General features: G+C 46.3%; 2 protein-coding genes and 1 pseudogene across 5 annotated transcripts; all 3 read right to left on the reverse strand.

The window, feature by feature from the left end:
- Nucleotides 1-21643: 21643 nt before the first annotated feature.
- LOC143809427 (uncharacterized) lies at nucleotides 21644-24203 on the reverse strand. Its single transcript, XM_077292499.1, has 3 exons — nucleotides 23833-24203; nucleotides 23516-23678; nucleotides 21644-22662 (listed from the first exon to the last, which is right to left on the reverse strand). The coding sequence occupies exons 1-3, from the start codon at nucleotides 23927-23929 to the stop codon at nucleotides 21693-21695; spliced, it is 1230 nt and encodes a 409-aa protein (XP_077148614.1). The 5' UTR covers nucleotides 23930-24203; the 3' UTR covers nucleotides 21644-21692.
- A 15507-nt stretch (nucleotides 24204-39710) lies between these two features.
- On the reverse strand, nucleotides 39711-66794 carry LOC143805976 (delta(3,5)-Delta(2,4)-dienoyl-CoA isomerase, mitochondrial-like). 3 transcript variants are annotated; one of them, XM_077285768.1, is made up of 10 exons: nucleotides 66519-66794; nucleotides 63676-63838; nucleotides 63182-63270; nucleotides 61519-61643; nucleotides 60035-60083; nucleotides 59698-59762; nucleotides 59349-59419; nucleotides 42634-42705; nucleotides 40241-40391; nucleotides 39711-40169 (listed from the first exon to the last, which is right to left on the reverse strand). In XM_077285768.1, exons 1-10 carry the CDS (start codon nucleotides 66547-66549, stop codon nucleotides 40065-40067), a joined length of 921 nt encoding a protein of 306 aa, XP_077141883.1. In that variant the 5' UTR covers nucleotides 66550-66794; the 3' UTR covers nucleotides 39711-40064. The 3 variants fall into 3 exon arrangements, with proteins under 3 accessions (XP_077141883.1, XP_077141886.1, XP_077141884.1); XM_077285771.1 differs by having other exon boundaries at nucleotides 66178-66792; XM_077285769.1 differs by lacking the exon at nucleotides 66519-66794 and adding an exon at nucleotides 65221-65457.
- Nucleotides 66795-77770: 10976 nt separating this feature from the next.
- LOC143805979 (delta(3,5)-Delta(2,4)-dienoyl-CoA isomerase, mitochondrial-like) lies at nucleotides 77771-99144 on the reverse strand (annotated as a pseudogene). The gene is made up of 6 exons (XR_013221364.1): nucleotides 99038-99144; nucleotides 98892-98956; nucleotides 98543-98613; nucleotides 78751-78822; nucleotides 78393-78542; nucleotides 77771-78321 (listed from the first exon to the last, which is right to left on the reverse strand). The product of XR_013221364.1 is annotated as a delta(3,5)-Delta(2,4)-dienoyl-CoA isomerase, mitochondrial-like (transcript).
- Between the last annotated feature and the right edge of the window lie 14214 nt (nucleotides 99145-113358).

The raw sequence follows: 113358 nt of genomic DNA on the forward strand, positions 1-113358 counted from the left end.
TATTCCAATTCCCAGTATGACATGACTAGATTGGCTAGGGAGGGTGAGTATTTGGCCCCCATTGCCACTCCCGTTTTCTGTAAATAAAATTGACCATCAAACAAAAAGAAATTATTGGACAACAAGAATTGAATCACATCTAGCAGGTAATTAGTCAAGTCCATGGAAAAGCTACTAAATTTGATGAGATGGTATTGTATTGCCTTTAGAGCCAGCTCATGGGGGATGCACGTATAGAGAGAAACGACATCACAGGAAAACTATCCCGTGGTGCTCAGCAGGGAAGTACTACAACACACAGGCGCTAGAAGGTAGGCACAGATTTCCACCTGCAAAGGGAACTCTGGAGGTGCCATCGGACCGACCGGTCTCAGACAGCCCTGTTAACAGTACTCTGGATTGAGAATCTTGAAGCCTTCAGTAAAGAGGTAAAGAGACTGCAACCCTGTGTCCTCGTTATTCGCCGCGAATTGCACCACGCACCACCACCTACACCTTTCACTGGACGCCCCTTAGCAGGGTCACGGACCGGGTCTAGCCACCGTGACAACCCCAGAACTGAGACAGAGAAGCCCGGTACCGAGTACCCCGCGGCCCTGCGTCTGGGGGCGCTCCAAACTTGGGGTCACAAACAGGATCTACTTAAGCCTGAAGAATCAGGTCATGTGTGCCTTGGAACTGTGATTTATTGTGCTAGAACTGTGACTTATTGCAAAGACTGTGCATTGCCACTTGCCGCCAAAAGTTCCCGCCAAAACCGCCGCCATTGCAGCGCCACGGGGAGCGCAGAAGAAGAAGGGCGTGCCATCGGAGGAGACTATCAAAGCGGCGCCAAAAGTGGCGACCGCCCCCTCTGACTCTTGCTGCGAGATGACGACCTGCCAAGAAGTAGAGGAGAACCGCCCCCTGATTTGCAACGGCGGGAACAAGAGGAAGGAGAAGCTACGCCCTCAGAAAATGGAGGGGCAGCGTGCATATGCCACCAAAGAGGATCCCGGAGTAGGGATGGCGACCAGCGAGTCCCCAAGCGACGGCGGAGTGATCCCGGCCTGTCCCCGCCCACCGGAGACGGACCCGGACCCACCGCAGTCGGAGGATCCGGACCTCTCGGAGCCACAGGCGGTAGAGTCGAGCCAGCCTATCCCGAATATGGAGCCAGCCGATGCGGAGCAATGGGGGTCGGAGCTGTGTCAGGAGACCGCCCCGGAAGAACCACAGTCCGGGCTGCAGCCGATTCCAGTGTCATTGTCAACGGAACAGATCGACATCGGTGGAATCACATCAGACGCAGGTATGGAAAGCGTCCCTGCTCCCCCGACCGATCCTGCTCTCCCGACCGACCCTACTCCTGTGACCGCTCCCCAGCCCGACAATAATCGAGTTTTCACCGCTGAGCTAGTAATACTGACCCCAGGCACCTTGGAGAAGCTGGTGCCCCCATTACCAACCACATTGGGGAAACCGCTGGATGTGAGCGCGGAGGGGGTGACCTTCCAGTGGGATACCCCACGGATCGGGCCGGATGGGGCCAGGCAGGAGGGCCTCAGCATTGCTGCGCTCACCTGGGAACAGTATAAACAGTGCTTAAGTTGACAATGGCAAAACCAAAAAGAGACAGAACCAAATGACCCACCGAGAGTACAGAGACCGAAGACTGAACACAACAGGAGGAACTCGGTCAAGCAGGGGACTGTACTAGCCTTCCACCCGAAGCGGGGTTGGGGCTCTATACAAGAAACGGGACTGCCGACTGAAATCTTCTTTACTAGCTACAATGTGAAAGCCCCGTCCCGGAATGGATATGACAATCAGCTACCATGTAAAGGGGACCAGGTGACCTACACTCGGCACCGGAGTGTGCAGGGGTGGTGCGCTCGAGACGTCCAACGATGCGAGGCGGCCGTAGCGCCACTTGCTGTCCCGACTACAACTAACCCGGATTTGACCAATGCCACTACTGTTGCCACGGTGTGTATCATCGCCGCGACTGAACTTGCAACCACAGCTGACATTCGAATCCAGACACCGGGTGATCTGACCGTGTCTGGGAGACCAACCAATCATACTGATTCTGCATCCGCCGAGGACAGAGGACCGCAGCCTTCCAGACCGGCGAGTGTCCGTCACCAATTGATGCAGTGTAACCTTCTGTGAGGATAAACCTCGGAACCACGAGTATGTATATAGTTAACTGTTCGTCTTTTTTTGTGTGTTTTTCTGCTGCTATAACCCGACCAGGGTTATCTCTTAAAAGGATCCCTTAGTTGACCCGGGATCCCTATTTTGCCTTTTTGTTTTGTTTACCACTGTTTTAAAGACTACCGAATCATAGACGGTGAATGGTTCACAAACTGCTCTGTAAATAGTTCGCACCCTCTTAAGGGTGCCCGCTACTGGTTTTACAAGAAAGAGAACTCTTTGCGAAGAAACTGTTCCTGGAAACAGCATCGGAGTTCCTGCCTTACACGGACTTGCAACATGAGTAGTTGCACTACCTCCAAGAGACTTGGTTCCCTATTAAAGGGAATGTTCACCAGTTGCATTTAATATATAATGTTGCCTTAAAGGAGAGTAAATAGAAATAATGTTTTACATAGAAAAGTTATATGTAGCCAGTTAGTTAATTATAGAAAATGTTTAATAATGTGCTAGAGAATGAGGAAAGTGAACCCGTAGGGGTTAGTGAGTGAGTCCTCCTAGGAGCCATAAAGAGATGGCTCAGTGATCCTGTACTAAGAAAGAGGCAGTAGGCCTGGGCAGATAGACAGGCGGTCCTGCATAAGACAAATCAGAGAATAAAAAGAAAATATTGCACTTAGAAGAGAAAAATGAAGAAAAGTTTATTTTAAGAGTTTTATCGTAGGCCTTTAGTGGATTCAGCTTACACATCCTTAGAGGCAAAGTTAAATTATTGTTCAGCATTTGCACTCAGTAGAATACCTGGCTGGGTAATAGAAGTTATTTATAGTGTGTTATTTAAGATATTTAACCATGTTTGTAACGTTCAAGAGTCCTCACCTCCCATAAAGGGAAGCACTGTTATTTCCACTTATTACTTGTTTATTGCATTTCAAAATTTGTATGTCTTTTGCTGACATGTATTGTCGTTTTCTTCCCAGTCCGGGAGTACTGGATTTAACCGGGGGGGAGTGCAGCGCCCCAGAGTCCTGGTCATTGCAGTACTGATGCTCCGCCACTAAGGGGAGTGATGGTACGTCTGAAGGCACTGAAGGAGTTCATCTGACCAGGTATCACAGACACCAATACACTTCATAGTCTGGCCTCCAGGGGGAGCAAAGGGCGCTATGTATTAGGCCACTCCTCACAATCTGGTAAAACTGGGGGTTAGATAGAAAGTTAGGACAGAAGCTGACTGGGTTGGAACCAGGCAACATCCTGTGGCAGAAGGTGTTGCAGGGGAAGATTCAGGGGGGTCCCTGTCAGGGGTGGGATCCTGACAGAGGCCTAGCGAAAAGGAAAGAACGTTAAGGAACCGCGCCTGCACTACATCATGGCGGTATCTCAAGAAAGGACAAGAAGTGAGGTTTATTGTGGAGAGTGAGAAACGAGATCAAAGCAAAAAGGAGATAACCAGAGGCGTAGCTAGGGTTTCAACTTAGGGGGGCGAAACATCTGAGTGGGCCCCTAACCAGCTAACCCTGATTACAGCTACGGTTGCGCACTCTAATTGTGAATATAGGGGAACCTCAGAATATGACCGCACTGTTATTGAAAATAAATCTATATACAAAAACGAACGTTGACTTTACCGCCATATTGTGACCATATGCAACTTTGATGGTCACAATACTCTGAGTGCCCCTATAACAACAATGCTTAAGTGCCCACTTAACATTTAATAATGTCCCCTAAGTTCCCCCATGCACTCCTCCATTATACACAGTATGGTGAGCTTAAAGCTTCCCTATACACAGTATAAGGCCCCCACAGCTCCCCTATACACCGTATGATGTTCTCACTGCTCCCCTTTACACAGTATGTTCCCACTGCTCCCCTCTACACAGTATGAGCCCAATGCTCCCCTATACACAGTATAATGCTGACAGAACTCCACTATAGAAAGTATAATGCCACCCAGAGCTCCCCTATATAAAGTGTAATGGGCCAACAGCTCCCATATGCACAATATGCCTTCACAGTTCCTTATACACAGTATGATGGGCCCACAGCTCCCTTATACACAGTATGATTGGCCCGCAGCTCCCTTATACACAGTATGATGGGCCCGCAGCTCCCTTATACACAGTATGATGGGCTCGCAGCTCCCTTATACACAGTATAATGGGCCCGCAGCTCCCTTATACACAGTATGATGTGTGCACAGCTCCCTTATACACAGTATGATTGGCCGGCAGCTCCCGTATACACAGTATGATGGGCCCACAGCTCCCTTATACACAGTATGATGGACTTACAGCTCCCGTATACACAGTATGATGGGCTTGCAGCTCCCGTATACACAGTATGATTGGCCCGCAGCTCCCTTATACACAGTATGATGGGCCCGCAGCTCCCTTATACACAGTATGATGGGCACACAGCTCCCTTATACACATTATGATGTGTGCACAGCTCCCTTATACACAGTGTGATTGGCTTGCAGCTCCCTTATACACAGTATGATGGGCCCACAGCTCCCTTATACACAGTGTGATGGGCCCGCAGATCCCTTATACACTGTCTGATGGACCCGCAGCTCCCTTATACACAGTATGATGGGCTTGCAGCTCCCTTATACACAGTATGATTAGCCCGCAGCTCCCTTATACACAGTATGATTGGCCCGCAGCTCCCGTATACACAGTGTGATGGGCTTGCAGCTCCCTTATACACAGTATGATTGGCCCGCAGCTCCCTTATACACAGTATGATGGACTTACAGCTCCCGTATACACAGTATGATGGGCTTGCAGCTCCCTTATACACAGTATGATTGGCCCGCAGCTCCCTTATACACAGTATGATGGACTTACAGCTCCCGTATACACAGTATGATGGGCTTGCAGCTCCCTTATACACAGTATGATTGGCCCACAGCTCCCTTATACACAGTATGTTGGGCCCGCAGCTCCCTTATACACAGTATGATGGGCTTGCAGCTCCCGTATACACAGTATGGTTGGCCCGCAGCTCCCTTATACACAGTATGATGGGCCCGCAGCTCCCTTATACACAGTATGATTGGCCCACAGCTCCCTTATACACAGTATGATGGGCTTGCAGCTCCCGTGTACACAGTATGATTGGCCCGCAGCTCCCTTATACACAGTATGATGGGCTTGCAGCTCCCTTATACACAGTATGATGGGCTTGCAGCTCCCTTATACACAGTATGATGGGCTTGCAGCTCCCGTATACACAGTATGATTGGCCCGCAGCTCCCTTATACACAGTATGATGGGCCCGCAGCTCCCTTATACACAGTATGATGGGCTTGCAGCTCCCGTGTACACAGTATGATTGGCCCGCAGCTCCCTTATACACAGTATGATGGGCTTGCAGCTCCCTTATACACAGTATGATGGGCCCGCGGCTCCCTTATACACAGTATGATGGGCTTGCAGCTCCCTTATACACAGTATGATTGGCCCGCAGCTCCCGTATACACAGTATGATGGACTTACAGCTCCCTTATACACAGTATGATTGGCCCGCAGCTCCCTTATACACAGTATGATGGGCTTGCAGCTCCCTTATACACAGTATGATGGGCCCGCGGCTCCCTTATACACAGTATGATGGGCTTGCAGCTCCCTTATACACAGTATGATTGGCCCGCAGCTCCCGTATACACAGTATGATGGACTTAGAGCTCCCGTATACACAGTATGATTGGCCGCAGCTCCCGTATACACAGTATGATGGGCCCGCAGCTCCCTTAAACACAGTATGATGGACTTACAGCTCCCTTATACACAGTATGATTGGCCCGCAGCTCCCTTATACACAGTATGATTGGCCCGCAGCTCCCTTATACACAGTATGATGGGCCCGCAGCTCCCTTATACACAGTATGATTGGCCCGCAGCTCCCGTATACACAGTGTGATGGGCTTGCAGCTCCCTTATACACAGTGTGATGGGCTTGCAGCTCCCTTATACACAGTATGATTGGCCCGCAGCTCCCTTATACACAGTATGTCGGGCCCGTAGCTCCCTTATACACAGTATGATGGGCTTGCAGCTCCCGTATACACAGTATGATTGGCCCGCAGCTCCCTTATACACAGTATGATGGGCCCACAGCTCCCTTATACACAGTATGATGGGCCCGCAGCTCCCTTATACACAGTATGATTGGCCCGCAGCTCCCTTACATACAGTATGATGAGCCCGCAGCTCCCGTATACACAGTATGATTGGCCCGCAGCTCCCTTATACACAGTATGATTGGCTTGCAGCTCCCTTATACACAGTATGATGGGCCCGCGGCTCCCTTATACACAGTGTGATGGGCCCGCAGCTCCCTTATACACAGTATGATGGACTTACAGCTCCCTTATACACAGTATGATTGGCCCGCAGCTCCCGTATACACAGTATGATGAGCCCGCAGCTCCCTTATACACAGTATGATTGGCCCGCAGCTCCCGTGTACACAGTATGATGGACTTACAGCTCCCGTATACACAGTATGATTGGCCCGCAGCTCCCGTATACACAGTATGATGGACTTACAGCTCCCTTATACACAGTATGATTGGCCCGCAGCTTCCTTATACACAGTATGATGGGCCAGCAGATCCCTTATACACAGTATGATGGGCCAGCAGATCCCTTATACACAGTATGAAGGGCCCACAGCTCCCGTATACACAGTATGATGGACTTACAGCTCCTGTATACACAGTATGATGGGCCCGCAGCTCCCTTATACACAGTATGATGGGCCCGCAGCTCCCTTATACACAGTATGATGGGCCCGCAGCTCCCTTATACGCAGTATGATGGGCCCGCAGCTCCCTTATACCCAGTATGATGGGCCCGCGGCTCCCTTATACACAGTATGATGGGCCCGCAGCTCCCTTATACACAGTATGATGGGCCCGCAGCTCCCTTATACACAGTATGATGGACTCTCAGCTCCCTTATACACAGTATGATGGACTTACAGCTCCCGTATACACAGTATGATGGACTTACAGCTCCCTTATACACAGTATGATGGGCCCGCGGCTCCCTTATACACAGTATGATGGGCCCGCAGCTCCCTTATACACAGTATGATGGGCCCGCAGCTCCCTTATACACAGTATGATGGACTTACAGCTCCCTTATACACAGTATGATTGGCCCGCAGCTCCCGTATACACAGTATGATGGGCCCGCAGCTCCCTTATACACAGTATGATTGGCCCGCAGCTCCCGTGTACACAGTATGATGGACTTACAGCTCCCGTATACACAGTATGATTGGCCCGCAGCTCCCGTATACACAGTATGATGGACTTACAGCTCCCTTATACACAGTATGATTGGCCCGCAGCTCCCTTATACACAGTATGATGGGCCAGCAGATCCCTTATACACAGTATGATGGGCCAGCAGATCCCTTATACACAGTATGAAGGGCCCACAGCTCCCGTATACACAGTATGATGGACTTACAGCTCCCGTATACACAGTATGATGGGCCCGCAGCTCCCTTATACACAGTATGATGGGCCCGCAGCTCCCTTATACACAGTATGATGGGCCCGCAGCTCCCTTATACACAGTATGATGGGCCCGCAGCTCCCTTATACACAGTATGATGGGCCCGCAGCTCCCTTATACACAGTATGATGGGCCCGCGGCTCCCTTATACACAGTATGATGGGCCCGCAGCTCCCTTATACACAGTATGATGGGCCCGCAGCTCCCTTATACACAGTATGATGGACTCTCAGCTCCCTTATACACAGTATGATGGACTTACAGCTCCCGTATACACAGTATGATGGACTTACAGCTCCCTTATACACAGTATGATGGGCCCGCGGCTCCCTTATACACAGTATGATGGGCCCGCAGCTCCCTTATACACAGTATGATGGGCCCGCAGCTCCCTTATACACAGTATGATGGACTTACAGCTCCCTTATACACAGTATGATTGGCCCGCAGCTCCCGTATACACAGTATGATGGGCCCGCAGCTCCCTTATACACAGTATGATTGGCCCGCAGCTCCCGTGTACACAGTATGATGGACTTACAGCTCCCGTATACACAGTATGATTGGCCCGCAGCTCCCGTATACACAGTATGATGGACTTACAGCTCCCTTATACACAGTATGATTGGCCCGCAGCTCCCTTATACACAGTATGATGGGCCAGCAGATCCCTTATACACAGTATGATGGGCCAGCAGATCCCTTATACACAGTATGAAGGGCCCACAGCTCCCGTATACACAGTATGATGGACTTACAGCTCCCGTATACACAGTATGATGGGCCCGCAGCTCCCTTATACACAGTATGATGGGCCCGCAGCTCCCTTATACACAGTATGATGGGCCCGCAGCTCCCTTATACACAGTATGATGGGCCCGCAGCTCCCTTATACACAGTATGATGGGCCCGCAGCTCCCTTATACACAGTATGATGGGCCCGCGGCTCCCTTATACACAGTATGATGGGCCCGCAGCTCCCTTATACACAGTATGATGGGCCCGCAGCTCCCTTATACACAGTATGATGGACTCTCAGCTCCCTTATACACAGTATGATGGACTTACAGCTCCCGTATACACAGTATGATGGACTTACAGCTCCCTTATACACAGTATGATGGGCCCGCGGCTCCCTTATACACAGTATGATGGGCCCGCAGCTCCCTTATACACAGTATGATGGGCCCGCAGCTCCCTTATACACAGTATGATGGACTCTCAGCTCCCTTATACACAGTATGATGGACTTACAGCTCCCGTATACACAGTATGATGGACTTACAGCTCCCTTATACACAGTATGATGGGCCCGCAGCTCCCTTATACACAGTATGATGGGCCCACAGCTCCCTTATACACAGTATGATGGGCCCGCAGCTCCCTTATACACAGTATGATTGGCCCGCAGCTCCCTTATATACAGTATGATGAGCCCGCAGCTCCCGTATACACAGTATGATTGGCCCGCAGCTCCCTTATACACAGTATGATTGGCTTGCAGCTCCCTTATACACAGTATGATGGGCCCGCGGCTCCCTTATACACAGTGTGATGGGCCCGCAGCTCCCTTATACACAGTATGATTGGCCCGCAGCTCCCGTGTACACAGTATGATGGACTTACAGCTCCCGTATACACAGTATGATTGGCCCGCAGCTCCCGTATACACAGTATGATGGACTTACAGCTCCCTTATACACAGTATGATTGGCCCGCAGCTCCCGTATACACAGTATGATGGGCCCGCAGCTCCCTTATACACAGTATGATTGGCCCGCAGCTCCCGTGTACACAGTATGATGGACTTACAGCTCCCGTATACACAGTATGATTGGCCCGCAGCTCCCGTATACACAGTATGATGGACTTACAGCTCCCTTATACACAGTATGATTGGCCCGCAGCTCCCTTATACACAGTATGATGGGCCAGCAGATCCCTTATACACAGTATGATGGGCCAGCAGATCCCTTATACACAGTATGAAGGGCCCACAGCTCCCGTATACACAGTATGATGGACTTACAGCTCCCGTATACACAGTATGATGGGCCCGCAGCTCCCTTATACACAGTATGATGGGCCCGCAGCTCCCTTATACACAGTATGATGGGCCCGCAGCTCCCTTATACACAGTATGATGGGCCCGCAGCTCCCTTATACACAGTATGATGGGCCCGCAGCTCCCTTATACACAGTATGATGGGCCCGCGGCTCCCTTATACACAGTATGATGGGCCCGCAGCTCCCTTATACACAGTATGATGGGCCCGCAGCTCCCTTATACACAGTATGATGGACTCTCAGCTCCCTTATACACAGTATGATGGACTTACAGCTCCCGTATACACAGTATGATGGACTTACAGCTCCCTTATACACAGTATGATGGGCCCGCGGCTCCCTTATACACAGTATGATGGGCCCGCAGCTCCCTTATACACAGTATGATGGGCCCGCAGCTCCCTTATACACAGTATGATGGACTCTCAGCTCCCTTATACACAGTATGATGGACTTACAGCTCCCGTATACACAGTATGATGGACTTACAGCTCCCTTATACACAGTATGATGGGCCCGCAGCTCCCTTATACACAGTATGATGGGCCCGCAGCTCCCTTATACACAGTATGATGGGCTCGCAGCTCCCGTATACACAGTATGATGGACTCACAGCTCCCTGTCATGATTTGGATGCCCCGGTCATTTACTCATCCTCCGGCGTATTCACTATTTTGTGGCACTGCTGCAGTGCCGCGGCTCAAACTTGTGAGCGCAGCTTCTGACTGGCCAGAAGTTAGAAGCTATGTCACAGGCGCTCAATGTAAGGGTATGTGTCCACGTTCAGGAAACGCTGCGTTTTTGACGCTGCTTTTTTCCGCAGCGTCAAAAACGCAGCGTCCAGATGTTACAGCATAGTGGAGGGGATTTAAAGAAATCCCATCTCCACTGTGCATTAAAAAACGCATGCGTTATTCCCGCAAAAACGCACATGCGGTGCGTTTTTTCAGAACGCAGCATGTTGCTACAATGAGCAAAACACGCAGGAGCACCGCAGGTGACCTGCCAGTGACCTCAGGTGCATTTTTGGTCAGGATTTTACCTGCATAAAATCCTGACCAAAGCCTGAAGCAAACCTGAACGTGGACACATACCCTTAGACTATGAGACTATGTGCACTTGTTGCGGATTCGTGTGCGGATTTACCATGGATTTCCTGTGTTTTTTGTGCAGATTTCACCTGCGGAATCCTATACAGGAGCAGGTGTAAAACGCTGTGGAATCTTCAAAAGGAATTGACATGCTACGAAAAATACAACGCAGCGTTTCCGCGCAGTATTTTCCGCAGCATGTGCACTGCGGATTTGGTTTTCCATAGGTTTACATGGCACTGTAAACCAGATGGAAAACTGCTGCAAATCCGCAGCGGCCAATCTGCACCGTGTGCACATAGCCTGAGAGTGAGAAAGAGGCAGAACAAGGCTCCCATAGACTCACACTGATTAGTGACCTCTGCGCTGCTCCATGAAACACTGGAGCCTCGGACAGGACACAAACCGCAGGAGACGGAGCCGAGCGGAGACTAAAACAGATGAAGACGCCAGAAGGTGAGTATCAGACAGGGGGCAGGAGACGGGGATTGTCAGCACCGCTCCAGCAGTGAAATAAAAAATAATGCTGGAGTGGTGCTGTAAATGTGATGCAGCTCCTGGTTACTATATGGGGGCTCCTTATACTAATACTCATAAAAGACCCAGGTGGTACGTATCAAAAGCCCCCTAACCCCCCATCTCCAGCCTCCCCAGACAGCAAATATTACATGATGGAGTACATATAATATCAGAACAAAACATTATAATATTCAGCCCCCAGTGACATGTCCCCCCTCCCCCACTTCAGCCCCAATACCCCCATCAACTCACATCCACCCCCTCAGTGCCCTGTCCCACCTCACCCACCTTCTGCCCTCACAGCACCCAAATGGTCTCACATCCGCCCCCCCAGTACCTTGTCCCCCCTCACCCACCTTCAGCCCCCCAATACCCCTACGGTCTCACAGTGACATACCTGAATTGAATAAACATAATAAGTTCCATCCCCACTTACTGATAAAGTTTGCACTGCAGGCAGGACCAGGAAGTGAAATGCACGGTGTGGGCACTAGGACCCAGCGTGCCTGAGCCAATCCCAGCGTGCACAGAGTGAAGAATGCTGCAGCCATGGGAAAAGCTTCATCATCATTCATCAGGTCAGACACAGGCGAAACCAAAACCATTCACTGCAGGAGGGAGACTGCAGCCGCCACTGTGCTAATAGCCAGCGTGCAGAGTCTCCATCAGACGGGAGCAGACATTACACTGCTCTGCTCCTATGCGGTGTTCTGCCTCGTCACAGAAGTGGCCCTGGCTCCCAGTGGGCCCCTTCATGTGACAGGGCCCGGGGCGATGGCCCCCCCCGTCCCCCCCAGTAGCTACGCTACTGGAGATAACACCAGTAGGAGTCGTGCTGTAAGATCGAGGCAACATCCTATTGAGGCGCGTAGCCGGTGGCCGGAACGCCGAGGAAGTATTGGGCTCCAAGCATTACTTCAAACCAACGGCAGGACAGTTAATTTTAGGTTGGCTGTCTCACCTAAATCACCTAAGCAGACATAGGGGGCAACTGTGGGAGAGGGGCGTCACTAGGGTCCCGGAAGAACTCCAGGCCTACCCGTCATACGGGTGCGTCCTATCCATATCATCTGGGGGATGGAGAAGAACATCAGAACAGACATAAGTTGTGGGAAAGAACATCAGAAACAGACACAACAGTTGTGAGGACTATCCCGTGGTGCTCAGCAGGGAAGTACTACAACACACAGGCGCTAGAAGGTAGGCACAGATTTCCACCTGCAAAGGGAACTCTGGAGGTGCCTTCGGACCGGCCGGTCTCAGACAGCCCCGATAACAGTACTCTGGATTGAGGATCTTGAAGCCTTCAGTAAAGAGGTAAAGAGACTGGAACCCTGTGTCCTCGTAATTCACCGCGAATTGCACCACGCACCACCACCTACACCTTTCGCTGGACGCCCCTTAGCAGGGTCACGGACCGAGTCTAGCCACCGTGACAACCCCAGAACTGAGACAGAGAAGCCCGGTACCGAGTACCCCGCGGCCCTGCGTCTGGGGGCGCTCCAAACTTGGCATCACGAACAGGATCTACTTAAGCCTGAAAAATCAGGTCATGTGTGCCTTGGAACTGTGATTTATTGTGCTAGAACTGTGACTTATTGCAAAGACTGTGCATTGCCACTTGCCGCCAAAAGTTCCCGCCAAAACCGCTGCCATTGCAGCGCCACGGGGAGCGCAGAAGAAGAAGGGCGTGCCATCGGAGGAAACTATCAAAGCGGCGCCAAAAGTGGCGATCTCCCCCTCCGACTCTTGCTGCGAGATGACGACCTGCCAAGAAGCAGAGAACCGCCCCCTGATTTGCAACGGCGGGAACAAGAGGAAGGAGAAGCTATGCCCTCAGAAAATGGAGGGGCAGCGTGCATATGCCACCGAAGAGGATCCCGGAGCAGGGATGGCGACCAGCGAGTCCCCGAGCGACGGCGGAGTGATCCCGGCCTGTCCTCGCCCACCGCAATCGGAGGATCCGGACCTCTCGGAGCCACAGGCGGTAGAGTCGAGCCAGTCTATTCCAAATATGGAGCCAGCCGATGCGGAGCAATGGGGGTCGGAGCTGTGTCAGGAGACCGCCCCGGAAGAACCGCAGTCTGGGCTGCAGCCGATTCCAGTGTCCTTGTCAACGGAACAGATCGACATCGGTGGAATCACATCAGACGCAGGTATGGAAAGCGTCCCTGCTCCCCCGACCGATCCTGCTCTCCCGACCGACCCTACTCCCGTGACCGCTCCCCAGCCCGACAATAATCGAGTTTTCACAGCTGAGCTAGTAATACTGACCCCAGGCACCTTGGAGAAGCTGGTGCCCCCATTACCAACCACGATGGAGAAACCGCTGGATGTGAGCGTGGAGGGGGTGACCTTCCAGTGGGATACCCCACGGATCGGGCCGGATGGGGCCAGGCAGGAGGGCCTCAGCATTGCTGCGCTCACCTGGGAACAGTATAAACAGTGCTTAATTCGACAATGGCAAAACCAAAAAGAGACAGAACCAAATGACCCACCGAGAGTACAGAGACCGAAGACTGAACACAACAGGAGGAACTCGGTCAAGCAGGGGACTGTACTAGCCTTCCACCCGAAGCGGGGTTGGGGCTCTATACAAGAACCGGGACTGCCGACTGAAATCTTCTTTACTAGCTACAATGTGAAAGCCCCATCCCGCAATCGATATGACAATCAGCTACCATGTAAAGGGGACCAGGTGACCTACACTCGCCACCGGAGTGCGCAGGGGTGGTGCGCTCGAGACGTCCAACGATGCGAGCCGGCCGTAGCGCCACCTGCTGTCCCGACTACAACTAACCCGGATTTGACAAATGCCACTACTGTTGCCACGGTGTGTATCATCGCCGTGACTGAACTTGCAACCACAGCTGACATTCGAATCCAGACACCGGGTGATCTGACCATGTCTGGGAGACCAACCAATCATACTGATTCTGCATCCGCCGAGGACAGAGGACCGCAGCCTTCCAGACCGGCGAGTGTCCGTCACCAATTGATGCAGTGTAACCTTCTGTGAGGATAAACCTCGGAACCATGAGTATGTATCTGTTCGTCTTTTTTTGTGTGTTTTTCTGCTGCTATAACCCGACCAGGGTTATCTCTTAAAGGGATCCCTTAGTTGACCCGGGATCCCTATTTTGCCTTTTTGTTTTGTTTACCACTGTTTTAAAGACTACCGAATCATGGACGGTGAATGGTTCACAAACTGCTCTGTAAATAGTTTGCACCCTCTTAAGGGTGCCCTCTGCTGGTTTTACAAGAAAGAGAACTCTTTGCGAAGAAACTCTTCCTGGAAACAGCATCGGAGTTCCTGCCTTACACGGACTTGCAACATGAGTAGTTGCACTACCTCCAAGAGACTTGGTTCCCTATTAAAGGGAATGTTCACCAGTTGCATTTAATATATAATGTTGCCTTAAAGGAGAGTAAATAGAAATAATGTTTTACATAGAAAAGTTATATGTAGCCAGTTAGTTAATTATAGAAGATGTTTAATAATGTGCTAGAGAATGAGGACAGGAAAGTGAACCCGTAGGGGTTAGTGAGTGAGTCCTCCTAGGAGCCATAAAGAGATGGCTCAGTGATCCTGTACTAAGAAAGAGGCAGTAGGCCTGGGCAGATAGACAGGCGGTCCTGCATAAGACAAATCAGAGAATAAAAAGAAAATATTGCACTGAGAAGAAAAAAATGAAGAAAAGTTAATTTATATTTTAGGAGTTTTATCATAGGCCTTTAGTGGATTCAGCTTACACGTCTTTAGAGGCAAAGTTAAATTATTGTTCAGCATTTGCACTCAGTAGAATACCTGGCTGGGTAATAGAAGTTATTTATAGTGTGTTATTTAAGATATTTAACCATGTTTGTAACGTTCAAGAGTCCTCACCTCCCATAAAGGGAAGCACTGTTATTTCCACTTATTACTTGTTTATTGCATTTCAAAATTTGTATGTCTTTTGCTGACATGTATTGTTGTTTTCTTCCCAGTCCAGGAGTACTGGATTTAACCGGGGGGAGTGCAGCGCCCCAGAGTCCTGGTCGTTGCAGTACTGATGCTCCGCCACTAAGGGGAGTGATGGTACGTCTGAAGGCACTGAAGGAGTTCATCTGACCAGGTATCACAGACACCAATACACTTCATAGTCTGGCCTCCAGGGGGAGCAAAGGGCGCTATGTATTAGGCCACTCCTCACAATCTGGTAAAACTGGGGGTTAGATAGAAAGTTAGGACAGAAGCTGACTGGGTTGGAACCAGGCAACATCCTGTGGCAGAAGGTGTTGCAGGGGAAGATTTAGGGGGGTCCCTGTCAGGGGTGGGATCCTGACAGAGGCCTAGCGAAAAGGAAAGAACGTTAAGGAACCACGCCTGCACTACACCTTTCACTGGACGCCCCTTAGCAGGGTCACGGACCGGGTCTAGCCACTGTGACAACCCCAGAACTGAGACAGAGAAGCCTGGTACCGAGTACCCCGTGGCCCTGCATCTGGGGGCGCTCCATTCTCCCACACTATGATGTTGGACAGGAGGACTTGGTTCACAATCTCCATTCTGGTTCATCCTAAAGGTGTTGGATGGGGTTGAGGTCCGGACTCGGAGCAGCCTTTCATGTTCTCCCACCCCATGATGTTGGACAGGAGGACTGGTTCACAATCTCCATTCTGGTTCATCCTAAAGGTGTTGGATGGGGCTGAGGTCCGGACTCGGAGCAGCCGTTCATGTTCTCCCACACTAGGATGTTAGACAGGAGGACTTGGTTCACAATCTCCATTCTGGTTCATCCTAAAGGTGTTGGATGGGGCTGAGGTCCGGACTCGGAGCAGCCGTTCATGTTCTCCCATACCATGATGTTGGACAGGAGGACCTGGCTCACAATCTCCATGCTGGTTCATCCTAACGGTGTTGGATGGGGCTGAGGTCCGGGCTCTGTGCAGCCGTTCATGTTCTCCCACACCAAACTCCCCCAACCATGTTTATATGGACTTTGTGTATTTGGCACAGTCATGGGGAAAAGAAAAAGGCTTAGGTTCTTCCACACTAATCTCTCCCAACCATACCTTGCTTTGTCCACTGGGGCACAGTCACAGGAAACACAAAAGGGCCTTCCCCAAACTATTCCCACAAACTTGGGAGCCTAAATTGTCCAACATTTCTCAGAATGTTAAAGCTTTAAGATTCCCCTTTACAGATCCTCAAAATTACTACTTCACCTATTAAATGCTGCTAGATGCATGGTTGCATATTGTTGGAGGAGAGCTTCTCCACCCTCTCGACTAGAGAGCTGCAGTAGGGTGTGTGATATACATCGAATGGAGCACTTGACAGCTATCTGAACGCAAAACTAGACCTGTTTGAAGCGGTATGGGCTCCATGGGACTATTATTGGGCACAGCAAAAAGGCTAACCCCTTATTCTCCTTTATTTTTCCTCCCCCTTTCCCTCTCGTTTGGTGTCTGTGTCGAGTATGACTTTCCTTCAGAATAGACACGATCAATTTGTGAGGAATATCATCCCTGCCTGGTGGGAAGTTGAGGATGGGATGCATTTTTTGTCTTGATATATGTCTGATTTAGGCTACGTTCACATTTGCGGTGTGCGCCGCAGCGTCGTCGCCGCAACGCACAACGCATCTAAAACGCAGTAGCAACGCATGGTATTTCGACGCATGCGTTCAACGCATGCGTCGAAAAACGCTGCGTTTTTTGGTAACGCAGTTGCGTTTTGACCAAAAAACGCTGCGTTTTTCGACGCATGCGTTTTCCTACAGTGAGTCATTCTTCATCACCAAAAAAAAAAAAAAAGGGTCTACACACTAGATAAGGACCACCAATGGCTAGAAGAGGGTTGGTGTTATGTAATTGTGTATATATACCCTGGCAGAGATGAATTCCTCCCATTTTGCTGGTATTCATGATGGAGCGTCCCATGGACAGTATCTACATGGATATGGACAGTATCTACATGGATATGGAGATGGAATTTGCCTTGGCTAATGCTTATGCTGTCGCCTGTTTTCATCAAAGGGAAAGGGAAAAACGGAGATGGAGTCGTTGCCGCTTTTGGATACACCCTATCGTGGAAGTCCGGGAGAGCCATGGAGCCTACCATTGCTTGTTTGGCGAACTGAATGACAACCTGGAGAAATATTTCGAATATACCAGGATGTCTCAGGACAGCTTCCGCTATCTTCTGCGTCGGGTGGAAGGATCCATTAGCAGGCAGGACACGCAGCTCCGGAGAGCTATTTCCGCAGAGGAACGGCTGCTGGTGACTCTACGGTACATAGCTGTTTGAATGACTGTGATATGTTCTTCCCTTTGTTTATCTTTTTTTATAATTTATTTTGGGTTTGGTATGGTGAATGTACTTTTATAAATTGCAATGTACTTTAATGTAATTTCTTTATTTATCTTCTTGGCAGTTTCCTGGCTACCGGAGAGACCTTGAGATCACTTCATTTTCAGTTCCGGATTGGAGTCTCCACTCTTTCCGGAATTATTGCTGAGACATGCCGCGCTTTGTGGGATAATCTCCGGGAGGAATTTTTACCCGTCCCCACAAGTGAAATCTGGGAGGCCAACGCACAGAAATTTGAGCAAGTGTGTTCTTTTCCAAACTGTATTGGCGCAGTGGACGGAAAGCACATTCGGATTACCAAGCCTGCGAAAAGTGGATCCCTTTACTACAATTACAAAAAATACTTTTCAACTGTGCTCATGGCAATTGCCGGTGCGGACTGCCGTTTTCTCATAGTGGACATTGGTGCGTTTGGCCGTGCAAATGACTCACGCACATTTAAAGAGTCGGATATGGGCCAAAAATTATATGGCAACAATTTTAATTTCCCACTGCCACGACCTCTTCCCCACACCGAAGGCCCTGCGATGCCATTTGTTGTGGTTGGGGATGAGGCATTCCAAATGTCCGCCAACCTATTGAAACCCTACTCCAGTCGGGGCTTGGACCATACAAAAAGGGTTTTCAATTACAGACTGCCCAGGGTCAGAAGGACTGTGGAGTGCGCCTTTGGCATCCTTGTCTCCAAATGGCGTATATTAGGATCCGCCATTAATCTTAAAATTGAAACAGTGGATGAGGTGGCGAAGGCATGTGTGGTTCTCCACAATTACATTATGGCCAAAGAGAGACTGAATGTGGAACTCGATGAACCCATAGCCAACCTATTGCCCGATTACCATGATCATCCTCTGAGGACAAGTGTGGAAATTGCGCAGATGAGGGATCGTTTTGCGGCCTATTTTGTGTCAGATGTTGGCCGTGTGTCATCAAGATCAAATGGTGTAGATGTTACTGTTGGACTGTGTTCTGGTTTTAACTACACCAATAAATACCTCTACTGTGACTATGCTAAAAATGTAATATAATAATAAACTAATTCTCCAGTAAATGTGCAATAAATGTAATCCGTATAGGTTGGTTTGGTTATGTGAAATTTGGCATCTACCTATAGTTCACAATTGTAATGTGCCTTATCTAAAAAACTTGGAACCCTTTGTTTTTAAAATGTTGTTTAATAAAAAATTTTTCTTCAGTTTTCTACCCTGCTTCAAAGAACAAATTTATACCATACCATATGGCTACGTTCACACGGTGCGGTTTTTGGTGCGGATCCGCAGTGGAATTGCAGCTGCGGATCCGCATCCTTTTTCCATGCAGGTTACAGTACAATGTAACCCAATGGAAAACAAAACCCGCTGTGCCGACGATCCTTTTTTCCCCAGGAAAATCAGCGCGGATTTGCCTGCGGAAAAAAGAAGTACCATGTCAATTCTTTCTGCGGATTCCGCTGCGGGTTTCCAACAGCACCAATAGGAAACTGCAGTTGGAAACCCGCAGTGGAATCCGCAGTAGAAAAAGGATCAAAACCCGCAGTGAAAAGCACTGCTGTTTTCACTGCGGATTTGCCAAAAAAAAGGACCTGAAAAATCCGCAGTGAAAAAAGGATCGTGTGAACGTAGCCTATAACATATTTATTTGTTTGTCAGATCGTCGTGTATCGTTGTGTTTGACAGCAAAAACAACGATACCAGCGATGTTTTACAATGGTAATCAGGGTAAATATCGGGTTACTAAGCGTAGGGCGGCGCTTAGTAACCTGATATTTACCCTGTTTACCAGTGTGAAAGTTAAAAAAAACAACAGTACATATACTCATCTTCGCGTCCCCCGGCGTCCGCTTCCTGCACTGACTGAGCGCCGGCCGTAAAGTGAATGCACAGCACAGCGGTGATGTGACCACTCTGCTGTTAGGGCCGTCACTCAGTCAGTGCAGGGAAGCGGACGCCGGGGGACGCGATTGTGAGTATATGTACTGTTTTTTTTTTAACATTTAACACTGGTAACCAGGGTAAACAACGGAAGCGCGGCCCTGCGCTTAGCAACCCGATGTTTAACCTGGTTACCCAGGGACCTCAGCATCGTTGTTCGCTGGAGAGTTGTCACACAGACAGCTCTCCAGCGACCAAACAGCGACGCTGCAGTGATCTGCATCATTGTCTGTTTCGCTGCAGCATTGTTAAGTGTGAAGGTACCTTTACGGTATGTGTCCACATTCAGGATTGCATCAGGATTTTGTCAGGATTTTTCATCAGTATTTGTAAGCCAAAACCAGGAGTGGAACAATTAGAGGAAAAGTAGAATAGAAACATATGCTCCACTTCTGTATTTATCACCCACTCCTGGTTTTGGCTTACAAATACTGATGTAAAATCATGACCAAATCCTGATGCACTCCTGAGCGTGGACACATACCCTTAGTGTTTGAAAACACCTCATACAGCAATGAGAGACACCCAAAAAAAGGCAAATTAAAAATTGTAAAAATAGTGTCTGACATTGCATATATGACGTGTTTGAAGCAGAGAAAACCAAAACTAATTGGAACGGAGCATATATAAATATTATTGACCAAAAGAGAACCACAATATGCCCCTAAAATATAACTTTTAATTAGATAAGGTAAAATGACCTATTGGGTCAGGAGACAATAGTTAATTTTAACAATATAAACTTAACACTAAGAAAGGATAGAGGTATAATAGGTGAGGGGGTGCTCTTTCCCTTACTCACCCTACCTTACCGCGGAGGTTGGCACCCTAAGTTCGACATGGCGCCCCCACTCAACGACGGCTCTCCCTTATGACCCTAAGGGGGACTAACAAAGAAACACCATCACCAACACCAAATATTTTTAAAGTGCTAATGTGCTTTAAAAATGCTTAAGAATAACACCTGCATAGGTATATACCAATATTTCATATACCACTTTTTCAATGTCCTAGGGCTCCAATGAGTGAGAGTCCTAGTGCCTTATGACTAAAGTGCAACTGTGAGCAGAGATTTAGAATAATCTTATAGCAGCAATTAATCTGTGTGTGCCATGTATTAAGCTATATAAAATAACCTTAAAGCATTCCCAAACCCCATCTGGGGAATATCTACAGTGTCTCACACGGAAGGTCACTAATAAAGAGGTAGTGATTGTTTTAATTGACAACCAAATCACCATATAGCATTGATCACTGTGTTATATAGATGTCCTAGTCAGCGCCTTAGTAAGTGATCATTTAGCCAAAATTGCAATGTACCACAAAAGAGGGGTAACCAGTGGGAAATAGTAACACTATTTTAAGTTATATATTCAGGTTATCAAATGACAACAATAGCTATACATCCACAGGTATACAAGCACACTAGTGTTCACGGGTGCTTATTTAAACAGATAAAGTCATAAGTCACATAGTGAAAAACTTGCAGGGATATAAATAATCCATAGTATGATTGTGGTCATAAAAAAGAAGATAGTACAAGAATGGTACTTATCAATCAATTGCCCATCCTATCCCGACGCGTTTCCCCCAGGAAGATAAGCCGGGGTTCATCAGGGGACCAAACCGGGGGCTATATTCTGGACCAGGGGCTGCTACAATGCGCTGCACCGTCCTGACCGCTCACTATTAAGGGTTACCTTGTCTCACTGTCATGTTTAAATAGCGTTCGCCGCCATCATCCACATGTCCACATACCGGATGTGACGTATCGCAAATATGACCCTCAAACTTCCGGTATGAGAAGCGCATAACCCTTCCTAACACCGGGGAGACATTTCTGGTGACACTCGGCAGTGGAGCGCATTGCGTTCCAACATGCGCAATCGCGCTGGAAGGGAGGAGTGTCAAATATATGACGTGTTTGAAGCACAAAATATGTGTAGACAGCGCACGGCGTGACTTGCCGAGAAGTATACTGGAAAATAAGAACAAAGTTTTAAAACAAACAATTTTTATTGGGGGGAAACAGAAAAAAAAAGGGGAAAGAAACTTAGGGGGTATCAACATCCGCTACCAGCGGTGAACGGTAAGTCTCTGGTGGTTGGGAACGGGGAGAGGAAGAGGATGCGGAGTCAGAGTCCAGGAGACTAGAAGGAAGGTCCAAACCCTCCGCAGGGTATACTGGGGAAACCGGCACATCTGTAGGGGAGGGAGGAGGCAACACAAGCCTTTGCCAGCTTCTTGGTTGGCCCTGGCTGCTCCTGCTGTGACTAGAGCCCCGACGCGTCCTCGGTGTCAGTATTGGAGCAGCCAGAGCCTCCGTGTGTGTCCTCTTCCTTCTTTTCCTCTCTCCCGCGGCAGCTCCCCCAGAATGACGGCTACGGGAGGATGAGGGCCTGGCAGGAGCAGGAGTCGGCGGCACAATCCTATGGTGCCTGTGTTGGCGTCGCTCGGCACGTGGACCTCGGTGGGGTGGCTGGAGTGGCTCTGCAGCAGGAGTCGGAGTCATGCTAGCCAGCGACGGCACTACGGGCATTGTCGCTAACTGCATGACCCGAGCCTGCTGCAGAGCCCTCACGTAGGCAGTGTTGCAGGCCTGCATCACCGAAATCTGGAGTTCCGGCGTAAGGTGTTCCACCATGCCCTTAGCAATGGAACTAAAAAAATGTTTGGCCGGACTCGAGAGCTCGGATTCCATAGTTTCAAGGCGTCGGTCGATATTGGACAGAGCAGTGTCCATTCTATCGCCCAACGCCTTGAAACAGTTCTGGAAAACCGTGCTCAAATGCAAAAATTCGGGCATGGCTGGCCTGTCCGAGGCCCGCTGGCGCTGTCGGGAATTCCCGAACGAAGGTGCGCCAGAGGCCTCGGGCAGGGGAACACCTGATGGTCCAGCTGCTGGTTCTCCAGATGGTGGTGCAAGCCTGCTGTCGCTGTGGGAGGGCTGTGACGGGTCAGATGGCGATTCATGAAGGTCCGCTCCTGCGGGGCGAGCTCTCTCGAGGGTGCTGCTGTGTGTCCTGTGAAAAGATTAGGAAAAAATTAGTCTTCAATTAATAACCTATCACATACGCCAACTTCTGTAACAAAATTAACATTACATGACACATCAATACATTACAATCCCCTGTCTCTCAGTCTGTGTGGCCTATAATAAATTGCTGATTGTTATCGCCAGCTAACCGTTATGGCTGACGATAACAATCATGGACATACCTACGGCAGAAAATGACTGTTCATTCCCGCTGCCAAAACATTTTTACCGCATACCTCTGTCATCGTTACAAAAAATTTTTTGTCAAACAAGCTTTCTTGACGCTGTCTATGCTGCAAAAATAGTATAACATTTAAAGTCAAGATAAAAATGTAAAAATTAAAAAATTAAAAAAAACAAAAACACAGTGACTTTGCTGATCTGATCGCAGGAACGGCCATGATGTTAGGATCATGTGATCGAGACATCATCATTATTCCTGCGATCAGAACTACCCTGACGCAGAACTTAACCTGTCATGGACTACAAGGACTCATGCTTAACCCAAAAAATTACTAATGGGCTATACCATTCCACTAGGGAAAAAGTTACGTGGATGGCCAATATGCTACGCTGACTACATGGATGGCCAATACACTATGTGCCTGGGAATTATATACTATGTGGATACGTGGCTAGAACGTGTACTATGTGGCTGCGATATAGTGGCCTGGCAATATACTATGTGGATGCACAATGTACGTGGCTGGGCAATGTACTATGTGGCTGTGCAATATGCTATGTGTCTGGGCAATGTACTATGTGGCTGTGCAATATGCTATGTGTCTGGGCAATGTACAATGTGGCTGTGCAATATGGTATGTGGACAAAATACTTACTGTCGGCGGCCAAGGATCGGTCTTAGGAACTGTAGTGCCCTGCTGTACTTATAGGGCACCGACTTGGCCGCAGCAGCACCGCTACGAGATTGTTCCTCCTCAGCACGGAGCCCCTTATTGAAACGGTCCTTCATGGATCGCCATCTGGTCCTCAACTTTTTAACTGTGAATGCAAAGGAAAAAAAAAGGTTACATATTTAGCATTTACAAAGGATAAAACAACCGTGTGCGATGCAAAGTTTAGGCGTTGATCGCATCACACACGGTTGTGTTTATCCTGGCAAGATGGGTCATAGCAGCGTATCAGCAATACTCACGAAAGTTGCCTTTGTCCTTCGCTGAGGCACTGTCAAAGCCATCCCACAGCGACTTTGCCACCTCTACCCACAAACGCCTCAACACCACCTGGTCCATGTGCCGGGGGTCACGGCTGTCCCACAATGGGCCACGCTCCTGGATGCTGGAGATCAGGAGGTCCACATCAATACCACGATCTCCTTGGTCCCGTTGTGAAACCTAGAAAAATTAGAAAACATTAAGGTTACAAATATGAAAATATTAACAACCACCAGCACCTGTCATGATATGTACCTTTGCCCTATCCTTTGCCATCTGATGTATGTATATTGATGGTTTCTACACCTGTATTTTGCAATTTTTTTGTGCAGGGAGTTCAACTTTATGTTACCTTCCCCCAATACTTGCTGCCCTGAAAAGCTATATGTAATTAAGCTTAGTAAACATTCCTAGTGAAAGCAGGATGCTACTCAAATGTAATGTTCCTCACAGGATGCTACTCCAAAAAAAAAAATATATATACTCACTCGCCGGCCTGACGCCACACCTTGGCCCCGACCTCTCTGCTCCCGCTGACTGCCTTCCCCCTCACTTGATGAAGCCTGTAAAAATTGTACACAAAAATTATTGTCAAGGCTACAAATGGCAGCGAATAGTAAGCAACTGGACATAATTACTCACCGCACTCCCCAGCGCCGATTGGCTATGCTCAGAAGAACTTGGCATTCTTGAAAAATTGTTTTGCAAAGAAAAAATGAGCAAAAAATCACATCCAATAACACATACAATAAAATAGGCCCAAAACATTAAAACAACCACAATTGACTGTTGACTGATAGGACAATGCAAACTCAAAAAGCGACACCACAACGCCATACATTGCAAGAGAATACAATAGAAGAAACAATACAAGAATAGACCCAAACAAAATTAAGCAAAAATAGACACCTATGTCCAAATTTTTAAATATAAAAACTTCCAAAAAAAACCTTAGAGGAAAAAAAAAGGCACAATGAAATAGCAAACTAATGAACGCCATACTTTACAATTACAACAAGACATGATCCAAAACAACACCATCTGGTGACATCTAACCACAGAAATACATCAGAAAAAGGCGATAAATACCATTCTAGATAATAAGCAATAAACATTACGGGACAACCGCTGTTACAATATACAGCAACCAAAAGAAAAACCATAGTCAAATAGAAAAAAAAACACATGAAATTAAAAAAAAAGGGCCCCACCAAAAAACAAAAAAAAACAAAAAACCATTATACTACACACTTGGCAATGCAAACAGTCAAGGAAGGAGATATATGCCATACGGAAAACGACGTAAAACCATCAGAGATAAAAAAAAAAAAAAAAGAGGGAAAATACAATTGAAAATAATATAGCAGCACGGAACAATACAATACAAATGAAACATCATAAATGTAGCCCCCCCACCAGCAAGAAAAGACACTCAAGCAAAGAAAAAAAAATGCCAACAGCATAATAAAACACAGCAAGACATGAGCCAAGAAAACGCCATACGGTTACCCCCAACAATAGAAACCAGAAAAACATGCACCAGAAATTTAACAAGAAAAAATCAGCCAAAAAAAAGACATTGAACAACCGCATGACACCAGAACAACCCAAAACCAATCCAAAACCAAGCAAGGCCGAAGACAAGAAACGCCATCATAACGCCAGAAGTACATCAGAACCAGATTAAAAAAAAAAAAAATTTCAATAGAACCCACAGTGCCATAACCGTACAATAGCACAGACCAAACATTGCACAAATTAAATCAAAATCAAGAAACAGAATAAAAAATATGCAAAGAGAAATATATACTTACAGGTTTGGCAAGTAGATTCTCCTCTCTGTGTCTTGTCTGGATAGCCTTGTGAAAGACAATGGCAACCCCCCTTTTTTTTTTTATATATATATATAGTGTTTTTTAGTGTCTAGACAAAGTCTAGACAATGTTTTGCATTTTTTATTTGACAACGCATCCGTCGTACAACGCACCACGACGCAAGTACTTGCGTCGTTTGCGTTGTCAATACAAGTCAATGGGGTAAAAGGCGCATCGACGACGCAAACACGACGCATGCGTTTTTGAAAAGGTCAGCGCCGCCCGAAAAATGCAACATGTTGCGTTTGCCGCGCCCTGACAGGTGCGCCCTAACGCCGCATGCGGCGTACAACGCAACACAACGCATGTACATGCGGCCCCATGCGGCGCCAATGTTAAAGATAGGGCCGCATGACGCATGCGTTTTCTTGCGGCGACGACGCTGCGGCGCACACCGCAAATGTGAACGTAGCCTTATATGAGTCTTGTATCATTTAAGTAAAGAATGTGTAGTGATGTCTTTATTGCTAAGGCTACGTTCACATTTGCGGTCAGCGCCGCAGCGGCGCCGCATGCGTCATGCGCCCCTATATTTAACATGGGGGCGCATGGACATGCGTTGTGCTGCGTTTAGCGCCGCATGGCCGCAAGCGTTGGACGCAAGAAACGCCTCAAGTTGCATTTTTTTTGCGTCCAACTTTCGGCCAAAAACGACGCATGCGGCGCAAAACGCAGCGTTTTAGCGTGCGTTTTGCTGCGTTTTTGTTTGCGTTGTGCGCTGCGGCGCCGACGCTGCGGCGCACAACGCAAATGTGAACGTAGCCTAAAACTTTTAATAAAAATCACAGCTTTTAAAAAAAAACAAAAAAAAAAAACATTCCCCTTTACTGGAATTAAGGGGCATAGGCCAACCCCTGGAAAATTAACCGATAGCATTATCTTGGCTCCATCTACTACTCCACCAAAGGGGCCATCCTTTGTCTCATAAACACTTCGACGGAGGGCCTTATTTTGGGCCCATTCTTTACTCCTCTAGGGTGACCCTGGAAATAAATGAAGTGCTGAACGCCTTCATCATTGGTAAAAATGAATTCAAGAAAACAAAATCTGTGACAAAATGGCGTGGGCTGCGCCTGCGCAGTAGCATCTATAGATGATCCGATAGATTGACAACATACACATCTGGACTGCTCCAGAGTGCCTGTCCGCACACTCAGCTCTGCTGTACAAAGGTACCTGACTACTTACACTGCTTTTCTGCTCCAAAATGCCAACTTATTCAGCTACACTTTTCCTCACTGTTCTACGTGCCGTCCAACATGTTCAACTATCCCGATTCCTGTGTCAACTGGCTAATCCAGTTCTGCTGTTCTACATACCAACAAGTTATCCTGTTCCGTTGTACCTCACTGCACCAACACCTCCAATCCCAGATTTTCATCCAGACCTACAACTTGGCAAATCCACCTCACCAGGTGAACCATAACAGTGGGAAAGATGCCCCTCTCTAACAAACGTCACTTCTTAGCAATAGATTAGACGTTACTCTTCTAATGTTAGCCCCCCCGCGTAAACCTGAAAGAAATATAGCGGGGGTCTCATGGCCTCATGGACCCTGTCATTTAATATGACTTTCTGTCAGAAGAAAGGTCAAATAAAGGTCAGGTCAGTCATCTCTGAAAGTGTGACACTGGTTTTATCCAGTTTTTTCTGGTATGTTTGGCAGCTATTGTAACGGTTTTCTATTGGCTGTTAGCAGCTTTGCCGCTCTTTTTTTGAATATATAAACACCTGTTTTGTGGTATCTGGTCATTCTGTCAGCGGAAGAAGATAAAGAAGACACATACCCCAGGATGGAGAATCTCCTGCAACAGCTCCTGACTAGAGCCGACGGCGAGGATGGAGCGGACTGGCTGAGGCAGTGCCTGGCTATGAAACCTATCTTAGCGCCTGCCGATGCTGTCCCTCATCCTCCAGAAGATACCCTTCGGTCGCCGTGTCAAGCCTCTCCGGTCCTGCCGACACCCACCGCTTCAGGGAGGCGCAGGAGGCAAAGGACCCCATACTCTCCAAAGTCGCTGTCGCCGCCTGCTTCCAGCCGCAGTGTCCAAGAAGGAAGAAGGAAGTCACGGCGCCGCCCTCCTCAGAAGTCTCGCAGCCCAGCGCGAGACTTCCACCGCCAGCGTCATGACAGAGTGCCGACCGCCTCATCTGAAGTGGCCGGGATGTCTTCAACACACCGCAGCCGTAAAAGCGCTGCGGTGTCATTGGATTCTACAACAGCGGTGGCTTCTGCAGCTGCGGTCCAGACCACTGGTTCGGGAGGACCCCCTGTCGTCACACTCAGAAGAGGATGAAGAAACACCGCTTACAGCAGCTTCCCATATGAGCTTGCCCAACATGGAGGGCTCGAGCTCCAGCTGCTGTATGGAGCAGAGAAACGACCAGCATTCATCGAGGGGTGAGACTTTCAATGTTCCTTTGTCTGTTCCACACTCACATTTAAAAGACATCATAAAGAAAAGTGTTAGCTGAAACGTTAAAAGAAGCTATTCCCCCCCCCCTTGCTGTCACATCAGCTGTACACATCAGCTGTACACATCAGCTGTACACAGTGCTGCAATTTCTGACATTTCATCAGCTAACACCGCCCCTGTTAACTCTTTTAAAGAAGCTCTGACATGCGAGCTGTCTCCCTTAGGATTCCATTTAAGCCCTTCTGTTAAAGAGCTTATTTGGAATAATCATTTAGTCGATATTTTTTCTTTACTGCCTAGAAAGGACCAGCTTTCAAAATCCGAAAAGAATGATGAGAAAGCTGATTCAGATGAATTTAAACGCACCAACTTTAAATCTTTCAACAACTGGGTGCAAGCTTTTTCTATTTTTGCTGCAGTTTTGGGTGAAAAATCTCCCCATCTCTGCAACAAGTTATTTCAGCCCCCTTCTAGTTCAAGTAAACGCGGTGTTTGTTTCGCTTTCAACGATTCCTTTTGTAAGTGGAACAACAACTGTAGATTCCGCTATGAATGCTCGTTCTGTGGTAACTCACACCCTATGTCTAAATGTTTTAAGTAACAAGCAGGTCAACAGTCCTCAGGTAAGGAGCCTAATTCAAAAAGCACAGACGCCAGTGATTCTGGCAAACATGTCAGTATGTCTAAGCAAATATCCCGACCAGGGGACCAGTGAGCTGCTTTTTAATGGTTTTTCAGAATGATTTTTTATCCCACAATTTAAAGGGGCGGGCTGTTCTGTTGTTCCTAATTTACCCTCTTTAAAGGCTCACCCTGAGGCGGCTAGGGATAAAATTATTAATTAAATTCAGCTAGGCAGAGTTTCAGGCCCTTTTTTAACCCCGCAGTTTGTTAATTTCCATATATCACCATTGGGTATTGTACCAAAAAAAAAAAAATAAATAAAAAAAGATTAGGGCTCTTTCCGGCTAATTCACCACTTATCATATCCGCTGGGTTCATCCATGAACGATGAAGTGGACAAGGCTTTATGCTCCGTGTCCTATTCATCTTTTGATTCTGCATTAGAAATCCTCAAGAAATTTGGTTTTAATGCTTTAATGTCCAAGTCAGATATTAAGTCTGCTTTTAGACTCCTTCCTGTTCACCCGTGCGGTTTTAATTCTTTAGGTTTTTATTTTGATGACTGTTTTTTTATCCAAATGTGTGAGCACTTCGGTGTTTCTATTGCTCACAGAAAAACAGTTGGTCCATCTAGATCTATCGAATTTCTGGGAATCACTCTTGATTATCAAAAAATGGAATCTGACTTCCTGATGAGAAAATTTTTAAACTGCGCATTGCGTTATCAAATTTTTTAGCCAAGAACAAGGTCACTCTTAAGGAAATTCATTCATTGTTAGGTCTATTGCATTTTGCGGTTTGCGTCATTCCTATAGGTCGGGCTTTTTGCAGAAGTTTATAGGATGCCACTTAAGGTGTATCTTCACCTCATTCGCATGTTAGTATCCGTTCTGACCTAAAGGAAGACACTAGAATTTGGCTCTCCTTTTTGTCAGAGCATAACGGCAGATCTTTGTGGCAGTCATTTTTTGTCTCTGGCGATTCTTTTCCCTTTCTTTTCACAGCGGATAGCCAGCGTGGCTTCAGTATTTTATTTGACTCCCATTGGATGTCCATCCTGTGGCCAATAAGTTGGGTGTCTAAGAAAGTAACTTCAAACGTAATGGTGTTGGAACTTTTTTCTATTTTTGCAGGAATATTAATTTGGAGATCACTAATGCAGAATTCCAGGATTTTATTTCTTTCCACTAACCAGGCAGTAGTTGTTTTTATTTATTTTTATTTATTTATTTATTTATTTTTTTTTTCTATCAGCACGTTATCTTCTAAAAATACTTTTGCTGCCAGAATTTTGAGACAATTGGTTTTACAATGCCTGAAAGCAAAGTTGGGAAAGAGCAAATTTCTTTTCATAACTGACTCTTTACAAAATCGTCAGTGGTCGAATTTTTTACTGCAGGTTCTCAACGTGGATTCGGAAGGACCCTCTTACCCCTTTCAATTTGGGACATGATTGCACTCTGATACAGTATTTTATAAAAAAAAAAATCATTATCTAATAGATCATGGGCTGACTATTCGGCTGCATGGCTGAATTGGAACAATTTTTGCAACCTACATTATTTTGACCCAACAGTTTCTAATCCGGTAGCAGCACTAAAGTTTGCTGAATCTATAGTACAAAACGGTTTGTCTTACTATGCAATAGCGAAATGCCTAGCAGGAGTTTCATTTTTCCTTAAACTTTCTGGCAGTATTGCTTTAACTAATCTTTTTCCAGTAAAGCAGTTTTTAAAAGGCTTTAGGAAAACCAATTTTATACCTGACTCGAGACGACCTATTTCCCTGTCTTTATTGAAAGAATTGTGCTCCTGTCTCATCCACGTTTGTGTAAATTTTAAGGAAGCCTTATTATTTAGCTCTATTTTTTTCTCTGTCCTTTTTTGGAGCACTTCGCGTTGGTGAGGTGGTTTCTGTTAAGAAATCGGAGCCTTCGGGACTCATGATTTCGGATGTCCAGATTCATGAGTAGCTTTTTTTTTTTTTTTTTAATTTATTTATAAGAAAATTAAAGACAGATTAATTAGGCAGGGGATCTAGGTTGAAAATTAACGCGATCCATGTCTCTATCATTTGCCCTGTTGATAACACGGCAAATTGGATTAAGGTCAGACCTATGGGACAGGGCCCATTATTCATTCATAGAGATTTTTCTCCTGTTACTGTCTTTCAATTTAATTTTGTCCTAAAGAAATGTTTACGCTTTTTGGGTAAAAAACACCTTAAAATCACATCTCATTCGTTTAGAATCGGAGCAGCTACGGAGGCCTCTAGGGCCGGCTTTCCGATTCAGGGATAAAGGAATTGGGAAGATGGAACTCCAAAAGGTTCAAATTATATGTACGACATGATCTGTATGGTTATTAATTATTGTTTTTCTTTCAGGTCCGCTAGTCATTTGGATAGTCGGACATTCTTTTATCTTCTGGGCCAGGAAGAGGGCCAGCCAACGATCTTATGCTGAAAATTTATCCTTTAATCCTTCTGATATTCAGGTTTGGTGGCATGGAGTTCGCGGCTTGAAATGGCATTGCCTGGTTGCTGAAGTGAAGAAATGGCTAATTAAATTTCCTTCCCCTGATTTAATTATATTTCATGTAGCTGGGAATGATCTCGGAAAAATCAGGACTCTTGACTTATTATCGGCCATTCGATCCGATATTATTTATCTTAAGCAAATTCTGCCTGATTCAAACTTTGTTTTTTCAAGATTATTCCCAGACTTTTGTGGCACGACAATCAATTTTCTTTTTTAGATAAAATCCGGAGAAGGGTCAATAAATCCATGGAAAAATTTTTTTTCTTTTAACCCCTTCACCCCCGGAGCTTTTTCCGTTTTTCCGTTTTCCTTTTTCGCTACCCTCCTTCCCAGAGCCATAACTTTTTTATTTTTCCGTCAATTTGGCCGTGTGAGGGCTTATTTTTTGCGGGACGAGTTGTACTTTTGAACGACATCATTGGTTTTAGCATGTCGTGTACTAGAAAACGGGAAAAAAATTCCAAGTGCAGTGAAATTGCAAAAAAAGTGCAATCCCACACTTGTTTTTTGCTTGGCTTTTTTGCTAGGTTCACTAAATGCTAAAACTGACCTGCCATTATGATTCTCCAGGTCACTACGAGTTCATAGACACCTAACATGACTAGGTTATTTTTCACCTAAGTGGTGAAAAAAAATTCCAAACTTTGCAAAAAACAAAACAAAACAAAATTGCGCCATTTTCCGATACTCGTAGCGTCTCCATTTTTCGTGATCTGGGGTCAGGTGAGGGCTTATTTTTTGCGTGCCGAGCTGGCGTTTTTAATGATAGCATTTTGGTGTAGATACGTTCTTTTGATCGCCCGTTATTGCATTTTAATGCAATGTCGTGGCGACCAAAAAAACGTAAATCTGGCGTTTCGAATTTTTTTCTCATTACGCCATTTAGCGATCAGGTTAATGCTTTTTTTTTATTGATAGATCGGGCGATTCTGAACACGGCGATACCAAATATGTGTAGGTTTGCGGGTTTTTTTATTGATTTATTTTGATTGGGGCGAAAGGGGGGTGATTTAAACTTTTATATTTTTTTTATTTTTTTCACATTTTTAAAAACTTTTTTTTTTTACTTTTGCCATGCTTCTATAGCCTCCATGGGAGGCTAGAAGCAGGCACAGCCCGATCGGCTCTGCTATGCAGCAGTGATCATAAGATCGCTGCTACACAGCAGATTTGCAGGTGTGCTGTGAGCGCCGACCACAGGGGGGCGCTCACAGCCACCGGCAATCAGTAACCATAGAGGTCTCAAGGACCTCTATGGTTACCTTCCTGACTCATCGCCGACCCCCGATCATGTGACGGGGGTCGGCGATGCGCTCATATCCGGCCGCACGGCCGGATGCGGTAGTTAAATGCCGCTGTCTGCGTTTGACAGCGGCATTTAACTAGTTAATAGCGGCGGGTGATCGCGATTTCACCCGCCGCTATTGCGCGCACATGTCAGCTGTAAAAAACAGCTGACATGTCGCGACTTTGATGTGCGCTCACCGCCGGAGCGCACATCAAAGCGGGGGTCCCGACATGTGACGTACTATACCGTCACATGTCGGGAAGGGGTTAATTTCACGGTTTTCATTCCGGCATTTGGATTTGGAGGGTTTTTTACCGGGCCTTTATAGGCCTGATTTGGTTCATTTATCTGATATTGGCCTTGATATTTTTAATTTGGACCTACAAACTATCATTGAAAAATGGCTGTGTGGTTTGGGGGGGCCATGTCTCGCTGAGTCCTGGCCTTGTGGGAAAATCACCCATGTCTGGGTGGATTGGTTTATTGGAAAAGTTTGGTACTTTGGTTTTATAATTTATGGAGTTTATTTATTGGTGATTAATTAATTTATGTAACCCTAAATAAACTACACGGCCATTTTTATCCATAATTAAAGCGTTTTGTGTTTTTATTGTATGAATGGGTTCTATGAGGCCATGTTAGCCCCCCCGCGTAAACCTGAAAGAAATATAGCGGGGGGTCTCATGGCCTCATGGACCCTGTCATTTAATATGACTTTCTGTCAGAAGAAAGGTCAAATAAAGGTCAGGTCAGTCATCTCTGAAAGTGTGACACTGGTTTTATCCAGTTTTTTCTGGTATGTTTGGCAGCTATTGTAACGGTTTTCTATTGGCTGTTAGCAGCTTTGCCGCTCTTTTTTTGAATATATAAACACCTGTTTTGTGGTATCTGGTCATTCTGTCAGCGGAAGAAGATAAAGAAGACCCCACCCACCCTCCCCTGAATTCTTGTAATTTTACTGTCGTGTAGTTTAATTGTGGGAAAATCACCCATGTCTGGGTGGATTGGTTTATTGGAAAAGTTTGGTACTTTGGTTTTATAATTTATGGAGTTTATTTATTGGTGATTAATTAATTTATGTAACCCTAAATAAACTACACGGCCATTTTTATCCATAATTAAAGCGTTTTGTGTTTTTATTGTATGAATGGGTTCTATGAGGCCATGAGTTCTAGCTGGACCTGCAAAATACTTAATTTAATATTGGGATTATACAGCCATTCTTACATGACATTTTTTGAAAGTGAGTACACCAGTCTCATCAAGTCTAAAAGTTCTGTTATAATGTATGATTTTTTTTACTGTGAAATTTAGTAATAGCTCCACGTTAAGCGATGAAGGGAATTTTTTCAAAGTTGGATTAATCAAAACCACTTTTCCTTCCCGACCCTTTATAGAATAGTTAGAGAACCTGCACATATCATATCCTTATCGCAATCCTTATGTTGAAGATTCCTACGAGGCAAAGGTGATGTTTCCTTTCCCTCTGACCACAAAGCAATTATAGCAAAGTCTTTGTGTTATATCGGGAGGGGCTAGAAATCATTAACCATCCTTATCAATTGGGAGAGGCCGGAAAATCCCCTACAATAAAAATGTCGATAACTGAGCTGTATACACTAGACAGTTAGTAAAGATAACTGTACCACATAGTACCGTCTCCACGAGGAGGACTACGGTCCATTGCCTCAGTCCATACCACCGCTTATAGGCTGCCAGCAAATATGTCACCCGAGACCCCCATTTTCATGATCAGCTCAATGGGTATGTCATTACTACAGAGGGAGGTAAGAGATCGGACGGGCAACCCAGTCCTGTCTCCTAGAATTTCCCATCAAATATGTTTGAAAATGTCATAAACATGTCCCCCTTTTACTAGGTAGTACCCATCAACGGTGGTCCTGACTTTTAATTGCATTTTCACCATATTTTTGCATGAGCACCCCTGTGACTTTTTGATTTGCTCCAAATTCATCAAATGATTTGCGCCTTTTTTTTTTACGTTTTTAAAGTTCCCTTTCATTGTCCAGTTCATTTTCTCATTTTACATCACTGTTTTTTTCAGATGTTTTTGACCAATTTATCAAATGCGACTTTAAATAAAAAGTCGTAATATTTGATGCGCATATACTCCAGTCCCATGCACATGGTGCTTATTTTTTTCCTTGCAGATTTCAAGCAGTTTCAGATCTTAAGCATGTCAATTCTTTCAGTGTTCTTCACCTATTCTAATGAATGGAGAAAAAAAATGCATAAAAAAAAACCAAGTTAAAAAACGCCATAAAAAACTTGAGTATTTTATTCTGCATTTTTCTTGCCAACACTTCAGTATTTGCAGCAGAAATGTCTGTAGCAAATACTTAATGTGTGCATGTAAGGCTACATTCAAACAATGAGCTTTTGGCGAATTTTTAAGATTGCAAATTTTCTGCACCCATTAAGTAAAACAGGTTACTTGAATTTTTTTTTAAAATATGCAGAGTTAAAAAAAAAACTTGCCAAACATAGATTATTTCTTCCAGACACAGCGCCACACCTGCCTGTGGGTGGTGTCTGGTATTGCAACTCAGCTCCTTTTGAAATGAATGAGATAAATAAAGGGATAATTATATAATTCATGTTGTCATGGAATAGCAATAAAAATATTTATTTTTTACTTTTAGCGAAAAAAAGGTTTTACTTTTTATTACTCTTAAAATAGTTAGATTTTTATTATTATTTTTTGCATGAACTATAGAATTTGGTTATAATACAATGCCATTCCTATTGTATTGCGATGTATCATGTCTGACAGTGTGCATCGTACAATTTCAGTCTTTCAAACATTAACACATAAGGAGAGCAGGTAATGAAATCACCGACTGCCGTGAGTGAATGGAGAGTATTATGAGCTTAGTCTATCACACGCAGAGGTCACTGTGCAGAGAGAGGGAGGACGGTGGGCGAGATCTCTGCACTTGTGTTATCTCTTTTCAGTTTTATAGCGGTGTTACTTTTTTTTTATCGTAACCCTACCCTTTAATGATGGGATCTCGGCTGGGCCTGCAACAGTGTACACAGCTCAAGACCGCAGCGTCATCGTGCCCTCACACGCAAAGTAAAGTCGGCCAAACCTAGGATCCGCCAATTGTCTTCTGTTTATGGGGGCCTCGTAACAGTTGATGTGAGAGGGAGATCCGGGCCAGTGGGATTTCTAATGGCCTATCTTTTTATTCTCCAGGAGAAAAGCCAACATGTTCCTTATTTATTTCTTCTCTGAATCATCTGACATTTGTTCAGTTATCTGTTTGCTTAGTATTTACGGCCCCTGTGCACACTAGACTGACGTCAGATGAACCCTCCCATAGCTGGAGACTCGGCTCACAGTATTGTGTATGAAGACCTAAAGGTTCTGGGTCTCATGTTTGGACATTCCGATAGTTTGTTCTGTTTTTTGCCGTGACGGAATTGATGACTACCCCCGCATAGGCTGTGTGATTGTCCCATTGACCTGATACTTAACGTCCTACTTCCCCAAGGAAAAAATATATAATCTTTTGGGTCCAGAACAAGTCATGAAAGATTATAGAAACTCTGCAAAAGGGTTCATCAGTCCCTCCACATCACCGGTGGATCGGTTGTTTTTTTGTTAGCCCAAAAGATGGTGGTCCAATATCATGTATTGACTACCAAAAACTTAACAAAATCACTGTAAAGAATCAGTATCCCCTGCCCCTCATCCCCGATCTCTATAACCAGCTGTTGGGAGACCATTGGCCACCAAACTTGATCTCAGGTGAGCATATACGGTAACCTGATCATATAAGAGGCCATGAGTGGGCCTAGTAATGCCGGGGAGGTTTTTCAACATTCATTTTGATGACATATTCAGGAATTTAAGTGGTCAATATGGGGTTTATTGACATCTCTGTTTAATCACTAGTCTCTCATCTGATACGTACAGTACATACTGTACTCCAAAGACTCCAAGACAATTCATTGTTTGCTAAACGCGAAAACTGTTTTCCTAATATAAAAGGTATATCTTGTCCGCCAAAGGTTTCCACATGGATCTCCCCAAGGGCGCAATCGACCGTGTAAATTGGTCGGAGATTGAAATGCAATGGTTGGACTGGCTGGTGGCTCTACTTGATCAAGTGTGACAGCTTCATGTATTTCTATGTAACTGTCACACTCAGGTTCAGAGAGTTACCGGCCAGTCTGTGCACTGCATTCCAATCTCAGTCCAATTTATACGGATCGAGATTGCCAAACCCTTGATTTATTTCACTAAGAAGGGGACACATTTGTCTAACTGGAAACCTGAGACAGTCTGTGCCTTTATGGAGTTATAGCTATTCATCTCATCTCAACCAGTGTTGATTCAGCCTGATCAACAATGTCCTTTTGTGATGGAAGTTGAGGCCTCACAGGTTGGAACGATGTTATCACATTTTTTCTTAAGGTACCGTCACACTCAGCGACGCTGCAGCGATATAGACAACGAGCCGATCGCTGCAGCGTCGCTGTTTAGGTCGCTGTAGAGATGTCAAACACAGCAGCTCCAGAACGATGCAGGAGCGATCCTGTGACGTAGCGGTGACTCACTTATCGTTCTCACAGGTCGTTAGCTCCATGTAAAACATTGCTGGCATCGTTGCCTTTGCTGTCAAACACGGCGATACACGCCGATCTGACGACCAAATAAAGTTCTGGACTTCTAGCTCCGACCAGCGATATCACAGCGGGATCCGGATCGCTGCTGCGTGTCAAACACAACGAGATCGCTATCCAGGACGCTGCAACGTCACGGATCGTTGTCGTTCTCGTTGTAAAGTTGCTGAGTGTGAAGGTACCTTTACTCAACTGCTTAGATTTCAAGATCTAGTCCTAGACAATACTCCCACCTAAAAATTGTATATTCCACTTCAGTTCCATCTGCAGCTCCTACAGGAGTCTCACACTTCAGGTCATCGCAGGATTAGTAATACATTTCGATTTGTAGACAGGTATTATGGTGGTCAACCATAGTTCGAGACTCTAGGGAATCTGTGCCAAAGCCAATATGCCCTAGATCGACGCATCGTGGCAGAGCCTCCAGTCACTACCTATTCCTAAACATCCCGAACCAACCTCTCTATGGAGTTTATTACTAATCTATTCTCCTATGATGGGAAAATGGTAATTTGGGTGGTTGACAGCTTTAGTAAACCGTGTCATTTGTCCATTTGCCCAAATTATCTTATTCCCAAAACCTAATGTAAATTATTCTTCACACGTATTGTCCATCTATATGTTATTCCAGGAAAAAATGTTTTCGACCAGGGTACTCCGTTAATTTCCAAATTCTGGAGGACGTTCTGTAATAAGATTAATATTTAAGTAGTTTTCTCTTCGGCCTACCACCCAGAGACCAATGGCCAGACAGAGCATATTAATCAGACACTTGAGCAATATCTTCAGTATTATGTTTTCTGATCATCACTTGTTTGTTTTTTTCTGTAATCTTGGGGATCATCTTCATTTTGGTTCCTTTTCAGACTCAGAGACAGACACTACAAAGACAAATAAATCTGTGGATAGTTTAAAACCTTTGTGGTCTGAAGTCTGAGAATTCAAGGAGAGCACAGAGTAGTTAGACTTCATCTGCTAGGAAGAGACATTCTAGTTGGCCAAGATTTGGAGTTGGAGGACAAAGTTTGATTATCCACTAAAACCATCAAACTCAAGGTATCTACTGCTACATTAGGCCCTTAATTTATTGGTACATATGAAATAACTGAGGTCATTAACTCTACAGGTTTCCGTCTGACACTTTCTCCATCATTTAAGATAACTAATGTTTCACAAATCTCTCCTCAAAATATATCGATCGCCTGTTATCCCCATCAGAGATGATTTTCTATTTGTATCTTTCCCGATAAACCTGGACCAAAGGGTCAAGAAGCTCTTTAAGAGGGGGATACTATGAGTTCGAAACGCGTTGACATGTGATTCCCAGATTCACTCATATGTTTTTTCTATTTTAAATTTATTTTTGCTTTGATGTCGCAATAAGTCATGTTTTATATATTTACCCGCATGCCATGGATGCTGGACTTTTCCTGTTTTCTACTGCAATTACAACCCAGAAGCTGGCGTGGAGTCTACGTGCACCGCACTTTCATTGAGGCATTTTTCCACATTTCATGAGCAGATGTTTTCCCCTTCCCCCCCCCCCCCTCCTATTCTGCTTTTTTTTTCACTGTCACATCCATACCTGATCTTGGTCCACAGATGTTGGCTTCTGCCACCAGGTGCCACCATATTAATTCTGAGGGAGACGCTGGTGCGAAGGAGACATTGCGGCAGAATGGGTGTGTGCTTTCCAGATCTCAACCGATGTAATCAGTTCCCTGTTGTGGCTATTGGGGCAGTACCACACCCTACTTAAATTCCAAGCTTGTTGCTGGGAGTTACCAGTTATGAGTTAATACTGACCCTGGCTTGTATTACAGTGGTACCTCACTACCTGACCCAGCTTATTTTATACCCACTGCTGACCCGGGACGGATCTAAGCCTCCATTTGCCTTGTGATCCTACGTATGACTACCTACTCCTAGTTTCCTAGTTCTGACCTCAACAACCTATTGACTGTTTCAAACTCCTGATTTTGTCTTGTATGTTCCATCTCTGGTTTTTACACGGCTAGTCGACATCCTCTCCCAACTCGCTCCACCGGTCAACAGGCAAACTGTGGACGCCACCCGAGGGACCCTGTAGTAAGTTCAGACACCCCTGTATAAGTGTTAAAAGGGTGAAACCAGTGTTTTTCTGGGACCTGCTAAGCAGAGTGGCTTGTGAAGGCTCTCTGTGAAAATCTGGCAGCCCTTAACATAGCTTCTACAAACAGATCAATGAGTGGGCGGGAGAAGCAGGGCTAGTATTTGCTCCGTTGCATTTGGAAAAGAAAATGAAGAAAACTTGCAAATAGTCTTGATTGGAAATCATGCCCTGTCTACAGCTTCGATGCAGATTTATAGACCTCAGACTGCAAATAAACCCTATGTAATCTGATCCTGCAGTCAGACTTGTATCCATAAAGGTTGGAGGCAAATTGTTCTCCATAGAAGCTGTAGACACAAACCGGAACAACAGTTTTAATTAACACTTTTGAAACCTACTTTATTTTTTATTTTAGATGCACCAGAGCAATGCAAACATTTTTGCAGAAATGGACATACCCTCTAAGTGCACTTCTTTCTTTACATTCAGATTAGTAAATTATTGGCTTTAATGTGTAGGTTTACTTATGGTTTATTATATAATTGTATAAACTGCTGTCCTAGAATTCGCCCATTATTAATCAGATTGTCCCCAGTGACATTAGTGCAGGTCCCCAACGCTTCTCCTTGCTTATGGTGACTGCAGCTCTGAGCCTGACACTTCGGTTATACCATGTCCTTGCGGTCTATAGTCAGGTGCATCAATCTCCCAGCATGTAGACGAGTCCTACAACTTAGAAAAGGTGACATCTTTTGGGGTCTTCTTCTGCAGGGCGGCCTGAGCAGATGTCATGATGTCCTGGGTCTGCAGCATGCTCATGTTCCAGGTGGCCTGAGACACAGACACAACATGATTACCTGACTGTGATTACCAAGGAACGGCAGAACAAGACGACTGCTCACCATGTAATTCAGACTCTCCTCCACCGAGTGATCTCGGGAGTACAGTAAGTTCACTTTCGTTCCTTGGACGGCAACAGGGCTTTTGCTGGCAATTTCAGTGGCCAGATCAAAGGCAGCACTAAGGAGGGAGGCCTTATCGGGAAACACCCGGCTGGAGGAGAGGAAAAAAGAAGGTCTTATGGGATTAGAAAAACATGGCTGCTTTTTTCTATAAGCAGTGTCACTGTTGCTCACATGACATTTATGGTAAACTGGAGAGAAAAATTATTGTAAAGTATAATCCACCTCTAGCACCAAAGCACCGAAATGGATTACAGGAAATAGGAAGCAGGCCTGAAGTGGGGGTAGGCCTCTGTCCCTCTGTGGGGGTGGGCCTCTTTCCCTCCATGGGAAGTGGGGGCAGGCCTCTGTCCATATACGGGAAGTGGGGGCGCGCCTCTGTCCCTCTGTGGGGGCGGGCCTCTGCCCCTCCGCGGGAAGGGTCACTGAAAAAGAGTGGATTAAAGATCTATAAATGCAAAGCAGATAATATTTTTGGAACTAAATTTCATACAAAACCGACTCCATTTTAAAAAGGCTTAAAATATCCAATTACGGATCGTATCAATAGACATAGGTGTGAGCCACGATAAGTGCACACCCCTATAATCACCCTACAAAATCAAGCTACATCAGATAATATATGAAGTCGTGCAATATATACAGTACCTAAAAACACTGATAGTAAAGCGGTAAAGTATTAACCCCTTAGTGACGGAGCCAAATTCTTTAAATCTGACCAGTGTCACTTTATGTGGTAATTCGAGTGATTTTGAGATTCTTTTTTTAGTGACACATTATACTTTATGATAATGGTAAATTTAGGTTAATATGTTTTGTGTTTATTTATAAAAAATAGCAGAAATTTGACAAAAATGTAAAAAAATTAGCAATTTTCAAAATTTGAATGATTATCCCTTTAAGGGCTTGTTTCCACATGCGAGAATCACGTCCAAGCTCTGGCGCCGGCACTCAGGAGCGGAGCTGTGCGGCTCCATGTGTTCCTATGCGGCCGCACGCTCTGCTCCGGAGTGCAGACACCAGAGCTTGGTTTCTACATGCGAGACACGGACGTGATTCTCGCATGTGGAAACAAGCCCTAATCCAGATGGTCATACCACAGCAAACCATTAATAAATAACATTTCCCACGTGTCTGCTTTACATCAGCACCATTTGTAAAATGTTATTTTATTTTGTTAGCATTTTAAGAGGTTTAAAACTGTTGAAGTATTTTTTAATGGAAATTTACAAAATTATTATTTTTTTTTTTTAGGGACTTATCCAGGTTTGAAGTGACTTTAGGGGTCCTATATATTGGAAAACCCCCCAAACTGATACTATTTTAAAAACAGCACCCCTCGACATATTGAAAACTGCTGTCAGGTAGACTCTAAGGCCGCTATTTGCTCGTAAATTGCCATCGCAAACATCAGGACCACACAATCATGATCTCAGGGTGCCGATGGGGATAAAGAGGGAGAAGCCTCCACACTCTGTTAACCCTTTATATGACGTAGCCACTATTGACAGCAGCATCTAAGGGGTTAAACAGATAGGGACAGTGACAACACTGATCGTTGCTGATGCAGCAAGTTGTCAGCTATAGTGTACAGCCGACAGTTGCTGGATTGTCACCTGTATGGGAATGCTAGTCTCTTGTATCTCAGGTCAGTTAAAAGACGTATCGGCGGTCAGTAAGGGGTTAAAATTGGGAAGCCAAATGCCAGATAGCTATGTATGACAACTGGCCGAAAACGAGTGTGCATAACCCCTACATGTATGGCAAGGTGCCAGCCATGGCGGAGCTGCAGCTTTCCTTTCTTATGAACCCTTACCGATGCGTTTTTGTTTTTTTTTTTACCAGGTTTGCTACATTTTTTATATGGCGCATGCGCCCTCCCCCCTGATTTTAATACTTTTCCACTTTATTCTCCATAATTGGATATTTTAAGCATTTTTAAATATTTTTGTATTTTTTTGTAGAAATAAATCTAATAAAATGTTGTTACTTGTTTGCATCTCTAGATCATAGTGGGCGCTCTCTTTTTTTAGTCTGCGCAGCTTTTTTTATTTCTCCTCTCGGGGATCCAATTAGGTGAGATCTGTTTTCAGACCACCATTTTCTGGAGGCTGCTGTAAATGGTGCGTAATTATGGGTCATTCCACTTGAATAGGACAGAGCTGCATTTTAGACACAACCTTCAGAGACCGACTTTTAACATCCTGTCCTGGTTGTAGGGACCACTGCAGTCAATCATTGGCCGCAGTGGTGATGCGTTTTGTCACATGCCTTGGCCCTGCTGGAAGATAAAACAAGCAGACCAGCGGAAGACCGATATAACAAAAACATACCTGACTAGTCCACTGCTCAAGGCTTCATCTGACATCATCTTCCTAGCGGTGAAGGCCAGCTCGTTCACCAAGCTGTAGAGAAAGAAGAGAATCTGGTAATCATTCCCAAATATATGTAGTTTAATATCAGCACCCCACACACAGACACAAGACACTGCTCAGATACTCCTCCAGAAATATAGACATATGGAAATAGGTAGTGGGAAGTGGGGTCTTTGTTTCTCTACAGGAGGTGTCAGGGGGAAAGGAAGTTCCAGTTCCCATAGTGCTGGCAGAATGTCGATGAATCGGAGCATCCACTAAAAATGAGTCATTGCAAGTTACAGAGCCACTATCTCCATTTAATTACATACCCACAAAAAAAGATGATGCCAGGTCAAAATTTGAAGTACAAATATAAACACTTTATTATTAAAATAGACAATATGACAACAGGTGAATCAAGGTGACAGAAAAAGCGGCATCTAAAGAGATGCTGTAAACAATGGCAGGAGGCGTGCAACCAGAAGTTTAGAATCACTAAACTACCCAAAACAATTCAATGGAGATCATAATTATTATTGCACTGATACCCATTAGGTGACCCAATATAAGAACTCATAGTTAGGGTTGAGCGAAACGGACCGAACAATTTCAAAAGTCGCCGACTTTCGGCAAAGTCGGGTTTTGTTAAACCCAACCCGATCCCAGTGTGGAATCGGCCATGCTGTCGGCGATCTTCGCGCCAACGTCGCGTTTCGTATGACGCTTTCATCACCTTTTCTCAGCCAATGAAGGAGGACGCAGAGTGTGGGCAGCGTGATGACATAGGTCTCGGTCCCCACCATCTTAGAGAAGGGCATGACAGTGATTGGCTTGCTTTCTGCGGCGTCACAGGGGCTATAAAGGGGCGTGCACGCCGACTGCCATCTTACTTCTGCCGATCTGAGCATAGGGAGAGATTGCTGCAGCTTCGTCAGAAGCAGGGATATCGTTAGGGAGGGAAGATTAACCCCCAAACCGCTTGTGCTGTAGCGATTTCCACTGTCCAACACCACCTTTTTTTGCAGGGACAGTGGAGGCTCGATCTTTGTGCATCAGCTCTGTAGCTTATTAGGCTGCCTTAAGGTACCGTCACATTTAGCGACGCTGCAGCGATCTAGACAACGATGCCGATCGCTGCAGCGTCGCTATTTCGTCGTTGTGTGGTCGCTGGAGAGCTGTCACACAGACAGATCTCCAGCGACCAACGATGCCGAAGTCCCTGGGTAACCAGGGTAAACATCGGGTTACTAAGCGCAGGGCCACGCTTAGTAACCCGATGTTTACCCTGGTTACCAGTGTAAATGTAAAAAAAAAACAAAAAACACTACATACTTACATTCCGTGTCTGTCGCGTCCCCCAGCGTTCTGCTTCCCTGCACTGTAAGCGCCAGCCGTAAAGCAGAGCGGTGACGTCACCGCTGTGCCCTGCTTTACGGCCAGCCGGCGCTGACAGTGCAGGGAAGCAGAACGCCGGGGGACGCGACAGACATCGGAATGTAAGTATGTAGTGTTTTTTTTTTTTACATTTACACTGGTAACCAGGGTAAATATCGGGTTACTAAGCGCGGCCCTGCGCTTAGTAGCCCGATGTTTACCCTGGTTACCAGTGAAGACATCGCTGAATCGGCGTCACACACGCCGATTCAGCGATGTCAGCGGGAGATCCAGCGACGAAATAAGGTGCTGGCCTTCTAGCTCCGACCAACGATGTCACAGCAGGATCCTGATCGCTGCTGCGTGTCAAACACAACGGATCGCTAGCGATATCGTTAAGTTGTTCAGTGCGAAGGTACCTTTATAAGGCTCCCTGATAGCTGCATTGCTGTTTGTACGCCGCTGTGCAAACCAACTGCTTTTTTCAAAGCAATAATCCAGTTGTTCCTTTCTGCACAGTTCTATTGTTTCTTTGTTTGTCCACACTTTTGTGAGCAGCAGTCCTTTTTACTGCTGGCTGCCATACTTGTCCTGAGATCACTGTAGGGAGATTGTTATTGACTTGTAGCACAGTGCCTTTTTTTGTTTTATATATCTGCCAGCCACTGTCTGCCACTGAAGCTGTGCAGTGTAATACAGTGGGCCTGATTTTCCCAGCAGTGTCCCACACAAAAAAAGGGAGATTTATATTGCCACTGAGTACATCTGCGTCAGTCCTGTTAGTGGCATATCTGTCAGCCACTTTCTGACACTCAAACTCTGTAGTGTAATACAGTGGGCCTGATTTTTCAAACAGTCTCCCACACCTATAAAGGGAGATTTAAATTCACAACAAGTTTACGTACGCCTTCTACCTGGTTTTACAGTACCATATAACGGTTGTTAGTTTGGTTACATTTTCCCAAGAATGAGGAAGTCTGGTGGAAGAGGTCGTGGCCGTGGGCGGTCATTGCCAGCTGATAATGATGGTGGTGGTGGTGATGGAGCATCAGGTGGTCGTGGGAAAAGCAATATAGCACCTAAGTCTCGAGTTGTTGAGCCAGCGTCATCGTCTGGCTACACAAGGCCTCGATCGCTCCCTTTTCTGGGAGTAGGAAAACCGCTTTTGAAGCCGGAGCAGCAGGAAAAAGTTTTGGCTTTCCTTGCTGACTCTGCCTCTAGCTCTTTCGCCTCCTCTTCGGACAGTGCAAAATTTAAAAGCAGCGCGTTGTCCTTCACCCAGAACAACAGTGAAGGATGCGTCAGGCAACACAACAGGTTACTCCATGGAGCTCTTTACACATACCGTGCCTGGGTTAGAAAGGGAAATTGTTAACTGCCCATTACAAGATGAATCGGACATGGAGTGCACAGATGCACAGCCACAGCTAGATCATTATGCTGTTCCATTGACTCAGATCACAACATTGCCCTTGCAGTGTACTGAGCCAGAATCTGACCCTGATGAGACTATGGTGCCCTGTCCCGAACGATATAGCACCGGCTTACACGGTGACACAGAGGAAGGTGCACAGGACATAGAAGAGGAGGTGATAGATGACCCAGTTGTTGACCCCGATTGGCAGCCATTGGGGGAACAGGGTGCCGCTGGCAGTAGCTCTGAAGCGGAGGAGGAGGAGCCGCAGCAGGCATCAACATCGCAACAGCTTTCATCTGGCAGGCCCGTATCTGGCCAAAAACGTGTGTCAAAACCAAAAACAGTTGTAGGACAGCGTGGCCATCCGGTTAAAGTAGCACAGTGTGCAATGTCTGAAAAGGTATTCAATAGTAGGAAGAGTGCAGTCTGGCCATTTTTTAACCAAGATCCCAATGATCAGTGCAAAGTGATCTGTAAGAAATGCTCAAGGACCTTTAGCAGAGGTCAGAATGTCAGAAGTTTAAATACAACTTGCATGCGTAGACATTTAACCACCATGCACTTGCAAGCCTGGACTAGCTACCAAACGTCCCGTAACGGTGTTGCACCCGCTCAGAATGAAGGTAGTCAGCAACGCTACATTGCTTCCCTCACTGTAAGCCCACCGGTTAGGACACCACCAGCAGCAAATGTGGAGGTATCGTCGCAAGGCCAGTCAGGGAATCAACAGGTTCTTGGTAGGAAACACTGTATGTAGGCCAACAGCAAGAATAACATCACCAACACTCTCTCAATCTGCCATGTCCACCACCACCCCCGCTAGTTCCACCATATGCAGCTCTCCAGTCCAGCTCACCCTACAAGAGACTCTCGTTAGGAAAAGGAAGTACTCATCTTCTCATCCGCGTACACAAGGTTTGAACGCCCACATTGCTAGACTAATCTCGTTAGAGATGATGCCCTACCGGTTGGTTGAAAGCGAAGCTTTCAAAGCCCTGATAGCCTACGCAGTGCCACGCTATGACCTACCCAGTCGACACTTCTTTGCGAGAAAAGCCATCCCAGCCCTCCACCAGCATGTCAAAGACCGCATTGTCCATGCACTCAGGCAATCTGTCAGAAGAAAGGTGCACCTCACAACAGATGCATGGACCAGTAGGCATGGCCAGGGACGTTACGTGTCCATCACGGCACACTGGGTTAATGTGCTGGATGCAGGGTCCACAGGGGACAGCCATATTAGACAGTTTTGCCTAGCCCACGGTCTAGGAAACAGTTGGCTGTAGACGTTCGCCACTCCTCCTCCTCCTCCTCCAGCAGAAGCGAGAGCTCGTCCACAGACCGCAGTCGCACGACCACTCCATCCGCAGCTGCCAGTGTTGCACACGAGGTGTCCCATTATGGAACAGCTAGTGGTAAGCGTCAGCAGCCTGTGTTGGAAATGAAGTGTTTGGGCGACAACAGACACACCGCGGAAGTTCTGGCCGAATTCTTGCAGCAAGAAACTCAGTCCTGGCTGGGCAGTGTACATCTTGAGGCAGGCAAGGTAGTCAGTGATAACGGAAGGAATTTTATGGCTGCCATAGCCCTTTCACAACTGTAACACATTCCTTGCCTGGCTCACACCTTGAACCTGGTGGTGCAGTGCTTCCTGAAAAGTTATCCGGGGTTACCCGCCCTTCTTCTGAAGGTGCGAAGACTTTGCTTGCACATCCGCCATTTGCCCGTACACTCCAGCCGTATGCAGAACCATCAGCGATCGCTGAATCTTCCCCAGCACCGCCTAATAATCGACGTTGCAACAAGGTGGAACTCCACACTGCACATGCTTCAGAGGCTGTGCGAACAGAGGCGTGCTGTTATGTATTTGTGGGAGGATACACATACACGGGCAGGCAGTTGGATGGCAGACATGGAGTTGTTAGGTGTGCAGTGGTCGAAGCTACAAGACCTGTGTCAAGTCCTTCAGTGTTTTGAGGAATGCACACGCCTGGTTATTGCAGACGACACCATCATAAGCATGAGCATCCCCCTAATGCGTCTGCTGATGCAAAGTTTGACGCACATAAAGGAGCAGGTGTCTGTGGCCGAGGAGGAGGGAAGCCTTGATGACAGTCAGCCATTATCTGCTCAGGGAACTCTCCTGGACGAGGTGGCGGACGAAGAGGAGGAGGAGGAGGATGATGGGGATGAATGTTTATGGGAGGAGGATGCTTCTCAGGGGGCAATAGAAACTGGTGGCGTTGCAAAGTCAGGTACAGGGTTTTTGCGGGACACAAGTGATGTTGATTTGCAAGAAAGTGCTCCTCAACCCAGCACAAGCAGTGAATTGACACCTGGAACATTGGCCCACATGACTGTTATAGACTGGTAATTTAGGAGCGACATGCGACTAGCTCTGGGCAGGTGGTAACTATACAGACCGCAGTTCCTGATCTTAACACAACACTAGCAGTAGCCGTGGAATGTTCCTGTCACTCCCTGGACATCTCGTCACAGCCGGAGAACTAGCTACCCCTAAAGGTAGAAACAGGAAAGCTATCTTGCCTCAGAGAAAATCCCCAAGGGATAGGACAGCCCCCCACAAATATTGGCTGTGAGAGGAGAAGGAAATGACATACGTAGTATGAAACAAGATTTTAGCAAAGGAGGCCAATTCTAGCTAGATAGACAGTAAGGAAAGAAACACTGTGCGGTCAGTAATAAAAACTAGAAAAAGTCCACCGCAGAGATATGCAAAAATCTCCACACCTGACTAAAGGTGTGGAGGGCAAAATCTGCAGCCCAGAGCTTCCAGCTTAGCTAAATAGATCCATACTGATAAGCTGGACAAATGAGCAAAACATAGAATGTGCTGAACAATAAGTCCACAACAAGTGGACTGCAAAAGGACAAGCAAGGACTTATCTTTGCTGAACGAGTCAGAGTGTCAGGGAAATCCAAGAGCCGTGCCTCCAGGCAGGAACAATTGGCAACTGGCATTGATTGAGGGATAAAGCCAGACTAATATAGCCGAGCAGAAAGAAGATCAATGGACGCAGCTGCTGATACTAAATCCAAGAAGCAGCTATACCACTCAAAACCACAGGAGGGAGCCCAAGAGCAGAACTCACAAAAGTGCTACTTACAACCACCGGAGGGAGCCCAAGAGCGGAATTCACAACAATGGCTGAGTATGCCTTGCATATCCTAAAAAGGGACCCCTCATTATCAAAATGATGACAGATGACGATTACTGGTTGGCCTGCCTCCTGGTTCCACGCTATAAAGGGAAATTGCAAAATATCATGCCACATGAGAACCTTGAGCAAATATTGGCTACCAAACAAGCAACTCTTGTAGACCGCTTGGTTCAGGCATTCCCAGCACACAGCGGCGGTGATGGTTCTCACACGAGCTGCAGGGGGCAACATGGCAGAGGTGTTAGAGGTGCACAAATCAGAAGTGGCGTTGGACAGAGGGGTTTTATGACCAGGTTGTGGAGTGATTTCGCAATGACCGCAGACACGACAGGTACTACAGCATCAATTCAAAGTGACAGGAGACAACATTTGTCCAGTATGGTTACGAACTATTTTTCCTCCATTATCGATGTTCTCCCTCACACGTCATTCCCATTTGAATACTGGGCATCCAAAATAGACACCTGGCCTGAATTGGCAGAATATGCTTTACAGGAGCTTGCTTGCCCGGCAGCTAGTGTCCTATCAGAAAGAGTATTCAGTGCTGCTGGTTCAATACTGACCGAAAAAAGGACTCGTCTGGCTACCCAAAATGTTGATGATCTAACCTTCATTAAAATGAACCAATCATGGATTTCTAATTATTTTGCCCCACCTTCCCCTGATGTCACCTAGCTTTCCTGTAAAAAGGTCTTGCTTTTGGACTCGTCTTACTGACTGCTCCAATTTCTCCATTTGCAGCTGCTGTATGTCCACCTTAGGCCATTTTGACACCTCCCTAAATGGGCTGACTCCCCCCACGGGGCCGTGGTCACCACTTGGCGCAAGCACCCGTGCGAGTGCCGTTTGCCTGAACAGGTGGGTGTGCCCACTTTTGGCCGACGGCACTGGCACAGGGTCCCTCATAGTACAATGAAGTGTCTCTGGCAGTGGTGGTGCACACCCAACGTCAGACACACAGTCGTAACATGAGGGGCCCTGGGCCAGTACCGCTGCCCACGAGTGTTCCCCCCCCCCCCCAGCTCAAACTGTGCTCAACCTCTTGCAAAATTTCATCTCACTGCTCCACCACTGTTTAGTCTGTGCTGTTAAATCCTTCAATGGCACTGCCAATACCAATTTGTTGACATGATTGATGCTAGTAAAAATATTCACGGGCCCTGTCCTACATTTACCAGTTAATACTTTGCGCCAGCTACCACTGTCTGCAAGTCAGCAGAGGAGCCCATCCCTGTACCTAGGTATGCCACCTGCTTATTTGTGATTTTTTTTTTTTGCCAGACATTAACCTCACTTTATTATTTTGGACTACTAACTGTGTTAGACACTCCTTACAGTTGTCCTCCACTGAACAAAGCTAGGCCGCCTGCGTACTCCTGTAACCTATTTTTAACTGCATTTTGCCTACTACTTTTTTGGCCCTACTAACTGTGTCTGCCCCTCAGTGCAATCGTCCTCCGCTGACCACACCAATGCGGCCTGTGTACCCCTGTGACCTATTTAAACCTGCATAGAGCCTACTTTTTTATTTTAGGCCTAGTAAGTCTGTCTGCGGTCCCTCCTTGCAATCGTCCTCCGCTGACCACACCAATGCTGCGTGTGTACCCCTGTAACCTATTTAAACCTGCATAGAGCCTACTTTTTTTATTTTAGGCCTAGTAAGTCTGCGCCACTCCTTGCAATCGTCCTCCGCTGACCAAACCAATGCTGCCTGTGTACCCCTGTAACCTTTTTTAAACTGCATTGAGCCAACTTTTTGGTTTAAGGCCTACTACCTGTGTCTGTCTGCGCCACTCAATACAGCTGTCCTCCTCTGAAAAAAGCTGAGCTTCAATTGTCAGGTTTTCAGCCTATAGGAATTTGAAAACTGCATTGGGGCTACTAGTTTGGTTGGGCCTACTAACGGTGTCTGCCGCTCATTGGGGTTCTCCATGTTTTTTTTCTTGAGCTTCAATCTTCAGGCTTTCAGCCTATATTTAAAAATTGTAAACTGCTTTTGGCCTACTAGTTTGGTTGGGCCCTACTAACGGTGTCTGCCTCTCCTTGGCGTTCTCCTCCACTGAACAGAGCTGAGCTTCAATCTTCAGGCTTTCGGCCTATATTTAAAAATTTTAAACTGCTTTTGGCCTACTAGTTTGGTTGGGGCCTACTAACTGTGTCTGCCGCTCCTTGGTGTTCTCCTGTTTTTTTTCTCCTGAGCTTCAATCTTCAGGCTTTCGGCCGATATCAGATTTTAAACTGCATTTGGCCCTTGCACTCTACACAGCCAGAATCTGACCCTGCTGAAATTCAGGTTCCCCTTCCCGCATACTATACCACCTTACACGGGGACAAAGAGGAAGGCGCAGATGAAAGTGCAGGTTCCTTCATCAGGTGGGGAGGGCATACTCGTTGGCGACGTCACTGTCACAGGGCCCCTCATAGTACGCAAAAGTGTCTCTGCCGGTGGGAGGCGCCCCCGCCATCAAACACAACGCCGTACTTTGAGGGGCCCTGTGCCAGTGCCAATGCGAACGAGTGGGCCCCCCCTGCTTGCTCAGGATCACAGCACTTGTAATGTTGAAATACTGACCTCTCCCTGCTCCACCGCCGTGACGTAGTCCACGTTTCCTGGGCCAGCTCTAGCCCCCCCCCCCCCCACAACTTTAGCCAAATGACCCCCAATTTTCAATGCCTAACTTATTATAAGGTAAATTGAGATTCACAAGCTTAAGTGACACAAATTGGTGTTTTTGACATTAAAATGGGCACAGTAGGTGTTTTCCTGTCCTCCACTCACTGCCGACTTTGCTCCCCATTGACTTACATTGGGTTTCGTGTTTCGGTCGATCCCCGACTTTTCGCGATAATCGGCCGATTTCACTCGACTCGACTTTTGACAAAGTCGGGTTTCGCGAAACCCGCCTCGATCCTAAAAAAGTAAAAGTCGCTCAACCCTACTCATAGTAATAAATCAAACATATTTAGTAATTACTTATTGGTCACCGAAATGCGGGGTAAAGAGCATGCAGTGTAATAATACCCAAAGTTGCTGCAATCGGCAACCGCTAACCAGTAAACAGCGCCATCATAGCAATCAACCTAATATAAATAGTCGCAAATAATGCCGCTTTTTACCCACCGCAGTGCAAGGAAAGACTCCTGGGACGTGCCTCCGCCCTAACGCGCATTTCGGAAAACAACCTTCGTCAGGGGCATTAAAATCACCAAAGGAAGTGTCTTAAAAAGGATTGACCCCGGAAGGACCTCGCGTACTTGCCCCAGAAGTGAAGGGCGTTACCATGACCACAAAACACGCTGGCACGCACCAAGGTACAGCGGCCGGAGGAGAGCGATCACAGGGGCCCCACATGATCACAAATCATCCGACTGAGATATGGAAGCGTGCCTGCGCAGAGGGACAGGAGGACGCTCACAGCTGGGGCATGTAAGTAAAACGGCTGCGCTGTCAAACCTGGATCGCAGCTACAAAGATGCCAACCAGGTGCTGGACACAATATCACAAATACCGCACAGTTGGATACTTAAAGATCTAACAATACCCAAAATACAATAAAATATGGTGTGCATGGGGTGTACAGTGTCCAATGCCAAAATACTCTAAAGAAAAGAAAAATATACAAAAAATACAAATATATACGATTGGCTTAAAAAGGACCTATAATAATAATCAATAAGGTTACAAGTGTAAGATGATAGCTTACAAGAGGCGATATTAATTAACCGCTATATGGACACCCGCACATCCTGACTACATAAAAAACCAATATAACTGGGAAGATGACCACAATCATATCCTCAGGATTATACTATAAATCACTACTACAGATATTACATAAATACAACATGATAATAAATTTAACATGATAATAAATCTATTAGTAGAATAGTATCCATCCGACTGTCTAACTGAACAGTAGCGGGCCATGGTTGCAAACAGGATCCAAACAATAGGTTCTTGATGGAAAAAAGTCCAATTTCATAAGATGACCTCAATAAGATCCCATAATCACGGAGTCAATCACATACACCGGGGCATATGGTCTCACAAGGGGTCTGAGGATCTCATCTCGGTACCTAATGGCAGTCAGGCTACCTCTGGCGAGCACATGGAGGGCTGTGCGGCCCTCCAAAGAAATGACACCCCACTAGTTAGCTAGACGTTTTTTTATTAGTCAAATAGTTTAGATAGCTAGTGTCCTATGTGGCTGTGAAATCCAGCAGATTTTTTTTTTTCTTGTGACATTATTACTGAGGTCCACAGACAAAGACAGCAGGGCACATGTCATACAAGTGTGTTGTACACTGCCTCTATTGTGATCCATGCACAAGTAGACCTTTCAAAATCATTTTTTTTCAGTTGCTAACATGGTTCAGCACGCCATATCCCACTTTGTGATTTTGAGGCAGTGAAATTCAGCTGTGTGCAGAGCTCATGCAGAGTAAAAAAAATTTTTTTCTGTGACAAACATACAGCAGGCTAGCTCTGACTTTGAAATTGTTTGAAGCATATATTCTATTGTATACAGGACTCATACTTTCTTCTGTTACACAGGCCTCATCCACAGGCTAAAAAGATATCTTTCGTTACTAATGTCATACAATAGGGGAGATCGCACTTTGAAATAGTTTGGAGCATATATTTTATGTTATACAGGCAAAAAAAACCACTTTCTTCTGTGACCAACATGATTCAGTGCTGCTACCACACTATCTGAGCAATATGACAGGGAAAGAGCGACATTGTGGTGGAAGGGGGATAGGGGGATAAGGCTTGGTGTATGTGGGGTAGGTGGTAATGTTAGTGAAAGCGCTAGTGAACCAACATCACGTCCAATCCCAAGACAATTGACAACTTCTGTTACTGGACAGGCTACTCCACTACCTTTCTTTGGCAGACGCACAGTGGTACGCCTTGTTGATAAGGGTCAGAAAGAGCATGTGCTAGAGTGGATGGCAAGCGAAGCTTCAAGTGGCCTCTCCTCCTCAACATCACACACAGTACAGTCCATAGAGGTGGCACCCAAATTACCGTTGTTTCCCCCCAGCGTCGTAACTCTCCAACCACCCACCTGACTGTAGGAAACCACAGATAGGTAACTCTGAAGAGCTGTTCACACATTCTATGCCATGGGCATCAGAAGTGTACTCCAAAGATTCAGAGTCAAGAGGTGGAAATCTGCACCGATGCCCACATTTTTTTTTTAGCTTGGATCCGGGGCAGAACGAAGTAGGGTCCAAGCAGCATCCCGACCCTCGTCACCAGACATTAATCCCGGGGGGGGGGGGAAGTGATCCTGATGAGACTCAGATATCTGAGGTTCACGCGGACTGTACTGTGCTTTCAGGACAGGAAGAAGAAGAGGAGGATGACTGTCAGGGCAAGGAATGTGATAACACAAGGGATGATGATGATGAGGTGTTAGATCCCACTTGGCGTGAGCACAGAGGAACGCAGCTGAGTAGGTCATCTGAGGAGGAAGACGAGGCGGCTACGTTGCGCCCTACCGTGCAGACACGGAGTGATGCAACCACGATGAGCACTGCATCTTCAGCCACAACTGTGGCTGTAACCAGAAGAGTTTGTGGGTCTGCAGCTCGCAGGGGTGGCAAGGGTTTCCTAGCCTGGGCATTTTTCGACACTGCAAAGTATGAGCAACTCACATTATCTGCCAACTTTGCAAAAAAAAAAAAAAAAACTGAGTGGAGGGAAAAAAAGTGCAATAATTTGCACTTGCGCAATCAACATGCGTTACTCTGGGAATCCCACTGCACTAAAATGTTGACGAGCGGACCTCAACAACCATCAGTCTCCCCATCAACCGCATCTGCTGCTTCTTCCTCCTCCTCTGTTACCGTGTCAAGTATTGTCACGCAGGTTTCCGACAACAGAACCTCTGGTTCTTTACCCGCTACAGTCAGACTGAGTGAGAGTCGGTCAGTTGTGACGGAAGCGGACATGCATACTGTTTTTGACTGATCTCAAAGATCGAGCACACCACAACTTTATCAATCCACCGTAACATCTCTGCCTGCACCTCTTTCACGGTCCAGAAGTTTGTCCGGTTCACCATACTCCGCCCTCTCTCAGCACTGCAGCCAGCCCTCTGTCCTGCAGTTGTGGTCACGTAAAAGATTGTTCCCTCCTACACCTGACAAAGCTAAGATGTTGATCTCCACCATATCCAATCTGTTGGCCACGGAAATCCTGCCTTTCCGCCCGTTAGATTTAGATGGTTTCCGAAAGCTGATGGCCGTCGCAGTCCCCCAGTACCAGTTGCCAAGTCACCATTACTTTTCTGAGAAAGCTGTGCCACGCTACACCAGCATGTTGCACACAGCACCACCCATTCCTTGATTAAGTCTATGTCTGCCAGGGTGCATTTCATCACAGACACTTGGACAAGTAAGCATTGGCCAAGGGTGTTACATTTCGCTGACTGGGCATTGGGTGACTCTGGTGGCTGTGGGGGCAGGCGAGGAAGGGGCTACTACACAAGTCTTGGAATCCCCAAGGCTTGCAGGACCAACCTCTGTATTTTACACTTCCTCCACTGCTTCTGCCTCCTCCACCTCCTCTAGGGCCTCCACCTGTGCCCTCAATCTCTGCCTTAATGAGACACGCATTACAACAGTGCAGAGCAAATCCCCATCACCGCCGTACTGCGCAGCCAGGGCTCACCTGAATCAAGCGGTGTTAAAATTGATATGCATGGCTCACGTCCTCAACCTGATGGTACAGCGAATTCTCCGCCACGATCCTGGCCTGGGTGAGCTGCTGCAGAAAGCACGGAAGAGGTGTGCTCACTTCCACAGTTTACAAACCTCAGGTCATTGACTTGCATCGATACAGAGGTCTTTATCCATGCCAATTAAAAGGTTGATATGTGATGTGCCGATACGGTGGAATTCCACTTTGCACATGTTGCATCAACTGTGGCAGTAGCAACAAGCCCTGACACAGTATGTCATGTCACATAGCCTGGACCAAAGCAGTATGGACGTGGCGCATATCACATTTACGGAGTGGGCACAGATTAAGGACCTCTGCACTCTTCTGCGCAGTTTCAAAATGGCTAAGATGTTAGCGTTGACGATGATGTAATCAGCATCACTATTCCGGTCATCTAAATGCTAGAGCAGACTTTGAATAGCCTGCAGGAGGAGGTGGCTTTCCCAGAGGAAGAGGAGGAAGCAGAAGAGGATGCGGAAGGGATAACAATGGCTCAAAGTTCCAGACTGTCGTCACACAGGCGGCCGCCAAGGGAGGGTGGATTACTGCGATCGAGGGGGGCTGGTGATAACAGACAAACTGTTATCGAAGGTGCAACACCCGAGGAACAAATGGAGGAGGAAGAGGTGATGGGTGAGCAACTGTCAGGAGAAGATAATCATCCCCTATCTGTTGTTCGTGATTGGCAGGAGGGATCGTAGGAAACAAGCATCAGTGTTACTCAGCCACCAACACAGCATGGGTTTGGAACTTATGGATGAGCCCAACACATGAGCGCCTTCTTGATGCACTCTCTGCAACATGATCCCCATATAGTTATGATTTGAAATAGGGCTGACTATTGGGTTGCCACACTGTTAGATCTACGTTATAAGAGTAAATGTTGCCAGATTCTTTCCATCCTGGAAAGGGACCTGCGAATGCTGGAGTAACGAAACATGCTTTTACACAACCTTAAGAGAGGTTTTCACCAAGACAGCAGCGAAGCACACAGTTCTGACAGCAGCTCTAGACTTCCAACCTCCGGCACGTCAATTCGTCAGCGCCAAAACATTAGCAGCAGTAGTGTAAGTGGCAGAAGCAATTTCTGTGAGTCCTTTGACACATTTTTTAGACCAGCTCGTGCACCAGCACAACAGAGTCCAAGTCTGACACGTGGTGAACGACTGGAGAGGATGGTGCAGGAATATCTAGAACTCTATCAATGCCATCAGGGAGGGTTTGGACCCTTTCACATTTTGGTCTTCAAAAATGGATGAGTGGCCTAAGCTTGCCTCTCACACCTTGGAGGTTTTATCCTGCCTGGCAGCCAGTGTTCTCTCAGAACATGTCTTCAGCGCTGCTGATGGTATCCTGACGAATAAGCGCAGCCGGCTGCCCCCTGAAAGTGTAGACCGCCTAACTTTCATTCATGACTTGCATGGATCTCCAAGGACTTTTGCCCCCAACGAAAAAAATGTACAGACTAGGCGATGTTGTAATTTTCAGCATGCTGCATTGATCTCGCGTAATTGCAGTCTGTGATATCTTTAGTGTGGCTTCTATGCCTGCTATTGCTGCTGCTGTAGATGTTAACACTAATTTTTGGAAATGTGAACACTCCTGGTTGGGTGTCCATCTGCTGGGTTGGCTGTAGTGGAAGATCTGTCAGTCCCTATTTTACTATTTCTACTCTGGTGAAATTGATGCCACTTCGGTGGTGTCTGCCCTAATTTTCTTTAGATTTGAAGACTCCCGATTGCTGGGTTCGCTGTAGTGGAAGAGGTGTCGGTCCCCTTTATACTTGTTTTACTCTAATGCAATTGATACCCCTTTGTTGGTGTCTGCCACTAATTTTTGGAAATGTGAACACTCCTGGTTGGGTCTCCTTCATGCGTGTTGCTTGTAGCAGTAGACCTCCAAACCCAGCAGGCCTCCACTTCCTTAGACTCAACTACCCGTGTTACTATCCTTAGATATTTCTGACAATTGTAGTCTACAAAACTGATATTTGTTGGGAACAAATTGTAACATTTCATCTTTACCCCTGATAGGCATTCTTAAGTCACAGGGTCCTCAGGGCCTTATCTCATCCCTATACACATATCTGCTATCGGTGGGAGCGGACTCGGTTGTGGGCTCGGTGGGGGGTAAATGGGAGGGGCTTATTACTGACATGCAGAACGAAGAGTGGGAGGATATTTTGGACTCCCCCCTCAGGGTCTCCCCATCGGTCAATAATAGGATGACTCAGCTATATATACTCCACCAGTCATATTTGACCCCACTGAGACTCTTTCGGATGGGTCGATACTCGACGTCAGACTGTTTGCGTTGCCACTCACCAGACGCTGACTCTGTACATCTGATATGGCAGTGTCCCATTGTTCTTCACTACTGGAGGGAGGTGACGTCACTATTGACTTCTATACTATCAATTCCGGTTCCTGTGGAGCCTTTGGTCTGCCTGTTTGGAATATGGGACGAGGAGACTTGGGACCATTATGTGGGGATCTTTCTACGTGAGACTCTGTTTTTGGCACGGAAGTTGTTAGCACTACGATGGATGGGGAGTTCACCCCCCTCCGTTAGGTCCTGGGTCGAGTTGGTGAATGCAGTTGTCCCCTATGAGCGCACTCTTTATCAGAACAGGGGTTGCCCGGGCAAGTTCAACAAAATCTGGGATAGATGGAACGCCTCTCATCTCACCTTGTGACATGACTGATAGACAAAGACATGGTTTATCTGACCTTTGTTCTGCAGGTGCTGCGCAGCGGAAGGGGGAAATACTATTCTGCTATTGTTAAACGGCGGCTTAATAGTTTCAGAGGCTTGGTTTGGTTGTAGTTTAAGGAATCTATGTTAATAACTTTATCTTTGACTGTTTTATAATTATACACATATGTTTTTCCTCTGTGAAATGATTGGCATATGTATGTGCTGTCCTTACCATCCTTTGTTAATGTAACCATGCAGATTAATGACAAGGACAATATGTATGCTATACTTTATTTGTGTTTGGAAATAAACGAATTTAAAAAAAAAACCTGATATTTGTGCCACCTGAGTGTGGCGCAGTATGAAAGCAGGTAGAGGTGTTGCATGTAGTATCAGGACTCCCAGTAAAGGAGCCCTACACCGATCCCTCACCCACCTCGTCTTACTGTGACATTCAATTGAAAGCTGTAAATGCTGTCCCAGACCCCAATACCTCATGCTCGGCTGATTTCTGCAGTTCCATGCTGCAATTAGTACCGTGGGTGAATTGAGGCCACTTTCCTGGTGTCTGTCCCTCATTTGATGTGTTTTGGCAGCTTTTGGGCCCGTTTGAAGGTGTTGTGCAAGCGTTTGTTTTTGCCTCTCTGACTCCAATGGTGTTCGGCTATGTTCAGCGAATAATGCAAAATCGGCAATTGTAATCTGAACCGAATAATGAAATATTCACTCATGTCTAGTCTCTATGATTACTTTTTATTTATATTTTTGGGAGGGGGACTAAAGCCAAAAACAGTAATTCTTGTATTGATTTTATTTAAATTTAGATTTTAATTTATATTATGTAAGATTTTCACTGCATAGGATAAATAATGTGATAAGTTTTATGGTTTGGATCATCCCTGATAAGGAGGATACCGATTATCTGTACTCCTTTTATCTAGTGGTTTTCTTTTTTTTTTTTCTTTTTTTTTTAATAACTGTTTATTCCACACTAGGGAACCCAAACGGGCAATTGTCCCTTCTGTAATTCACAGTCATGTATTCTGCAGATAGCTCTGCTGTGCCCCCTAGTGGCAAGCACAGGCATGTTCTGTGTTCAGTATGGACGTATACAGTACTTACTTACATAACTAATCCACATATAATAGGCATACAGAGGAAAAGGATGGGTCTTTCCCATTATTTGGTCTTTGTATTATGGCTGTGTGCAAGAGGCCCAACGTGAAATCGTTGAATAGAGGAAATATGATCATGTCCTGCTGTATTGGAGGATAACGTGGTTACATACCTTCTGTTCCCAATGACATTCGGCAGGCGCTGGAGGGTTCCCACGTCCGCCGCCAAACCCACGTCCACCTCCTGCAAGAAGAGACGGTTATATAGAAGGAGGGGGCTGGAGGGGCTCCATTTATTTCTAAAGAGACTTGGAGAAAATGCCAGCAGTAGGGAAAAGTAAAAGGGGAGCAGTGACCCCGCGCCGCAGAGACTGAGGGGGCTTAAGACATCAGTACTAGAGGGGGCCCAGTTACACATTGGTGCCCAAATATGGCCAAAGCAAGAGACCCTAATAAGCCGCTTACGTTATAGAGAACAAGGGACCACCAGAAAGAATCGCGACCACTCTACGGACGTCTCACCTTAACTTGAAAATAGGCGTCCTGGGAACAGTAGCGAATGTCACAGGCAGTGACGAGATCCACACCTGATGGGACACACAGCATTAGGGCTCATACTCACTTGCGAGCAACTCGTATGAGTCTCGCACGGCAATACCCGGCCCTGCACCCAGGTGCGGAGCGTGCGGCTGCATGTATTGCTATGCGGCCGCACGCTCCGATCTGAGTGCCAGGTGCAGTTCCGGGTATTGCCGTGCGAGACTCATAGGAGTTGCTCGCAAGTGAGTATGAGCCCTTACAGGAATGTATAACTACCCACTGAGAATAAATAGACAATATTATCCGGGTGTTCTCTCACCTCCTCCAATACAACCATTGTGGACTGCTGCAATCACAGGCTTCGTGCACTGAGGGTAGGAATACAATGTCAGCAAAGAGGCCAAACCCATATCATGACTTTCCACAGGATGCGTATATTCATCATCATCAATTCTCATTTAATATCCATCCCCATTCACATCCATATTAATCCCCTATTCCCATCCATCTCCACCCATTCTCCATATCCATCCTTTATCCATCTCTAGATCCATCCTCATCCACAACCATCATTAATATTTATCCTCTCCATCCATATCGATCACCTTCACCCATCCTCTATCTGCATCCATATCTATTTACTATACCCTTTATCCATCCTCCATCGTAATGCATCCCCAACCCCCATCCATATCCATCCTCCACATGTGTATTTAGCCTGCATATCCATACTCCATCCATTTCTATATCCACCCATATCTATCCTCCATCTTTATCCATACTCAAACCCTCATCCATCTTTCATCCCCATTCCTATCAATCTTCCATCTCCTTCATCGATACCCCATATCTGTCCTCATCCATATCATCCCCATCCATGTTTATCCTCATCCATACCCCATATCTATCCTCTATCCATATCTATATACACCCATATTTACGCTTCATATCTATCCTCCAACCATATCCATCCCCATTCAAATCCATCCCCATATCCATCCGACACATATTGACCCATATCCATCCATATTTATCTTTCGCATCCATCCTCCAAGCACATCCAAATCCATCCTCCTTGCCCCTTTTCTATCCTCCATCCTCATCCATATCCATCCCCAGTCCCTCACATCCATCCACCCTCCATCATGATGCATGTTTCTATAAAAACATAAATTACAACTTTCCACTCCATAGTTCATAAAGGAGCAGGATGAGAAATGCACTGATGTCTTCAATCTGTTGGTGAAGATATTTGAGAAGACCATAGGTGTTTAAGAAACCCATCAGGTGCATCCTTAACTAATCAGACCTCATCTTCATTTTGAAACAAAATGACCTCCAACACTCAATATGTTTTTGGACATTATAGGAAACCCAAACTTATGGGAGGGGAAAGTATACATGTGGTGGGCCTAGGTAGAGATGAAACTAGATGAGGATGACCAAGGTGGATGGAGACAAGCATAGAAATTATGAAGACGTTATTGAGAAGTCTGGGGAGGTTGAAGAAACATAATTCGTATGACCAGCAAGTGTGGAGTCCAACCTTCCAGGCTCTTATAGGTCAAAGAAGTCCATGACCTTTTATATTCTTCATAACAGTCACCATGAGGACCACGATTCACAACTAACACAAGTGCCCAACTAGAAGCATGCTAAACCAACGAAAACTCATCCATTCATCAAGAGCTAGCCTGCAAAAAGAATCTGTGTCAAGAGTCCACCCTATAAAGAGGCCATGTTGTTCCCATAGAGACAGTATCCCATATCCTAGGCGTCTACTGTCCAGATTGAAGCACAAACCTTCTCGATGACAGAAAAAGATTTCTGATATTCAGTAATATTCTTACGAACGCCCCAGGCAATTCTGGCAGCGTCTTCTCCCGATGGCTGTATGAAGTCACCTGCCAGGTCCATGAGATCGATCCCTGCAGAAGAGAGAACGACATAAGGGGCATCCAAGGGGATATATACCACAGAAGCAAACTGGGGGTCCTTGGAGAAAAAAAGGGGGCTTAGACTTGGTTGGTCGTATTATATTGGCTGACAAGGGAAGTGACGAAAAACCATATTACACTGCGATCACATGTCCATATGACATCAGACTGAAACGTATCAAGTAAGGAAAAAAAGGACATGTACAAAAGGAGAAGGAAAAGATGCAAACTACTAAACCGAACCCAAAGTTTCCATCTTTAAACGGATCCGTCAAACACATCGGTTTAAAAGAGGAAACTTTTGGTTTCCGTGTTCTATCCATTTGCATCTGTTTATGTTCCGTTTTGATCAGATCAGATTTTACTAGCTGAAAAAAAACAAAAAAACTGATCCGTTAGCCTCTTCCTGATCGATTTTTTTTTTGTTTTTGTGCTTTTATTTTTTCTTCTGTCTTCAAAGTGTCACAAATTTATAGACAAACAAGTGATTGTTTTTTTGTTTGCAAGACAAGTTGTACTTTTGAATGACTCCACTCACTGTGCCATATAATATATTGGGAAGCAAAAAAAAAATGAAAGTGCAGTGAAACAGTGGGAAAAATGCAATTAAACTATTTTTTCTTTTTTAAATGGTGGCAAAATGATTCTCCAGGTGAGTACCCTTAGGGTAAAACAAAATGGGATATAAAAGTGGTTAAACTGCAGCGATCGGAGTTTGGTCTGGTCGATGCTGTTATATGAAAACGCAGACTTTGTAGCACAGCCCCTGGAACGAGTGCAAACAGACATTCTAGTAAAATTAAAGCTCATTCAACTGAATGGATCTGGTAAATGAGAACATTTGTTTTTGTATGATCCAAAAGAAAGAAAAAAAAAAAAAAAAAAAAAAATCACAAAAATTGAAATACAAACACTAGTGTTACCAAAGACTTCAGAAAACGCCAAAATATTGCAATCTGAGCTGCAAGACCACCAACGTGGCACTGTTTCTAGCCAATGCTATCAGTAAATCGTGTTGCTTTTGCCAGAATACCCCTGATGAGCGGCCATGCTGGGACTGACTAACACAGCCAAGCCATCAATCCCGGAAAAGTGAATGGAGCGATGGTTGCACATGCACAGTAACGTTTCCTTCACATAGGAGACTTTGACATTCTCGTTTTTTGATCGGTCGGATCCTTGTTACTTCTGACATCTGATAATGTTAGTTCTCTGATGTCAGACACATAAAATATCCGAGATCACTGGTAGATCCCACCGATCGTGAGAATAAGAGTGTCAAAGTCCCCTGTGTGAATGAAACGTTAGTGCGCATGCGCCACCACCGATCCATTCAGTTTTTTGGCACTGATAGCGGCTCGGCTATCTCCATCAGTCCTAGCATGGCAGCCAGCCATGAACTGCGCAGGTGAATGGGATGGCACAAGATGGAAGATGGCACAAAATTATGGTCAGAAAGCCATCGATCGTGAAGTTATATATCGTAGGACTTACGACTCACCCCATATTGGGTGTAATGACGCACTGACCTGATGTGAACATTTTTCCCGAGCCAGAAATGACGACTGCCCGGCAATTAGAATCTTCTCCGAGAGCCTGAAAGCAAAGGACCATCTCCCTGTGGAGGGAAGTACAGAATATACAGTCCCATATCTGATGTCAGAGAGATTATTTCCAACATCTACCATCCGGGGAAACAAGGACCTAACAGACTGGATTGTTACCGGCTCGATCCTTTAACTACCCCAAGATAAGAGGAACCAAAATGGGTCTGGACGCCACACAAAGCGATATCATAGACATTTATTACAACTCCACAAAAGGAATGGGTCCTCCGAACCAGACTGTACCTCGATAGGCGGCCACCATCCAGGCGGGACTGGGAGGGTAGAAGTGGCCGCACACCTGGAGGCAGCAGCCGGACAAATCCTGCACTTATGCCATAGATGTCTGTTGTGTTAATGGGGGAAGATGTGATATCTAGTGTCTACAATATAATAATGAGAATATTAGACCTTCGCACCTCCAGAAAGCCTTGTTCATTGCATTCCTCTTCTCGGGGCGGTTTATCTCTACATGGTAGATGTGATCGGCAGGAGTGGTGACTTTCAGGGTCTCATAGCTGTAGGAGGATATCGTTGCGTCAGACGACATATTTTGGAGACGTAGGATCGCCTTGTAGATGTCTGAACATTAAACATACATCATTAGTATCATCCTCCCATCATCAGACTTAGTACCAGTGCTAGTCGGATATCTTAACGATGTAGAAAAAAGTGCAATGTTGCCCTATCATATAAACCACATATTGTGCCAACCTGGCATCATTCATTACAACCCCAAAACGCTTCCTCTGCCAACATGCCATCACATAGAATTTTGTCACCTTCTCCCACAGAGATTGATACCTGCTTAGATATTAATGACTGATCCTTAGCGCTCGTACACATGGCTGTATTTTTGGTCCAAGTGAGATCCAACAAAACACTGTATCACACTGGGAACAATGTTAGTCTATGGTGCCGAACACGTCATATTTTGTCCTTGGACAGAGCCGGTTCAATGGGGAGAAAAAAAAAAATCACAACATGTCCGAATTTGATCCGATATTCGTATTGCATGCAAATCAATGAGTCCGTGGAAAACATCGGACTGCACTCGGATGACATCTGAGTGCAGTCCTACTTTTATGGACCGACATTTGTTCTCCATCTTCTCCTCATCTGAAATGCTCGAATTCTGATCAGAGTTTGATTTGCATAATCAACCAGATTCCTTTGGGTGAAAAAAAAAAAAATAAAAATCCACCTGCCCTTAGGTCATCACTATCAGATAAGGCCACTTTCACATTAGCGTCGTTCGACGCACGTCACAATGCGTCGTTATGTAGAAAAACCGCATCCTGCAAAGTTGCCCGCAGGATGCGTTTTTTCTCCATAGACTTATACATAGTGACGTATTGCGACGGAGTGCCACACGTCGCATCCGTCATGCGACGGTTGCGTCGTGTTTTGGCAGACCGTCGGCACAAAAAAAGTTACATGTAACTTTTTTTGTGCGTCGTGTCCGCCATTTTCTACCGCGCATGCGCGGCCGAAACTCCGCCCCCTCCTCCCTGGACATTACAATGGGGCAGCGGAAGCGTCGTAAGACTGCTTCCACTGCTCACGTCGGGCATTACTTTCACAACGCGCATCGGCACGACGCATAGCGACGGCCCCGTGCCGACGCTAGTGTGAAAGAAGCCTAACCCGGCATCCACACAATCAGCTGCAGCGAGCAAAAGTACAGTGTTAAGCTTTGCAATGGCTGTTCTGAAAAACAGCCGATCGGTGGCAGTGCCGGGTGCTTTCTAAGTGCAAGTCTGCAACCCTTATACTCCAAACATGTCTGGCTAGAAACATGATGGCCTCATTTACTAATAGCGCAAACTGAAGGTCCGTTTACATCACCCGATTTTGCAGCATTAAATGTCCGCCAAACTTTAAATATTTGCACAGGACGATGTGCTGCCGAGGATGGTGATCTTGTGTGCAGCACAAAAGATCATTTCACCTGACGAACGTACGTTAGGATTTGGCTCCGTGTGCTGCTTCTTATCGCGGACTGGTTCCAGAGTGGTCTTCTGTTGAGTGCACTACTCCGGTCCATAAAACCAGACAGAATACTGCATTGACCTTTTATTTTCCCATTGATCCGTGCAGGCATCGCAGGTTGGCAGCGATTAGCCCTCACGCCAACTCTTGTATGATCGTTCTAGTGGTGCAAATCAGTTTTCAGGACCCGGTCCATCAGCCACGTCAGTAATCTGTGTCCGCCGGATGGGAGCCACAAGAACAGCCTCCTACCCGATGACATCTATGGCTCCTCTCTTGATTAGCCAGCCTGGCATGTCGTCATATGTGCATCGGTGACGTCTCGCCAGACTGGCTAATCAAACAAAGTATCGCGGATGCCGTCAGGCAAGAGGCGGTTCACTCACCTTCATCCGGCGGACACAGATCACTGACATGGTCAATGGACGGGGTCGTGTGAATCGATTCACGCTAACTCGTGTGCCCGCCAATAAAATTTAGACCTGTGACCTCCAATAGCAGCGCTCCAGGTGCTGCAAAACTAGGACCCCTCGGACGCCTGGTACTTCCAGGTGTTGTAGGTTAAGGCTGGCACTAAACACCGATTTTGGTCACGACACGGGTCATGCAGCCAAACAATGATCCATGCCCCTTCTACATTGTAGCATATTGCAGGGGAACGGGGGGGGGGATGCATTACAACCACGAAAAGGCAACTCGCAAAATGTCCAGCTGGTTCTTACGTTTTGCAACTTAACGCTTTGCAATGCAACCCCCTGTGACGTGGAAGCAGCAGAGTGCGATTTTTGGCTGCGTGATTGGTTTCGTAACCAAAGTCGCTGTGCAGCCCCAGTCATTCCCTGCAGAGCCACAGATAGGAGACCACCCAACAATTCTTTAACTTGCAATCCTAGCGAATTAATGGGGTCGTATACAGACAATGCATTTACCTGGGCAGCCGCCTCTGGATCAAGAGTCACAGTGCAAAGTATCTGGAGTAAAGTTCAGCGCAGCAGGGGAGGAGGTAGAAACAAAGTCTGCAAATCCACAAGTCTGCTCCAGAGCCAGGCGTGGATACGTATGTGATCACACAAGGTTATGTTTGCATTGATTAGGATATTATATCAAAAAAAGTTAATAATAACAAGTCTCGCACCGCTGCAGACAGTCACAACTCTCTCCCTTTAAGAGTCTGAGTGACTACAATAACGGCACGGTAGTGCCACGCTTTACTTCACAATGAGTGACTACAATGACTAAGGCAGGATGGTGACTCGGGGACAGCGCTCACCTCTCCTCAGGAGTCCTCTGATCGCAGCCATCAGAAGTCACTGTCTTCCTGTACTATACACACGACTAGGTCAGACTGTGGGCTCCGCCATATTGAGCTCAGCAGTTGCCCCCTCCCCTCTTTTGCATGGAGCTGATGGGAGGAGAGACACAGGGGCTGTGCTAAGTGACTGCAGATACTGAGTTCACACCAGACTGCTTTGGGACGGTCCAGGATGGAGTATTCTGCTGCTGATATGGCTCCGCTGTCAGCACAACCTGTCAGCTGCGCATCTGAACTACAAGTCCCAGCTATGTCATCCTCAGATATAGGTGTAGCCCCTTAAGAGGGTGTGTATGTCGTCGCTCCTCTGTCACTGTCAGTTTATTGTACTTGTATATTATATATGTATTATATGTATGTAACCGTCTTCACATGTACAGCAGCCGGGAAGTGATCAGGCTCTATAATAAACTAGCTGAAGAGCCCGGCGTTGCCAAGGCATAGTAACTAATTGTGGTTAATTATAACAAATTATAATGGTTATATTGCACATAAAAACATTTCACATCATAATTTCAACACTACAGATTTGCAACACAAATTAACTAAATGATTACCCAAGTATTGATAGTATTTTATTTTCAACTCATTCAAAAGCCTTTGATAAACAACCTTTTTGGCTTCTACACAGCCTCCACCTGCAGCGCCTCACTCTTCTCGATACAAAGCCTCATACAGCAGCACCTCACTTCTCATTTTCCCATCACGCCTCTCATTTTCCCCCTCACATCTCTCATTTTCCCCCCTCACACCTGTCATTTTAATCTCACATCTATCATTTTCCGATCTCTCCACTATTTTCCTCACTCCTCCCATTTTCCACTCACACCTCTTCATTTTCACCTCACCTCTCTCATTTTCCCCTCACTCCACTACTTTCCCCTCACTCCTCTCATTTTCCCCTCACTCCTGTCATTTTGACCACACATCTGTCATTTTCTGATCTCTCCACTATTTTCCCCTCACTCCTCCCATTTTCCACTCACACCTCTTCATTTTCACTTCACACCTCACATTTTTACCTCACATTTCTCATTTTCACCTCACTCCACTATTTTCACCTCACTATCATTTTCCCCTCACCCCTCTCATTTTTCACAGAGAGATCACAGTACAGACAGAGTCCTTGTCTAAATCTTTTCTCCACAACACAAAGACTGGCAACTTTAACCTCCAATGGCTCCACCTTCTGTAAATGAACCTGCTCTTGGGAAGTATAACCGTCAGTCTGCTGTTCACCATGTCTCTCATGGATTCTGCTGTCGATTCTTATGGCCTGGGTCATGGCCTCCACCAGAGAATAAGAAGTGTCATGAAGGACTAGAACATCCTTAAGAGTTTCAGAAAGGGCTATGTGGAACTGGTACCTGAGAGCAGCATTGTTTTATAGAACTTCAGTGGACCACTGCCAGAAATCAGTACAATAGTCCGCAGCTGTGCTACTCCCCTGCACGGCCGGACTGGCCATTTGGCAATTCTGGCAAATGCCAGAAGGGCCTGTGTGGTCATGGGCCGCCTTGTGTGCTACTTTGTTAACAGAATCAATGTTCTCAAGACACCAATACTGTTAACCCCTTTCTGACATTAGACGTACTATCCCGTCGAGGTGGGGTGGGCCCGTATGACCACCGACGGGATAGTACGTCATGCGCGATCGGCCGCGCTCACGGGGGGAGCGCGGCCGATCGCGGCCGGTTGTCAGCTGCATATCGCAGCTGACATCCGGCACTATGTGCCAGGAGCGGTCACGGACCGCCCCCGGCACAATAACCCCCGGCACACCGCGATCAAACATAATCGCGGTGTACCGGCGGTATAGGGAAGCATCGCGCAGGGAGGGGGCTCCCTGCAGGCTTCCCTGAGACCCCCGCAGCAACGCGATGTGATCGCGTTGCTCCGAGGGTCTCCTACCTCCCTCCTCGCCGCAGGTCCCGGATCCAAGATGGCCGCGGCATCCGGGTCCTGCAGGGAGGGAGGTGGCTTACCGAGTGCCTGCTCAGAGCAGACACTTGGTAAGCCTGCAGCCCTGCACAGCAGATCGCAGATCTGACAGAGTGCTGTGCACACTGTCAGATCAGCGATCTGTGATGTCCCCCCCTGGGACAAAGTAAAAAAGTAAAAAAAAATTCTCCACATGTGTGTAAAACAACAACAAAAAAAAACCTAAATAAAGAAAAAAAAAAATTTATTATTCCCATAAATACATTTTTTTAGCTAAATAAAATAAAACAAACAATAAAAGTATACATATTTAGTATCGCCGCGTCCGTAACAACCCAACCAATAAAACTGCCCCACTAGTTAACCCCTTCAGTGAACACCGTAAGAGAAAAAAAAAAAAAACGAGGCAAAAAACAACGCTTTATTATCATACCGCCGAACAAAAAGTGGAATAACACGCGATCAAAAAGACTGATATAAATAACCATGGTACCGCTGAAAACGTCATCTTGTCCCGCAAAAAACGAGCCGCCATACAGCATCATCAGCAAAAAAATAAAAAAGTTATAGTCCTGAGAATAAAGCGATACCAAAATAATTATTTTTTCTATAAAATAGTTTTTATCGTATAAAAGCGCCAAAACATAAAAAAATGATATAAATGAGATATCGCTGTAATCGCACTGACCCGACGAATAAAACTGCTTTATCAATTTTACCAAACGCGGAACGGTATAAACGCCTCCCCCAAAAGAAATTCATGAATAGCTGGTTTTTGATCACTCTGCCTCACAAAAATCGGAATAAAAAGCGATCAAAAAATGTCACGTGCCCGAAATTGTTACCAATAAAAACGTCAAATCGTCCTGCAAAAAACAAGATCTCACATGACTCTGTGGACCAAAATATGGAAAAATTATAGCTCTCAAAATGTGGTAACGCAAAAAATATTTTTTGCAATAAAAAGCGTCTTTCAGTGTGTGACGGCTGCCAATCATAAAAATCCGCAAAAAAACCCGCTATAAAAGTAAATCAAACCCCCCTTCATCACCCCCTTAGTTAGGGAAAAATAAAAAAATAAAAAAAATTTATTTATTTCCATTTTCCCATTAGGGTTAGGGCTTGGGTTAGGGCTAGGGTTAGGGCTAGGGTTAGGGCTAGGGTTAGGGCTAGGGCTAGGGTTAGGGCTAGGGTTAGGGTTAGGGCTAGGGTTGGGGCTAGGGTTAGGGTTAGGGCTAGGGTTAGGGCTAGGGTTGGGGCTAGGGTTAGGGCTAGGGCTAGGGTTAGGGCTAGTGTTACGGCTAGTGTTAGGGCTAGGGTTATTGCTAGGGTTAGGGCTAGGAGTGGGGCTAGGGTTGGGGCTACAGTTAGGGTTGGGGCTAAAAATAGGGTTAGGGTTTGGATTACATTTACGGTTGGGAATAGGGTTGGGTGTGTCTGGGTTAGAGGTGTGGTTAGGGTTACTGTTGGGATTAGGGTAAGGGGTGTGTTTGGATTAGGGTATCAGTTATAATTGGGGGGTTTCCATTGTTTAGGCACATCAGGGGCTCTCCAAACTCCTTCCCTTCAGAGCTCTCCCGTGTGCCCAAACAGGGGTTTACCCCAACATATGGGGTATCGGCGTACTCAGGACAAATTGGACATCATCTTTTGGGGTCCAATTTCTCCTGCTACCCTTGGGAAATACAAAACTGGGGACCAAAAAATAAGTTTTGTGGGAAAAAAAGATTTTTTATTTTCACGGCTCGGCGTTGTAAACTGTAGTGAAACACTTGGGGGTTCAAAGTTCTCACAACACATCTAGATAAGTTCCTTGGGGGGTCTAGTTTCCAATATGGGGTCACTTGTGGGGGGTTTGTACTGTTTGGGTACATCAGGGGCTCTGCAAATGCAACGTGACGCCTGCAGACCAATCCATTTAAGTCTGCATTCCAAATGGCGCTCCTTCCCTTCCGAGCTCTGTCATGCGCCCAAACAGTGGTTCCCCCCCACATATGGGGTATCAGCGTACTCAGGACAAATTGGATAACAACTTTTGGGGTCCAATTTATCCTGATACCCTTGTGAAAATACAAAACTGGGGGCTAAATATCATTTTTGTGAAAAAAAAAAGAATTTTTATTTTCACGGCTCTGCATTATAAACTGTAGTCAAACACTTGGGGGTTCAAAGTTCTCACAACACATCTAGATAAGTTCCTTGGGGGGTCTAGTTTCCAATATGGGGTCACTTGTGGGGGGTTTGTACTGTTTGGGTACATCAGGGGCTCTGCAAATGCAACGTGACGCCTGCAGACCAATCCATTTAAGTCTGCATTCCAAATGGCACTCCTTCCCTTCCGAGCTCTGTCATGCGCCCAAACAGTGGTTCCCCCCCACATATGGGGTATCAGCGTACTCAGGACAAATTGGATAACAACTTTTGGGATCCAATTTATCCTGATACCCTTGTGAAAATACAAAACTGGGGGCTAAATATCATTTTTGTGAAAAAAAAAAAGAATTTTTATTTTCACGGCTCTGCGTTATAAACTGTAGTGAAACACTTGGGGGTTCAAAGTTCTCACAACACATCTAGATAAGTTCCTTGGGGGGTCTAGTTTCCAATATGGGGTCACTTGTGGGGGGTTTGTACTGTTTGGGTACATCAGGGGCTCTGCAAATGCAACGTGACGCCTGCAGACCAATCCATTTAAGTCTGCATTCCAAATGGCGCTCCTTCCCTTCCGAGCTCTGTCATGCGCCCAAACAGTGGTTCCCCCCCATATATGGGGTATCAGCGTACTCAGGACAAATTGGACAACAACTTTTGGGGTCCAATTTATCCTGATACCCTTGTGAAAATACAAAACTGGGGGCTAAAAAATCATTTTTGTGAAAAAAAAAAAAGAATTTTTATTTTCACGGTTCTGCGTTATAAACTGTAGTGAAACACTTGGGGGTTCAAAGCTCTCAAAACACATCTAGATAAGTTCCTTAGGGGGTCTACTTTCCAAAATGGTGTCACTTGCGGGGTTTTTTAATGTTTAGGCACATCAGGGGCTCTCCAAACGCAACATGGCATCCCATCTTAATTCCAGTCAATTTTGCATTGAAAAGTAAAATAGCGCTCCTTCCCTTCCGAGCTCTGCTATGCGCCCAAACAGTGGTTTACCCCCACATATGGGGTATCGCCGTACTCAGGACAAATTGCACAACAACTTTTGTGGTCTAATTTCTTCTCTTACCCTTAGGGAAATAAAAAAATGGGGGCGAAAAGATCATTTTTGTGAAAAAATATGATTTTTTATTTTTACGGCTCTGCATTATAAACTTCTGTGAAGCACTTGTTGGGTCAAAGTGCTCAACACACATCTAGATAAGTTCCTCAAGGGGTCTACTTTCCAAAATGGTGTCACTTGTGGGGGGTTTAAATGTTTAGGCACATCAGGGGCTCTCCAAACGCAACATGGCGTCCCATCTCAATTCCAGTCAATTTTGCATTGAAAAGTCAAATGGCGCTCCTTCCCTTCCGAGCTCTGCCCTGCGCCCAAACAATGGTTTACACCCACATATGGGGTATCAGCGTACTCAGGACAAATTGCACAACAATTTCTGGGGTCCAATTTCTTCTCCTACCCTTGGGAAAATAAAAAATTGGGGGCGAAAAGATCATTTTTGTGAAAAAATATGATTTTTTATTTTTACGGCTCTGCATTATAAACTTCTGTGAAGCACTTGTTGGGTCAAAGTGCTCAACACACATCTAGATAAGTTCCTTAAGGGGTCTACTTTCCAAAATGGTGTCACTTGTGGGGGGTTTATGTTTAATCTCTTTTATTAAAGTATTAAAATAGTACAACATATCACAAATACAAACATACATATAGACTAAAGTAGTTACAAAACTTCTCCAAAATAGTACGTGTTTTTTACTTCACGCAAATATGGTATCATCACAGAATCATATTTATTAGTTATTGCTGTATATGTTCCTTGCTCAACTCTTCTATTCTTTCTTAGCATCTCGTATTGTCCATCACCTGTTGCCCCATTTCGATAATTATTTCGCTAAGCGGAAGTCTATTTCCAATTGCTATATTTATCCATAGAATCCGCCCAATATATCATTTATCCCTGACTGCAGCTTGCTTATGGTATAACGTCAGACTTAAAGGAAAGATAAGAAGAAAAGAGGAAAAAGAAAGGAAAAATGAGAAGGGGAAAGGAAGGATCATGCCTCCGCAGCCCTCTGAAACCAGCCCAGGAAAGCCGAGGAGAAACCTCACTGCCGGGAAAGTACCTCCCATTTCTCCATGAGAGCCCCGAAACTCCCAGAGTCCCTAAATAAAATCCAGGGTTGCCATGTCCGCAAGTACCTAGAGTTATCACCCAAAGCCTGTGCAAACAATTCCTCCATATGGTGGATATGTGAGAATTCTGTTAACCATTCAATCATGGACGGAATTTTCGTTGTACGCCAATGTCTAGGTATAACCATGCGGGCTGCCGTCAAGCAAAACCTCAGGAGACTACTTTTTTATTTGGCTATTGGTCCCGGCAGCATGGACAAGATGGCCATGTGCGGAGTAAGATTTATATCCTCTCCTGATATTTTATTGTAAGTCGAGAATGCTTCTCCCCAGAAACTCTTTATCCCTGGACACTGCCACCAAATATGGAACAAAGTTCCCCTTGCGTTCCCACAGCGCCAGCACCCATCCGCCACCGAGGGGAATATGGCATGCAACCTCACAGGATATTGGTACCATCTAGTAAGAATTTTGAAATTCTTCTCTTGGGCATGGCTGGCCGGAGACATCCCATGAGCGCAGCGGTTGTGGGGGGTTTAAATGTTTAGGCACATCAGGGGCTCTCCAAACGCAACATGGCGTCCCATCTCAATTCCAGTCAATTTTGCATTGAAAAGTCAAATGGCGCTCCTTACCTTCCGAGCTCTGCCCTGCGCCCAAACAATGGTTTACACCCACATATGGGGTATCAGCGTACTCAGGACAAATTGTACAACAACTTTTGGGGTCTATTTTCTCCTGTTACCCTTGGTAAAATAAAACAAAATTGGAGCTGAAATAAATTTTGTGTGAAAAAAAGTTAAATGTTCATTTTTATTTAAACATTCCAAAAATTCCTGTGAAACGCCTGAAGGGTTAATAAACTTCTTGAAAGTGGTTTTGAGTACCTTGAGGGGTGCAGTTTTTAGAATGGTGTCACACTTGGGTATTTTCTATCATATAGACCCCTCAAAATGACTTCAAATGTGATGTGGTCCCTAAAAAAAAATGGTGTTGTAAAAATGAGAAATTGCTGGTCAACTTTTAACCCTTATAACTCCGTCACGCAAAAAAAAATTTGGTTCCAAAATTGTGCTGATGTAAAGTACACATGTGGGAAATGTTACTTATTAAGTATTTTGCGTGACATATGTCTGTGATTTAAGGGCATAAAAATTCAAAGTTGGAAAATTGCGAAATTTTCAAAATTTTCGCCAAATATTCGTTTTTTTCACAAATAAACGCAAGTTATATCGAAGAAATTTTACCACTAACATGAAGTACAATATGTCACGAGAAAACAATGTCAGAATTGCCAAGATCCGTTGAAGCGTTCCAGAGTTATAACCTCATAAAGGGACAGTGGTCAGAATTGTAAAAATTGGCCCGGTCATTAACGTGCAAACCACCCTTGGGGGTGAAGGGGTTAAAGGGAACCTGTCACCCCGTTTTTTCCGTATGAGATAAAAATACTGTTAAATAGGGCCTGAGCTGTGCATTGCAATAGTGTATTTTGTGGACCCCGATTCCCCACCTATGCTGCCGAAATACGTTACCAAAGTAGTCGTTTTCGCCTGTCAATCAGGCTGGTCTGGTCAGATGGGCGTGGTGTCTTCCCCCAGATCTTGCTTAGTTTTCCGTTGGTGGCATAGTGGTGTGCGCATGCCCAAGGTCCCGAATCCACTGCACAGGGGATATTTCATTGGTGATCGGTGGGGGCGGCCATCTTCCTTTGGCCGCGCGTGCGCAGAAGCGGTGCTCTGCTGGCCGCGGCTTCAGGAAAATGGCCGCGGGATGCCGCGCGTGCGCAGATGGAGATCGCGGCGGCCATTTTCCTGAAGCAGAGTTCGCATCTCGGCTTCAGGAAAATGGCCGCCGCGATCTCCATCTGCGCATGCGCGGCCACAGGAAGATGGCGGCCCCCACCGATCACCAATGAAATAGTGCACATCTCGCTCTTTTCACTCCCCTGTGCAGTGGATTCGGAACCTTGGGCATGCGCACACCAGTACGCCACCAACGGAAAACTAAGCAAGAGCTGGGGGAAGACACCACGCCCATCTGACCAGACCAGCCTGATTGACAGGCGAAAACGACTACTTTGGTAACGTATTTCGGCAGCATAGGTGGGGAATCGGGGTCCACAAAATACACTATTGCAATGCACAGCTCAGGCCCTATTTAACAGTATTTTTATCTCATACAGAAAAAACGGGGTGACAGGTTCCCTTTAACAGTTGTGATGGAACACAAAGTCGGTCACTCCGTCACTTACCTCAGCATGCCGTGGGTATAATTAGAAATATTGATCTTGTAATAAATCTTCCTTTCCTTCATCCAGGGCAATATTAGTAATATATCCCATCTAGTTATTGGGGACGGGGACACCATGGGCCTGTGTGATTTCAAATGCCAGGACTGAATTTCAGACCCAGTCCGTACCTGCTCCCCTGTACCAGGTTCATGATCTTAACCAGCAAACCATTCTGGGGTTTGTTGGGATTAAGGAAAATGCGCAGGTCTGAGGATACCCTTGCAGTAGGGATATACTTATTCCCACCCACTCGAACTCATCCCCTGATGACCGGGGGTGCAGGGTAAAAAGTAACCTACAGCTCTCACTAAATACCCTAAATTGGCCTTTCCCTCCCAAAAATTTATCAGCGAGGGCCATTACAGGTTCGGAAGATATCATCTGTACATCAGAGGGTACTGACGTCACAGCCACTCACTGCCGGCAGCGGAGGAATTTTGGAGGGATTCATCAAAATAATTATCTGACCCTGCAACTGACATTTTGATGACTCCAGACTCTGGCATTCCCTAGCCAGATCCTGAGTCATCTGCGTCAAATTCACCACCTCGTCACAGAGCATGTGAACAGGCTCCATACTGGCAAAAAAGATATAACGTATTGGCCAGACGTAATGTACCACTGAGTCACCTCTCACAGACAAGCCATGAGATGGGATAGTCAAGAAATCTGAGGTCAAAAGCCAGGAGGGTACGTCATAAACAGATGGAAGAGATAAAGGCTTAGTTAGGCAACGTTCCGAGGTCAGAATACCAGGAGATAGAGGATGAGAGCAGAAGTGGTTAAACAGACAGATGGTCAAAATTAGGTCCAAGGTCAGGTAATGCAAGATCAACAAATATAATTCAAGGCACAGAGACGAACCACACAGTAGCTGTATGTACATCTGGCAGAGGTCTGGGAGTAACAGCCAAGTTAAGTTTGTTTGTTTTTTTTTGTGTTTTCAAGTCTCTTGGTGGTGTGAACATGTCTTTACTGGCTTGTTCACTGTGCGCGCAGCTCATGTGTTCTGGTTCTACATAATTGTTTTCTTGTTTCTACAAGACTGTGGAGGCCTCCACCCCTCTTTTTTTGAGCTGTGCGCACAGGAGCCGTTCTGTCCAACGTGTCCACATGGACATTCCTTTTCTGAATCCTGCTCATACAGGTATTGTACATATGACCAGGTTTTAAATACATCAGATAGGGATTACATTCATTAGTTAGGACTGCTGTGATATGGGTATACCTTGGCGATTGGTACAGCGGCTTAATATACATTTTTTGCAAAAAACGTATTAACCAAATACCCTGTTTTTTCCATCTTTTTACTAGCACTTGCTGTCCACTGTGATTTTTTTGCAACAGAGTGGTTTTGGTTTTACTGTGCTTTTTTTTTGTGTTTTCAAGTCTCTTGGTGGTGTGAACATGTCTTTACTGGCTTGTTCACTGTGCGCGCAGCTCATGTGTTCTGGTTCTACATAATTGTTTTCTTGTTTCTACAAGACTGGGGAGGCCTCCACCCCTCTTTTTTTGAGCTGTGCGCACAGGAGCCGTTCTGTCCAACGTGTCCACATGGACATTCCTTTTCTGAATCCTGCTCATACAGGTATTGTACATATGACCAGGTTTTAAATACATCAGATAGGGATTACATTCATTAGTTAGGACTGCTGTGATATGGGTATACCTTGGCGATTGGTACAGCGGCTTAATATACATTTTTTGCAAAAAACGTATTAACCAAATACCCTGTTTTTTCCATCTTTTTACTAGCACTTGCTGTCCACTGTGATTTTTTTGCAACAGAGTGGTTTTGGTTTTACTGTGCTTTTTTTTTTTTTTGTGTTTTCAAGTTAAGTAGCCTGGCAATCACTTGGCAAAATAAACACCTGTAGACAGCCAGTGCCTCTCAGTCTCAGGTTGGACGGCCTAGCTGTCAATGAGTACACTGACGGCTCAGTATTCCCCTGAACCAGACTGGACGACTGAGCTGTCAATGAAAGTATTGACAGCTTCAGCACACCCTTGTAACAGATTGGACGGCTGAGCTGTCAGTAACTGCATGCCAGACACTCTCAGGGGTGGAACCTTGACACACTTATTTTTAACTATCACATATGGATTTTGCATGTGAAGTTACGTGCAAGCGAGATGAACAAGAAAAATCTTTATCGTAGCCAAAAATGTACACAATTTTACATATAAAAAATTATTGCACAAGAATTCTGCAACTTTATTGGAAACTAAATCTTGTCCTTTTCTCTTCAAGGCTTCTCTTGATACCTTTTGTCTTACAGCCTACAGATCTTCACTGCGTCCAGCAGTAGTCCCCCATCATGTTCACATTCCATCTACCTTGGTATCGTCGTTTCATCACCTCGATATCCTGATGAAATCTTTCTTCTTGCTCTTCACCAGCAGCACCAAAGTTTTCAGGAAAGTCGTCCAAATGGGAATGTAAAAAATGTAAAAATTCATCAGACAAACCACAACTTTGAAACGTTTCAACATGTTCTCCACTTATGGACTTAAATTTTGGATCTTTGTTGTTACCTAGAAATTATTTCACAATTTCTTTAAAATAATCCCATTTATTTTCTCAACAGTTTTCATTTTTGTTTAGAACATGTTGTCTTTCATGAGTTTTCGAATATCCAGAACATCAAAAATCATCCACCAAAGGTCACGCAAAGAGGTCAAATTATGGTGCGAGAAAAAGTGACGGTATTTTTTTGACATTTTTATTGAGTTAAGCGATCAAAAGTATATAAACATCATCCCTTACTTTTCAAACAATTTTACCTTTGTATTTATTCTTTCCCTTGAGCCACTCCTTCGGTGTGTCAGATCCAATCAAGGTGTTACAGGCACCAAGATTCATAACATTTCTTATAAGTTTGCAACCTTTGCAGATGACCTCTTATTTTTCATCACTAATCCGATTCGTCTCACTCTCCAGTTTAATGTTGGAATTTAAAAGATATGCATCCTTATCTAACTTTAAAATTAATTTATCTAAATTTGAGGCTTTGAATATTAGTCTCTCATCAAAGATAGTTTCCTCTATAAAATTTATTTATATTTCGCTGGTCATCAAGTTCCCTGAAGTATTAGGGAATCCGAATCAGCTGATAAGATGTAGACAAGTCCTACAACTTAGAAAAGGTGACATCTTTTGGGGTCTTCTTCTGCAGGGCGGCCTGAGCAGATGTCATGATGTCCTGGGTCTGCAGCATGCTCATGTTCCAGGTGGCCTGAGACACAGACACAACATGATTACCTGACTGCGATTACCAAGGAATGGCAGAACAAGACGACTGCTCACCATGTAATTCAGACTCTCCTCCACCGAGTGATCTCGAGCGTACAGTAAGTTCACTTTCGTTCCTTGGACGGCAACAGGGCTTTTGCTGGCAATTTCAGTGGCCAGATCAAAGGCAGCACTAAGGAGGGAGTCCTTATCGGAAACACCCGGCTGGAGGAGAGGAAAAAAGAAGGTCTTATGGGATTAGAAAAACATGGCTTCTTTGATCTCGGTCCTTCTAAGGGAAGTGGGGGCTGGTCTATGTCCCTCTACAGGAAGAAGGGGCATACCTATGTCCTTCTACAGAAAGAAAGAAGAGGAAGATGGAAGAGGAAACGAGCAGAAGAGGAAACGGAGGACCACTATGAGAGAAACATACCTGACTAGTTCGCTGCTCAAGGCTTCATCGGACATCATCTTCCTAGCCGTAAAGACCAGCTCATTCACCAGGCTGTATAAGAAGAAAAGAATCTGGTAATCATTCCGCTCCGCAAATATATGTAGATTATTATCAGCACCCCACACACAGATAAAAGACACTGCTCAGATACTCCTCCAGAAAGGTAGGCATACGGAAATAGGTAGTGGAAAGTGTGGTCTTTGTCTCTCTACAGGAAATGTCAGTGGGGAAGGAAGTTCCAGTTCCTATAGTGCTGGCAGAATATTAATGAATAAAAACTGTCCACTAATAATGAATGGATTGCAAGTTACAGAGCCTTCAGAGATTCAGGACAGTTCCTGGACAGGAAAGAGTATACTGGTATGTGCACCAAAAGTGGTATTAAAGGGGTATTTCCGGGAACTTGCATGTGTAGAATTGTATGATGGGTGATTGAATTAAAATCCTTAGTTGGAATGTAAGAGGACTGTCAGAGGGAACACGAAGAACGGCGATCATGGAATATGCTAGGAAGAGGAGGCCGGATGTTCTATGCCTCCTGGAGACTCATTTTCTACAGGCAAAGGTGGAGGTGTTGAAGAGGAGGTGGATTGGGAGAGCATATCATTCCACGTATTCTTCATATGCTAGAGGGTTCTCTTTATTAATAGGAGCGTTATTCTGCCACCGATATACGTGGATGAGATGTGTCTGAGGGATGTGATCACAAATCGCTATATAAACAATGGCGGACAGCGTTACTCACTAACTGTGCTCCTAGTCCTTATCAGCTGTGCGTGGTGATCCGGAAGGATGATGCAGTGATACATTCAACAGGTTTTATTTACAGTACCTTGGTGAGATGAGGACTGTAGGTTAGAGGTATTACAGGATCACCAGATAGAGATAGTAGAAGCTCCAGGTTAGAGGTAACAAGAGAATCCTTTCTCCAGCTCTGCAGCACATGTGAGATCTAAGATGGCACAGAGTACAAAACAGGAAAAGAAGCAAGAAGATAGGAGGAGCTAAAGACAGTAAGGCATTGTGGGAAAGTTCCATAAGGAATATTACAGTGTGATACAGCAATGGCCAGTAGATGGCAGCAAATTATAACAAATACAATAAATGATAGAACTAGGTATATTACCATTACATAAATGTCCATGTATGACTGAAAGTCTATCAGAATAAACTGAACAGCACACTCCCCGTCTGAAATCCTTGGATTTCACTATACCATAAGTCTCGAATTGGGAGTGTTAACCAGAAGTGCATGGAGGGATACCTCAACCTGTAAGATAAAAACAATGCATGCAATGCAACAATAACATATTGTATAACAAGATAGACAAATGTCTATAACGAGTTCCTGAAGTAATCCAACGGATAACCCATCTTCGGATTGGAGAAGCCGCGCTAGGCCAAACTGTCCCCAACCCATTTGTAATCCAAAGGTTGAAGTTCCTTGTGAAAAAACATTCTGCTGCACATTGCGTATCACAATGAGTTCACTCAGAGCAATGTCTTCTGCAGAGAGAGGCTTATGGCAGATATGCCAACCGTGACAATCAGTGTTACTGTCCTTATTGCGATAGCATTGTACAATGTGTACTAACCTTGCAATGGCACGAACCAGTCTCGTCCATCTTGAGAAGCGATCAAAACGCCGACAGTCCAAGTCAACCTTCTCCTTGAATTTGGTGATGAAGGTGCTGACATCAGGACGGATCTCTGGGTCGACATCTGGATCCTGAAGGCTGAAGCTGTCTTCAACGTCAGTCTCTTCGCACTGTTCATGAAGGAACTCTGGTCCTGTCAACCAAGAGCTTGCGAAGGCACCAATAGACACTGGTCTAGTAGCAAGGTCCGCAGGGTTAAGATGGGATGGGACGTGCTGCCATTGCTGGGGTTTGGAGGATTTCCTGATTCTTTCCACTCGGTTACTGACATAGACGTAGAAGCGTTTCGTCTGGTTGTATATGTAGCCCAGAACTACCTTACTGTCTGTGTAGAATTTTGTGTCATCCACGTGAATAGCTAGTTCACTCTGTATGAAGTCTGCAATCTCTATGGCTAGTACAGCCCCGCAGAGCTCAAGTCTGGGTATGGTGTGCTCGGGTTTAGGAGCCAGTTTAGCCTTTCCAAACAGAAATCCAACATGGGCTTCATTATTAGAGTCTACAACCTTCAAGTAAGCGACAGCGGCAATAGCTTCAGTGGAGGCATCAGCGAATACATGAATCTCTTTCCTTTGACTCGTAGTTAGGGATGCCGGAGTGTAACAACGTGGTATGTGGATCTTATCCAAGGCGCAAAGAGATTCTCTCCACGACTTCCACCTTAGTTGTTTGTCCGCAGGGAGTGGTATATCCCAGTCCTTAATGCACTCTGAGAGTTGTCTCAGCAGGAGCTTGCCTTGTATAGTCAGGGGTGCGACAAACCCAAGTGGATCATATAGACTGTTCACCACTGACAGAACCCCACGCTTAGTAAATGGTTTTTCTGCACCATTAACCTGAAAGCTGAAGGAGTCCTTTAGCAAATTCCACCTCAGGCCTAGGCTTCTCTGTACTGGTAGATTGTCTGAGCCTAGGTTCAAGTCCCTAAATTCTGCGGCATGATCATTAGGGTGAAAGGCCTTCATGACAACAGCACTATTGGAGGCAATTTTATGCAATCTTAAATGAGCTTTAGAAAGCATAACTTGCGTCCGTTTGAGCAGATCTATGGCTTCCTCCGCTGTAGGCAGGGATTTAAGGCCGTCGTCCACGTAGAAGTCCTTTTCAACGAACTGTTGGGCATCCTTCCCGAACTCTGCGGCGCCATCGGAGGCGGTCCTACGTAGGCCGTATGTAGCGACTGCAGGAGAGGGACTGTTTCCGAAAACGTGCACCTTCATGCGGTATTCGATCATTTCCTTGTTGGTGTCGTTGTCTCGGTGCCATAGAAAACGGAGATAATTTCTGTGATCTTGTTGCACGATGAAACAATGGAACATTTGTTCGATGTCAGCGGTAATGGCGACAGGTTCCTTTCTGAATCTCATGAGCACTCCCACCAGGTTATTAGTCAGGTTCGGACCAGTGAGGAGAACGTCATTCAGAGATACGCCGTCATGTTTGGCGCTAGAATCAAACACCACTCTGATTTGTTTCGGCTTTCTTGGGTGATACACTCCAAAGGAAGGTAGATACCAGCATTCTTCATCAGCTTGCAATGGTGGAGCTGGCTCTGCGTGATCATTGCGAAATATCTTGTCCATAAAAGCTATGAAATGTTCCTTCATTTCAGGCTTGTTCTTTAATGTTCTCTGCAGTGAGATGAATCTAGATAAGGCCTGTTCTCTGTTGTTAGGAAGCCTGGTCCTTGAAGCCTTGAAGGGTAAGGGAGCAACCCAGCGGTCAGATTCATTTTTGAAGAATCCACTGTCCATGATTTTAAGAAACTCCTTGTCTTCTATGGATAAGGCGACTTTGTTATCATCTTTTCTTGTGTGAAACACTGTTCTCCCTAAGTCATCACCGTAGGGAGTGGGGATGATGTCAGGCTCCTGGATGCAATCAGAGAACCTTTCTTTCACTTCGTAGTGATGAAGGCATGGCTTAAAGTGAGTTGCGCGACCATTTTGGAGCACATACGTTTTACAGGCGTTGACTTCAGATGCCTTATGACTCCTATCCAGACATACATCGCCCACGATTACCCAGCCTAGGTCGAGTCTTTGGGCGTATGGAGCATCATCTGGGCCGTTGCATTGTTGACGTACCTTGTGGACCTTCAGAATGTCCCTTCCGAGTAGGATTAGAATATCAGCATTCATGTCCAGAGGAGGAATTTCATTAGTCAGGTGCCTCAAGTGGCGATGATGAAGTGCGGCTTCCGGAGTGGGGATCTCCTCCCTGTTATCAGGTATCTGGTCACATTCAATTATGGTTGGCAAGGGTATATGCACGTTTCCCTTGATTGAAGAGACTATGTACCCAGAGGCTCTCCTGCCAGAAGTCTCAATACGACCAGAGCAGGTGTTGAGGGTGTATGGAGTCGTTTGTCCCTTTATGTTGAAGATCTCAAAGAATTTGGGCCTTGCTAGAGATCGGTTACTTTGCTCATCTATTATGGCATACATTTTAGAGGCCTTGTTGGGTTGTCCTTCTGGATAGACCTTAACCAGACATACCTTGGCACAGCATTTAGGAACGATCCCTTCTCCACATACCTCAGTACATGAGGAGGAAACAGCAGTTGCAGTTGGGTCAGGGACTTGTGGCTCCCCGCCATGCTTTTGAGCAGGGTCGGATGCTGCAGAAGGTTCTGAGATGTGTGGAGCTGGCGTGGGATGCATGGCTGTGACGTGTTTATCACTGCTGCATTCAGTGCACTTAATGGCGGCCTTACAGTCCTTAGCGAGGTGGTCTGAGGAGGTGCAACACTTATAACATATCCCAAGCTCCTTTAGGGTATCCTTACGCTCCTGCAAAGTCTTTGCTCTGAATCCACGGCATTCTTTAAGTGGGTGAGGCCTTTTGTGGATAGGGCACATACGGTTACTGTCCATGACTTTAGGAGCAACATTATTTGTCTTAGTGAAGGCAGGTGTAGTAAGTGGAACGTCAGTCTTTCTCACAGATACTGTGTTCCTTGAATCTCTACGTTTGGCAATGTTATCATACCTTGTAGATGATGATGATGCTGGTGGAGTAGGCTCAGTGAAGTCGAAGCTGGGATCATTCTTCTTCCGAGCTTGGTCACTGATGAACCTGGAAAAATATGAAAAGGGGGGAAAGGACACATCATACTGCCTTTTATACCGTGAGCTGTGGTCTGCCCATTTATCCTGCATGCCGTGTGGCAACTTGGACACTATTGGATTAACGCCATAGGTAGCTCAGTCCTGAAAGACGTGGGTCTAATTTTGCCAATGATGGTAGTGATGAGGCTGTGGTGGTGCGGTGCAGTAAATAACGAGGACACCAGGTTTGTAGTCTCTTTACCTCTTTACTGAAGATCTCTGGGTCCTCAGTCCGGAATCCGGATAACCAGGCTGCGCATGTCCGGCCGGCCCAATGGCACCTCCGGAGTTCTCCTAGCAGGTGGAAATCTGTGCCTTCCTTCTAGCGCTAGGTGTTGCGGTCCTTCCCTGCTGTGCTTACAGAAAGTCCCCACAACTGTTGTGTCTGTTTCTTAAGTTCCCTCACAACTCGATTAGATGATGTTCTGCTAATCCTCCGTCCCTCCCTGGTGTTCTGGTTGGGACGGCACCCGTTTGACGGGTAGGCTCGGAGCTCTTCCGGGACCCTAGAGTCGCCCCTCTCCACAAGTTGCCCCCCAAGACTGCATAGGTGATTAAAGTTAGACAGCCCGCCTTAGACTGACTGTCCTGCCGCTGTTTGGAGTATTGCTTGAAGCTGAATGTTATGATACTCCCTCGGCGTTCCGGCCACCGGTAGTGCGCCTCAGTAGGGTGTTGCTTCGGTCTTACAGCACGACCCCTACTGGTATTTCTCCTTTTGCTTGATCTCGTTTCTCACTCAGCACAATCTATCTCGCTTCTAATCCTTCCTTGGGCACCGCCGCTATCCTGAGCAGGCACGGTCCCGTTACGTTCGTTCAAGTTGCCAAGCCTCTGTCAGGATCCCACCCCTGACAGAGACCCTACTGTATCTTCCCCCACAACACCCTCTGCCACAAGGTGTTGCCTGGTTCCAACCCAGTCAGCTTTCTCCTCTAACTTCCTGCCTGACCCCCAGTTTACCCACTATGGTGGGGAGTGGCCTAGTGAATAGAACCCTTAGCTCCCCCGGAGGCCCGACTGTGAAATGTATTGGTGTCTGTGATACCTGATCAGATGAACTCCTTCAGTGCCATCAGACTCACCATAGCTCCCCATATTGGCGGAGCCACGGTACTGCAACGACCAGGACTCTGGGGCGCTGCACTCCCCCCTGGTTAAACACAGTTGTCATGATTCCCAATGGCAGGGAAACATCAGAACACAAAAATAACGGACGAGCTCTGGGTGATGGAATCTCGAGCTGACCGTGAGCTAAATCTACCACACAACTAACAGTAGCCAGGGAGCATACCTACGACTTCCTAGATGCCACGCGCCAGCCGGAGGACTAACTACGCCTGGTAGAGGAAGGAACAGACCTGGCTTACCTCTAGGGAAATACCCCAAAAGATGATAGCAGCCCCCCACAAGTAATAACGGTGAGTTAAGGGGAAAAGACATACACAGTATGAAAGTAGATTTAGCAAAGAGAGGTCCACTTACTAGATAGCAGAAGGATACAAAAGAGGACTTCACGGTCAACTGAAAACCCTTTCAAAAAACCATCCTGAAATTACTTTAAGACTCCTGTGTCAACTCATGACACAGGAGTGGCAATTTCAGCCCGCAAGAGCTTCCAGCTACAGAGAATAACAAAAACTGCAAACTGGACAAAAGATACAAAACAAAAGGACAAAGTCCACTTAGCTGATCAGCAGACTAGTAGCAGGAACATGCAACCGAAGGCTCTGGTTACAATGATGACCGGCAAGGAAATGACTGAAGAGCAAGGCTAAATAGGAAACTCCCAAACACTGATGGGAGCAGGTGAACTGAGACAGCAAAGCACACACAAGTCACCAGTACCACCAGCAACCACCAGGGGAGCCCAAAAAGTGGATTCACAACACACAGTACTCCGGGACTGAGAAGAAAACAACAATACAAGTTAGCAAAAAGACATACAGTTTTGTTGAGTGCAAGAACATTAAGTATACTTAAACAGAGCTTCCCTTTATGGGAGGTGAGGACACTTGAACGTTACAAACATGGTTAAATATCATAGCAACATGCTATAAATAACTTTTCTTACCCAACCGGGTATTCTACTAAGTGCAAATTTGTTGAACAATAATTTAACAATGCCTTTAAGGACATACACTCTGAATCCACTAAAGACCTTCTTATAATCACATTATAAGGCAATTTAACTTTTTTTCATTCTCCTTCTTTAAATCTGCAGGACCGCCTGTCCTAACGGCACCAGACCTACTGCCTCTCCCTTCTATGCAGGACCGCCCCGTTCAGCCCGGGCCTACTGCCTTTTCAACTACTATACACAGTATAGATCATAACATTACTTTCAGTTTAAGAGCACCGAGCCATTTTTACCTGACTCCTCTGAGGACTCAGGGTTCACCTTCTATCCCCACTATCTATCAACATTATCAAAAACAGTTTCTTTTATCGAACATTAAACCTTCTCATTATCTTTCCCACTAACATGCATGCTGGACACCACGTCTACCCCTACGGGCCCACTGCATCCTTCTTCTATCTTTCACTTTTTCTTTTCAGAGAACATCATCAGCATTTCTTTACAATTAACTGGTTGGATACATAAAACCTTCTCATATAAACATTATCATCACTTTCTTTCATCAAACATTATTGCTATCTGTCTTAAAGCAATATCACCATTTACGTGCAACAAATGAACATCCCCTTTAAGAGGGGACCAAGTCTCTATGAGGTAGCGTATCTTCTCAAGCTACCAGTCCATACTCAGCAAAGGTTCCAGTGTGGTATCTTCACAAAGAGTCCTTCTTTAAGTAAAACCAGTAGGGAGCACCTTTAAGAAGGTGCAAACTATTTACAAGCAGTTTGTATCATGCACTGTTCATGATTGCGGCAGTTCTGGAAACTTTGTGCAAAACTTTAGAAAAATCAAACAAAACAATAGGGATCCCGGGTCAACAAGGAATCCCTTTAAAAGTTAACCCTGGACGGGTTCAGCAGCAAAATCAGGAAACAAACAAGCAGTTAAGAACTATGTACATATTCATAATACAGAAACATCTACTCAAACCACTCAGGGGGCAGCACCGGCGGGGGCAACCCCTTTGGGTATTGCAAGCCGCCGGGTACTGCATAAGGGGGTCTGTCGTCCCATCTGGGGGTCTGTGTACCCACAGTCTTCAGTCCTTGAGCAGTAGACGCGCTGGTCACCTGAGGAGGTGCCTGCGTGGCCATGACAGCGGTGGAGGTCATGACGCGGCAAGTCGTGGTCTTCACAACTGTGCCTGTTGGGGTGACCACGGTGGTCTCAGTGGTAATCGTGGGCCGGTCACAAGGGGGCACCCTGGCCACGGGGGTCATGGAACTGTGCCTCTTGTGGACGTTCAGGGCAAACCACCCCTTCTCTCCAAGGTGCCGGGTGTAGATGACATCATCCCCTTTATAAAGATCCCGGCCTGGGTGGCCCTCTCTAAGGTGTGACTCTACATCCCGCCGGTTAACAAAAACTTCGGCATATAGACCCGGCTCCTTTATAAAGCCCCAGCCTCCACGGAGCTTAAAGTCAATGACGGTGCCCTGCCTGCGCGGGGCCTGCTGAGCAGTGGGATCCTTGCGGGCCCGGTCCTTAACCGCCAAGTCTTTTTGATGGTGGGCCTCCAGCCTGGCCTGGTATGTCTTCTCATCCTCTTTCCACTGTTGTTCTAGCTGGACCCGGTATTCCTCCCAGCTTAGGGCCTGTACCATCTCCCCCTCTTGGGTCTTCACCCCGGGGAACCCCATAAGGTTAGAGCCTGGGTTCATCCAGCGACACACTGTGCGCTCTGCATGGACTTCACACAGCAGGGTGGTTGGCGCGATCGGGGCCTTCATGCGGTGTTCCATGCCCGTGGCCTCCTCCCAGGGTAACAGGCGTTGGAGTCTATGGGTCCCAGGGAGAGGGGGTGCCGCAACGGGGCCTACTAGTAAGCCCTCAGCCGGCGGGACGGGGTCGGCGGACTCACCAGCCGATGCAGGGGCCTCCTCTGCGGCAGATTCCTCCGGCGGTGTCGACGAGGATCTCAGCGGCTGCTCCGGTGACGGTACAGGATCCGGCGCCTGAGGACCTTCTTCCGGCGCTGCCTGGTGCGGAGCCTGGGCCTTCATGCTCAGTTGGAGGAGTTGGTCGATCAGGCTCTCCATCTCGACCTGCAGAAGTTCAGTGTTGTCCGCGGAGAACGGGCTGCTGTGCTCATCCGGGTAGTTGGGGGAGACTTCCACTTCAACCCCACTGTCGGGTTCGGAGCTGCTGGTCATAGCGTCCTCCACATGGGTCACTTCCTGGTCTTTTTCCCGCTCTCTCCTTCGTGGGCGGTGTCGTTTTCTCGGTCTCCGCCCTCCATTGAGGATTAGGAGGCGGATCTCTGCTGCTGACGGACACGTCCTCACGGTGCAGAAATATTTAGACTGGGCGGCCATTGTTTTTCGCGCTCTTCAGCTTGCCTACGCCCACTCCACGCCCCTCTTCTTCTCTGGCGCTCTCCTCAGCGCTATAATGGCGGCGGATTTTGGCGGTAAATGGCGCAGTACAGTCTTTGTAATAAAGTACAGTCCAAGCACAACAAATCACAGTTCCAAGGCACACATGACCTGATTCTTCAGGCTTAAGTAGATCCTGTTCGGGGACGCCAAAAATGGAGCGCCCCCACTGCCGCAGGGCTGAGGGGTACCCGGTACCGGGCTTCTGAGTCTCTGCTCTGGGGTTGTCACGGTGGCTAGACCCGGTCCGTGACCCTGCTGAGGGGCGTCCAGTGAAAGGTGGTGGATCAATATGATAAATGATGGTAGTGATGAGGCTGTGGTGGTGCGGTGCAGTAAATAACGAGGACACCAGGTTTGTAGTCTCTTTACCTCTTTACTGAAGATCTCTGGGTCCTCAGTCCGGAATCCGGATAACCAGGCTGCGCAAGTCCGGCCGGCCCAATGGCACCTCCGGACTTCTCCTAGCAGGTGGAAATCTGTGCCTTCCTTCTAGCGCTAGGTGTTGCGGTCCTTCCCTGCTGTGCTTACAGAAAGTCCCCACAACTGTTGTGTCTGTTTCTTAAGTTCCCTCACAACTCGATTAGATGATGTTCTGCTAATCCTCCGTCCCTCCCTGGTGTTCTGGTTGGGACGGCACCCGTTTGACGGGTAGGCTCGGAGCTCTTCCGGGACCCTAGAGTCGCCCCTCTCCACAAGTTGCCCCCCAAGACTGCATAGGTGATTAAAGTTAGACAGCCCGCCTTAGACTGACTGTCCTGCCGCTGTTTGGAGTATTGCTTGAAGCTGAATGTTATGATACTCCCTCGGCGTTCCGGCCACCGGTAGTGCGCCTCAGTAGGGTGTTGCTTCGGTCTTACAGCACGACCCCTACTGGTATTTCTCCTTTTGCTTGATCTCGTTTCTCACTCAGCACAATCTATCTCGCTTCTAATCCTTCCTTGGGCACCGCCGCTATCCTGAGCAGGCACGGTCCCGTTACGTTCGTTCAAGTTGCCAAGCCTCTGTCAGGATCCCACCCCTGACAGAGACCCTACTGTATCTTCCCCCACAACACCCTCTGCCACAAGGTGTTGCCTGGTTCCAACCCAGTCAGCTTTCTCCTCTAACTTCCTGCCTGACCCCCAGTTTACCCACTATGGTGGGGAGTGGCCTAGTGAATAGAACCCTTAGCTCCCCCCGGAGGCCCGACTGTGAAATGTATTGGTGTCTGTGATACCTGATCAGATGAACTCCTTCAGTGCCATCAGACTCACCATAGCTCCCCATATTGGCGGAGCCACGGTACTTCAACGACCAGGACTCTGGGGCGCTGCACTCATATAACCGCCATACAGGGGGAAAAAGTTATGTGAGGTTATGGAATTATTTAAGCGAGGTACGGGATTTCCATTACTGATCATTGGTGATTTCAATAATGTTATAGATGAGGGGTGGGATAGACATAAACAGAGAGCAGGTAAAAGTACTAGGAAATTGACGGCATTAGGGAATTATATTAAAGAGATTGGAATGAAGGACCTGTGGAGAGTGAGAAATGAGAATGCGGTGTGCTACTCTTGTTATTCTGCGACGCATGGGTCTCTCTCACGAATAGATATGGCACTGGGAAATGAGCGAATGACACAACTGGTCTGTGGAGTGGAATACCTCCCAAGGGTGATTTCGGACCATAAGCCCCATAGAATTGTCTATTAGACGGATAGGGGGGAATATTGGGAAGGGAGTTGGGTGGAAGTTGGACCCGGTATGGCTGGGATATATCAATATGAATTCTATAAAGGAAGAATTTGAGGAGTATTGGCAGATTAATGAAGGGAGTACTGATAGTCGGGTGGTGTGGGACGCTATGAAAGCGGTCCTAAGTGGTCTCTTGTTTCGAGAGATTTCCAGGTGTAGGCCGAAATCTAAGCTAGAAGATAGGGCAATAATAAAAACCTTGGAGAGGGATATGGTATGAGACCCATCAGCAGAAAATCAGAGTGGGTTAAGGGGTGCACAGGAAGAGGTTAATAAGGTGTATTTGAGGAAAGCGGAGAGGAGGAGGGCCTTTCAGAAAACGCAATTTTATGATGAAGGTGAAAAAGTGGGGCATCTGTTGTCAGTGGTGGTGGCGGAGCAGAGGGAATCGTCTTATTTATATAAATTGAAGACTGATGAGGGAAGGGAGGTGGGAGACACAGAGAGTATTTTGGGGGAATTTAGACGGTTCTATAATCAGTTATATTCTTTGGGATCGGGGGACTCATTGGGAGACATAGAGGGTTTTCTTCAGGAAGCAGGGCTCCTGAGTATTAAAGACAGTGATAGGGGGAGACTGGAGGTGCCCATAACAAAAGAAGAGATTGAAATGGCTATTAGATCTATGGATAATAATAGGGCCCCGGGGGCAGATGGTAGCCCGAGTGAAATGTACAAACAATTAATTGAGATGGTAACACCCAGATTGCAAAAGGTTTTTGAAGAGGTTCTTCGGGAGGGGGAATTACCGGCGTCCGTGAGGGAGGCGGTGGTGGTGGTCATTCCGAAAGAGGGAATAGATCCGGGGTTGGCGAAATCTTATAGACCCATCTCGTTGCTGACGGTAGATGTAAAGATTTTGGCTAAAATTTTGGCTAGCCGTTTGGCGAGTGTGGTTCAGGATCTTGTTCATTCTCACCAATCCGGATTTATGTCAAATAAGTCTACGGCAATTAATTTGCGTAGACTCTTTCTGAATTTGCAGCTGCCGTCGGACAACAGGGGCAGTAGGGTTGTGGCATCATTGTGTGCGCGTAAAGCGTTTGATAGTGTTGAGTGGCAGTATCTTTGGAGGGTGTTGGAACGCTTTGGTTTTGGGCCGACCTTTATTTCATGGATACGGTTGCTATATACTTCCCCAACCGCTAGAGTCAGAGTTAACGGGCAAATGTCTGGCAGTTTTGCGCTTCATAGGAGGACTAGGCAGGGGTGTCCACTGTCCCCGCTGCTTTTTGCTTTGGCAGTGGAGCCTTTGGCAGAGACAATTAGGAGGGCGGCTTCGGTTAAAGGGTTCAGATATGGCGTGGTAGAAGAAAATTATCCCTGTATGCAGATGATGTGTTGCTTTTTTTGGAGGACTCCGGAGAGTCGTTATTGAGAGCAATGGATATTATTAAAACATTTGGGTCTATATCGGGATTAAACATTAACTGGGAAAAATCCACTGTCATGGCTGTAGATGATTGTGTTGTTGATTTGCCAGTATCGGGGGAGGGTAGTAGGTTGGCAGTGGTGCGACAGTTTAAATACCTGGGCATTCAGGTGGCACTTTTGATTTTGCACTATGCAGATTTGAATCTGATTCTACTGCTGAGTAAATTTAGGAGTAAAGAAGGGGCGTGGTGTAAACTGTATCTTTCAGTAGTGGGAAGAATTAATTTGCTTAAGATGATTTTGATGCCCCAACTGCTGTACGTCTTGCACAATGCCCCTATATGGTTCCCTAGGCGGTGGTTTCGTACTATTGACTCTATATTTAGGGATTTTGTGTGGGGAAAAAAGCAGCCGAGGATCAGACTTGAGATATTGCAGAGGCCCAAGGATGGAGGGGACTGGCGCTTCCGAACCCTTGGATTTATTACTTAGCTGCTCAGGGCCAACAGATGAGGGGGTGGAGGGAAGTGTCTGGGGCAGGGTCAGTTTAAAGGGTCTTGGTCCAGGTGATGGGGAGGAATCCCTTGGTTCACGGCTTGGAGGCAGGAAGTTTCAGGAAGATGGGTTTGGTGTATCCCACTTTAGCGCTGATACATAAAGTCTGGGAGGCAATTAAAAAGATGAGGGGTTTGGAGCACTTGACAAATTTTTCCCAGATATGGCAAAACGAGACTCTACCGGAATTTGTTAAAATGGGAGAATTTAAAAATTGGATGAGACTGGGAATACAGTATATGGTTCAGGTGCCGGACGCACAGGGACTGGTGCCCTTTGGAAAGTTGCAGGAGGATTATGGGCTACCGGAGGTCTGCAGATTTCAATATGGGCAGTTTTGGCATGCTTATGTTACGCAGAGCAAGATGATGAATATGGAGATTCACAAGGATATATTGATTGATTATGTCTCCGCAGAGGGGGGAACAAAAGGGGTAGTGTCGGGCATTTATAAGGATCTAATGCATGCTTTTTTAAATAATTATCCTATTGGAGCAAAGGGGAAATGGGAGGAGGAGTTGGGAAGGATAGAGGAAGATAAATGGGAAGTGATTATGGAATATATACCCCAACTATTACTGAGTGAATTGGGCAGACTCTCGCAGATATACTGTATGTACTCCATAGAGTATATAGGACTCCTGAACGGCTGCATAGAGCGGGTCTTAGACAGACTTCTGAGTGTCCTCGGTGCCGGGTGGAGGGGGCTGGAATTCTCCATCTGTTATGACAGTGTCCGAGTCTGTACCCATATTGGACAGCGGTGCTTAATGCCATTGGGGGAGCGAATGGTTGTAGGATTGAGAGGGATCCTGTGGTCTGTATTCTGGGATATGTGGAGGAAGTCCAGGTACATAATAAATATAAGGTGGCAATAGCTAGATTATTATATATTGCGCGGAAACTAATCGCCAGATACTGGATAAATGAAGATCCGCCGACTTTGAGGGAATTTTTCAGAAAGTCTGACTCTATTGTGAATATGGAAAAAAACATTTATGTTAAGAGAAAAGGCATAAGAACATTTGAGACACTATGGACACCTTGGGTGGAGAGAAGATGACCCTGAACGTAGGTTATACAAAGCATAATTTGCTGCTCTTGTATGTAAAGGTACCTTCACATTAAGCGACGCTGCAGCGATAGCGACAACGATGCCGATCGCTGCAGCGTCGCTGTTTGATCGCTGGAGAGCTGTCACACAGACCGCTCTCCAGCGACCAACGATGCCGAGGTCCCCGGGTAACCAGGGTAAACATCGGGTTGCTAAGCGCAGGGCCGCGCTTAGTAACCCGATGTTTACCCTGGTTACCATCGTAAAAGTAAAAAAAAACAAACAGTACATACTTACCTGCGCGTCCCCCAGCGTCCGCTTCCCTGCACTGTGTGAGCGCCGGCCCTAACAGCAGAGCGGTGACGTCACCGCTGTGCTTTTACTTTCACTTTAGGGCCGGCGCTCAGTCAGAGCAGGAAGCGGACGGCAGGGGACACGCAGGTGAGTATGTACTGTTTGTTTTTTTTACTTTTACGCTGGTAACCAGGGTAAACATCGGGTTACTAAGCGCGGCCCTGCGCTTAGTAACCCGATATTTACCCTGGTTACCAGCGTAAAACATCGCTGGTATCGTTGCTTTTGGTGTCAAACCTGACGATAAAAGCCGGTCTGACGACCAAATAAAGTTCTGAACTTTATTCAACGACCAGCGATATCACAGCAGGATCCTGATCGCTGCTGCGTGTCAAACTAAACGATATCGCTAGCCAGGACGCTGCAACGTCACGGATCGCTAGCGATATCGTTTAGTGTGAAGGTACCTTTATGAGGGAAGGGGAAGGGAGGGAGGAAATTTCTGAAACTAATGAGCATTGTTAATGTTGTTCTCATTGCGATTTTTGTTTTATTGCTTTGTACCTTGAATTTGGTTAAATAAAAATGTATCTGATTTAAAAAAAAAAAGGAGGTACCGTATTTTTCGGACTACAAGACGCACTTTTTCCCCCCAAAAAAAGGGGGGAAAATGGGGGGTGCGTCTAATAGTCGCAATGCAGGCTTACCGTGGCGGCAGAGGTACGGTGGCAGAGGTGTGGTGGCAGAGGTGCGGCGGCAGACGTGCGGGGATGAGGAGGCGCAGTGAGCGGGGTCCCTTTCCCCGGTGAGGTGATGCAGCAGCCCGGTAAGCAGCAGAGCCGGGTGAATACTGTTGTTAGCGGTGGTGGCGGCCATCTTCCCGAGGCCGCGGGTGTGCAGATGGAGCGCTCTGCTTCCCGGGGCTTCAGGAAAATGGCCGCGGGATGCCGCGCGTGCGCAGATGGGGATCGCGGTGGCCATTTTCCTGAAGTTCATGGCTTATATGGAAATACGGTATTTCCATCTAAACTGACTGATGTGATTCCTGCCTTGTGGTCCTACACATGGAGAATAGGCAGCATGCGCCACTATCTCCATTTAATTGTATACATGAGCACTCGCGGGCAGGGTCCTCTCTCCTCCTATACCAGCTGTGACTTGTATTGTTCAAGATTATTGTACTTATTATTATTATGTATACCCCTCCTCACATGTAAAGCGACATGGAATAAATGGCGCTATAATAATAAATAATAATAATAATACATTGTTGAGATTAACTTCCCTATGACTAGCCCACTTTCGATCCCAATTAGTGATTAGCGAACGTGCTCGAATATTGTGTTATCCGAGTACCGTCGGCGTGCTTGAATAATGTGTTCGAGTCCCTGCGGCTGCATGTCTTGTGGCTGTTTGACAGCAAATGTCCAGGCTTGTTTATTAAGACTGCATAAACCGCTCAGGAAACTAAACAACAAAACAGTCTTATCCGGCACATAGTGAAACCACAAAGTAAAAAGTCCATACCATATTGCGGGTTCACCCGATCAGGTTAGTGTCCGGTTCTTAAGGCCTTAGCACAGACCATCACACAAGAGATCCACACATCTCCGGACCCAAACACTAAATGAGACAATAGAACAAATAGAGGAGAAAATCCAGCTTCCAAAAATATCAAAATTTATTAAAAATAAAATCCAAAGTCCAAAAACATGGTTCACAGGAGAAGAAATAGCAGCAAGCTACATGTTTCGAACAATAAGTTCTTTTTCAAAGCTGCTCACCATGCACCAGAGTGAGGTTTAAATAGCAGCTGTGAAAATCACAGAAAATCACTCCACCACCTGATGCAGCAGTGATTATATACAATAAAAACGCAAAAATATCACAAAAAACATCACAAAAAAACAAAGAAATATATAATATACATATGTGAAATATATATAGTACAACTAGACAATGTGAATCTCTCAGTAATGAAACATGATTTCCTTGCGAGCATTTAAGCCCATGGGATGGCAAGTGTTAAGGTAAAACATCCAATAAGCTTCACGCGTCATAAGACGTCTCTTCAAGTCTCCTCCTCTGGCTGTCACTCCAAGCCTCTCAATGCCGACAACCCGAAGGAATACAGTATTTCTTTGATGACTGGTGATAAAATGCTTAGAGGCATGAGACACAGAACGATTATTATTAGTGGACACAACAATATCAGTTATATGTTCAGAGATACGCGTCTTTAACATGCGAGTGGTACAACCTATGTAACTTAATTTGCATTTCATGCATGTTATCATATAAACCACATTCTTACTATTGCAGTTAATAAATTGCTGGATTTTATGTTCTTGTTTATCACTGCTATCAGTAAAAGAATGCGTGACAACGGAATGGGCACATGTGCGACATTTAGAAGCACCACAGTGATAAAAACCTATATGGTGTAACCATGTATGGGAGACTTTACTAGATTTAAATAGGCTGGGTGAGAGAATGTCAGACAAAGTGGTAGCCTTTTTTGCAATCACCTGACAGCCTGAAGATAGAATTTCAGAAAGAATCTCGTCCTCATATAAAATAGGAATGTTTTTCAAGATAAGAGATTTAATATCGTTGTATTGAGGACTATATTTGATAGAGCAAAAGGTTTTTTGATTTTGATACACTTTTTTCTCCTTATTTTTTGATACCAGCATATCGCTGCGTTTTTTTTTGTTGTACTACATTTTTAGCTCTATCAAGAGACCAATTAGAATAGCCTCTTTTTTCTAATTTTTTACAACACAGATCGGTCTCTTGCTTTAAAATACTGGCATCATTACAATTCCTGGTTATTCTGGTAAGCTCGCCCACTGGTATGGATTTTATTGTATGTCACTTGTCTCCATTTTATCTGCCAAACCACGCCCATGGGGTGGGGATATGTGATAAGCCACTCCCACCCATCTCTTTGACTGCTCATGAAACTTAGCCCTGGTACTCCCTATTAACTCTCTCGCACTGTAAGTGATGGAGAATGCTTTCCAAGGTTTACGTTACCAAAGTTTCCAACCTCAATGATAAATATCTCCCCTCAAGGACCTGTCCGGCAGCCATATTACATACCCCCCCGCCCAAAGCTGGGGGGGTTTGGCACCTTCTCCATCATCTAATAGTGGACTCTCGACAAAGCTTCAGCATTGCCATGAGGTTTCCCATGTCTATGCTCTACATGGAAACTAATGTCCTGAATTGAGACCACCTGAGCAGGGCATGGTCTGAAACTAGCCTGAATTTCTTGCCTAAGACATAGTACCTTAGAGTGTCCAACGCCCACCTGATAGCCAAACATTCCTTCACCACTATGGAGTAATTCTCGCAGGATGACAACTTCCTACATCTGAAGCATCTGTCTGGATCACAAACTCCTTAGAGAAATCCGGTGCCACCAACACTGGCTGTTTACACAGGGCTAGCTTCAGTTCCTTGAACGCCGTATCAGCTTCTGGTGACCACTTAGCCATAGCTGACTTTGTCCCTTTAAGGAGGTCTTTCAGAGGGGCGGAGTTAGGGAATAAACCGGCGATAATAGCCCACGATGCCTAGGAGCTCTCTGACCTGCTTCTTTGAGAGGGGTTGTGGCCAATTGTGGATAGTATCAACTTTATTTTTTGAGGGCTTTATTTCACCTCTGCCTACGACATAGCCCAAATATTTAGCTTCCTCCATTTCCATAGCACATTTCTTCTGGTTTATAGAAAACCCTACCTTCCGTAGAGCATCAAGTGTCGCCTGGACTTAGCTCAGATGGCTTCCCTAATCCTCGGTGTAGATCACAATGTCATCCAGGTAGGCCGCTGTGCAACTCTAGTGGGGAGTTAAGATTCGATCCATGGCTCTCTGAAAGGTTCCTGGCGCTCCTTGTATTCCAAACAGCATCATTTTGTACTTGAAGCATTCATCTGGCTTTGAGAAGACAGTCTTCTCTTCGACGTCTTGGGACACGGGAATTTGCCTATACCCTTTTGTGAGGTCAAGGGTGGTAATGTACTGGGCAGGCCCTGGCCTTTCAATCAATTCATCGACACGATGCATTGGATATATATCAAACTTAGAGACCTCAGTCAACTTCCTATAATGACTGCCATTCTCCATCTGGTTTGGGCACTAAGACTATGGGACTGGACCAGCCATTCTTGGACTCTTCAATGACTCCCAGGCTCAGCATCCGCTTCATCTTTTTTTAGATCACCTTTTGGCGAGCTTCGAGAATCAGATACGGTTTCAAGTTTACCCGGACAAGAGGCTCCATAAGAATTTCATGCTCTAAGATCTAAATACAACCCAGTAGTTCTGAGAATAGGTCCCTGTTCCATAGAAGCAACTCTCAGCACTGTTGCTTTTGGGCACGTGACAGCGACTCTGCCACCTTGACCTCAGGAAAATGGTTTCATTAAAATATCCAAGCTGGTTTACTAAGACTGCATAAACGTTTAGGAAACCAAATAAAAAAAACAACCTTTTCTGGCACAAAGTAAAAACACAACGTAAATAGTCCTTACAGGATTGAGGGTTTGCCCTCTCAGGATAGTGTCCAGTTCTTAAAACCTTAGCACAGACAAACACACAGGAGATCCACACATATCTAGACCCAGACACTGAATGAGACACTTGGTCTTCATTTTATCTGCCAAACTACACCCCTGGGGTGGGGATATGTGTGCAGCCTCTCCCACCCATCTCTTTGACTGCTTGCAAAACTCAGCCCTGATATGCCCCATTAATTCTCTCAGCGCTATAAATGCTGGAGCATGCTTTCGCAGGCTCACATCACCGAAGCTACCCACCTCGATGATACATATCTCCCCTCAAGGACCTGTCCGGCGGCCATCTTATAATATATATTTTTATTTAGCTTTATGAGTACTTGATTTCTAAGGGACCATTTTGGGGTAGATGTGTCTCTACGATCACTTTTTATTTAAATTTTTGGAGGGGAACTAAATAAGCAAAACAGTAATTCTGGCAATGATTTTAATTTTATTTCAGATTTTTACTGCATAGAATAAATAATGTAATACGTTTTATAATTCGGATCATCCCTGATAAAAATTATACCAATCATCTGCACTCTTTATCTAGTGTTTTTTTTATTATTCAGAATTTTTTTTTTTTTTTACTTTTATTAGTCCTACTAGGGAAACCAAACGGGCAATTGTCCCTTCTGTAATACACAGTCATGTATTCTGCAGATAGCTTTGCTGCGCCCCCTAGTGGCAAGCACAGGCATGTTCTGTGTTCAGTATGGAGGTATACAGTACTTACTTACATCACTAATCCACATATAATAGGCATATAGAGGAAAAGGATGGGTCTTTCCCATTATTTGGCCTTTGTATTATGGCTGTGTGCAAGAGGCTTAACGTGAAATCATTGAATAGAGGAAATATGATCATGTCCTGCTGTATTGGGCGATAACGAGTGTTACATACCTTCTGCTCCCAATGATTTTCGGCAGGCGCTGGAGGGTTCCCACATCCGTTGCCACAGCCATATCCACCTCCTGCAAGAAGAGACGGTTATATAGAAGGAGGGGGCTGGAGGGGCTCCATTTATTTCTAAAGAGACTTGGAGAAAATGCCAGCAATAAAGAAAAGTAAAAGGGGAGCAGTGACCCCACGCCGCAGAGACTGAGGGGGCTTAAGACATCAGTACTAGAGGGGGCCCAGTTACACATTGGTGCCCAAATATGGCCAAAGCAAGAGACCCTAATAAGTCACTTACGTTATAGAGAACAAGGGACCACCAGAAAGAATCGCGACCGCTCTACAGACGTCTCACCTTAACTTGAAAATAGGCGTCCTGGGAACAGTAGCGAATGTCACAGGCAGTGACGAGATCCACACCTGATGGAACACACAGCATTACAGGAATGTATAACTTCCCACTGAGAATAAATAGACAAAATTACCCTGGTGTTCTCTCACCTACTCCAAGACAACCATTGTGGACTGCTGCAATCACAGGCTTCGTGCACTGAGGGTAAAAATACAATGTCATCAAAGAGGCCAAACCCATGACTATCCACAGGATGAGTATGGTATATTCATCATCATCAATTCTCATTTAATAACTATCCCCATCCAATATCCATCTTCATTATTCTCCATCAATATTTATTGTATATCCATCCTCCATCCCCATCCTTTTACCTATATTCATACATCTTTCCCCCTCAACCTTCCTCAATCTCCATCCATATCCATCACAAACCATTCTCCATACCCATACCTAAATCCATTCTCCATTCATATTTACCCTCCATATCATCCCCCATCCATATCCATATTTATCCTCTATATCTATTTCCATCACCCTTATCTATCCATATCCATCTCTCATACCCTTCCTCCATCCCAATCCATATCCATTCTCCACATCCATATTCTTCCTGCATATCCATACTTCATCCATATCCATCCATAGCTATCCTCCATCCTCATCCATACCCATTCCCCATCTCTATCCAATCCCCATCCATATCCATCTCCTTCATGCATCCTCCATATTTATCCTCATCCATATCCATCCCCATCCTCCATTCACATTCATCCAAATTTTCATATTTTCATCCATACTTTCATATCCATCAACCATATCCATCCATATCCATCCTCTTTCCCCCTCATTCATACATTATCCTCCGTATTCATCATCCATATCAATCACCATCCATCTGACATATATTGAACTATATCCATCCATATTTATCTTTCATATCCATCCTCCAACCACGTATCCAAATCCATTGTCATCCAAATCAATCCTCCATTCCCCTTATCTATACTCCATCCTCATCCATCCTCAGTCCATCACATCCATCCTCAGTCCCTCACATCCATCTTTAATCCCTCACATCCATCCACCCTCCATCATGATACATAATGTCTATATAAAAACAAAAATGATAACTTTCCACTCCATAGTACATAAAGAAGCAGCATGAGATATGTACTGATATCTTCAATCCGTTGGTAAAGATACTTGAGAAGACCATGGGTGGTGAATAAACCCATTAAGTGTGTCCTTTACTAATCAGATGTCATTTTCACTTTGAAGGAAAATGATCTCCAACACTTAATATCATTTTGGACATTATGGGAACCACAAACTTATGGGAGGAGGGAGAATAAATGTGCTGGGTAGAAGATGAAGATGAAACTAGGTGAGGATAACCAAGGGGGATGGAGACAATCATAAAAATTATGAAGACATTATTGAGAAGTCTGGGGAGGTTGAAGAAACGTAATTCATATGACCAGCTATTACATGGAAGCTAACGTCCTGAAGTGGTAGTAACCACCTGGCATTGTTCTCCTTCTCTTCCCTCATCCACCTCAGCGGGGCATGGTCTGACACTAGCCTGAATTTCCTGCCTAAGAGGTCGTACCTTAGAGTGTCCAACGCCCACTTGATGGCCAAATATTTCTTCTCCACTATGGAGTAATTCTTCTCGCAGGATGACAGCTTCCAACTTAGATACATTATGGGGTGCTCTTCACCGTTCACCTCTTGTGATAAGACAGTGCCCAGTCCAACATCTGATGCGTCTGTCTGGACTACAAACTCCTTAGAGAAATATGGTGCCACCAGCACTAGCTGTTTACATAAGGCTAGCTTCAGTTCCTAGAAGGCTGTCTCAGCTTCTGGACACCACTTAGCCATAGCCAACTTTGTCTTTTTAAGGAGGTTCATCAGAAGGACAGCTAGCATGGTGAAGTTAGGGGTAAACCAGCCGTAGTAGCCCATGATGCCCAGGAACGCTCTGACCTGCTTCTTTAAGAGAGGTTGTGGACAACTCTCTATTGCGTCAACTTTATTCATTTGGGGCTTTATTTCGCCCCTGCCTATGACATAGCCCAAGTATTTCGCTTCCTCCATGCCCATAGCACATTTCTTTGGGTTTATGGAAAACCCTGCCTTCAGTAGAGCATTTAGTATCGCCTGGACTTTGCTCAGATAGCTACCAAAATACTTTCCAAAGATCATGGTGTCATCCAGGTAGGTTGCAACGTACTTCTTGTGAAGAGCTAGTTTCCGATCCATGGGTCTCTGGAATGTAGCCAGATCTACTTGCAACCCAAATGGCATCTTTGTGTACTTAGACAACCATCTGGTGTTGAGAAGGCAGTTTTCTCCTTGGTGTCTTGGGACTTGAGATGTACATCACTGGCCCTAACCTTTCAATCAGTTTATCTCCCCTGGGCATTGGATAGGTATCAAACTTTGAGACCTCATTGAGCTCTCTCCAGTAATTACAGAACCATCATTCTGCATCTGGCTTTGGCACCAACACTATGGGACTGGACCAGCCATTTTTGGACTCTTCAATGACGCTTAGATTCAGCATCTGCTTCAGCTCTTTCGAGATCACCTCTCAGCAGGCCTCTGGATCCAATACGATTTCAGGCTCTGTGAGTACCTCATGCTCTATGACATGAGTGAGACCTGGCAACTCAGAAAATAGGTCTTTATTCTGCTCCAACCGATCCCAACATTGCTGTTTTTGTGAACAGTACAAGGTGTCTTCTCTCTTAACATCTTCCAAGCTAACTTCTGACTTGGCCACCAGATAAGGAGCTCCCACGGGTTCACTGTCCTGCCATGGTTTAATCAGGTTGACATGGTAAACCTGGTAGGGCTTCCTCTTCCCTTGTTGGAGGACTTTATAATTAACTTCACAATTTTCTCTACCACCTCATAGAGGCCCTGCCACTTGGCCAGGAACTTTCTCTCCACCGTGGGCACAAGAACAAGTACTCGATCCCTTGGGTTGAACTGTCTAACCCTGCATTACCTACTATACACCCTGGACTGTGCTTTCTGTGCTATGAGGAGGTGCTCCTTCACATTGGGCATCAAGTTGGCAATCCTCTCTTGCATCTGGGTGATATGCTCTACCACGCTTCTATAGGGTGTGGTTTCATCTTCCCATGACTCTTTTGACACATCCAGGAGTCCTCAATGGTGTCGGTCATAGAGTAGATCAAATGGGGAGAAGCCTGTGGAAGCTTGGGCAACTTCCCTGAAGGAGAATAACAGATAGGGAAGGAGACAGTCAAAGTCTCGGAGATTCTTCTCCACTGCTTTCTTCAACATAGCCGTCAAGGTTTTGTTAAACCTCTCCACCAGTCCATCCGTCTGGGGATGGTACATTGAGGTTCTGAGTTGTGAAATCTGAAGTGTTTTGCACAAATTCCTCATAACTTTTGACATGAAGGTGGTCCCTTGATCCATTAGTATCTCCTTCGGCAGACCCGTTCAAGAGAATATATGGAGTAGCTCCTGAGAGATAAACTTTGCAGATGATTTCTTAAGGGTACCGCCTCTGGGTGCCGTGTAGCATAATCCAGGACCACAAATCTATATTGATCTCCTCTTGCGTAGTTCAATAGGGGCCCCACCAAATCCATCGCTATGCGTTCAAATGGAATCTCGATGATGGGAAACGGTACTAGGGGACTGCGGAAGGGGATCACCGTGGAAGGTAGCTGGCATGTGGAGTAGGAACAATAATAGTTCATAATTTTTCTATAACACCCAGGCCAGTACATTTGAATGAGCCATGTCTAGCATCCTGCGACTATTGGGCCCTGGCACCTGTAACAGCTCTATCACTTAACCCCTTGGCTTGGTTACTCTATATAGCAGATCCCCATTCATGGCAAAATGAGGGAACTGTTATGAACTGGTGGCCTAGGAGCAGCATGGACGAGCTCTGGAGTAGGTGGCCTCTATACTGACCGCAGACCCTGAACTTAACACCACAACTAGAAGTAGCCGTGGGATGTTCCTGTCACTCCCTAGACACCTTGTCACAGCCGGAGGACTAATTACCCCTAAAGAAAGAAACAGGAAAACTATCTTGCCTCAGAGAAAATTCCAAAAGGAAAGACAGCCCCCCACAAATATTGACTGTGAGAGGAGAGGGAAATTACAAACGCAGACTGAAAACAGAATTTAGCAAAGTAGGCCACGCTACCTAGAAAGAAAAGACAGGGCAGAGTACTGTGCGGTCAGTATTAAAATACTACAAAAATCCACAGAGAATACAAAAATCTCCACACCTAACTAAAGGCATGGAGGGTAACTCTGCAACTCCAGAGCTTCCAGCTAGGCTGAATAAATCCTTACACAGACAAAGCTGGACAAGAAAAAACATAGCAATTCACTGAACTATAAAGTCCACCGCATGTGGACTGAAAAAACAAAGCCAGGACTTATCTTTGATGATTTGAACAATCCAGCAGGATAAACCAAGCAGAGATGTGAATTCTCCAGAAAACAATGGACAACTGGCACTCACCAAAGGGTGAGGCCAGACTAAATAGCCCCGTCCAAAGTGGTCGCACCTGATGACTGCTGTGAAGGACAAACAGCAGCACTACCACTTATAACCACAGGAGGGAGCCCAAGAGCAGAACCCACAACAGAATTCACAACAGTACCCCCCCCTTGAGGAGGGGTCACCGAACCCTCACCAGAGCCCCCAGGCCGATCAGGACGAGCCAAATGGAAGGCTCGAACCAAATCGCCAGCATGAACATCGGAGGCAACAACCCAAGAATTATCCTCCTGGCCATAACCCTTCCACTTGACAAGATACTGAAGCCTCCGTCTTGAAAAACGAGAATCCAAGATCTTCTCCACAACATACTCCAACTCCCCATCAATCAGCACCGGGGCAGGAGGGTCAACAGAGGGAACCACGGGCACCACATATTTCCGCAACAAAGATCTATGAAAAACATTATGGATGGAAAAAGGCTGGAAGGGCCAAACGAAAAGACACTGGATTGATAATCTCAGAAATCCTATAAGGACCAATAAACCGAGGTTTGAACTTCGGGGAAGAAACCTTCATAGGAACATGACGGGAAGACAACCAGACCAAATCCCCAACCCGAAGCCGGGAACCCACACGCCGACGACAGTTGGCAAAACGCTGAGCCTCCTCCTGGGACAACACCAAATTGTCCACAACATGAGCCCAAATTTGCTGCAACCTGTCAACCACAGAGTCCACCCCAGGACAATCAGAAGACTCAACCTGCCCTGAAGAAAAACGAGGATGAAACCCAGAATTACAAAAGAAGGGTGAAACCAAGGTAGCAGAACTAGCCCGATTATTAAGGGCAAACTCGGCCAATGGCAAGAAAGCCACCCAATCATCCTGATCAGCAGACACAAAGCATCTCAGATAAGTCTCCAAAGTCTGGTTAGTTCGCTCGGTTTGACCGTTTGTCTGAGGATGAAATGCGGAAGAAAAAGACAAATCAATGCCCAGCTTAGCACAAAAGGACCGCCAAAACCTAGAAACAAACTGGGAACCTCTATCGGACACAATATTCTCCGGAATGCCATGCAAACGAACCACATGCTGAAAAAACAACGGAACCAACTCAGAAGAGGAAGGCAATTTAGGCAAAGGTACCAAATGAATCATCTTAGAAAACCGGTCACAGACCACCCAGATAACCGACATCCTCTGGGAAACAGGAAGAGCCGAAATAAAATCCATAGAAATATGCGTCCAAGGCCTCTCAGGGACCGGCAAAGGCAAAAGCAAACCACTGGCGCGGGAGCAGCAAGGTTTAGCACGCGCACAAGTCCCACAGGACTGCACAAAAGAATGCACATCCCGTGACAAAGAAGGCCACCAAAAGGACCTACTAACCAAATCTCTGGTACCAAAAATCCCAGGATGGCCAGCCAACACAGAACAGTGAACCTCAGAAATCACTTTACTAGTCCATCTGTCAGGAACAAACAGTTTCCCCGCTGGACAGCGATCAGGTTTATCAGCCTGAAACTCCTGAAGAGCCTGTCGCAAATCAGGGGAGATAGCGGAAAGAATCACCCCCTCCTTCAGAATACCAACCGGCTCAAGAACCCCAGGGGAATCAGGCAAAAAACTCATAGAGAGGGCATCAGCCTTAACATTCTTAGAACCCGGAAGATACGAGACAACAAAATCAAAACGAGAGAAAAACAGGGACCATCGAGCCTGTCTAGGATTCAGCCGTTTGGCAGACTCGAGGTAAATCAGATTCTTATGATCGGTCAAGACCACAATACGGTGCTTGGCCCCCTCAAGCCAATGTCGCCACTCCTCAAATGCCCACTTCATAGCCAACAACTCACGATTACCGACATCATAATTGCGTTCCGCAGGCGAGAACTTCCGAGAGAAGAAGGCATACGGTTTCATTGAGGAACCATCAGAATTAATCTGAGACAAAACGGCCCCTGCCCCAATTTCAGAGGCGTCAACCTCAGGGGCAGAAGTAAATCGGCGCTTAAGCTCCTGAAAGGCAGAAACAGCCTCAGAGGACCAATTCGTTACATCAGCGCCCTTCCTCGTCAAATCGGTCAGGGGTTTAACCACACTAGAGAAGTTGGCAATGAAACGGCGATAAAAATTAGCAAAGCCCAAAAATTTCTGAAGGCTCTTCACGGATGTGGGCTGGATCCAATCATGAATGGCCTGAACCTTAACCGGATCCATTTCTATAGATGATGGAGAAAAAATGAAGCCCAAAAAAGAAACCTTCTGTACTCCAAAGAGGCACTTAGACCCCTTCACAAACAAGGCATTATCACGAAGGACCTGAAATACCATCCTGACTTGTTTCACATGAGACTCCCAATCATCTGAAAAAATCAAAATATCATCCAAATATACAATCATTAATTTATCAAGATAATTCCGAAAAATATCATGCATGAAGGACTGAAACACAGATGGGGCATTAGAGAGTCCAAATGGCATCACAAGATATTCAAAATGGCCCTCGGGCGTATTAAACGCAGTTTTCCATTCGTCACCCTGCTTAATACGAACAAGATTATATGCCCCTCGAAGGTCAATCTTAGTAAACCAACTAGCCCCCTTAATCCTGGCAAACAAATCAGAAAGCAAAGGCAAAGGGTATTGGAATTTGACCGTGATCTTATTCAAGAGGCGATAATCAATACAGGGTCTCAAGGAGCCATCCTTCTTGGCAACAAAAAAAAACCTGCTCCCAATGGAGAAGAAGATGGCCGAATATGTCCCTTCTCCAAAGACTCCTTAACATAACTCCGCATGGCGGCATGTTCAGGCACAGACAGGTTGAAAAGTCGTCCCTTAGGGAACTTACAGCCTGGAATCAATAGCACAATCACAGTCCCTATGCGGTGGAAGGGAACTGGACTTGGGCTCATCGAAAACATCCTGGAAATCTGACAGAAACTCAGGAATTTCAGTAGAGGGGGAGGAGGAAATTGACATCGGAGGAATGTCATCATGAACCCCCTGACAACCCCAACTAGTCACAGACATAGATTTCCAATCCAACACCGGATTATGTACCTGTAACCATGGAAACCCCAGCACAATAGCATCATGCAAATTATGCAACACCAGGAAACGACAATCTTCCTGATGGGTTGGCGCCATGCACATGGTTAACTGTGTCCAAAACTGAGGTTTATTTTTAGCCAATGGTGTAGCATCAATGCCCCTCAAAGGGATAGGACTCTGCAAAGGCTGCAAGGGAAAACCACAACGTCTGGCAAATTCTAAGTCCATTAAATTTAAAGCAGCGCCTGAATCCACAAATGCCATGACATAAAATGACGATAATGAGCAGATCAGGGTCACAGATAACAGAAATTTAGGTTGTACAGTACTGATGGTAACGGAATTAGCGATTCTCTTGGCACGCTTAGGGCAATCAGAAATAACATGAGCAGAATCGCCGCAGTAAAAGCACAACCTATTCTGACGTCTGAATCCTTGGCGTTCAGCTCGAGACACAATCCTATCACACTGCATTGGCTCAGGACTCCACTCGGAAGACAACGCCATAGTGTGCACAACTCTGCGCTCACGCAAGCACCGATCAATTTGAATGGCCAGAGACATAGAATCACTCAGACCTGCAGGCGTGGGGAACCCCACCATAACATCTTTAACAGATTCAGAAAGACGCTTTCTGAAAATTGCTGCCAAAGCATCCTCATTCCATTTAGTAAGCACAGACCATTTTCTAAATTTCTGGCAATACGATTCTGCCGCTTCTTGACCCTGACACAGGGCCAACAAGGTTTTTTCAGCATGATCCACAGAATTAGGTTCATCATACAATAACCCAAGCGCCTGAAAAAAGGTGTCTACATTAAGCAAGGCCGGATTCCCAGATTCCAGGGAAAATGCCCAATCCTGAGGGTCACCACGCAACAGAGATATGACAATTTTTACCTGCTGGATCGGATCACCATAGGAACGGGGCTTCAGAGCAAAAAACAGTTTACAATTATTTTTAAAGCTCAGAAATTTGGACCTGTCCCCAAAAAAACAGATCAGAACAGAATTCTAGGCTCCAAAACAGGAGTCTGCACGATAGAATCAGAAATACCCTGCACTCTAGCAGCAAGTTGATCCACACGAGAAGCAAGTCCCTGAACATCCATATCAGCGCTTAACTCTTGAGCCACCCAGAGGTAAAGAGGGAAAAAAAAAACACAGAGTACAGAAAAAAAAATGGTTCAGCACTTTCTTTCCCTTCTTTTGAGAGGCGGTTAACTCATTGTTGGCCAGTTGTACTGTTATGAACTGGTGGCCTAGGAGCAGCATGGACGAGCTCTGGAGTATGTGGCCTCTATACTGACCGCAGACCCTGAACTTAACACCGCAACTAGAAGTAGCCGTGGGATGTTCCGGTCACTCCCTAGACACCTCGTCACAGCTGGAGGACTAATTACCCCTAAAGAAAGAAACAGGAAAACTATCTTGCCTCAGAGAAAATTCCAAAAGGAAAGACAGCCCCCCACAAATATTGACTGTGAGAGGAGAGGGAAATTACAAACGCAGACTGAAAACAGAATTTAGCAAAGGAGGCCACGCTACCTAGAAAGAAAAGACAGGGCAGAGTACTGTGCGGTCAGTATTAAAATACTACAAAAATCCACCACAGAGAATACAAAAATCTCCACACCTAACTAAAGGCATGGAGGGTAACTTTGCAACTCCAGAACTTCCAGCTATGCTGAATAAATCCTTACACAGACAAAGCTGGACAAGAAAAAACATAGCAATTCACTGAACTATAAAGTCCACCGCATGTGGACTGAAAAAACAAAGCCAGGACTTATCTTTGATGATTTGGACAATCCAGCAGGATAAACCAAACAGAGATGTGAATTCTCCAGAAAACAATGGACAACTGGCACTCACCAAAGGGTGAGGCCAGACTAAATAGCCCCGTCCAAAGTGGTCGCACCCGATGACTGCTGTGAAGGACAAACAGCAGCACTACCACTTATAACCACAGGAGGGAGCCCAAGAGCAGAACCCACAACAGAATTCACAACAGGGAACCATCTGTCAGCTCCTGAGTCACCCCATTTAACACTGTCACATGTTCAAATACCACGTTAAACGTTAAGAGTTAAGTTCCTAAGTTGGGCACTTCCAAAGTTTCCCTCGGACACTTCCAGTTCAGGGATGTTGGCCTCAGGAGATGCTTCCTCATTGCCAATTAGCACACACAACGAAAACTCATCAGCTACGAGCTGTAACAAGGTTTCTTTAGGGGTGATCTGGCTGTTGTGCGAGCAACCAGGCATCCATGCTTTCCCTCATAAGTCCCAGAACAATGCAAAGTCCTGTCCGATGATTATGGGGTGCAACAAGTCCTTGACGACCCTAATTTCCTGAGACAGACAGATCTTAGCACCCCCATGGATACACCAGACGACCATCACCTTTCCAGGGACAAGCCGATGAGGAAGTGTGGCCCTTATCAGGTTCACTAAACTTCTTGAGTCCACCAGTCCAGTCACTTGCACTCATTTTACAGACACTGAGTATGCCTGCAGGCCCTCGCCAGGCTGAAAAACTGCGCATCGGGGAAGTTAAGCAAAATAGGAGCAACATCGCGATATGCTGCAGTCCATTGGCTCCAAGATCATGGGATATTGCGTGGCTATATGGCCAAGTGCATGACACCTTTAATAGACAAAGTCATGGAACTGATTACTGAGCTGTGAATCAGGTACGTCCTGGGACTTTAGATATCCCCCACAGTGTGGATTTAGTCCCCTTCCTTTGGAAGCCATCCCCACTTTGGGAATCCAAGAAAGGTGAGCTTACCCCTGCTCGACCATCCTAGAAACCCTCAACCGCCCAATGCCTCTCCACTAGGCCCACCGTCTGCATTTTGGGGATCTCCCTGGGCAGACTAGGACTGAATTGGCTTCAGCAGAGGGTGGATAAACCCATCCATGACCACTCTCTCAACCATCTGGGGTGAGGAAGAAGTCTCTGGCTGCAGCCACTTCTGTATCAGGTGGAGAAGGTTAAACATTTGTAACAGAGGAGGTTTGTACCTGTGAAAGTCCCAGAGGTGGAACCATTGTGCCCTGACTGCCAGGGTTAGGTCCAGCTGAGCCAAGATCTCAGCCTTAAGTTTGTCATACTCTTTCGTGTCTTGCAGTGCCAGATCAAAGAACGCCTTCCGGTCAGATATTGTTAGGGCTAGCGGAACTCACCAAATAAGTAGAGAAAAGGAATAAGGTGCGTTCGCAGCCCGGGGTCCACCGTGCAGAGATGGAACCTGCTGCTAAGCAATGACGAACTATATGGCGGTACAATGAGGATACACACTGGTTAGCTTCACCCTGTGTGAAATAGGCTAACCCTGTTGCGTCACAGGACCGCAGTACCGCACGTAACAAAACTAATAACTAAATAGCACGAGAGTGCATGCGATGCTGCACTGGCGGACGCCTGTAACCAACCAAACTTGGGTTTGGAAAGCGCGGTGATAGCGCACGGCGCCGCACTGGCGGTCACAGCAATAGACGCTGTTTGTGTACCAGTGTTGGTTACTAGTCGGGTGCTAGATTACAATCATCCTCCTTACACGAGCATTCAAACACAAGGGAGGGGATGATTATAAGCGACTTTCACTCACAACACACACACATAAACAAGTGTATAGTAGCGCATGGTCGTGCGGCCATGCAAACCTCTTATAGCTGCTGCATGTACAGGACCTTCCCAGAAGGACCAATGAGAGGCTGCCACAGAAGATGAGCACCTTCAAGACCTTCCTGGAGGACCAATGGGATCTGCTGCAGTATCTGAGTGCAGCGCCCCAGAGTCCTGGTCGTTGCAGTACTGTGGCTCCGCCACTAAGGGGAGCCATGGTGCGTTCGATGGCACTGAAGGAGTTCCTCCAATCAGGTATCACAGACACCAATATGTTTCACAGCTGGGCCTCCGGGGGGAGCTAAGGGTGCTATTCATTAGGCCACTCCCCACCATAGTGGGTAAACTGGGGGTCAGGCAGGAAGTTAGTAGAGAAAGCTGACTGGATCGAACGAAGCAACACCTAGTGAGAGAGGGTGTTGTGGAGGAAGAGACAGAAGGGTCTCTGCCAGGGGTGGGATCCTGGCAGAGGCTTGGCATTGAAAGAACGTAACGGGACCGTGCCTGCTCAGAATAGCGGCGGTGCCCTAAGAAAGGATTAGAAGCGAGATAGATTGTGCTGAGTGAGAAACGAAATCAAGCAGAAGGAGAATACCAGCAGGGGTTTTGTTGAAAGAGGCAGCACCTTGCTGAGGCGCATTACCGGTGGCCGGAACGCCGAGGGAGTGGAATAATATACAGCTTTAAGCCATACTCCAAACAGCGGCAGGACAGTCAGTCTCAGGCGGGCTGTCTACCACATATCACCTATGAAGTCTTGGGGGGCAATTGCGGGAGAGGGGCGTCTCTAGGGTCCCGGAAGAACTCCAGGCCTACCTGACAAACGGGTGCCGTTCTTACTGTAACATCAGGAAGGGACGGAAGATTAGCAGAAGATCAGTTAATCGAGTTGTGAGGGAACTTAAGAAACAGACACAACAGTTGTGGGGTACTTTCCGTAAGCACAGCAGGGAAGGACTACAACACAAAGCGCTAAGAAGGAAGGCACTGATTTCCACCTGTGAGGAGAACTCTGGAAGTGCCATTGGACCGGCCGGACTTGCGCAGCCTGGTGGACCGGATTCCGGACTGAGGACCGAGAGATCTCCAGTAAAGAGGTAAAGAGACTGCAACCTGGTGTCCTCGTTATTTACCGCGACCTGCACCCCACAACTGCACCGCTACACCACCGTTAACAGCACCTATTTGCAACGGACGTCCCCCACTGACAGACAGGGCCACGGACCGGGTCTAGCCACCGTGACAACCCCAGGACTGAGATCCCAGAGGCCCGGCTCCGGGTACCCCTCGGCCCTGCGGCGGTGTGGGGGCGCTCCGCAACTTGGCGTCACGAACAGGATCTACTTAAGCCTGAAGAATCAGGTCATGTGTGCCTAGAGACTGTGATTTACTGTACTTGAACCGTACTTTATTGAAAAGACTGTGTGTTGTGCCCTTTGCCGCCAAAATCCGCCGCCATTGCAGCGCTGAGGAGAGCGCAGGAAGAGAAGAGGGGCGTGGAGTGGGCGTAGACAAGTTGGAGAGCGCGAACATCAATGGCCGCCCAGTCTAAATATTTCTGCACGGTGAGGACGTGTCCGTCAGCAGCAGAGATCCGCCTCCTAATTCTTAATGGGGGGCGGAGGCAGAGAAAACGAAACCGCTCCCAAAGGAGAGAGCGGGAAAAAGACCAGGAAGTGACCCGCGTGGAGGACGCTATGGCCAGCAGCTCCGAACCCGACAGTGGGGTTGAAGTGGAAGTCTCCCCCGACTACCCGGATGAGCCCAGTAGCCCGTCCTCCGTGGATAACACCAGATTCCTGAGAGCTGAGATGGAGGACTTATATAACCAGCTCCTCCAACTGAATGTGAGAGTCCAGGCTCCGCACCCGGTGGAGCCGGTAGAGGGTTCCCGGACATCGGAGTTCTCACCGGAAGAACCAGCGGGACCTGCTACGGAAAGTGAACTCGTACCAGTTGGTGAGTCCGCCGATCCTGCCCCGCCAGCCGAGGGTGTGTTAGTGGGTCCTGTAGCGGCACCACCTCTCCCGGGAACCCATAGACTCCAACGCCTGCTACCATGGGAGGAAGCCACGGGCATGGAACACCGTATGCGAGCCCCAATCACCCCTACTCCCTTGCTGTGTGAGGTCCACGCGGAGCGCACGGTGTGCCGCTGGGTGAACCCCGGATCCAATCTTATGGGGTTCCCCGGGGTGGAGACCCAGAAGGGGGAGATGGTACAGGCCTTAAGCTGGGAGGAATACCAAATCCAGCTAGAACATCGGTGGCGAGAGGAGGAGAAAGTACATCAGGCTGGGCGGGAGGCTCACCATCAAAAGGATTTGGCAGTCAAGGATCGGGCCCGCAAGGACCCCACCACTCACCAGGCCCTGCGCAGGCAGGGCATCGTCACCACCTTTAAGCTCCGAGGAGGCTGGGGCTTTATTAAGGAACCGGGGCTATATGCGGAGATCTTTGTCAACCGACGGGATGTTGAGTCACACCTTAGAGAGGGCCACCCCGATCGGGACCTCTACCCGGGAGATAGCGTTACTTACACCCGGCATTTTGGGGAAAAAGGGTGGTTTGCTCTGAACGTCTACAAGAAAGAGAAACCAGCCCCTGTAGCCAAGGTGCCACCGTGTGATCGATCCGTAACCACCCCGGTCGCCCCCACCTGTCTGATCACAGAACCTGCGATCTGCCGCATGACCCCCGCAACCACCGTAGTGGCCAAGGAAGTGCCTTTCCAAGTGACCAATGTTCCTGATGTACCAGCGCAGAAAGACGTGGGAACGCAGACCCTCATCACCGCACACGATCTGGTTGTGCAACAGACCCGCACCCATGGGGTGTACCTGGCCGCGGGAGTGAATCTGGAACCTGACCTGCCTGTATTGCAGGGGTTCCCCCGCCAGGTGGCGCCTCGTGGGGGATTCTGAATTGAATGCTCTTTTATGAAAATGTAAATAGTTACTGTTTGTTCTTTAAGTTGCTGCTAAACCCGTCCAGGGTAAACTTTAAAAAGGTGACCCCTTTGTTGACCCGGGGTCACTATTGTTGTTTTCTTGAAGTTTTGCACAAAGTTACACAAACTGCGAAATCATGGACTGTGCATGATTTGAACTTTCTTGTAAATAGTTTGCACCTTCTTAAAGGTGCTTCCTACTGGTTTTGTTTAAAGACATTTTGCGAAGATACCATTCCGGAGCCTTTGCATGGACTGGTAGGCTGAGAAGAAGAGCTACCTCAGAAAGACTTGATCTCCTCTTAAAGGGGAGGTCAGAA

This window comes from Ranitomeya variabilis, chromosome 2 (assembly GCF_051348905.1).
Source record: "Ranitomeya variabilis isolate aRanVar5 chromosome 2, aRanVar5.hap1, whole genome shotgun sequence".
NCBI lineage: Eukaryota > Metazoa > Chordata > Amphibia > Anura > Dendrobatidae > Ranitomeya > Ranitomeya variabilis.

Coding starts and splice junctions, on each gene's coding strand:
- LOC143809427 (XM_077292499.1), bottom strand. CDS start 23,929: ATGGACCAGGTGGTGTTGAGGCGTTTGTGGGTAGAGGTGGCAAAGTCG. Junction 23,679..23,832: donor GAAGGACAAAGGCAACTTTC/GTGAGTATTGCT, acceptor TTGCATTCACAG/TTAAAAAGTTGAGGACCAGA. Junction 22,663..23,515: donor CCGATCCTTGGCCGCCGACA/GTAAGTATTTTG, acceptor ATCTTTTCACAG/GACACACAGCAGCACCCTCG.
- LOC143805976 (XM_077285768.1), bottom strand. CDS start 66,549: ATGGCTGCGATCAGAGGACTCCTGAGGAGAG. Junction 59,763..60,034: donor CAATGGTTGTATTGGAGGAG/GTGAGAGAACAC, acceptor GTGTCCCATCAG/GTGTGGATCTCGTCACTGCC. Junction 59,420..59,697: donor ACGCCTATTTTCAAGTTAAG/GTGAGACGTCCG, acceptor CTCTTCTTGCAG/GAGGTGGACGTGGGTTTGGC.